At 53.1% G+C, this 121,896-nt stretch overlaps 3 protein-coding genes and 1 non-coding gene across 6 annotated transcripts; all 4 read right to left on the reverse strand.

Annotated features, from left to right (window-relative positions):
• Positions 1–5,585: 5,585 nt before the first annotated feature.
• MYOM3 (myomesin 3) lies at positions 5,586–54,176 on the reverse strand. Of its 3 annotated transcripts, XM_043578587.1 has the most exons (37): positions 53,923–54,176; positions 50,146–50,327; positions 49,338–49,418; positions 48,587–48,746; positions 47,683–47,840; positions 43,447–43,542; positions 41,734–41,822; positions 39,704–39,748; positions 39,098–39,238; positions 37,772–37,933; positions 36,977–37,118; positions 36,219–36,418; positions 35,244–35,297; positions 34,732–34,859; positions 31,905–32,088; positions 30,322–30,496; positions 26,862–26,983; positions 26,268–26,455; positions 25,881–26,007; positions 24,685–24,863; positions 21,622–21,736; positions 20,484–20,640; positions 19,708–19,817; positions 18,431–18,475; positions 17,369–17,505; positions 15,116–15,260; positions 14,943–15,002; positions 14,464–14,531; positions 13,551–13,661; positions 11,732–11,819; positions 11,160–11,198; positions 10,793–10,901; positions 9,468–9,631; positions 9,198–9,234; positions 8,986–9,008; positions 8,201–8,256; positions 5,586–7,001 (listed from the first exon to the last, which is right to left on the reverse strand). In XM_043578587.1, the coding sequence occupies exons 2-37, from the start codon at positions 50,307–50,309 to the stop codon at positions 6,708–6,710; spliced, it is 4,353 nt and encodes a 1,450-aa protein (XP_043434522.1). In that variant the 5' UTR covers positions 50,310–50,327; positions 53,923–54,176; the 3' UTR covers positions 5,586–6,707. The 3 variants fall into 3 exon arrangements, with proteins under 3 accessions (XP_043434522.1, XP_043434523.1, XP_043434525.1); XM_043578588.1 differs by lacking the exons at positions 47,683–47,840; positions 48,587–48,746; positions 49,338–49,418; positions 50,146–50,327; positions 53,923–54,176 and adding an exon at positions 45,840–45,953; XM_043578590.1 differs by lacking the exons at positions 43,447–43,542; positions 47,683–47,840; positions 48,587–48,746; ... (1 more) ...; positions 50,146–50,327; positions 53,923–54,176 and adding an exon at positions 42,886–43,321.
• Positions 23,174–23,280, reverse strand: LOC122482321. Its single transcript, XR_006297110.1, has one exon. It is a non-coding gene; the product is annotated as a U6 spliceosomal RNA (small nuclear RNA).
• Positions 54,177–58,717: 4,541 nt separating the features above from the next.
• IL22RA1 (interleukin 22 receptor subunit alpha 1) lies at positions 58,718–76,992 on the reverse strand. The gene is made up of 7 exons (XM_043578591.1): positions 76,685–76,992; positions 73,245–73,377; positions 72,149–72,327; positions 70,313–70,488; positions 65,870–66,008; positions 61,665–61,786; positions 58,718–60,658 (listed from the first exon to the last, which is right to left on the reverse strand). The coding sequence occupies exons 1-7, from the start codon at positions 76,725–76,727 to the stop codon at positions 59,705–59,707; spliced, it is 1,746 nt and encodes a 581-aa protein (XP_043434526.1). The 5' UTR covers positions 76,728–76,992; the 3' UTR covers positions 58,718–59,704.
• A 7,547-nt stretch (positions 76,993–84,539) lies between these two features.
• IFNLR1 (interferon lambda receptor 1) lies at positions 84,540–112,844 on the reverse strand. Its single transcript, XM_043578476.1, has 10 exons — positions 112,787–112,844; positions 111,611–111,685; positions 106,755–106,821; positions 106,467–106,666; positions 102,914–103,037; positions 94,937–95,121; positions 92,395–92,537; positions 89,721–89,880; positions 89,266–89,399; positions 84,540–88,288 (listed from the first exon to the last, which is right to left on the reverse strand). The coding sequence occupies exons 1-10, from the start codon at positions 112,842–112,844 to the stop codon at positions 87,518–87,520; spliced, it is 1,917 nt and encodes a 638-aa protein (XP_043434411.1). The 3' UTR covers positions 84,540–87,517.
• Between the last annotated feature and the right edge of the window lie 9,052 nt (positions 112,845–121,896).

Raw genomic sequence — 121,896 nt, forward strand, 5'->3', positions numbered from 1 at the left:
GTTTCTAATTATTTTATGGCTTTCAGCATACTGCAGTCAGCACGCTTCAAGGATGGCTAACATCCCAGTAGAAACCCTACAGTGTTTCTGGCCTGAAAACCCAGAGGACAGAGTTGAGGGCATCCACAGCCCCTGGAAAGTGGCTCAGGTGCCTGGGTGGCTGAAGTCAGTTGACTTCAGCTCAAGTCATAGTCTCGTGGTTTATGGGTTTGAGCCCCACATCGAGCTCTGTGCTGACAGGCCGGAGCCTGGCGCCTGCTTAGGATTCAGTATGTCCTTCCCTCTCTGCCCCTCCTTTGCTGCACTCTGTCTCTCTCAAAAATAAATAGACACGGCATTTCCCACGCGGGCAGGCTCCTTGTCTGGTTTGTTCATCACCGTATTGATAGCACCTAGCACATCGCCTGGAGTGAAATAGCTGCTCAATAAAAACATGTGTTGGCTGATCAACTAACTTCTAACCTGTGCCCCTGAGGGGAAGGCTCTGGGTACCCTCACTGTTTGCTGGCTTGCATTCTTGCCGTGTGGCTAGTCTGTTTTTGATCCAATAACTTATGCTCTTTGACCAAGCAATTCCTCTTCTAGAATCTGTCCTAAATCTTTTAGAGATGTAGGCAAAGATTTATACATAAGGATGTCCATCCGAATTTTACTTATAAGAGGGAAAATTGAAATCGTTTCCATGAAATGGAAATATGGGAATGACACATAACTACATGATGGATAAACACAAATATGGGGTTTTAGAGTGCTTTTTGATACTCACGACGTAATGGCACATGAAAAGCCCAGGATGTAAAATCATAAGATTTCCCAACTCTGTTAAGACTAGCAGGAAAGATACCAAAAAAATATTAACAAATGGTATGTGAATTGGGAAGGCTTTCAGCTCTAAGGAACTCAAATCCTGACGTATGGTGCCTTAAACACAGAGGGGTTTATTTTTCTCTTATAAGTGGTCTAGAGGTTTGAGGAAGTGGAGTTAGCAGTGTGGTGATGTTAGGTATGGCATCCTGTGATTTTTTTTTTTTTTCTTTATGGTCACAAGATGGCTGCCACAGCTCCGGGCATCACGTCTACATTTGAGGCAGGAAGGAGGAAGGGGAGTAGCCTGGTGCCTGCAGTCTCTGTCCCTTTTATCAGGTACATCTAGAGCCCATTGAGGTGCCCCAGCAGATTTTTGCTTAGGTCTCTTTGACCAGAATTGGGTCCTGTGGCTGTCCCCCATCTACAAGGAAGCCCGGGACGGGGAATATTTAGCTTCCACGTCTCCAGAGTGGAGGCTGCAATGGGGAAGGAGTAAGGATATCTGTTATGTTAATAAACAGTGTCTTTTACGCCGCTTATTTCTGGTTGGTGGGCTTATGGACCTTTTTCCTTCTTTTTGTGGTTCTTTTCGGTCTTGTCCAACTTTTCAATGACCAGCCTTTATAATTTTTATCATTGACAAGAAATACAACAGACGCTACTTTAGAAATCCCTTGTGAGTACAGAAAGCATCTGTATTGTCATCAGTCACAAACGTGCAGAAGCAACTGTTGAATTCTGTGGGAGCTGGACTGACCCATCTATTGTCCCTCCGGCAGACTGTGACCCGCCACCCCCCTTTCCCTCCTCCAAATTAGACACTGTGCTAGTTACTCGGCAAGCATCCCTTCACCTCATGCTCACAGCAGCCACCTTTTCCAGAGGAGATGCAGGAAGGTTAAATAAGTCACACAGACTAAAGCAAAGCTGGGTCTCAGAAGATGGCACCGAGCTTTAATTTTGTATGTTCCTGCCACGCCGCAAGCTCAGTAAAGATTGTGTTGAATGAATGCAGAGCAGATGAATCATGGGCATGTGCAATTTTTTTAAAAAGATGTTTAATGTTTATTTTTGAGAGAGAGCGAGAGAGAGCACGAGCAGGGGAGGGGCAGAAAGAGAGAGGGAGACATAGAATCCGGAGCAGGCTCCGGGCTCTGAGCTGTCAGCACAGAGCCTGACGCGGGGCTCAAACCCACAGACCGTGAGATCGTGACCTGAGCGGAAGTCGGAGGCTTAACCAGCTGAGCCACCCAGGCGCCCCTGGATGTGCAATTTTTTTTCAACGACAGCTATTACTTGATAATTATTTCTTGTAGTGCATCTATGTTATCACTAGCTCTAGCGTGATCGAAAAATAACGGGCTGTTACAAACTGCCTGCAAGAGAGGAGCTCTGCTCATTAGCCTGTGTTGAATACCCTTGCCTGAATAGCTGGATAAATAACTTGGTATGACTCCAGGTGAAAAGTCAGCTGAGGATTTATTTCTCGTGGAGCCTTTAAAGATTTTTATCATGACACGTTTCAAACATAAACAAAAGTAGGGGCGCCTGGGTGGCGTAGTCGGTTAAGCGTCCGACTTCAGCCAGGTCACGATCTCGCGGTCCGTGAGTTCGAGCCCCGCGTCAGGCTCTGGGCTGATGGCTCAGAGCCTGGAGCCTGTTTCCGATTCTGTGTCTCCCTCTCTCTCTGCCCCTCCCTCGTTCATGCTCTGTCTCTCTCTGTCCCAAAAATAAATAAACGTTGAAAAAAAAAATTTTTTTTTAAATAAAAAAAAAAAAATAAACAAAAGTAGAGAGAATGGGAATTGAACTGCCTGTGCCTAGCACCCAACTTCAAGAATCATTTTGCTAACTTTTTCATTTATCTTCCTCCTTCCACTTACAACAAGACAAAAGAAAACTGGAGGATTTTATTTTATTTTTTCGTTTTCGTTTTCGTTTTTACTTTTTTAAAACTTACATCCAAATTAGTTAGCCTATAGTGCAACAATGATTTCAGGAGTAGATTCCTTAGTGCCCCTTCCCCGTTGAGCCCATCCCCCCTCCCACAGCCCCTCCAGGAACCCTCAGTTTGTTCGCCATATTTATGAGTCTCTTCTGTTTTGTCCCCCTCCCTGTTTTTATATTGTTTCCCTTCCCTTATGTTCATCTGTTTTGTCTCTTAAAGTCCTCAGATGAGTGAAGCCATATGATTTTTGTCTTTCTCTGACTAATTTCACTTGGCATAATGCCCCCCAGTTCCATCCACGTAGTTGCGAATGGCAAGATTTCATTCTTTTTGATTGCCGAGTAATACTCCATTGTATATATATCCCACATCTTCTTTATCCATTCATCCGTCGATGGACGTTTGGGCTCTTTCCATACTTTGGCTATTGTGGATAGACCTGCTATAAACACGGGGGTGCATGTGTCCCTTTGAAACAGCACACCCGTATCCCGTGGATCAATGCCTAGTAGTGCAATTGCTGGGTCGTAAGGTAGTTCTATTTTTAGTTTTTCGAGGAACCTCCAGACTGTTTTCCAGAGTGGCTGCACCAGCTTGCATTCCCCAAAACCGGAGTATTTTAAAGCAAACCCAAAGGTTCATTTTATCATGAACATGTCTTTAATTGGAATACAAAGGCTTCTGGGTGACCTCGTGTTTCTCTCTTTAGATCTGCTCACATGGGAAGCAGTGACATGAACCTCAGCCAGCCCAATGACATTGAAGGGGCCCAGGAGGGACACATTCCTTCCAGGCTGTCCAATTTGCTTTCCCTCCAACCCAGGCCACTCCTTTGCTGAAACTCCTCTGGCCTCAAGATTTATACTTTTCTCAAATGCTGAAAATATCTGGCTTCCTCTAGCTAGAGACATCTGGGGAGTGGGGCTTCTGAAAGTATTTTTGGCATGAAAATGTCACCCAAATTGCTGGAAGTGATTTGGAAATTTTAAGGTATTGAAAGCATCTGACTGGCGTGGTGGCTGAGGCCGAGTGGGGAGAGGTTAATTGTAATAATGGGCAGTCATTTCTCTTTAGGGCCCTTGCTGCCTATGCTCTCCCTGTTTACAGCTCTTAAAAATAAAAGTTTTTTTAATGTTTATTTTTGAGAGAGAGAGAGAGAGAGAGAGAGGGAATGAGCAGGGGAGGGGCAGAGAGAAAGGGAGACAGAGTTCCAGGCTCCAGGCTCTGAGCTGTTAGCACAGAGCCTGACGTGGGGCTCAAACTCACAAACCACAAGATCATGACCTGAACCGAAGTCGGACGCTCAACCAAGCCACCCGGGTGCCCCTCCCTCTTTACAGCTCTTAATGCTTTAGCCCAAGGATTGCACCCAAGGCCGGTATGTGAAAGATGACAGAATAGGCGTAGGGGATGGTGGCTGGTGGGGGGATAAAGGGGGACCCCACTGCTCCCTGGAAGTCTGGCACGTTGGGAGACCCACCGAGGGCTCCTGGGGGATGCTGGGATCATGTGTTTGCTGATGGGCTCCGTCAGATAAGACGGATGAAGTTCTGCCTCTCTGAGTCCCACATAGGGTACCAGGGATCAGGCTAGACCAACAGATGTTTCCCAGGAAGAGCCATTAAAAGAATAATAAGGAGCAAAGGGAATCGTAACTAAGGAGGAGCCAGAGGGATGCAGGAAGCAGGTGCTGAGAGCAGCCTAGGCTGGTGCAGGAGCAGAGGCCACTGGGAAGGGTAGAAGACGGTGAAAGCCAGCGGTTTGGACATTGCTCAAGGGCAGTGTGGCAGAGCAGAACGTCCTCTGCACCAGGACCCAGGGACTCTTGTTCTTGTCCTGACTCTGCCATTTACCATTTGGGCTCTCATTTGCCCTGTGTGGGAAAATGGAGCCTAGGATGCTGTCCCATTTGATCTGATTAGCAATGAGGTATGAGAATGCTTCATAATCTTTAAAGGGGTTATTTTTTAAATTTTTAAATGTTTATTTTTTGAGAGAGAGAGAGAGAAGAGCACGCAGGGGAGGGGTAGAGAGAGGGGGAGACATAGAATCTGAAGTAGGCTCCAGGCTCTGAGCGGTCCGCACAGAGCCCGACGTGGGGCTCAAACTCACGAACCACGAGATCATGATTGGAGCCGAAGTCGGGCGCTTAACCGACTGCCACCCAGGCGCCCCTGAAGCGTGGTGTGCGTGTGACCATCATGATCTCCGCCTACCTCCTCCCTGTGTTGGGATGATCTCGTGAAGAAGTGCTTTGTGTCATGACCCAGTACATACATAAGCAAATGTGAGGCTGTCACAGCTCTAAGCAGAAAGTGCACGGACACTGTGCCTTCTGATTTCTTTGAAGCAGGTGGCATTTTGCAGTGACACGTGAAAGAACCCAAGTCCCCTCTCCAAGTACAAGAGCGGGAGCAGGGACTAGCGTACAGCCTTCTTGTCCACCAGTCACGGGGAAAGCAAAGCCAAAGGGAGTTAAGTTCTGGGAGGTAATACAACTCTTCGTGTCAGCCAGAAGCCCTTCAAAAGTGATCTTTCAGCTTTCTCGTGTTACAGATGGGACGCAGAGAGAGGCCCCGAGAAAGGGAAAGAATCGCCCAAGGGCACATGGCGAGCGTGTGGTTTCAAGCCTGGGCGTGTTTGCCTCCAAGATCCGCACAATCCCAATACTCTTTCCCAGCCAGGGACAGTCGCCTCAGGGGTGGGGGGGTGGGGGGGGAGGGGGGTATAAGTTAAGCCACCTGCGTGCATGTGTAGCTAGTGGATGGAGGGGTGATTCGTTTCATCCTGAACTTCAGAAGCCATTTCAGAAATCGGAGGCGGGAGTTACCTCCTGCTGTTGGGAGTGTTGATGATTTTTATTGTCTCCTCTATCATTTTCAGGGTTTTTCCAAAATATGACAACAAGCATCTATCATTTTATAAACCCCACTCCCTCCACATCTCATTTTTAAAAAAGGAGATTGGAGCGCGGCGACACGACCGGCTCTGTGCTGAGGTCCAGCCGACAAGGCCAACCAGTATGGGCCGCGCCAGGCAGAGGCCCCAAGCTGGAGGAGGTCCCGAGGTTCTCCGCCTCTCCAGCCTGGAGGCCAAGGCCACCGAGGCAGCGTCATCCTGAAATGTCCTCCTCTCAATACCGTGGCCAAATTGGACTCACTTTCCAGTGTCCAACTCCAATTCCGCTAGTCCTGTGAAGGTGTTTTAAAGCCCACCTTCCCCCACTGGGACGAACACCTATCTCCCTCCTCTGACCTCTGGGGGCACTTTCTTTGGATCTGTTTTGTCATCCTTCTCTGCCTTGCCCTGGAGTCTTTTATATCCAGGTCTGTCTCTCCTGCTGGGCTAAAGCCTCGAGGGCAGGGCCTGCATCTCAACCATCTTTGTGTTTCCAGGGATATTCTCAGCCCAGCACATAGGGACCTCAGAAGAGTGTTTGTTGAACTTCAGTGAATTGAAACTATAGACCCCTAAGGGGGGACGTGGCGATCTATGGGTTTATGGCAGGACTCATGAACCTCGGCACCACTGTCCTTTGGGGTCTGATAATTCTATGTGTGTGTGTGTGGGGGGCGGCTGTGGTTTAGCAGCGTCCTTGGCCTCTACCTACTAGATGCCAACAGACGCCCCCGGTTGTGACAACCATAAAGCGTTTTCATAAACAATCCCTCGGAGTAGGAGTTCCCATTTAGCAGATGAGATAGGCAAGGTGCACGGCGAGTTTGGACTTGGAGTGGGGTCTTGTGTGTAATTCTCCACTCCAAGTCCAGTGCCCATCTCGCTACCCCGAGACCCCTCGGGACCCCAGCAAGGTCTTGGCCTCTGCGCTTTCGTGTACCCACTGCACTCTCACCCCCCGTCCTGGGTTCCACCCTGTCCCCTTCCCCCCTGCCCGGCCCAGGGGCCTGTGCCAGGCTGTGACCCACGGGTTGACCCTCCCGGGCCATGCACACTAGGCCTCAGGCTGCGTCTGAACACGCTCTCTCACGGTCTCTAGCACCTTGGCCTCCTCCCCATGTTTAAACACGCTGATGGTGACCTGGCCCGTCTCGGAGCCATACTTGTTCTTGACGAAGACGCCGTAACGCCCACTGTCCTCGCTGTTGACTCTTTCGATGGTGATGGTGACCTCCGACCCCTTCACCTCCATGTGGTAGCGGTCAAGGAAGGTGACAGGCTGGTCGTTCTTCAGCCAAGAGATTTCAGGGGTGGGGTCTCCCGAGATGACACAGGTCAGGCACAGGGTCTGGTGGAAAGCACAGGAAGGGAACACTCAGTCTGGCCTCCCCATACTAACACTTGGCGTTCATCTTCACTATCCCCCACCCCCCACCAGAGAGCTCCCAGTACGTTTCTCTTGGTGATAAATGTATTACGTGTGTTCTCTTGTGACCCCTAAAAGGACAACAGTAAAACAGGAGAGGCAATGTATTTTAATTCCGCATCCTTCATCCCTCAAGTTTTCTACAGGCACATTTACTTGTTGGAATTTCAGACCATTGTTACCCTAGCAAATCTGCCCCAGGTTGGCCTGAATTTTGCTTTATTGTTTTTTGTTGCATATCTGCCGTTAGGATTTTACCATGTAAAGAAGACTATACTGCTTTAATACAAAGATTTATGAGTTGGCTTTGAAACTTCTTTTTGTTTTTAAATGTTGATTTATTTGTTTTGGGGGGGGAGAGGGAGAGGGGGAGAGGGAGAGAGAGAGAGAGAGAGAGGGAGAGAATGAATCAGCGTGGGGCTTGATGTCTCAACTTTGAGACCATGACCTGAGGCAGAATCGGGAATTGGACACTCACTCAGCCAGGCGCCCCTGAAATTCCTTGAACAAGCTCTAACACAGAGCGCTACAGTTTAACAGTCAAACACTCAGTGGGGAGCTGGGCACACATGCAGACTCTGAATCTCAGCCCTGCCCCTTCCAGCCGTGCAACCTTAGGGGAGTCCCTTAACCTCTCTGGGCTTCAGTTTCCTCAGCTACAAAGAGGGACTAGGAATAATCCCGTTTCATGTGGTGCCTTGACGGTTAAACAGACTGAAGTACGTGCATGTAACAGAATAGTGCCTGGCACAAAGTAAGCACCATGCAAACATTAACGATCATTTTCTAGAACACTAGACTTGGGTACTTTCGGGTCTAGAGGGGTTTTTAGGGATCACCAAGTAGAACTCCTACGGAAACGGAAGTTCACTGACAGAAGGCTGTGACGCCCAGGGCCACCCAGAGAGGTGGGATGAGCACCCCCACGGGTCCGACACTAGGCTCAGTGTCTCTCCTTTATACTACACGTGCCCAGTGACTGTGGTCACTCGGCCAGACTCGGGTGGATCCGGCTCCTTCGGCTCTTGAATCCACGGCGCTACCTTGTATCAAGATCTGTAACGGATATGAGAGGGGGCATAGCGTGGGACTGCGGGCCACGGGCGGGGGTTGGTCAGTACCTTATCTTCCATGATCGTGGCTACATCTGGCAGGCCCCTCACCACCTTGGCACGATCTGGAAGGGAAAAGAGAGGCCCCCGGTGATGAATGCTTTCCTGCCAGCTGCTTCCCGGGATCAGGTTCCACAGAGTGGGGGTTTTATTTTTAAGCAATGTTTCTTTTCTCTATTTTCATCATTTCGGGTAGAAATCTTTAAGTCTGTATTACGTGTTTCTTTGCCTTCACAAACAGAAGGTAGGGACACGCTGTGCTTCTGTTATTGACTTGAAGTCACCCTTATGGCCGGTGGTGCCTGAAGGTGACAGCGAGGTGCCCCTCCCCCTCCAGAACTGGGGAGGAGGAACGGGCCGGGGTCACCTGACGAAGGTAACGTGTGTGGACTTGGTGGTGGCATCCTTGCTGCTCAGAGGCCAATTCACGTCCCTCTGGGGTTGGGGCTGTGTCCTGGGCTGCAGGAGGCCCCAGTGCCCCAACAGGCAGAACCAGCTTCGGCTTTAAGGCCGTCCCCTCCCCAGCCCTCACCCCTCACCCGGAAAGCCCGCCCAGCCTCCCTCCTGTCTATCCCTGCCTTTCAGGCCCCGGCTGCTGCACCTGCTCAGTCCACACCCACACATCAGGCGTCCGTGGACCCCTTATCCATCCATCTGTCGTCGTGTCCCTGTCGCCCACAGCCACACAGACCCCATGGGGAGCTGGGACCTCAGAGCCCTGCCAGGAGGCACGAACTCCCGGGAAGCTGCCCCAAACTCAGACATGAAAATAACAGAAATACGACTGGACTTACTCTTCTCAATGATGGCCAAGGCTCTGAAAAACAGAAATGGGAAAAAGGCTTGAGTTCTATTTGTTAAAGGACAGGCCTGCCCGGGGTGGGGGTGAGGGGGCGATGAGGGAAAGGCAGAGCTGGCTGAGGCGCCCAGGAAGGGGTCCTGTACCCAGCTCGTGCCAGACCCCAAGGGGCCGATGGTTCACACAAGAAATGCAGGGGGCACTTACTTCAGCCTCTGGTGCTCAGCCAAGGCGTCGTCAAAAGCTGCCAGAAGGAAAGAGAGGGAGGTGGGGATGGGGGGGGAGCGTCAGAGCCTCAGCCCCTGTGACCTGCAGGTTACAGGGCTTAGCGCTGCCTGTTCCTCCACCGTCTTCCCATCCCTGTGTTCTCTCGGGGCAGTGCCAGGATTGGGTGGCGAGATGGGAGTCCCCTGCCCCCAAAAGACCACAGGATTTTCTAAACAGGTTTCTCTGCAGACAGACGGATGGACAGCTCACCTTGTCCCGAGAGATCAGTTGAGAGCTGCCGGGTATCCTTCCCGGCGGCTATCTCCAGGGTGTATTTGCCCTTGTCTGAGTCCTTGGGGTCCAGGATGTGGAGCCAGATCTCATCCAGGGTGGTGCCAGCCCTCACCCGATCACCACTCTCCAGGCGTTTTTCTCTGGATATGAGGGCAAAGAAATGTTGAACACGGCTCAGCCCGTCAGTGCTGCCCTGCTCGTCAGTGCTGGCTGGCGAGGGGTCTACAGGCACCCCCCGCCCCCCGCAAACTCCTCTCCTGGGGTTTTGTTTCCAGATCTGTGGGCTGACCATCCATCATTCATTCATTCATTCACTCATTCAGCAAATTCGTGGCACATCAACCATGTTCCAGTGCTGAGTCTGTATTTGTGATGTGTCCTTCAGCCTGGGACCTTAAAGAAACGGGGCTCTGGGGTCAGTGATCCCCACGTCCTCCACCCCCGGGGATCACTTCCTCACCTCTTCATTTTCCTCAGCTTAAACCCTCCCAGCGTGTCTTCCCACCATCATCCTTCCCTAGTCCTTAAAAACCATATCGACTCCTTCCCTTCTTTACTTGTATTTCATTCCTGGAGATGCCCGGTCCATGTCCTCAATGTTGTGTTGCAGAAGTGACACCTGTGGACCTGGTCACAGGGCTCAGAAACTCTGGCTAGGAAAGGAGCCCTTGGCTTTGACTCTCACTCATTTGACAAACTTGACCACGTCCGTCTAGCCTTCTCCATAGGATGAGTGCAGCAATGTCTGCTCCACAAGGCTGAGGCATGCAAATGGTAAGCAGCACCGGGAAAATAATGCTCTCAAACTGTCTGCAGTCCCTTAGCTCCCGGCTGAGTTTCTGTGGGTAACTTACCCATCCTGCCTTCCGGCCCTGGCACGCAGTCCGTTGTCAGCCCCACACATCCCTCTGCCTGCACCTATCCCCTCAGCCTGGCTGCCTGAGTTTGCTAAGGCTGCAGAGACCCACAAAGGCGCCGTGGCCCACCCGACCGTCTGGTCCTCCCTCATTCTGCACCCTTCCAAGATGCTTCTCTAAGACAATGATGCTTCCGTGGCCATGGATGTGCTAGAAAAATGGGTTTACCACCAGGGTTCCCACCTTCCCTGGGGAACCTCCCTTCTGTACCTTTCATTGCTCTTCCCTATCCCTGATTCTCTGTGGACAGCGTGTCTAGTGAGAGACCCTGTCTCTGCCACCCCCGTGGGATTGGGCTCTGGGACAGATGCTGTCTGTCGTCCCCCACCCTCTACTCCCCCACCCCCAGAGCTGGGCTAGGGCTCCAGGGAAAGGCCAACTTACTTGTGGAACCAGGTGGTTTTCATGTACTGGATATTGTAGTACTTGACCTTGCTGAAGATCCGGATCCCCTCTTCGGTCCCCTGGATTTTCAGCGGGGTTGCAGAGAGGGCTGGGGAGGCAAAGGAGAAGGCCAAGGCCCTCTGGGCAGCACATCTGGGTGCCAGCCAGCTCCCCCCCCCCCCCCCCCCGCCGCTCTACACGTGCGGCGGGGGAAATGCAGCATTGTGAGGAGGTACGAACTTCTCCGTCGATCTTTGAGGTTGGAAACTAAACCCATGCCTGGCAGCCAAGGCTGGCTGGAGGTGCGTTGGAGGCTATGTGGCATCAGGACAGGGCTGAAAAAAGGGTGGGGGGGGGGCTTGCTTACCACCAATCCTGCCCAGCTCAGTGTAGATGGCATCCAGGGCTGGAGGGAGACAGAGAGATGGTCAGCTGACATAGGGTCCTTCGAGGGATGTGCCAGGGGTAGGCATGTCCCTGGGAAAGCCTGGTGGACCTCATGAACAGCTCAGGGTACAGGGAGCTCCACAGGAGGTCCCCTCACTGGCTTGGGTCTGGGGCACTCACTGATTGATGGGACAGGGGTCACCACGGATGGAGGACAAATAGGGCAGCCTGACAATTTTCTTGGAGGCTGAGTCAACCAGCCTGATGGCTGACTGAGCCTGGGGCTCGGTAGGGGCTGGAGGGGTGAACTCCGGCTTCGGGTCTCGAAGCCTAGGCTCACGGCGGTATGCTGCAGAGAACCCGGATTTTGGTATCGCAGACCAGGTCCCTGCCACGCGCCCGCTGTGCAGCCTTGGGCAGGTCCCTTAGCTTCTCTATTGCCCCAAGTGATATGGTGATCTCATAAATTTTACCCTACAGGTCTATCACATCTTGTGGTTCTGTGCGATCCCTGGGTCCTCCTGGCCCATCTCTCACATCGCCAGCTCCTACCTTCACCTGTGAGGTCCAGTATGGTGTCATCCTCCCCTCGATTGTCAGAAACCGTCGCTCTATAAATTCCCTTGTCCTCTTTGGACAGCTGGAAAGAAGGATGAGAGCATGAGGGTATTGGCATAGGTTCTGGAGGGAGTGCCAATCAGCCTGGGCTCCAGGCCTGCCCCTAACTCTCTGTGTGATCGCAGGCAAAAACTCTTCTTCTCTCTGGGCCTCAGTTCACCCATCTGGAATGGGCGATTTCTAAGGCTGCTTCTACCTCTGGAGCTCTTTGATGCCAAGTTCAGGGCTGGTCTGGGCCGGGGGGCAGGTAGCGGGAGGTGGGGGGGAACTGAGGGCAGAAGCAGACACCCCACCTTTAGATTCACAGGCAGCTGCACCGAGAAGGACATGAGGACCTCTCTTTGCAGGGTTCCCTGAGCTGCCCTGCTCCCTGGAGGCCCCGGCTGGAGGGACCCCTCTGCACTTCTCCAGAAGGAAGCGTGCTATCTTTTGGCCAGGACAAGGGGCTCCTTTCTGGCGCGTGCTCGTCAACCCCAAATGAAGCCCGAACTGACACTCAGCAAAGCAAGAGCCTGGGTTGCGCTCCTGAAGCAAGGTCCAGCTGTCACAAGTGACCTCTTCTTGCACAGCATCTCCTTCGGGCCCTGGGAGAACTATCTGCTTCCCTGTCCCCCCTCAAAGGGTCTCTCCCACTCCGACCATCTCTCCATAGTGTGTTTTGAGGCAGAATCCAAGGCAGAGACAACCCTTAGCCTGGGGATTGGAGAGCTGAACCCCAACAGACCTCTCCTGCTTGGCCCCCTCCTCCCCCAGTGGAGGCTCCAAAGTCCCAGCCAAACCGGGGGCGGGGGAGGGTGATTGTGTCTTTGCACTTAACCCCTCGGAGCCTCCATTTACTCGCCTGTGAGATGGTGGCATAATCCTCGCCCTGGCCATGGGCTGTCGCTACAAAGGGCGGTAACTCTTTGGAAGCCAGAAAGCCAAAGATAATCCAACCGATTATTACAACAAGCCTCTCGAGCTACGAAGCGCCTACTTGCCACCGAGCCCTGTGCCAGGAGCTTGCGCTGTGGCGACAAAGGCCGGTTGTGGCATCATCCCGGCGGGGATTTGGGGGAAGACCCTGAAGTCATTGTTCCCTTCCTGGTCAGCAAACTCACATTTGCTCCAGTCCTCCGTGGCACCCCGTGAGGCCGCAGAAACCAGCCGCAGGGCAGAGAAGCATCGAAGGTTTGAGCACAGGCCTTGTGTTTCCATCTTAACCAGGCCACCCACCCTCTGAAGGCCAAGTGGGCTGGAGAACGAAGCCTCAGGCCTGCTCTGCTCTGCCCAGACCCGCCTCACATAGCGATCGCCTTCCGGCCCTGAATCCTACACTCTTGGTCGGGGCAGGAACAAATCTTTGACTGAGCGTCCCTTCTGACCCATTCATGTTACAGACGAACGCTGAGCTCAGAGGACAATGACTAGCCCAAGGTCACACCGTTAGTGGCGGGGCCAGAAATGCAATCCAAACAAAAGGAAATATCAGTATCGCTGTTCCTGCCTTTACTTAAAATGTTTCTATTTTCCCCTCCATGGGCTTTTTTTTTTTCCTTGCACTAATTTTGGTTCAAAAAATACTGCCTGAAATGTTATGTATCTTGATTACTGAGTTTTTAGTGCCCCCTTAAATTCTGTGCTCGAAGTGAGTGTCTCACTGGCCTCATCCTGGTCCCAGCCCCGCTCCTGACTGCGTGCCCAGTGCTCCTGACTCCGGTGCCCAGTGCTCCTGGTGCTGCCTGGAGGGTGTGAGACCTGGGGTTGCACTTACTTCCTCGATGCACAGGATGCCCACTCCAGTCTGTGGGTCGTACTGACCGTCCGGTGTCTCTTTCTTCTGGAAGAACCACTGGAAGCAGGTTTCCTTCTTGGTGTTGGTTGCCTGAGGGAGGCAGGGAATGAAGAGACTCTCTCAGGCCTTCTCTTTTTAAGTAGGAACTCAACTCATCAGATCTCTCTCTCTCTCTCTTTTTTTTTTTCCCACAAACTTGCCTCTCCCTCACCCCCACACTCGCTCGTAGCTAATTCCTTCTTAGATCTCAACTAGTCCTTCCTTCATACCGCATGTCCTCTGCTGGTTCCACACTCTGGATTTGATCTCTTCTCTCCTCTATGTTTCCTTGTAAGCGTCTGTGCGTCTTACAGATCCTACCCTTCTCCAGGCATCTAAAGAGGCTGCAGGGTGCTGAGAAGGAGCACCACCCTTGGCGTCAGGCTGCGTTAAAACCACGCTCCAGACTTCACCTCCTACCCCGTGGTCTTGAGCTGTTTCTCTACTTGTTCTCCGACCCACGCCTGTCTCACAGATGATCGTGAGGCAGATGGGTGCTGAGCACAGGGTCTGGCAAGGCTACTAACAAACATTAGGGAATCCCCCTCCATATACAGACCCCTCACTTGCTCCTGCCCCCCCCCCCGGCCCCACAGAACCCCTTCCTGGAACAGCTGGGAGATCTAGCTGAAGGCTGATGGGACCCCCACTAATTTGGCTCCTGGGGCTCTTCCAGGGAGTAGCTTTGTTTTCTAGTTAAACTGGTCCTCCTGGGGCTACTTCTCCTTGGGATCAGCCAAGCACAGGAATTTGGGAAAGCGGGCAAGGACAGCCATCGGGCTGGGGGGGACGAGCCAAATGCTCCCCGCACTGGGGGGGGGGGGCAGGGCTGGAGGCAGGGGCGGGGATTTGCCTTGCATGTCAGCAGCACTTGGCAGTCCTCCGTGACCTTCCACTGCAAGGGCTCCTCGAAATAGGGACCTGCGAGCACAAAACAAACGCGCCCGCCGTCAGAGCTCCAGGCTCCGCCAGGGCGCCACCTGGTGGTGAGATGGGGGGCAGCCCGCGGGGGAGGGGCAGCTAGAGACCACAGGTCCCTCAGATTCTGCGGCCACCAAGGCAGGGACGGAGGTGAGGCAGGAGAGGTGCCTGGGGCGCCAAATTTAAGGAGGTGTCACTCTCAGGGTTGGGCTTGACCCTCAGGGGTGTTGCTCTGTGTCTTGTTCTTGCACCGGGACAGAGCTGCATTGAATTGCAGTGGCCCTCCCTCGGGGACCCAGTGGGGCTGAGGGACCGGTTAGCCCACCCGTCCCGCAGGTCCCTAGCAGGTCCCCAGCACTGACCGCTGGCTTGGTGGCCACGGCCTCTGAGCTTCACGCCAGCAGTTCTTACCCTGTTTTCTCTTCCAGTCTCTCCTCTTAGCGTCCGCTTTCCGCAGAAGTTTGTCAAAATCTGTGAACACATCGGGAGGAAGAGTTGTGAGCCGGGAGGAGTGTGGGGATGGACACAGGCCCCGGAGCTGAGAGGCCAGGTCGGGCGTGTGGGGCGGGCAGGGCGCGGCTGACCGTCATCCACCAGTGCCAGGGTGATCTGGTTTTTGGCTTTTCCATCCTGGAGCTGAGCAGTATAGGATCCTTTGTCATCCTCCGACAAGTTCTGGATGATCACTTCCACCAGGCCCTTCGCTCGGTCAAAATTGATTTTGCGGTTCTGGGGAGAATAAAGCCGGAGAATCTTTTTTGCCCTTTTCCTATCCCAGGGAATTGGTACTGTGGGACACAAATCAGGGCGTACCTGGACTTGAACGGGTGGGGGGTGCGATATGTGCAGAGTTAGATGCCTTCAGAGACTGGGGAGGAGGCCCTGGGTAACTCTGCTTCTCCTATAGACCCGGGCTGTGTCACGCCGGCCCCGGGAACACCCTGGGGCCCAGCGGGCACAGGAGAGTCTTGGGTACTTGCGTTAACGGCAATTAATAATAAGCCCAAACCCCCTGTGCCACATTTTCTACAAATCCCCACACAAGTTTAAAGGATAATATAAAAAATGCCTGTGTGCTTGCTCCCCAGAATTAACACTCATTTACATTTTGTCACGTTCTAACAGTTTTTAAAAGTTTTATTTTCCACATTTAGGACTGTCTTCTCTCTGGACTTATTTGTATGTATGATTTGAGGGAGCCATCTAGTTTTATTTTTTTTTATAAATTTTTTAACGTCTATTTATGTTTTTGAGACAGAAAGAGACAGAGGGTGAGTAGGGGAGAGGCAGAGAGAGAGGGAGACACAGAATCTGAAGCAAGCTCCAGGCTCTGAGCTGTCCGCACAGAGCCGGATGCAGGGCTCAAACTCACGGAGTGTGAGATCATGGCCTGAGCGGAAGTCGGACGCTTAACCACTGAGCCGCCCAGGTGCTTCCCCCGCCCTTTCTTCTAAGTTTATTTTGAGAGACAGCAAGTGCAAGCAGGGGAGGGGCAGACAGAGAGAGAAGCAGAAGCAGGCCCTGCGCACTGTAAGTGTAGAGTCCCATGCGGGGCTCGATCTCACGAATAGTTTTATTTTTCTGTAGGGACAACCAATACTCCCAATGCCATGCACTCAAGAGGGCAGACTTTTTCACACTTCCTCTACCATGCGCCAAGGTCGCTGTTAATCTTTGTGTACAACTTTCATGTCTATTTTCTCGTTTGCTTCTTCTGATCCCGGGACAACCAGCCCCGTTGTACAGATACAGAAACGGAGGCACAGAGCGGTGCAGACGCCTGCCCAAGGGCACACAGCCCACAGGTAGGAGTCCTGACATCCAGCCCTGAGCAGATTCTCCTCTGTCAGAACCAGTGCTCCTCTCTGTAACATATTGTCTGATGCCCACTTTGCCATCTGAAAATGCAATTTGCAAACAAGATGGCAGTATGATCGAATCTCTCCTGAGACTGAAATCGCCATGTTTGTAAAAACAGTTGAATGTGGGGGCGCCTGGGTGGCTCAGTCAGTTAAGCGGCCGACTTCGGCTCGGGTCACGATCTCGCGGTCCGTGAGTTCGAGCCCCGTGTCGGGCTCTGGGCTGACGGCTCAGAGCCTGGAGCCTGTTTCGGATTCTGTGTCTCCCTCTCTCTCTGACCCTCCCCCGTTCATGCTCTGTCTCTCTCTGTCTCAAAAATAAATAAACGTTAAAAAAAAACAAACAGTTGAATGTGGGCAACTCATGCTTCAATCTAATACAATCTATCCACAGGCATGATTTTTTTTATACCACAACTGTAACGTGAAGAAGAAATAAAAATCATATGCATTTCAATAGTAGATGCTCAGCGATAATCTGTCTTGTTGCACTGACTTATGATGAACTGGTTTGAATTTAAGAGAAGTTCGGTAAAGCAAAAAGGTCAAAAGCCATTTTGTACAAAAAAGAACAGGAAAATGAACGAAAGAGTGTAGGGTCAGGTGGCTAACGGAGTAACTTGTCTATTCGGTGTGTATTAAAACTGCACAAATACTTTGTATCACAAGGTGAGGGTCTAGGTTCAGAGAACTGTAAGCGTGAATGTAGGTTTTTAATCTTAAGAATGTCTAGTAGGACAGTCAAAAGTTGTGTGTGTGTGGGGGGGGGGGGGGATGGAGAGTCTTTATCCGTGGGAGTGTTTCTCGCACTGGCGGGCCCTAGCCACCAGGTGTCCCCAGCCCCATCTCATCGCTGTGACAAAGCATGTGGCCGTTCCTGAAATGTCCACTAGGGGGTGCTGTTGCCCCCCGCCAGACGCCGCATCCCGGACGGGAGTTGGGGGGCACCTCCCCTAAGAAGTCTGAGCCCCCGGTTACCGGTGAGCTGAAGATCTCCTTCTCGTTGAAGATTAGATGCAGCTCAGCGGCGGGAGATAACTTTTCCACTTCCAGCCACAGGCGCACCTCTCCTTGCTCGAGGATGTCAACGTTCCAGCCAGAGATCAGCTTGATCACTGGAAGGCGGAGGACACGAAGGGGGTGGGTGGGGCACCCGGTGGGGCACCCGTCTCCCCTCTCCACTCCCGACCAGCCCCACCGTGAGCACACCCTGGCCATTTAACAGGCAAAGCGCTTCAAGAGTCTGAGGGCCACGCCGCTGGGATGGGGGTCTGGGGACGGTTTCCACATTCAGTCCCTTTAATGCAATTCATCTCAGAGAAGCGTCCCATCTCCCTAGGGATCTGAGGCCATGGTTCTCACCCTGGCTGGGCACTGGATCCCTGAGGATTTTTAAATTTTTTTAATTTTTTTTTAACGTTTATTTATTTTTGAGACAGAGAGAGACAGAGCATGAACGGGGGAGGGGCAGAGAGAGAGGGAGACACAGAATCCGAAGCAGGCTCCAGGCTCTGAGCCATCAGCCCAGAGCCCGACGCTGGGCTCAAACTCACGGACCGCGAGATTGTGACCTGAGCTGAAGTCGGATGCTTAACCGAGCGAGCCACCCAGGTGCCCCACCCTGAGGATTTTTAAAAAGGCGAATGTCTGGCTCCAGCCCCAGAGGTTCTGATTTGTCTAGGGCACGGCCTGGACACTGGGGCTTTAAAAGTTATCAGGGTGACTCCCAGGTGCACCCAGGTGTGTGACCCCTGCTCCGGGGACCACACGCTACTGCTAAGCAACGGAAGGGGGCGGAGGTTGAGATGATCCAAAGTCCACAGGACGGAAGAGCCAATTATAACAATTACAAGAGGACGAAGCCATCTACTCTGCCCTCCTTTGCATTCCCTTCCCGCCCTGCTGGCCACCCTTTTCTCCTTTGCGGACCGCAGACTCCCCGGGCCTCTGACCCTGCAGCCCTGTGATGCTCCCGTCCTCTGTCCCCTCTGCTGGGCCCCAGTCAGCTCTGCTCCAGACACCCCCGAGGGCCCAGCCTACCTGGGTTTCTGATCTCATGGCTCAACTTCTTCAGCTTGTTCAACTCTGGGACCGGGAGGCGCAAGGAGAAACAAAACAAAACAAGGAGAGTGAAGTGCCCCGGGGCCAGTGGGGTTCATGGGAGCCATCCTAGCGTCCGTGCTGGGTGAAAGTCCCAAGAGACCCCCCCTCCCCCCCCCCCCCCAGCCTGGAGTCACTCGCTACACAGGAGGTGAGGGTGAGGGACAGTGTTGTAGGCCACCTGAGGCGTGCTGCCTCCTTGGGGAAGTTTTACCCTGTGCCGGGCTCCGCGTGCCCTCACCCGTCCTCACACAGCGCTGTGGGGTGAGCACTACTGTCCCCTCTGACCGCTCCAGGCCCACTGGTGGCCGGGGTGGGGCCCACACTTCATTTTCCCTTGTAAGCCCCAGAGCCCTGAGTATGGTGAGTCTCGACTCATGGCAAAGTGAAAACAAAATAAAACGAAAACCAGAAACGTGGCTTTAGTTGGCAGACAGTCAATCACCTGACTGTATCCGCATAACATTGTTTCTGCTGGGACAGCCCCGGGGATTATAATCTCCCTTTGCAGATGAGCCAACCGAGGTCCAGAGAGGCGACGTGGCTTGCTCCACATCAAGCAGCCAACAGATTATGGAAGTGGACTCGGAACCTGAGCCTGTGTGGCTTCTGCATCTTAACAAAATCAGAGGGCCTCACGAGCAAGCACTCAGCCGGGAAGACGGCGGCCCGTCGCCCCTTGTACTCTGGGGACAGCGGAGCCGGAGTCTTGTCCGTCAACAGCACTGGCTCCAGTTCTGTCTAAGCCATCAAACGTGGCTGACCCTTGAGACACAGCATCCCCTCTCTGGTTTGCCACAGTCCCCGCTGCTCCCTATTGTCCTGGTTCCTCAGACCAGCGGCCATTTGCAATTTGCCCTCACCCTGCACTGTGGTATTTCTGGGGCGACAGAAGGAGGTGAAATAATTCTGGTACCTTTGTTTTTTATCAAAAGTAGAAAAGGGAAAGAGAGACAAGAACGTGAACTCCACTGAGCAGGGATTTTTGACTGTTGAGTTCGCAGTGCCCAGGACAGTGTCTGGAGTATGGCAGGTGCTCCACAGATACTCGTCAATGGACTGGCTGACTGAATGGGTGGGTGACGGCCTACTTCTCCGGAAATCGCTGCTTTATCAGTTTTTGTTGCCCCTTGCCAGCCTCCGGGGACATTTGTGTTCGGGACTCCTGATGTGGGCCTGTCTCTCTGGGGGAGGTGGCAGTGGGGCAGGGGCATTACCTTCCTCAGTCAGCGTGTGGCTGGCCGAGATGTCTTCGTCAGCATCGGTGACCACTACTGAGTAGGTGCCCAAATCCTCAAGGCCAGGCTCTTTCAGGATGACCTTGGACCTGGTGGAGAGAGGAGAGCAGAGACTCGGTGAGGAGCCTTGTGCCCTGGAGGCCTGAGAACTGCAGGCCCGGCACCCCAGCCCCACCTCTGGCCACGCCTCCTTACATCCCCCCGGGGTGCCCTGCCCAGGGTAGCTCTGGCCTGGCACCTTCAATGGCCCCGTTAGCCAGGCTCTCTGGCACAGGGTCTTCCTACTGGCCACACTGCCCTCTCTCTTGCCCCCCAGGGCTCAAGCCATCATCTGGACAGGGCCGAAGCCAGAGCTGCTGGGGGTGGGTGAGTGAGACATGGGGGCGTTTGACCTCTGGTCCCAACCCCTCTTTTTACACGCGAGGACGCTGAGCCCAGAGAACTTTCGAGAGCAAGCCGTGGGCACCCAGGCTAGAAACCACGTGCTTTGCGTCTCCTTGGCAGCACAATTCCTTGCAGAAGAAGAATCTTTAGTGAATGTTGCCATTTTTGCCCTTAAATGCATCGTCCCCTCATTTCTACCTAAGGTGGCAGCCGGCGTCCTTGGTGAAAGACCAAGCAGCCCCAGCCAGGCCCACTATCATGAGTCCCCCCCGCCCCGCCCCCTGGTGGCCTTGCCCCTGAACTTCTCCCCACTCACCTGACAGCCTTTGGGACCTGTGGACTAGTTACACCGCCCCTCTGCCCTCACTTACTTGTTAGCTTTCTCCTCGACCTTGACCCTCTGGGGGTCTGGCGGGCCCTTGTAGTCCTTGGACCACTGAAACTCTGACGAGTCAGGGGCCTCGGGGGCTTCGAAAGCCAAGTAGATAAAGCCCTCTTCATCCACACCAACCTCGATCTCTCGGGCATCTGAGGGCAGGACCCAAGGCAGGGCACCAGACGTTGAGAAGCAATAAACCCAAGTCACTCGCCTTCCTGCTTAACCCTTTCCACGGCTGCCCATTTGCGCTCGAATAAAATGATAAACCCCAGTCTCCTTGCCCGGGTCTCCAAGGCCTTGTGTGATCAGCTCCCTCTCAGCTCTAATGTCACACCTCCTCAGAGAGGCCCTCCCTGACCACCCTGGCTAAAGTAAGCCCCGCCCCACCCCACCCCCCTGTTCATTTCCTTTACAGCACTTACCACCCCCTTAAATCATCACCTTCGCATAATCCTTTCCTTGTTTACGGTCCGGCCCCTCCCCCATGCTAGGGCAGGGGCCCTGTGTCCCCAGTGCAGTGTGGGCATCACCAAATATTTGTGGAATGAACGGAGAATTGAAAGACTGGAAAAAGAATGTGGCTTATAGGCCGCAGAGATAAGTGACTCCATCATGTGCTAGCTGCGTGACCGGACCGGTTAACTTCTGAGCCACGGCAGAGTCAGTTGTGAGTGGGGGCAATGACCCCTCGCCCAGGGGCCTGTTGGGAGGGCCGGGCCGTGTGAGGACCTAGTGTAGCACCTGGCGTGTGTGGCAGGAGGGGACCTCGGGAGCTGTGGTTGCAAGAGCGACAAAGCCTCGTGTGGTATCTGGGATGGAGCTGGGTGTTAAATATCCACGAGGAGTTGTGGGAGTTTATGCATATGGCACGTGAAAGAATGGAAAACCCCATCGAACAGGAAGCAAACGTATGTTCGTATCTTGGGGTCCCGCAGAAATGAGCAGGAGTGGGGAGTGGGCGAGAAACAGGCAAGAAGGAAAGGCGGAGCCGGATGATGTGCAGGGTGGCGGTGGGAGGGGGGCCCTTCCTGCCGCACATCTGCATGCTCCTCCTGACCCTCCGCTCACCTCTGCCTGTCCCTGATGGCACAGCCCGGCCTCGTGGTGCCCGCGCCTCCCCCTGCCCTTACCTGGCTTGTCTTCCAGGAGTATGGGGTCGGTGGGCATGGATGGCTGTCCCGGACCTGCTGAATTCACGGCCTGAACCTGGAACCTGTACCTCTTTCCCACCTGCAAGTCAGAGACCTGGGGGAGGTGGAGGGGTGGGCCAGGGTGAGCACTGAGGACAGCAAAGACTCGCCCCGGGGTGGGGGGCAGGCCAGGAGCACCCCACTCTCCCGAGTCCCAGTCTGTAGTGGGTTCCTGCACTGGGATTACTTCCCATGCCCGTGGCACGTGGAATTCTGCCCACTTAACTCATCACCCGCCTCAACAAGAAAGCACCCCATCTCTTCTCCATCCATCACCCCAGAGAGAAGCCTGGGGATCATCTTTGACATCTTTCTCTTGAGCCCTACACTTCTCATCACTGAGTTCACACTTCCCCAACATTTCTTGAACGTGGCTACTCTTCTCCACGTCCCAGCCGTGGCCCTGATTGAGGCTTTATTTCTCCTCACCTGGATTAGTCCAACACTTCCCCGAATGGTGTCCCTGACTCTAGATCCTCCTTCCCAGACTTCCCCTCTGCCAGTCCTTCCAAGATGCCGGTCTGATCATGCTTAGCATGCTTAGCGCAACATCTTCCTAATCTGGCCCTAGCCTTCTGTGTCTTCTGTGTTCCTGCCGTTCCGTGTGGCCCCTTCACTCCATGACTCCCTCCGGGTGCCCAGATTCACCTGATCGGTTTCCCGTTTCACGTCTTCCTGCCTTTGTCCTTGCTGAGCCCTGTGCCTGCAAAGCCCTCCCCTCGTTCTTGGTCTAGCCAACGCCAGTTCATCCTTGACCACTCAGCTCAGCTCGGGCAGATTCGAGGACTCCAGGAAGCGTCTCTTACCTTCCTCCTTGGAACTCCCAGAATCCCTTTGGGCCTCCCCCTCAATCATACAATACACGGTAAGGTAACTGCTTGCTGCCCAAAGACCGCGGCTTATTTCGCTCTTTACGTCTAGGATCCGGTTCCAGACCTGGCACTAAGAAGGCACCAAGGGGTGTTCAGTAAATGGCCAACCACCCACAATGCAAAAATGGTGCCAAGTCACCAGGGCCTGCCCAGCCTGGCCTGGGCCAAGCTACGTGGGGAGGCAGAAGGACCGTCCCTCTCGTGTGGCTCTCTGGGACCAGCTGTTCAGCGCTGGCCGACTCTACTGCAGGGGGCCTGACCCCGTGGGGCAGAAACTGCAGAATCGCAGAGCATTCCACTGGCCAAGGCCTGTCCTCCCCGCTCGTTTCCAGTGGCCTTACGGTTATTGTTTCAAAATGAAAGGTTTTAACTGTTTTGATTATAAAAGAAAGACACACTTGCTGGGAAAATATTAAAGCAATAGAGAAGAATGTAAAATGAAGGGTTAAGCTCTCCTGGCAGTCCCACCCCCACAGACGACCACAAATAACAATTTTTTTTTCCCCCAAACAAATCTGGCTTTACTTTCCAGCGGAAGCCGATCCTAGATCTAACACTGCACAAGGTTTCTTGGACGATGACCAGAGAAGTCCCTTTGCACTGCCTCGCTTTGCCAGAGAATCCCCGTGGAAGGCTTCGCGAATCTGCATGCTGTCCTCGTGCTGGGACCATTGCTCATCTTCTCTGATGGTCCCAATTTTAGTATAGGTGCTGCCGAAGCGAGCACCAGAAATAACAACTCTGTAACACTCCGTTTGGGCTTTGAAATGCACATAAACCATGTAGAAACACGACAGGCGCCACGTTTGTTAGTTTCGCATTCTTTCCACATTGTTTGGGGCATCGTGAACGTGGCTTCCTCTCTCTTGGTGCTAACTGATAGGACGCTAATGTGTGGTCTTGAAAAGTGAGTTGGGGAAGACACATTCCTCCTTTCCCTAGAGCTCCAGAAAATAGAATCTAGTCCACGTCACAGGACTATCCTCACAAATGTTCCTCAAACACAGGCGGCCCCCGGGGGACTTGGTGGCTGCAGAGATGGGCGCTGGGTGTGTGGAAACAGCCTCAGGCACTGGGAAGTCTGGGATTCTGACCAATTGTCTAAGGCAGTGATTTGTGCCCACTGAGAACGCTTCCTTGACACTTTGTTTTCTGGCCTGTCCAATATTGGCCAGTTGGTGGGAGTTCCAATGACCATCACAGGTGAATAAAACCAACGATTCTGCTAGATTTCTTACTTATCCAAAAAGTTTAGAGTTTGTTTCTCATTTAAATTAGGAAATACTGGGGCGCCTGGGTGGCTCAGTCGGCTAGGCATCCCACTTTGGCTTAGGTCATGATCTTGCGGTCTGTGGGTTCGAGGCCTGCCTCGGGCTCTGTGCTGACAGCTCAGAAGCCTGGAGGCTGCTTTGGATGCTGTGTCTCCCTCTCTCTGCCCCTCCCCCATGTGCACTCTGTCTACGAAAAATAAACATTAAAAAAAAGAGAAATATATATCTATGTATATGTTTGTTAATGTATAATATTATATATATACATAGTATGTTATCGAACATATAAATATTCTACTTTGTATTCTGCTTTTCTTAGCCACAGATGATGGATCTATTTTCATGTCAGTACATACATGTAGGTACACCTCATTTTTTGTACTATTGTCACTCCTTAAACTATCATCGCCTTTCTACTACCTGACACAGGATTACACGCTAAGGATACACTGATTGATTTAAGCAAACCCCCTACCGACGGACATTTGTTTCCAACTTTTCCCTGTAGAGGTCTTTGTGCACTTGCTTAATTATTTCTCTGCAATCCAATCCCAGAGCAGAATTCCTGGCTCAGGGGAAAAGGCCTATCCAATGCTGACATACCTGGATGACTGTGAGTGAGGGTTTAGGGAGGAGTCTGCCCAGCTTGGAGCAGTTTAAGGCAACCGGCCAGCGGGTCAGACTGCCCACTTGCTGTGTGACCCTGGGTATGCCACTCCCCGTCTCTGGTCCTGTGCTGACATTAAGTGAGGGCAGTGATCTCTGAGGGTCATCCCAGCGCCGGTGTTCTGTAGTCCTGCTATGTTCAGTGGCAGGGAAGGTTCGGGGTGGGGCAGGGGGTGAAGGGGCAGGGGACTCACCCTCAGGTGGGTGCCAGAGATGCGGTCTGGGGTGACTGGCTGCCACTGTTCAGAGCCTTCTTCCTGGACACTGACGAGGTAGCCTGTGACCGGCCCAGCCCCGGTGTAAAGGGGGGGCTCCCACTTCAGCATCAGGGAGGTGGCCCGCACCTCGAACGCCTGCACGTCATACGGGGGGCCTGTGGGAGGTGGGGTAGAGGAGGAGTCGGCCAGCCAGCCAGCTAGGCAGCGAGCCGGGCGGTCTGTCATCAACCTTGTCAATCTGGAAGCGCCTGCTCTGGGCATAGTGGGGACCTGGTAGGACTTGGCTTCGTGACAGAACTTGGTCTTGGTCTGGGCCTGAGAGAGCGTTAACTTTTCAAAATGTGCTCAGCATCACTTCTTCCGGAAGCATCCATGATCTTCTCCCTCCCTATCCCAGGCAGCAGTAACCCTTCTAATGTCTTTGCTATTTCAGTGATTAGTGTAGGGGCTACGGCATGACCCCCAGAGTCAGATCCCCGGGGTTCGGGCCCCAGCTTCAGGCTTTGGGGCCTCTGCTCAAGTCCCTCAACCCCTATGTTCCTGTCTCCTCATCTATAAAATACAAATAATGGTAATTATTATAATCTAGTGTTGCTGTGAGCATGAATGGCATGACTTGTGGGATCTGTCCACATATGGTAAGGACCCAATAAATATCAGTTGTTCATAATTACTGTCTAAAGCATCACGCATACTAATTATCTACCATTTAGTTAAAAATAAAAACCAGCACTGAGCTGAACAGCATGATGGAAGGTTACGATCCTTCCTTCCTGGGGAGGAGGTGGGGGCTCATCTGAGAGAAAGTTAACGGGGTTGTGGGGAACGGCGTGCAGGGTGTCAGTCACCCTAACAGCGTGCTCCTGGGGTCTGACATTGGCCTGCGGCCAAAATCAGAGCTCAGATGGTGTGCTGAGCTAGGGGATAGTTTATGCGGAGGGTGCAGAGCCAGTTGATGGCCAAGGTCAGGGGTCCTCTAAGGTAAGGTTAAGACTGTCTGTGTCAGAGATTATAGGGCTTGTTGGTGGCAGGGACCAGGGGTCTGAGGTCTGGGGCCAACAGAGCAAGCTTGGATGCACAGAAAGCTTGGTGACACCCATCCCATCTACTGGTTGGATTTGGGGGACGGGGTGAGGGCAGGTGCTGGGCTTCGGCATCTTTGGACCCCTCACCTGGTTGGGGCATCGTCCACTCTCTGCACTCAAACAGGCTGCTGGGCGCCGACAGCTCGCCAACACCTGCCCAGTTTGCCGCCCGGGCACGGAACTCGTAGAAGTGGCCTTCACGAAGGTTACTGATCTTGAAGAGCAGAAACAGACAGTGAAAGCCAAGGCTGAGGCAAAAGGGAAAGGGGTGTGGCAGGGGCAGCCCGGAGGTCAGAGCAGGAAGTCCCTGGGGCCTTAAACAAGGTTGGCCAAGTGAGTCTGCATTTGAAAATTAGCCAGATTATTGAGTCCAGGGAACCCGAGGCCTTCTTGGCTTCAGGACCTCTAACAGTGACCTCTGGTCTCCACCGGCACAGGCCAGGACACGAGGCGGTGGCCACATTCCAGGTTTACCTTGCAGACCCGGGTGGGGATGGGCTGCTGGTTGACCGGGTGCCAGTCTAGCTCCTCTGAGTCGTGCTGGTCCAGGAAGTAGCCCAGGATCTTGCCGCCTCCACGACGTTTGGGGGGCTTCCACCCAATGACCATGTCATTTTTCCCACAGCTCAGGAGCGCGAAATCATATGGGGCAGATGGCGTGGCTACGGGGAGGAGGGAGGTGAGGACAGCCGCTTCCTTAGGGGCGGCCACATTGGGCAGTGGGGCCCGAGGGAGCCAACATGCGTCCTCCAGTGGATGCCCACCTTGCTTTGGGGTACTAATTTAGCCAACAGCATTTGCCGGTAATCCTGACTCCACTCCCTAGAGGGCAGCTGGGCCTCAGAGCTGGTAAGAACTTTGCCCCATGGCCTCCGGCCATTGTCATTTCCTCCCCAAAGGAAAGGCAGGGAGGTGCTTGGGGTCAGCTTTAGTTCCCCTCAGAGGACTTATGCCCCCTTGGTCTCTGGGACTGGACCCTCCAAGATGTGGTCGATAAGCCCCCACTCTCTGCCCCACTCAGGGCTGCCCCCAGGAGACATGCAGACTGGACCTGCCCTTTGGACTTACCCAGAGCCTGCTTGACCCTGATGGGTTCGGTGGTCGCTGAGCTCTCACCTACCCCAGCCTCGCTGACTGATCGGACACAAAACTCGTACTCTTTCCCCGTCCTCAGCCCAGGGACCGTAAACCTGGAAGAGAAATGTGTAAGCTTTCAGGGAGGGTCAAACAGCTTGCAGATGTCCCTGAACTTTCTAGAACAATCTTGTGGGCTAAGTGGCCACCAGAGGTAGGATTTGAGGTTTTGGGCCAGTTCTTTGTTTGTTTTTTTTTAATTTTTTAAAGTTTATTTTATTTTATTAAAAAATTTTTTTCAATGTTTATTTTTGAGAGAGAGAGACAGAGTGTGAATGGGGGAAAGGCAGAGAGAGAGGGAGACACAGAATCTGAAACAGGCTCCAGGCTCTGAGCTGTCAGCACAGAGCCTAAGGCGGGGCTTGAACTCACGAACTGTGAGATCATGACCTGAGCCAAAGTCGGACGCTTAACTGACTGAGTCATCCAGGTGCCCCTTAAGCATATTTTTTATTGATTTTGAGAGAGAGGCAGAGAGAGCGAGTGGGAGGGGGTAGAGAGAGAGGGAGAGAAAGGATCCCAAATAGGCTCCGCACTGTTAGCACAGAGCCCAATGCAGGGCTCGAACCCATGGCTCGTGAGATCACAACCTGAGCTGAAATCAAGAGCTGGACGCTTAACTTACTGAGCCACCCTGGCCCCCCTAGGGCCAGTTCATGCCTAAAGATTATTGCCTCTGCCTCCAGAGTGATGCCCGCACCCTGGATGGTGAGTTATTAACATTTTTAAAGGTTGGGGGAAGGTGGTCAAAAGGTACAAACTTCCAGTTATAAAGTAAATCAGTACTCGGGATGTAATACACAATGTGGGGACCACAGTTATTACCACTGTGTGATATACAGGAAAGCTGTTAAGAGAGTAGGTCCTAAGAGTTCTCATCACAACGAGAAAAATGATTTTTCTTTTTATTGTATCTATAGAAGATGATGGATATTAACTAAGCCTATGGTGGCAATCATGTCATAACATATGTAAATCAAACCACCATGCTGTCTACCTTGAACTTACACAGACAGTCACGTATGTCTGTTATCTCTCGATAAAACTGGGGGAAAAAAAAGACGTTAAAGGGTGTGGCTCTTCCGGAGTCCACCATTAAAATGCAGATATGCTGGGAAAGCTACCCCCCGAAGGCCCAGGCAGCCAACCCCTGAACTGTGCTATCTGGTGTATGTCCAGGACTTTGGGCCTCGTCCTTGAAATACAGCAGTGGTTCATATTATCTGCATGGATTCTGTGATTCTAAAACACAGAATCCTTTCAAAGACCCAGAAGGAGAATTGTCATCCAGAGACATACATCCAGAGACACTCTGGTTTAGACAAAAATGCCCCTTCCTGATAAAACCCAAATGGCATGGGGCGCCTGGATGGCGCAGTCGGTTGAGCATCCGACTTCAGCCAGGTCACGATCTCGCAGTCCGTGAGTTCGAGCCCCGCGTCGGGCTCTGGGCTGATGGCTCAGAGCCTGGAGCCTGTTTCCGATTCTGTGTCTCCCTCTCTCTCTGCTCTCCCCGGTTCATGCTCTGTGTCTCTCTGTCCCAGAAATAAATAAACGTTGAAAAAAAAAATTAAAAAAAAAAAACCCAAATGGCAGACCCCCTTTTTCTCTCTTTCCACTTATCGACAGTTTCCTGTAGCAAATCTTGCTCTACAGGGAGCTTCTCTCAGCCAGCTGTCCCCGATGAGACCTGAGGACCTCAGTCAAGTGTTGACAGCTGACACAGCAGTAAGTTCCCTGCTCAGGGACATGCATGTCTCATGGGGAGCACACCTCAATGAGAGGGATGGAGCATGGAGGGGGGGATGTTGCTCAGGGAGCACCTGGTCAGGGGAGGCTGGGGGTGGCTCCCAGGACCAGCCCCTGCTGACAACAGATGGTGACCATGACAGCAATGACAGCAGCCACGCACGCAGGTCTAGCCCTGGCTTTGCCTATAATCTACGTAATCGCAGGCTCTTGTCACAGCACCCTCAGAGGAAGGTACTCTTGTTGCCCCTGTTTTGGAGGTACGGATGAAGTTGAATGTCGGAATGCGGAGGGGCCCTTACGGATCAAAGGGTCCAGTTTCCGCACTTTCCCGGTGGGGAGGGCCTCCCCCAGAAGGAAAGAGGAGAGCCAAGGGCACCCGGCCAATTAGAAACACCACCTGGACCATAGCCCAGGCCTCCTGAGTCCCAGAGCAGAGCCTGCCCATTCGTTAGTCATCCGTTAGGACGTTCAGACACGGAGCATACAATGAGCCGGGTTCTGTGGGGCCCGGCGGTATGGCAGACCGGACCCCCACAGCCCAGCGGGGCTCCCTTTATGCCATCACACAAGGCAGCACTCCTGGGCAGTGGTGGTTAGCCTCTTTCCAGCCATGACATATGTAACCGTCAGCACGCACACGTGTGATGAGTTCTCTGGACGTTCCAGAAGAGTGTGCCACCCCTCAGGTGCGACGTGTGTCCCAGATGTGCCAATACCTTGAGTAACTCTCTCACCACCCCTGCCTCCCCTCAGGGAAGCACATCAAATGCAAGTTGAAGGAGAGATATTATTCTAGGGACAACCTGGTCACATTTGTCAAAATTTGTCAAAAATCTGATGATTCTCCAACTTGGGAAGTTTTAGCCATAACGAATTATGAGGGACCCCTCACAGCGGACCACGAGATACCAAAGACTTGTGGGGTCCCAGGTCCTGTCCCTTTTTCTGGGTAAGATAATCAAGGGGCTGGTGGCCAAGGGGAGCCCAGCCAGGTGTGCTCAGAGCCCCCAGGCAGTCATCTGATGGAAAAGGAGGGGAGCCCCTGACCCCACAGAACCTCAAAACCGACAGAAGTCAGGAGCCCAGAAGCTTCGAGGTTCACTGCGACTGCCAGGACCAGGGCCACCGAGTGAGGAGGGAGCCTCCGCGGAGAGGAGAGTCTGGTCCTACCTGCCCAGATGATGGATGAGGAACCCAGCCTCAGAAGAACGAGTACCCATGCCCGAGCACCAGGCAAGTGAGGGGTGCGTGCAGAATCCGAACCCAGGCCTCCCGGGCTGCACCCTCTGCCTCTCTCTGTCTCTAAGCTCCCGGACAGACGAGACCCAGTCTGTCACCTCTGCAGGCAGCAAGCCCTCAGCCAGCGTTTGCTGAGTAAGAGCCCATCCGGTCAAGTTCCAGTTTTCCACTACTAGCTGAGGGACTTTGGCAAGTTACTTAAGAGCTCTATGCCTCAGTTTCTTCATCTGCATAGGGATGAGAAAAACAACAGTCCTAAACTCAGAGCACTGCAGTTAGAATGAACTGACCTAATATAGGAAAAGAGCTTGGAATAGTGCCCAGCGCCCAGTGCCATATTGTGAAACGGCAGGTGCCACAGTCCTTATGGCCCCTCCTTGCAGGAAGGCTGGGGCAAACTCACTTGTTGCCCTGGATGGGTTTGTTGTTAACCGTTTGCCACTCAGATGATCCTGCCTCCCGGGAGTAGATGTAATAGCCCAGGAGCTCTGGGTGGCCTTTCACCGGGTCCCAGGTCAGGGACACAGAGGTCTGCGTGTCTCGGAACGCTTGAACTTGAGCTGGAGGAGGCAGAGTAGCTAAAAAACAGAAACGTGGGTGATGTGATGCTGCAGGGGAGGGGAGGGATGTGGGGAAAGGCTGGGAGGAGCCCCCACCACAATCAAGAGTGGCAGGGGGGTGGCAGTCATGCCCTGGGGCTTTGGGTATTCCCTCCTGGGCCCAGGGGCAGCCCCAGACTATTATTCTCAAGTTCCCTCCCTCTTACCTCCGAACATCTCTGCTTCCTCATGAAAGCCTCCATTCACTAATCCTGTCTCCATCCCCTCCCTCCCTCACCACTGTCTCTCTCTTTGGCATGTGTGTGTGTGTGTGTGTGTGTGTGTCTTCTCATTTGGTATAATAATTTAACTTTTACAATACAAATGCTTTTTTTTTCTTCCTCCCTTCCCTCCCCCTCTCCCCTCTTTTTCTCTCCTCGCCTTTTCTGAACTATACAGGAACTTTGCCCTGACACTGCCTTCTGGTCCAGAGACTGCCCACATCTGATCACAAACCGCTTACTGGCCAGACTCTGAATCATGTCTACATGTTAACTGGGCCACGATTAAAGAAAAACACCACTTGTCCACCAATCCATCCATACTTGCTATGAGTGTGTGTGCGTGTGTGTGTGTATATATATATACGTGTGTGTGTGTATATATATATATATATATGTATATATATATATATATATATATATATATACGTATATATACATACTTCCTAAATTTGTGAAACAGATCAAATCTAGGACTTTGCTATCTTCCCCAAAGGGGCCCTGCAGCACTTCAGGCTTTTCTTGGATAGGGCGTGCTGCAGCTGGGTTCCTTAAAGGGCTAGTCAGTTGCGACAGCTGCAGGGAACCTTCTGATCTTATCAAAACCAAAGAACCCCAGAATCCGGGGGCCTCAGAAGAGGGAGGGGCCCTGCGAGGTTGGGACCAGGATGGAGACGCAGCTGGGAGACTCCGAAAGGGGCCGGAGGCGGGAGCGGTACCCAGGCTTTCAGAACACCAGGTTTGGCAGGTGAGGACGCCAAGGCTTGCGGCTAGGAAATGACTTGCCCAGGCCCGTGCTGTGTTGCTGTTGAGAGGCGCCCTGCCTGGGGAGCCAGAGCTTGGAGTGGGACAGCGTTAGAACTGAGGGACCACTTGTTCGCACTCAGCTCCTGTGCTGGACCAGCTGGATTCTGCAACCTGTGAATTGCTGATCTGGAAAAAGTCTCCATACTCTCACGAGCTCCCCACCCAGAGAAACGTTGATTCCTGATGTTCTGAGATCAGGGCTGAGATCATGCTGCTTGTCAGCTTCGTGATAGGCAGAAGGGGTCAGGGACAGGGACCCTGGAGTATGGCTTTGTCTCTGCAGCGGTGGAGTCCCCGCTCTGGATGCTGACGGCCTGGCCTGGCTTGGTCTGCCCCCCTCTCCTGCATCACATGGGTACCTGGCTTCCCCTTCAAGGCGATGGGCTCGCTGGGCTCCGATGGATCACTCATGCCATACTGGTTTATTGATCGCACTCTGAAGACATAGGACTTCCCTTTCTCCAGATCCAAAAGGGCGAATCTTGGGGATTTCACAGGAGTTTCTGAGCTGATGGCCTCCCAGGTGCCACTACCTATGACCGACTGTGACAAAGGAAAGAAACCCGCATTAGTTAAGCAGTTGCTGGGGACCGGGCTCTGTGCCCACACAGCTCTCATTAACTTCTAACCCCCGGCCCAGGCTGCCCCTGAACACTGAGTTCTGGATCCCCTATCCCCTCAACATCTCTGCCTGGATGCCTACTGAGCATCTCACCTTCAACATGTCTAGAACTTGACTCTGGATCTTGCCCCCAAACCCGCCCATGTTTGGTTGGTGGGACCCATCCTTCTAATTGCTCAGGCCAAAATCCCTGAAGCCATCCTAGGCTCCTTCCCTCTGACCCTCACGTCCCAAATAGGCTCTATCAACAAACTCAGTTGGCTCCCCCTTCAGAATCTATCCAGAAACCAACATGGTGTATCACCTTATTGACCCCTGCTACAGCCTTGATCCAAGCCATCAACATCATCATCATCATCATCACCACCACCATCATCTCTCACCTGAGCTACGTCACTCTTTTCTCTAAATGACAATCAGAAGGATCCTTTCAGAACACAAGTCAGATCACATCCCCATCTGTCCATCTGACATCTCCCTCAGGGTGGAAGCTTCTTCATGGCCTGACCCCTGCTACCCATCTGGCCACATCCACTTCTCCCTTCCCCCTGAGCCTCCCTGATCTTCCGGATGGCAACAGGCCCAGCTCTTGCCTCTGGGCCTTTGCACTTGCTGGTGTCTTTGCCTGGGATGTTCTTCCCTCCAGAAATCTCTGCTAGTCTCCTCATTTCTTTTAGGCTTTTATTCAAAACTCACCTTCTCAGAGAGGACTCCCCAGCTCCCCATCCAAAAAGTCAGCCAACCCTCCCCCAAATACTTCAACCCCTCTCCCTGCTTTTTGTCTTTCTCCTTAGCACCTACCACTAGTTAATGTGCTAAGTATTTTCCTGACTTATCTTCTTTACCGCCCATCCCGCACCCCCTACTCAAATCTCAGCTCCACGAGCCAGGGGTTTGTCTGTTTTATCTACTGCCAAACCCCCAGGGCCCAGAACAGCACTGGTACATGGGAGGTGCTCAATCTATGTTTGTGGGACCAACAAGTGAGGCAATGAATACATTCTCACAATAACCCTGCAAGGTACGTGTTAATTTCCCCACCAATGAGAAAACTTGGGTTCAGGGAGTTTCGCTCACTTGACTGAAAGTCACACATCTAATAACTGGTGTGTCTGGTATTTAAGCTCAGGTGTGGGTGCCTCCAACCTGCTTCCTCTTCACAGCATAAGGCACCCAAAAGGCAGCCATAGATGCCGCGTCTCTGGGCACATAGAGGGTGAAAGGCTGAGGGGGGCGGCAGGTGAGTAAGATGCCCAGAGGCCACTACCGCTGGGTATGGCAGTTAAAACCCGGAAGCACTGGGGGAGCTCACTGACCCTGCCCTCTCTGTGCTTTCCCCTCCCAAGGCCCACCTGCCTGTCAGTAGTCCAGAACCCAGCTAGGGGAAAAAAAAAATCACAATAAAAACCAGGCAATGTTGCTGAGCACCTACTGTGGGCCAGGTTCTATTCTAGTCCTCATGTACTTTAATTAATTTGATCCTCATATTGGCTCTCTAAGGTGCGTACGGTTATTAGCTCTCTTTTACAGAAGAAGAAACTGAGGCACAGAGAGACTAACTAACTTGCCCAAGGTCACACAGCTAGTAAGTAACAGAGACCAGATTTGAACCCAGGCAACCTGACCCCAACATTTGAACCATCACATGGCTAGAGCCTCACAAAGCAAGTCCTCAACGATGCATGGCTTTCCTATGTGGGAAAGACAGGATCACCCGTGCGCGTGCAAAGAGAGGCCCATTTGAACAACCCGAACTTTCGCTAACCCTGGGCTGTCCCCCTACTACGTGCCGGGCCGTGTGCAGCAAGTAATGAGAAGGTAACTCTGGTCTCTTCCTTCGGGGGAGTCGGAGTCAAGAACGTGTCCCCGGGACGTGTCTACAGGCCCAGAGCTGCGGGCCCAGCTGTGTGCCGCGTCTTATTTCACCCTCTGTTCGATGCCGGAGGAAACTGAGGCTCAGGGAGCTCAGGAAACTGGCTCACACAGCAGAAGTCAGGATTTGAGTTGATCTTAACACCATGCTGTTTTCCACTCTGCCAGCTGCCTCCCCTCCACTGTGAAATCCACTCCCGATGAGCTGCCCGCATCCCCAGACACCTGCCCCCACTTTGTCTGGCTGAGAACTGCCTCCAGCGCTACCCGCCCCCGCCCCCCCTGCTGAGTGAGTGCGGCTGGCCGTGACCCTGGCTCCAGGGTACCCTCCCCGTGTGGCCCTGGCCAGGAAGAGGGGCTTGACTGGATGTGTGACTCCATGCCAGCCAGACTTGGGGGCGGGGAGCTACCCCGGAAATGGTGGATTGTACTTCTGTTATTGTGGTCTGTGTCCCTTAATTCTGTGTATTTCCATGGAGCTGCCGCCAGTAACTGGCCTGGGAGGGCTGAGGTCACCTCAAAAGGTCTGCCCCGGTGTAGGGCCAATCTCAGCCCTTCCAGGCAGGGATTCCCTTCTAGGGGACACTGCCTGTGGTCTCTCGGTGCTTCCCCCAGCTCCCCCACACCTCCCGGGTGACAGCATGCCTACTCTTCAGCCTAGCCTGGGGCTGGGGCCCTTGGAGTCTCCATACCTTCTCCAGAGAGTATGTCAGTGGGGCTTTGCCCCGAGGCCTTGGCTCATCCCAGCCCAGAACCACGTAGGCATCACGGATCTCACTGGCGTGGACATTGGTCGGAGGTAAGGGGATGGTCACAAAGTCTGGAATCAGGGTCATCAAGGGGCGGAGATGGGTGGGCCGTCAGAGACCCCTCGTTTCACAGAGGAGGAAACGGGCCCAGAGAGGGGTAGAAACTTGCTCCAGGTCACCCAGCAAGGCCAGGCACAGCCAGGGCGAGAAGCCAGGTCTCCCAATATCCTCCCCAGGACTTTCCCCAACGTGCTACCTCCTCTACAAGGGGCACAGCAAGATGGGCCACCGTCACCTGAGAACATTGGCCTCCTCCGACTGGACCTCACCGCCCTCCCCTCCCCACACCCCACACGTGGACAGCTTCTGCCTCTCTGCCAGTTTGTGTCCCAGAGTTTCTAGAACCAAAAGGAAGCTGGAATCGTGAGGCAAAGGGTTAGGAGGTTCACACGTACCTTCAAAATCATCTGTGCTGACCGTGATCTTGTTTCCCAGGTCAAAGGGGATCTCTAGGGTGGAGAATGGAGCACGTTGGGGAATGGAGCATGTTGGGGGAGAAGTAGGGGGTGCAGAGGTTGTGTGTGGCGGGGGGGCTAGGGCAGGAGAGGTCAGGGCAGGACCTGCCAACTCTGGGAGCTGATTCCTCGCCCTGTTCCCAGTCCTGGCTTCTGAGCTCCTCCCTGTTTGACCTCAAGCAGGTGCTGTCTGACCCCCAGACTCTCAGGGGTCTAAAGCAGAACACTGCTGTTCTAGACCCTGAGAGGTGCTCTGTCTTCTTGGGGCAAATGGGGACAGAAGGAAAGTAATGTGTCTGGGGTCGGATGCCCAGGGCACGGTGGAGCTGGAGGCAAACCCAAGTCAGACTGACCCCTCAAGGCTGGAAGGGCAGTGGGGGGCCCCCCACCACATGCCCCCAGGCTGACAGCTCCTGAAGCAGGGCTGTTTTCCTCCTTCAGATTAAGGGCATCTGAAGAAGGTGTTGTGGTCCTTCCTCAGTTTAGCATCTCCTGTGGGCAGATTCATGTTCCTTCCATCAGACTAGCTATACCTTCCCCTTTGGGCTAGGGCTTCCTGAGGACAGCACTGCACTTCCTCCAACAGCCTAGGGGTTCCTGAGACTGTGTCTCCTCCAACAGCCTAGGGGTTCCTGAGACTATGTCTCCTCCATCAGACTAGCAGTTCCTGAGACTGTGTCTCCTCCATCAGACTAGCGGTTCCTGAGACTGTGTCTCCTCCATCAGACTAGCGGTTCCTGAGACTGTGTCTCCCCCATCAGACTAGCAGTTCCTGAGGGCTGTGTCATGTCTCCCCCTACCCACTTTGGAACAGGGCTTGGAATGGGGGCTGTGCCACCTGTGTCCTGCATGAGGCAGTCCTCACTGTGCCCTGACTGATGCTCTAGAATGTCCCTTCAGGGCCTCTGTACCCACCTTTCTTTCTCCGGGCTTCATCATGGTCGCCCATGACAACCAGTTCTGAAGCCTTGGAGGGGAGGCTGGCGCCCGCTCTGCTGACGGCTCTCACCCGGAACCGATAGCTCTGGCCTTCGATGAGGCCTTGGATAGGGCACCGGCAGGTCCCACTGGGGGCCTCGTGGCAGGGCACCCACTGCCCAGACTCGCCCTGGCACCTGTGGGGGAGAGGCCTCAGCTCCAGCCCCAGCCCATGACTCAACCTTCCCGGTGTGAGCCCCTCCGGAGGCCACTTCTCCACCCCAGACTGCCGGCCCAGCTCACTGCTGCCGGTTCCAGTCCCGCTGTCCTTTCAAAAACCTGGCTCCAACCTCGGGCCCCCAGGAGGACTCGCCACCACCCTCGACACCCTCGACAGCCAGTGCCTCCGTGCAGATTTCCCGTGTGCCTGGAGGTGCACTGCACCCTCACAGCCCTCGGTGTCAGGTGGGATTCCCTTCGCTCTACAGACGGGGGATCCACTCTGGGCTCAGACAGTGGGACAAGCCGTGAGTCATGTGGCTAGGGAGTGGCAGTTAGGATTTCACCCAAGGGCTGTCCCCAGATTTGGAGGCATGGACACCCCTCCCTAGCCCCTAAATTATGCAACCTGGTCTACCTCCTGCCCTGCTCCGAGGCCAAGCATGGGGCTCCCTCTTTCCTGTGGCCCCCACTCTTGTTGTCACAACCAGGCAGAGGTGTCCCTGGGGGCTCTGCCACTCAGGAGGCTGACTCACCGCTCGATGGAGTAGCCGGTGATGGGGCTGCCCCGGGTGTCGCTGGGCGGGGTCCAGGTCAGGATGAGGCAGTCTCTGTTCACATTCAGGCAGCGGACGTTCAGAGGGGAGCCTGGGGCCCCCGGCTTCTCGGCTGCCGCATCTGAAACCCAGAGAGGAGGGTTGGGGGGCGAGGAGAAGACGAGGAAGGTTTTTCTAGTCTGCGTCTACTCGGCAACTGACCCCTCCCCCTCCCATCCAACAACCTCTTCCGCTTGAACCCTCCAGGGCTCAGTTTTGGTTTTGAGGACCAGGATCTGCATAATGATGGTCTCCTCCTTTTGAACAACAGCATCTGGGGGGGCTGTGGGAGTGCCAATTACTAGGGGCCCATTCTACTCCAGGCCCCTGAAGGATCAGTGCAATTAATCCCTGAGCCCTGGGGCATCCCCCCATTTTGTGGAGGGGAAACTGAGCCTCAGAGAGATAAAGTGATTTGCCCGAGGCTACCCAGCTAGTGAAGCGGCAAAGCCAGGATCTGAAACCAGATCGAAGACCAAGAGGCAGAACTCACCAGGCGCTAGAGTCATTCTAGCCCATGCTCAGCCCTCCCTCCACAGCTCCCACTGAGTCTGAGACTCAGCTGTGTCCTAGGGTCACAGGATGTAACAGGGATTCTTAGAGACTCTCACTCAACACCCCTACTTATAACAGGGAAACTGAGACCCCAAGAGGGTGGAAAACTCACCTAAGGTCCCACAGCCAATTTGGTCTCTGGGCTCCAGCTACGCTTCCTACCCGCCAAGCCCCTCTCACCTCTCACAAACACATAGGCGCTCTGATCCTGGGGCCCGAAGGGCGAAGGCACCTGGACGGTATAGAGCCCCTCATCCTCCTTATAGGCACAGGACACCTTCAGGAATGCCTGGCGGTCTGCGTAGAGGATCTGTCGGCGACCCGAGGGTCTCAGTAGTCTCCCTGAGGAGGGGAGGGGTCCAGTGTGAGCTCTGGCCTCATCTGGGAACCGTTAGGTGGTCTGGGGGTTTAGGCAGAGGCATGGCTGACGTGGCCGGAGTGGCTGTAGCCTGTGGCTTGGCTGGGGACTTGGGGAGGGGGTGGTGGCCTCCAGGGCTCTGCCAAGCTAGCCCTGAACTCTCCTCTGTCTTGGGAGCAGGGCAGGGTCCAGGGAAGGGGCCAGTAGGAATGGGAGTTTAGGGAAGCGGTCGGCGGCTCAGTGAGGCGTTGGAGGTGCTGTGAGGAAACAGGAACAGGAGAGACGGGGCCCTTTGTGAGGCCGGTGTCTCTGCGGGGCAGCTGGGGGCTCATTGTGTGTGTTGGGGGCTCAGTGGGTGGGCGCTGGAGGCTCACTGAGGGAGCTGGGGTGTCCGTGAGGAGGGCAGAGGACTCGCTGAGGGGGGTAGGGTCAGTGAAGGGAGCGGGGACTCAGTTGTGTGACCGTCATGAGAGGGATGGGGCTTCAGCGAAGGCACTCTGGGGCTCAGGGAGGGCGTCTGGCCCCGAGGCCACACTGTAGGGCCATCCTGCTCTCCATGCCTCCCTCCTGTCAGGACCTCTGTTCTAGAAGATATACAGGTTTGGGAAGACATATCAGCCTTATTGCAACTGTTTCTCAGGGCTTCCTGTGGCTTCCCTACCCTTCCAATCCCCTGCCGTCAGCAGGTGCAATCTCCCTAGGGGGGCTTGCTGGGGGCTGTTCTCCTTGACCTGTGGCTGCAGGCCTGGTCACAGGTGGGGAAGGAGGTCCTGCCATCCTTCTCCTCCCTGGCTGTCAACGGGAGTGGCTATGACTGTGTTTCGGCTTCCTCCCTCCTCCTACACGAAGAGTCCCTTGAATTCAGGCACATCGGCCCATTCCTGCCCTGGCACCCAGCACGGGGCCTGGCACCCACAGGTGCTTGCTGACCCTCTGTAGGGTGGCCGGATCTGAATCCACCTGCCCTCTGCCCCTGCTTTCTTCTCCCTCTTCAGCACTCATTACTCAGCGTGTACTTGGGCAGGGGCGTAGCTCACTTCCTCTCTCCCCTGACCCAGGGACCAGCACTGGGGTGGAGCCATGGCTCTAGCCCCTCTCTGGCTTCCACGGCTGCCTCTGAAGGCTGGAGACCAGGACGGCGTCCTCACCATCTCGGTACCACTGGATGTTCTGCTCAGCATCTAACACATCATCCGAAAATAAGCAGGACAGGGAGAAGGGTTCCTTCTCTCGGGCAAAGACCGGCTTCAGCACCGATGTGAATTCCACGCTGGGGCCAAACATCAGTCCTGGGGTGGGAACAGAAGTGAGGTTAGCAGCCTTCTGAGGCCACCCGCCTAGCCCGGGACATCCCCCTTCTCTGGGTCAGGATTCACAGTCTCCGAGGTGGTCTTAACGGGGAAAGAGAGGCCCGGTCCTGGAGGGTGGTGGAGGTGGGGCAGAGATTTCTCTAGGTGGGATCAGATGAAGCAAAATAGTAACTAGCCAGAGTCATGTCCATTTGTCTGTTTGGCTTTGCCTTTCTCACTCAGCTTTGGCCCCTGGACAGCTCGGCAGCTGGGGGCAGCACCTGGGGACAACACCCCCCCTCCCCCCCACCAAGTCAGTGTGCAAGTATGAACAGCTCATATGCAATGACATGCCTTTGTGGGCAATGGGTGCCTAATTGTCTAAAGGGGGCTTTGGAAGGTCTGACGAGGAGCCCAGACCACCCCCCCCCTCCCCGAAGGCCGTCCCGCCCTGAGCCTCCTTACTTTTAAAGATCTCCGAATCGAAGCCAGCATCCTTCCCCACGTAGGCTGAAAGTCCAAGGCAAATGGAGTTTGAGAAGGTTCAGACCTCACATTCCTACTAGATTAGAGGTGTGGGTTTGGGTGTGGGTTTGAGTCCTCCTGGTGGGTCCATCTTTGGCTGCTGGAAGTTCCTTCACCCCTGGGCCTCTATATGGGCCTCTATTCCTTTCTTGGTAAAAGGCAGACAGTGGTTCCTAGCTGGTGGTCCTGGGGTTCTGAATAAGTGAGTTCACATGAACCAAGCCCTCAGCCGGAGCCTGACACATAGCTGGTGCCCAATAAATGGTGGCTTTTTCATCCTCTGCCCAAACCCACTGCCAGGATCACACAGTATTCATCGAAGCCAAGTCTGGTCGGACTGGGATTTCTGGTGCAGTTGGGGACAGTCCGCAGGGGAAGGACAGTGCTCAGAGAGCCATGTGGGGGCTCAAGGGTGAAGTCCAAGGTGATGTGACACAGACCACCAGAGGAGAGTAACAGCTCTTGTTCACGTGGGGTGTCTCACGTGCCACATATTAACTCATTGCATCCTCACGACACCCTGTCTGTTGATGCCGTTATCGTCCCCTGAGGTGTACTCAGGTGAAACTGAGGTGTAATCACCCCGCAAGTACCCCAGAAGCCTGATACCATGAGGCGACTGGTCCCTGGTAAGGCCCTTCCTGAGTGAGTCCTGGAGAGGGTCAGGAGGCTGCCCAAAGTCACACAAAGTCAGCTACAGACTCAGGATTAGAACCCAGAGCTCCTACCCCCCAACCCAGGGTCTCTTCTATCAGTTGCTATGGAGACGACAGCCGGGAAGGGGGTGGGAATGACCGTGAACAGGTGCTCCTAGTAGGTGTCTGGCTGGAGTCTGGGGGCCAAGAAGCTGAGTGGATCCTAGGGTTGCTGGCCTTGAGGGAGGGAGGGTTGGGGGTCTGGAAGAAGCGATGGGAAGGATGGGTGGACAGAGGGAGGCAGGGCCCTGATGCCTGACCTTGGCTTGACTCTAGGCACAGCCTATAAGGACAGCTCAGATTCCACAGCCAGCCAGACTGGCAGAGGGGACAACTGCCACCCAAGATCTATTTGGGGAACAGGGTAGAGGGGTGGAGAGGGCTGTGAAGGACAGTTTAACAAGGTCTGGTGAGAGGCAGGGAGGGGGACTGGACTCCAGCCTGTCTACTGACCAGGGAGTGTGTGCGTGTGTGCGTATGTGTGTGCACGCACATGCTCACACATGCAGCCTTTCTCTCAGGGCCCTGAAGGCAAGGCAGCATTCTCCTGGGCCCAGAGCTGTGCCTTCCTGGGTACATGCTGCCCTGGTCATGGGGTGGGGGACACAGAGTTATCCCTTCCCAAAGCCTCCTACACACCAAGCTTTACCTATACCGTCGCATTTAATCAGCCTAAGCACCTGAGCCAGGTAGAAGGCGTCCCCCTTACGGGCCCGGCGGCTCAGAGAAGTGGAGTGAGGTGGCCCAGGCTCACTCAGCCAGTCAGTGGCAGAGCCAGCATACGGACGCGGGTCTGGCTGACTCCTGAGTGTCTCCCTTGCTTTACGCTGTCATTTCAGACGCCCCCGGGGGAACCTCCAGGATTGGGAATCACACCAGTTGGGAACTGCACAACTGGGAAATATGCACCAGCACCCAGATGGGGCAGTGAGGTCAAGAGGAGAGTTGGTAGTGCTCAGCCTTTCCCCCTGAGGACATCTCAGGAGAGCTGGCAGGGCCAGGCCACTCTTCCAGGGGTCCTGAGTTAGATCTGGACCCGAGTCCCACCTAACAAGATGAGCACGCTCTTTGGACACTGTGCAGACTGAGGGAGGCGACTCTCACTTGCTCCGAAGGCCCCAGGGAAGTGAATCTCTGTGGCTGCCCAGGTCACCTGATCCCAGGTGACCCCCATGTCAAGGGCCCTTCCTCAATCTGACCACAGACACATGTCCTCGTCTGCTCATCCCGGGTTTGCTGTGCGCCAGCCTGGCCGGCTGGAATGGGAATACTTACTTCGGACGAGGACCTTGGCGAAGGAGGAGGCCTGGCCGTATGCATTCTTCACCTTCACTGTGTAGGTGGCTGCGTCCTCAATGGTGCATCTGAAAAGGAGAGAAGACACCCCCCCGCCCCAAGATTGCTGGGCTCCATCGGAAACTCAAGTCCCCATGTATGGGTAGGAAAGGCGGGGATTAACACGAAGCCCTCGCAGGGGGAGACTTTAGGCTTTAGTTCAGGCCCCACCTTTGAAAAGCTATGTGCCTTTGGGCTAGCCACTGCCCTTTGGCATGTCTCAATGTCCTTCTCTGAAAAACTAGGGACATAACACCAGCCTAGTCCACCTCAGGTGAACATATGATTGTTATTACTGACTGTGTAAGATCAGAGAGGTTAAGTGACTTGCCCAGAGTCACACAGCACCCAGAATTCAACCCAGCTTCAAGGTGACAAGCTCTCTTACAAGGCATAGTCTCCTGCCCTGTCAACACCTCCAAATCAGAATCCTGGAGCAGCAGCAGGGCACGGACTTGCCCAGGGCATACTGCCAGTCGGTGCCAGAACTGGGCCAGATGCCCAGGTGTTCTCAATCTCAGGCCTGGGTCTCATCACCAGTCAGGCCAACCCTGTCTGGTTCCCAGCGGAGCTTGGGCTGGCTCCATTCCAGAGCCACGTGGTGACAGAGTCATCGGTAGAACGTGGCACATCTGGTCCCATAAGCAAGCCGAGGGCTCCTGGGTGTCCCCGCTCTTACCCTGGCTGTACGGGGCAGGAATCCCTCTTGCGTCTGGAACCAGTCCCACCTGCCCCTCCAGGCAACCCCAGCCCTGCATGCCTTCCCTGACTGTACAGCCCCCGGGGCACGTCCCTTTGTGGCACTGAGTGGTCAGACATTTACGTCCATGCATCCCCACTTTGCTTCTGCAGGGTAGGATCGATGTCCTGTCCACAGTCGTGTCTCTGAAGTCCAAGTTGGCTGAGATGGAGGGACTGGCGTACTGGAAAGAACCCAGGTGGAGAGAATGGCCTCCAACCCGGGCCCTGCCCTGCACGAGCCGTGCAAGACCCCTGACCCTTGGAGCCTGGGTTTCCTGTCCCGTAACATGGACATAACAATGCCTCCCTGCAAGAACAGCGGTGGGCATTATCAATCGCATGCGCACAAACCTAGCACAGGGCTCAGCACCGGAGGCCACCACGGGGCAGCTCGTGTGAGCACTGTGGCGCCTGCTCTGGGGAGGACTCTGCTCAAATCCCCCGACGGCCTCCCTCCATGCACGCTGCGTCTCCCTTTAAAACCATGCTTACGGCTCACCATCTCCTGATCGGCCCACCTAACTGCTTCCTCTTGTACTCGTGCGTGCGCGTGCACGTGCGTGCGTGCGGGGACGTGTGATTTCCCTCCTCCAGCGAGGAGCGCCCCCAGCATTCCTAGCTCATCCCTCAGTCCTTCCGGCTGGCCCCTGACTCCACGTTACTTCTCGTGTATTCCAGGCATCAGAATCACGCGGGACTGCCTGCCAAATACCAATCCCCAGGCCCCACTCCAGATTAAGTCGTCCTTAATCTGCCTCCTGGGAGGCAAGAGGAGGGTCCCTCCCGCGAATCAGTGTTTTCGTCAGCACCCCAGGTTCTTCCGAAGGTGAGGCCGACTCAGAAATCCTGCTCTGGCTTCGGTGCTGGTGGGGTCTGGGAGGTCATGGGTCTCTCTAGAGCTCACAGTCTCACCTCCTGATCTCCAGCGTCAGCAGCCCATAGTTGTTGGTGATTCGGTACTTTCCGGCGGGGAAGAGGCGGGGATCGATTGGCATGTCGTTTTTGTACCTGTGGAGACACGGTGGTCTGTGGCAGGCTGGGTGGCCCTGAGCGGGAAGGATCTGGAGCCTCTCAGACCTGGATTCCAACCTCAGCTTTGTGCTCTTTACTTGCTTATGTGACCCGAGGCAGCACTTTCACTGCACGGAACCTCAGTTGTCCTCATCTGTGAGATGGGAGTAATGAGGGCACTGACCCTCAAACGGGAGAAGATATGTAAAGCTTTTCTCCTGGGCCCTGGGTACTGTAGATGCTCCTGGGAAGCAGAGAAGAGGGAACCTGTAATGAGGGGTAGCTGCCCCTTCCCCTACCAGAGGTACCCCCGGGGACCTGGACCCAGCTTTTTCCTCCTCTCTGAGGGTGTTGCCAAGGAAAGTGCCCCCATTTCTGCCTCCCTCATCAACCTCTCAGGATGGCAGTTCTGTACTTGGCGGTCATTATAATCACGGGAGAGAGCTTTGAAAATCTCCATGCCCAGTTTCTGAACACGAGGCTTTGGGAATTCGTATCAGGAGCTGCTCACTGGTCTCCAATAGCCGTTCCCCCTTATTCTAAAGGAACAGGATTCATCACTGGGCCACCCAGTGTGTGACATATTTCCTACCCTCTCTTTCTACTAGGTGTGGCCATGTGACTAAGTCCTGTAAAGGAAGTACAAGTGTCACAAGGCTGCTATCGATGACGCTTTGTCCCCTTTTCTGTCATTTTCCCCTCCGTCCTATGCCAAGAACGTGGCCCAGGTGGCCGGCATCTCGCACCGGGAAAGACTGGGGCTGCCGGAGTCCCTGAGGGATCTGTGAGCAAAGTCGCCATGGCCGCCCCACCCTGTCTACATCAGGCTCGCGGGTGAAAGAAAAATAAACTTCTTATCTTATGTCAGCCGTTAAAAAAAAAATCTCCATGCCCAGGCTGCATCTCAGATCACTCTGGAGTCAGAATTTCTGGGGTGGGGCCCAGGCCAGAAGTATTCTTTCAACTCCCCACGTGACTGCCAAGGGTGGCTCAGCGGATTGCCCCAGCCCACTGCACCCTGGACACGGCCCTATGTTTTCTGTGGACTCTGGTGTCTTGTTCTCCCTGCTGTGGGCACTGGACTGTGAGGTGGCCTCGCCTCTGTCCACAGCCCGTTGCGGGGGTTTGGAGGCCTAAGGGGTCAGGGCTGGCACGTGAAAGTCTGTGAAGGCTGGGAGGCCTGGGTTCTTGACACAGCTGGCTGTGTGACCTTGGGCAAGTCAGTCTCCCTCTCTGGGTCTCTGGGTCAAGAGGCTGCTGCATGGACAGTCAGCCCCCGTGGTGGTTGAGCTTGAAGAGCAGGCTGAAGCCGAGAGAGGGCGCCCCGGCCACAGTCCGACGCCTTCCTGGGACCTGGCTACCCCCCCCCCCCCCCCCCCGTTTGTGCCCATGGCAACCAAACAGTGCCACACCCACACCCCATCACACAGCCCCTGGGCTGCACCCTCTTCTGAAAGGAGCCCAACTAAGTTTCCTTTGGGGAGAGCGGTGCCTAATCTCGGTACCCAATCTTTTTCCACCTCTCCTAAGCCTGGGGGCCAAAGTCAGGTTCGCCCACCCCCACCTATCAGGAACTTTCCAGACACCTCGGCCCGGCCAGCTTCCATCTTTCCCAGAAAAAAAAAAAGCAGCAGCTGCAGCTCTGGGCAAGGCCTGGACAGCCAGAGACCTTAGCACCCATCTTGCCCTCTCTGGGCTCTTGGCTCCTGCCTGAACGACAGGCCCTCGAAGGCATGGGCTGTGCAGATCTCACTGTAAATGGCAGCCAGTCATAAAACAGCATTAAGTGAGACAACAGAGGCCAGGCGCCCAGCCCGGAGCCTGGCTCAGAGACGCCCTCATAAAAGAGCGAGATTTTTATTCTTTCTCTAAATGTTCTTTCTTCGCATATTTTGGTATTGGATTTTACTTTTTAAGGCTGCTTGCTTGGCCTGGGAGATGGAGTCTGGTATCAGATAGAATCATGGCCAGGGCCCATGTCTGCAGAGTTAACATGGCTAGACTGGGCTTTGCCTAACTTGTCCTGCTGGTGCCCCTGCATTCAGGAAGTGCTCAATGATTGCTGAATGAATGTACTTGCCTGACCAACCCGGTGTGCCAGGATCTTCCTCTTGAGCTGGGGGTTGGGTGTCTGCCGGGGCCTGGACAGAGCCCCGGAGGCCAGTCCCAGGACAGTGAGTGGCCCTGCCCAAAGTGATCGATGATGAAAAACCAGACCCCCCAAACCAGGAGCACCAGGGGCCACCCGAGTCCCTCCTGCTGGAGGTGGGCCTGGCCTTGCTTCCAGCACTTACCACGCTCAGCTCCCTGTTGTGGCAACATTGCTGGCAGGGGTGGAAATGAGTCCCTTTCCTGAGAAGCTCCCACGGAATGCCTTAGATATGGGCCTAAGTGCCAGGGCAGGGCAGGGCTTGGCTGCCAGGCAGGACAGCTGAGGTACTCAACCCCCCCCCCCCCCCCCCGCCACCTCCTTAGCCCAGGCCAGCTGGCGAGAGCCGTCCTCCTACCTGACCAGCCACTTACAGGCAGGGACTGCCTCAGTCCCCACAGAAATCCAGCACTCAACACGAATTCTAGCCCCTGGCACACTTTTTTGAATGCATGTCATCTGGCCATGACCAGCCCCGATGCCAACTCCCTTCACGCCTTTCTTGATTGGTCCTGGCCCAAGGGCTTTCCATTTCTCTGACTTCCGAGGAATTATTTGTGCTTCAAGGGAAAATACCAATCGCAAGGATGACTTTCCTACTCTCTAAGCCGACTGGGAGGAGGCTGGGAGGAGATCTGAGTTTGAATTCTGACTTAAACTGGCTGTGTGACCTTAGGAGTAGACAAGTCACATTACCTCTCTGAGCCATGGGTGGCCACAGGGCTCAAACGAGAAGAAAGTGCTGGGTCAGTAAAAATGGGTTCAAGTAAAGATGTTGCTGTTTCCTTTGTGATCCCTGTCATTTGTGTGCTTATCCCCTCTCTCCTACTAGACCACGGTGTATTCACCCTCAAGATCTGGCTTATGTGTTGCCTCCTCTGAGAAGACTTCCCGGATCCTCAGGAGGAGGGGGGATGGGGGAGGCAGCCACTTCATCACCTTTATCTTTACTCTGATTTCAAATTACACCCATGAATGCACTTCTCTCTGAGTTGACATTTCTCTTCTGGGCTGAAAGTTCTCTGAGGGAAGACTGTGTGTGGTTCGGGCCTGGGGCAGATTATGCTCCTGGTAACTATTTGTTGAAATCCTTTCCTTCTCCCCCAGAATGTCTGACTCCCTGCCGAAAGACCCAGGGGGAGCTCAGTCAACCGTGGCTCAGCTGCGTGAATGATCCCTCCGGTTAGGAGTGAGGGCCCCCAAGCTGCCACGCCCACCCCCGCCTCCGCCACGCCCGCCTCCGCCACGCCCAGTCCGAGGACACCTCCCACCTCCCCGCCCCTCCCTCTGCCGGCAAGGCCTAGACTGTAGCTCTGCTATGGTTACAGTCTCGGGAAGGGCATCTTCTGCTTTCCCAGCACCTTCCAAGTTCTGAGGGCTTCCACGTAGCTGTGGCATTAGATCCTCACCACATGCAGGCTGGGCAGGAGGCCTTCAACCCATTTTACAGAACAGGAAACTGAAGCAGGCCCAGAGAGGTTGTGGTGTGACCGAGACCACCCACTGAGTTAGTAGAGAGAGCTGGGTCTGGACACAGGGCTCTCACTCCAGGTCTGAGCTCCTGGGGTGGGGGTGGGGGGGCTGCCCTCCCCGCCTCCCCTCCTGCCCCTCTGCCCCCTGCCCTGCCTCCTGCTGTCATCCCCCGAGACGCCCAGCTCAGAGCAGCTGCCTTCTCATGCCACCAGAATCATATTTTTACAAGTGCTGGCTCCCCGGTGGCCCAGTCTTCCTGCCCCAGGCTGGCTGGGAGGAGGCTAAGAATAACTCGGCCTGAGCCTCCCAGCAGCTGCTGCTCTCTGGGGGGTGGGCAGAGCTCAGGGTCTGCGGGGCTGGGTTCTTCTCAGGCGGCAAGAAGTTCTGGGGGAGGAAGTTCGCTCCTGGGAGAGAGGTGCTGGGCTGGAAAGAACTCACGCTCGCTCGTTTAGCCCTGGAGGCTCAGAGCGCGGGGGCAGGGTGAGGACCCCTTCTCTCCTGCCCCGGTGGCTTACCAGGTGACCTGGGGTGGAGGCGAGGCCTGGACAGTGCAGGTCAGCAGAACTGTGGTGTGCTCCCAGACGGCATGGGAGCGCAGAGGGATCCAGAACCAGGGCCCCCGGCCGGAACACAGCTCTCTCAGCTCTTTGGCCTCCCGGACCTTCTCCTCCGTCTGGAGGCGGGAAGGGATCTGTGACTGCCATGAGCCGGGGGATCACATCTCCCCCATCTTTGCTGTCACCTTTCCCCCTGACACTCGGGCTCTGGAGTCACACCCACGTGGACTGGAGCCCCCCAGGCACAGGCAGCTGAGAGGCAAGGTGGCACAGAGGGCAGGGCCCTTGGAACAGCTGGCCTGGGGTCAAGGCCAGATTCTGCCACTTCCTACCTGTGAGACCATAGGCAAGTCCTCAGTTTACTCATCTCTAAAATGGGGATGATAACAATATCCCCCCACCTTTCTGTGGGGTTGTAGTGAGGATGAAATGAGCTAATACGTGAAAAAACATGGGCGCGGAGAAAGCCCATGTATGTATCAGCTGTGGCTCTCTTGCCCTGGGGAGGGGGCACGGAGAGTGGCTTCAGCTCCCTGATGTTTGTCAGGAATAGTGTGTCCTGAGGCTCCTCTGTGTTCTCGGCACTGGCAAGGTCACTGGACAAGCTTAGTCTTGTTCAATGGCCACCCCCACCCCGAGAGTTGATACACCACATACATCCGTTTCACGGATGAGAAAACCGAGGCTCAGCGAGGGGAAGTTGCTTGCCCAGGGTCACACAGCTGGAGGGCTGGGACGCCGGGATTCAAACTGGGTCCAAGACCAGGGCCCGGACTCTTTCCTGAATGTTCAGCTGCCTCTGGAGAAGGGGGTAGATGAGGTGGGCGGCCCGTGATGGGGTGCAGGTCCCAGGACTCCTCACCCGTCGTCTCAGTGCCTTTCGGTCGCGTCTCTGGCGCAGCAGCCACTGGGTCCGAAGGAAGGCGATCTCCGTCCTCTCCCAGTCATTGCCGAAGCCCACCCGCTTCTGCCCTCGCTCCTCCAGCTCCACCGCAGAGGTCTGGCGCCTCAGCTGGGCCTCCCTGTGTGGCAGAGGCCATCAGGGGCCGAGGGCCCGGGGTTCGTGGGGGCGCCCCAGCCAGGGCCACCCGTCCTCCCCCACACCCGGCATCACCAGCTGCTCTTTAAGCTTCTTGAGGACAAGAGCGGCTTTTAATCCTCTCTTGCCCCCAAAATACCCGAAATGGGCCCTGCTTACAGTAGGTGCATAATAAGTACTACGGATACCGTGTACAAGGCTCTTTCACAAATTTTTGTTCCTTTTGTCTTCACGACGACCAAGTGGGCAGGAATAGTCCCCCTATTTTACAGAGCAGGAACCTGAGACTTGGTGACTCGGCCAGTACCAGGACCCAGGCCTTCTGGCCCAGGACAGCCTCCCGCTGCTCTCAGGTGAAGCCTCGTGGTGAAGTGGGGACCCCCACCCTCTCCACTGGGGATGGTCCCTCACTACTGCCTGTGGACCCATCCGGAGTGTGGTCTGAGCTCTTGCGCTAGACGTGGAACTTTGGGCAGATTCTTTAAGTCCAGTGTGGCAGTGTAGTGGAGGCAGGGGACTGGCCAGGATGGCCCATTCTCAGCCAAGTGTTCGCCGCAAAGGTCACCTGACTTACCAAGATGTCTCTGAGGAGGCTGTCAGAGCCAGGGCTGCTGCGAGGGCGTAGTCTGCGGCGGTGAACTGAAACTCTTCCTCGCTGTGGTGGGAAAGGGGAGTTAATGGCGCCTGCGGGATTGCCTGGGGGGGGGGGATCTGGCTGGGACATCCCTGAGATTAGAGCTGCATCTACCTACCCCTGTCTCAGAACACTAGCAGGCATGGCTGTGCCTCCCCACTGGCTGATCTCTACAAAGCAGGGCTGTGCCTCCCCCCTCAGACTGGGACCTCCAAAAGGCAGGGCTGTACCTCCCCCCTCAAACTGGCATCTCCATAAAGCAGGGCTGTGCCTCTCCCCTCAGACTGGGATCTCCATAAAGCAGGAGCTGTACCTCCCCCCTCAGACTGGGATCTGCATAAAGCAGGGCTGTGCTTCCCCCTCAGACTGGGATCTCCAAAAGGCAGGGCTGTGCCTCCCCCCTCAGACTGGGATCTCCAAAAGGCAGGGCTGTGCCTCCCCCCTCAGACTGGGATCTCCAAAAGGCAGGGCTGTACCTCCCCCCTCAGACTGGGATCTGCATAAAGCAGGGCTGTACCTCCCCCCTCAGACTGGGATCTCCATAAAGCAGGGCCGTGCCTCCCCCCTCAGACTGGCATCTCCATAAAGCAGGCTGTGCCTCCCCCCTCAGACTGGCATCTCCATAAAGCAGGGCCGTGCCTCCCCCCTCAGACTGGCATCTCCATAAAGCAGGCTGTGCCTCCCCCCTCAGACTGGGGACCCCTAGCGGGTAGGGCAACGGCTGGGGTGGGGTCCCCGATGATCCCACCTGGTGCGGAAGGTTCTCCTCCGCACTGAGGAACCCATGTGTAGGTGATGCTGCCGCTCCTCCTTGTGCGCCTCCTCCTGGCGGTGCTCCAGCCGGTGGACGACCTCCACGGCCTGGGGGGGCCGGGGCTCCCCCACATTTCCGGGGCTGTGGGGCAGAGTCATGGCTGCGAGAGCAACAACCTGTGGAGCCAAGGTGCGCGGTCACACCACCAGGCATCCGCCCGTCCCTTCCCCATGTGGTCGTCCCAGCATCCCTGGGGGGGGTGGTTTGTGGGGTGGGCGTTCATGCTCCAGTGGGCAGAGCGGGGCATGGAGGCCGGGGCGGGGCAGGGACCTGGCTAACGGGACAGCAGCAGGCTTCGCACCCTGAGCCTGCCTAACGTCCCGCGTGCAGCTGAGCGAGTGCAGCCCCGCGTGGCGAGCAGCCCCTGGCTTCTAGCTGCAGCCCAGCCTTAGTCTCTCCCGTGACCTGCGCCGAGCCCTCCCTTCTCTGGGCCTCAGCTTCTCAGGTGATGAGCGATCAGACACTGTGATGTCCGAGGGCTGTGCTATGACTCAAGATGGGCAGATGTCCTCACGCTTCCTGCCTGTGCCCGCTCGGCCCCACTTTGCCTGCACTGGCGGCCTGGCCTCTCTTGGAGAAACCTCTTCCTCCTGGCCTTCCTAGCCCCACTCAGGCTTCACAGCCCAAGTGGAAAATGCTTCCATCGGCACATCGGTCGCGCGCGGAAACTCTGGGGCGCAGTCCCGCTTCTCATGCCAGTTTCCAAGTGTGTCCCCTTGGGTGCGACTGTGTGACGTGGTTTTCTCATCTGGAAAATGGGTCGACTGGCCTCCCGGGGTGGTTGTCAAGGTTGGATAAGTGCTTGGAGCGGAGTAATTCCCATGTAAATGTTAGACATCAGCATTAGTTTTCTAAGAATCCCTGCTGAAAAACTATAGGCCACCTAGAATTTTCCCTACTCTAATCCTTGTTTTGCTTTTCTGTCTCCACTCCAGTTCAGCTCTGATTCAAAGATGCCTCCTCCTCCTATTTAATGACTTCCTATTTATACATCTTGACTCTTCAACAAGATTATAAGTGAATTAAAAGTAATAACAGTGAGAGGCGCCTGGGTGGCTCAGTGGGTTAAGCCTCCAACTCTTGATCTCGGCTCAGGTCACGATCTCTTGGTTCGTGAGATCAAGCCCGGGTCAAGTTCTGCCCTGACAGTGCAGAGCCTGCTTGGGATTCTTTTTCTCCCTCTCTCTCTGCCCTTCCTCTGCTTGCCCGTGCGCACTCCCTCTCTCTCTCTCTCTCTCTCTCTCGCTCTCGCTCTCGCTCTCAAAATAAATAAACATTAAGCAAAAAAAAGTGACACAGTGTTTACTGTGTGCTGTCCCATTGTCACCCCATTTTTTAAAATAACTTTTTTAATGTTTATATTTATTTTTGAGACAGTGAGAGACAGAGCGTGAGCAGGGGTGGGGCAGAGAGAGAAAAGGAGACACAGAATCCGAAGCAGGCTCCGGGCTCTGAGCTGTCAGCACGTGGGGCTTGAATTTGTCAACCGCGAGATCATGACCTGAGCCGAAGTCTGACGCTCAACCGACTGAGCCACCCAGGCGCCCTGCATTATTACCCCATTTTACAGATGAGGAGGGAAAGTGCTTGCTCAAGGTCACCCAGCTGGTGGTGGGGCCGTGACTGGCACCCAACTCTGAGCTCTCTTGACCTCTATGTCACGTGTCTACTCAAGGCCAGGCCTTGGCTGTGGCAGGGGACACAGCGGGCCGCACGGCCTTTCTTCTTGTAAGGGGATCACAACCGAGGGATCCCCCTTTTGCATTCCCAAGGCTCAGGTCTGGGCCACAGGTGGTGGCCAGTAGGGTTGGATCATATCGGTGTGGAGGAACCTGTGGGATCAGGGAGCGAATCCATGGGTATGGAGAGGCAGGCAGGGAGAGCAGGAGGCCCATGAGCGAGCTGGTTTTGGATTCTCGCGCCAAGTTCTCTCCCAGATCTGGGCCTCGGTGTCACCACCGGGTCTCTGGGTCTCTGAGGGCCCCTCTGATGCTGAAGCTCTAGGATGCTTGGCGGAATCCCTGGTGCCTTCCATACCTCCTCCAGGTGGGAATTCTGGCGGGCAGGTCACTGACCTGGGAGGGTCCTTGCCGGGCTTAGGCCTGAAGTCACCCGTGGCTCCAGCCTCCCCGGGGGCCTCCCGGCAGTGGTGGAATGTGTGTGTATGCCGGATTCTGACCTGGGTGGGAACATGGCGCCTGGGAGACCACTTCTCTAAGTCCATAACCTGGGAGATGGGCCACCGGCTTCATCGGAGCTCCGTGGCCTGAGGGGCCGGTTATGGGGAGTCAGGGGGGCTCAGGCTGCTGAGGGGCGATTTTAGTGGGCCTTTACTCCTCTAGTTCTGAAAAGCTCGTTCCCTTTCAGTGTCTGGATTACTGCAGAATGTCAGTCAGGACCAAGGGCCGCACCGAAACTTCCTTGGCCTCCTGCAGGTGGCCTCAGCAGGACGTCACGGGACCGTCACCCCTTCAGCTTCCCATCTGGCCCCTCCTGAGGAAAAGGGTCTGCTGGCACCCAGAGGATGGCTGGCCCTGCTCGTTCTGCCCCTCCTTCCTCACAGCCCCAGAGGAGAGCTCTGGGTACCACCCGAGGAGGGACACCCTCCCCCCCGCCCCCCCCCCCGCCCCCACCAGCTTTTCTGGGACACCGTGGCCCTGGCCCTAGCAGCTGAGGAACGTTCCCTGGCGTCAGCTGCTGGCTCCCTTCCTCGGATGCTCTGTTCCTGATTAGCACCGTGCAGGGGTGTGTGTGTGTGTGTGTGTGTGTGTGTGTGTGTGTGACTGGCACTCATCCTTGACCTCCTGGGCCTCCCGCAACCAGACCCCCGGCTTTAGTGGATGAGGCATCAGTTCTTTTTAAAGCACTGACTGAGGCTTGGGATTAAGAAGCAGTGGGAGGGCAGCGCCACGAGTGCCTGGCGGGGAGGGGTCGGCGGGGTGCGGGCCCGCAGGGAACCCCCCACCCCCACCCCGCCCTCCCCCGGGGGCGCAAGGCCTGGGCTCTTGGTCCCGCAGCACGGCCTCCCCTTTTCTCCCGAGCCCCCGTCTGCTTTCCCTCCAGGCCGTCTGTCAGGCCATGCGGCCTCTGCCCCTTTCTCAGGAGGGAAAGAGAAGGACACAGAGGCTGAGGGACTCACGGAACCTGATGGCAGAAAGCTGGGTCCTCTGAGTGGGCTGTGCTCCACCAGCTCCCGAGTCCAGAATTCTGACCCTGCCACTGAGTAGCTGGGGCCACCCCTTCCCTGTCTGGGCCTCGGGCTCCTGCCAGTGAGCCCAGGCTGGACGCGTGCCCTCCTGGCCCTGAAATTCGGGCCTTGAGGGCTTACTCCCTTTCCCTGCCCGCCCGGTGGGCCAAGCAGGCCTCCGCCAGCGCTGCTCCGGCTTCGCGGGACCTGCCAGCGCGCCCGGCCCTTTCCACTTGTCAGGCCCCTGCGACGGTCTCTTTTACAGCTTTCACGTCACAGAGGGCTCAGGCCAGAGGACCGAGGGCCACGCAGGACAGTGAGAGGGGGCAGGGGTCTCCAGAATCCCCTCTCATTTTTACTCGGGGTGCTGCCTAAGTACGTGTGTACTTTCCAAATCCTCCAGGGTCCTTTCCCAACACACACACACACACACACACCCACACACCCCACTTGCTAATGGAAAGCTGAGGGTCTTACTTTCTGAAGGCGTCCCTCCCCACCTCTGATCCCTGGAGGTAACTCACAGAAGCAGCTGTGCCCACTTAGGCGTCTCTGGTGAGAAGATTCCAGAGGATGAGAGGGACCTCGGTTCCTTCTTGCCCTGGGCTCAGCGGGGACTGGAAGAAGAATGTGATCCTGGAGCCTGCATGGGCCTTAAATATAGCAGTGCTGAGACAGTTGATGACAATGGATGGGAACTATGGGGGGGGGGGGCACAGAGAGGAGGGGCCGTCCCATCAGGCCAGCGCTGCTCAGGCGGCAGCAACAGGTGGAGCTGTCCCCACCCCCACCCCAGCCTCCGCACACAGCTCCTGCCCTCTGCGTGATCCCTTCTGCCCAGTTCTAGCCCCCACCCCCTAAGTGCGGTAGAAAGAAGTTAACAGCTCTGGCCTGGTCACGGGAAAAGCAGATAAGGGGTGGGGCTGCTGGGGGCTCCGACTGGTGCCTCCGACTGGGGGAAGACCCCCAGCTTCTCCGATCTGATCCCCCTGGGGAAAGTGGACACGGTGAGACTGGACACCAGTCATGAAGACAGTGGAAGGAATGTGACCTGAAGCGGGTGTTTCGAGCTCGTACGTTATCACTGGCCGGAATGGAGGCATGTGGCCTCTCATGCCAGCAGCTACTGGCCCGGCCCTGCCCAGCCACGGTCAGCGGGGATGGGGCAAGGCCCGGGAGGGAGAGGAGGGGGAAGCTACCTCTTCCTGCACCGTCCACGTCTCTCAGGCTTCCAGAGTGGCCACGACAGGACCCGTCTTTCCAGCCTTTGGCACACCCCTCCCGTACCTCGGTTCTTTCCCCCACGTTCATTCACACCCACCCTTCACCAGGCAGAAGGGAACAACACCCATGATGTGAAGGAATGGGAGGGAAATTTAATCTAGGCGGGGAGACAGGCAGTTAGAGCAAGGGGTGAATCGGGAAGGTACACCCGAGCCAGGTCTCAGGGGTTAAGCAGGTTTGAGGAAGCGGGTGCCGGCTCTGGTCCAGAGGGCACAGTTTCTCACCCCGGCCTCCTCCCGGGACCTCAAGGCGGGGTGGGGGCACCTGGGTGGCTCAGCTGGTTAAGCATCCGACTTCAGCTCAGGTCATGATCTCGCAGTCTATGAGTTCGAGCCCCACGTCGGACTCTGTGCTGACAGCTCGGAGCCTGGAGCCTGCTTCAAAATTCTATGTCTCCCTCTCTCTCTGTTCCTCCCCTGCTCATGCTCTGTCTCTCTCTCCTTCAAAAATAAAAACATTGAGGGGCGCCTGGGTGGCTCAGTCGGTTAAGCAGCCGACTTCGGCTCACGTCATGATTTCACGGTCCGTGAGTTTGAGCCCCGCGTCGGGCTCTGTGCTGACAGCTCGGAGCCTGGAGCCTGCTTCAAAATTCTGTCTCCCTCTCTCTCTGCTCCTCCCCTGCTCATGCTCTGTCTCTCTCTCCTTCAAAAATAAAAACATTGAAAACCCCTTCCTAAGTATGCCTGTGTCCCCCCTTCCTCCCTGGCTGCAGTGTTAAAAGCATCTTTTGCGGGGAGAACATTTGGTGGCTCTCTTCCATCTTGTACTCAGTCAACCTCAGACGGCCTTCCCAAGACCCACATGTATACATTCTCCGTGAGGTGCGAGAGTGAATCGGACGTAGAGCAGGGGCGGTGTGGGCTTCTAGGCCAGCAGGAGACAGGCATTTAAACTGCTCCTGGAACCCCCTTCCCCCCAAGGCAGCCTGTGGACCAGGTGGCTGTAGGACCTTAGGGAAGTCAATTAACCATTCTGGTTCTGTTACCTATACAGTGGCGTCAACTATGCTGGCCTTGCAGTGTGACTGAGAAGGTTCCGGTAGGGAAGGTGGAGCCGGCAGCACGGTGACTGGCACCCACAGAGGCCTGTGAAACAGGAACTCCACTGGTAACTCCACAGCAGTCGGAATGTGGGAGCTCACCCTCCTTCCGTGTGTGGGATTCCCATTCACCCCAGTGATGCCCTCACCCCTCGCGGGGATGTCACCTCAGGGAGAGCCGGATGTGCCGTGAAGTGCACACAGCCAACCCCGCAGGTCACAAGGCTGAGCAGAGGTGAGGCTTGGAATTACATAAACCTGGGTTTGTTTGCTTGTTTATTATTTTAAAAAACGTTTATTTATTTTTGAGAGAGAGAGAGAGACAGAGCATGAGCAGGAGAGGGGTAGAGAGAGAGGGAGACACAGAATCGGAAGCAGGCTCCAGGCTCCGAGCTGTCAGCACAGAGCCCGCCGCGGGGCTCGAACTCACAAGCTGTGAGATCATGACCTGAGCCGAAATCAGACGCTTAACCGACTGAGCCCCCCAGGCGCCCCTAAACCTTGGTTTAAATCCCGACCTCTGGCACCTGCACTCAGTCACGGAGGAACCCTGGCCTCCTCTCTGGGCAATAGTTATCCTGCAGAATGATTGTAAGAGTCAAACGAGGTTAAAATGCATACATTGCCCGATAAAGTACCTGGCTGGCGGCCAGTGCCCCCTTCTCTCCTTTCCTTCTCATCCTCCCCCTTTTTTTGCGTTCCCCGGATGTATGAACATTAAGGACAGTTGTTTAAAGGCGCCCAGCAGCCACCCTGAACTTCCATAGCACTTTTTCAGACCACAGCCAAACTGTGGTTTTCGGGGGGGATGGCTTCACCTGGTGGCCAAGCAGAGTGCTGTCTGGCCCCATGCTTTCTCTCACCACCTCCTTTCTGCCTGCTTGTCTCCCATCCCTCCCTCTGTTGTTCTCCTCCCCCCCCCCCCCCCCCCGGTTAATTCCAGGTACTGTTCTTGTCATACTTTCGGTCTAAGCGTATCTTCCTTATGCCGCTTCCTCCTTGGAGTGAGAAAGGAAAACGGGCTCAAGCAGCCCCAGGGGCTGAGCAGGGGGCTAGGGTCTCAGGGCTGTGACCCACCAGCAACAGCAGGTGAGGCCATTCCTGTCTCTGTCCCACTTTCTGGAAGCTGGGGTGGGGACAGCGACAGGGGACAAGCCTTGGCCCTGACATGTGGTCATAACATCCTTGTTCAGGCTGACACTCGGACCTGGGAGGGGCGCAGAGGGATCCAGCCTCGGGGACCCCAGAGGGGTCCAGTCCCAGGGGCCCTATTCTCTGGGTAGGAGACTCAGGCAACCCCTGTATGTTCCTGGGGCCGGGGGCCTTGAGAGGCCAGAGGTCTGCGGACTTCACAGGTGCATGTGCTACCCGAGTAGCCTGGACCACCACCCCCACCCAGGGGATGGGTGACTCCAGGGAGGTGATTTGAGGCTGTGGACAGGGAAACTGGTGGTGTGAGGGCATTGTTCCCTCCACCTGCCCGAGAGGAATCGCCGAAGGTGTTTATTAGAAATACAGATGCCCCAGGAGCGGTGGATTTAGCAGGGCTGGGGTGGGGCCGGGGAAGCTGTGTTTACTCCTGGGCCGGGCTCTGCTGTGAACACTGGGCTGGATGGGGCCAGGCTATGGGGAGTCCTGGTAATGGGGTCAGGGCCTAGGACACTCAGGGATGCCAGTGCCTCATCCCAGCTCCAGGGGGCCTCAGACACTCTGCCTTCTAGCTGCTTCCAGCCCTATCTGCAGGTCTGAGCTGCCTGCTTGGGAGACCAGAGACCTGGTGCCTGTCCCTCAGTGGGGACAGGGCGTCCTGAGGAGGGTCACAGGGCTCAGAGCCATTCATCTCTCTCCTCAGGCACTCAGACGCCACCCTCCGAGAGTCAGGGAGTAGTTGGGACATCTGTCTGTCACCCTGAGTTGCTTAGAGACCTTCGCAGCCCGGTGAGTCAGAAGAGGTGTTTAGGGCCTAAAAACATCATCTCTGTGACTCCTCAACCCTCTTACCTGGTGAGAACAGTCAAACTGTTTCTCATTACTGAACAAGGTGAAGAGAGTCAACCTTTGGCCAGGTTCACCTCAAGGGACAGAAAGCAGACTTGTTTGCAGTGTGGGGGGAGGGGAACAGTCATTGGGGCCGCCTCAGCGGCTGCTGAGAGAGCGGGCTGGGGTCATCAGGAGGGTGGCCCACCCTTCTGTTATGGAGATATTAGGTCTAGACCAGTGACCCCGAAGATGTTAAGTATTAATTACAAACAGATAATAGCACCAGCACCTGGTGCTGTGTTGTGGGGGGGGGGGGGTGAGGAAGAGGAGGGGAGACATATCTGGGTACAGAGCAGAGAGGACACTATATTCGGGAAGGTCATGCTCAGGCAACCCAACTTTGGCCCTGTTTCTCAGAAATATTCAGAACGGGCTTCGGGACAGGAGGGTGATGACAGGTCCTGACCCCTTAAGGACCCCATTGGGGCCCCCTTCTTTAATCCCCGTGAGTCTCATCTCTGAGCATCCAAACCAGCATGGAAAGTTCCTTCTCGTGATGAGGATGAAAAGCACTAGGTTTGAGCTCCAGCTAAGTCATGGTGCCCCTCCCCGAGTCCCTTCTCTCTGGGCCTCGGTTATCTTATCACAGGGCTCATCTGAGAGGGAAATGGGACAAAGGACGTGCCAGCCCCCTGCGGCATGAGCAAGGAGCCCTTTCCTTACGTAGGAGCAGGAAGAGAGATGTTCACCGCCTCTGGTGAGCTGTCCTCTGGGAACGGCACCCCCACCCTTAAACAACTTCCTCCTACAACCTCAACCAGAAGGTTCCCTTTGTCTTCAGACCCTGTTTCCTTCCACCTCCCCCAGATAGCCCAGCCCCTCTGGCCTGGCCCAGAGCAATCCTGAGAAGATCAGGGTGATGTGAGCCCACGAGAAAATGCCCAGCGTGAAGCCACATCCTGGGGCGGGGGGGGGGGGGGGGAGGGTCACTTACTGTAAAACATCACAACAGGACATTTCCTGGGCACTGTGCATGTGCCAGGCACAATTAAGTACTTTATAGACATTTCGTTAATTAATTTCATCCTCGCCACACCACCGTGAAGTAGGTGTTATTATCTCCACCTTACAGATGAAGAAACTGAGGTTTCGAGTAGTGATTCATTTGCTTGAAGTCAGACAGCCGGTAAGTGGTAAGGCTGGAATTTGAACCCAGATGAGCTAAGTTTCCAAAGCTGTCAAGTAAGCGCACTTTGTTGTGGTGTCTACTTCAGGGGCCACATGACCCCGTGTTCCTTACAAACCCTGCTCTCAAGACAGGGTCTGAACCCTCATCGTCCGCCGCCGGCAGGAAAGGCTTGTGTGTGTCCTCCCGCCCTGGGACCTGCATTCCAGGGGAGGGGGGAAGCCCCCCGGCAGGGGGATGAAATTGAGATGGTGTGATTTCAGGCAGTAGCCGGGTTGGAATGAGCCCCGGGCCGCGCCCCTCCCTCGCGCCACCTCGACCTTGGCAGAGTGCAGGTTGTTCTGGTTCTGCCCAGCCTGCTATGAGGCGTCCTTCCCAGACTCAGTTTCTCAGGATAGGGGAACCACAGAGGAAGTAGAGACCTCACTCTCTGTCCAACTCGTTTACGAATCTGGCCAGGAACGGGATGGGGAACTTGGTGTCCAGCATCTTAGGAGAGGGGGGCGCCGGATCTCCGTGAAGCCTCCTGCGTTAACTCCCCACACTGCTTCTCCCCTCAGGGCTCTGCTTGCACATGCTCATTTGCATACGATGCATACCCAGAACTCCCCCGCTGCAGTCCTTATCATGGTTTTGCTCCAACCATAGCTCACCCATGGCAGGGGCCCCGTGTCCTTCTTTCCTTCAGTTCTTTCAAGGGCACTCACCTGCGGCCGGGCTGCATAGTGTGCAGCATGGTCGGGTGTGGGAGTGACAGCCAGTGATGGGAGGTAGGGCGGGGACAGGGAGGAAGCCCCAGGCCCGCCCTGTTCTCTGCTCAGGCCTCCCACTGCACGGTCAGGGCCAGGTCTCTGAAGAGAGAGTCCAGTTCTGTGGGCTGCTTCAGGTCTGATGCCTGAGGGGCCGGGCTCTGGGCCTCAGTCTCAGATACAGGCTCCTCGTCCTTGGGACACACGAGGGACTCCAGCAGGCCCCAGGGACTTGGTTCCTGGTCTGTGGGGGAACAGGGGAGGGAAGGAGTGTTCAAAGGGAGGGATACAGGGTGGCCCTCGATCTGGACAGAGGAGAGGAGGGGGAGCTGGCCCTTCAGGTACGACGGTGTCCCTAGTTCCCCTCTGTGTAGCACACTGGGGTCAGGTACTCTGTCCGTGTGAACTCCCAGATGCTGGTGGAAGGAATTTGCTTCCTGGGGGTCCCCCATATCCAAGGAGGTCATCCCTTGCAGAGAAAGGCCATCGGGGATATACCTTCCAGCTGGTGCCTCTTTCTGGAGCTGACCTTTAGGCCTGAGGTGTTTGGGACTACAGAGTGTCACAGGTGGGGAGTCTTTGCCAGAACCTTCTACACACATCCCATAGGAAGAAGGCCAGCTGTCTGGAGTGGTCTGAGGAGTGTAGGAGGGAGGCTGGACCTCAGAGATGGCCTGTGCCGTGTATGATGGAGGTTTAGCTTCGGGGGTTACTTGAGGTGCATAGGGTGGGGGCCTAACTTCCGGGGAAGCCTGGGGCGCACAGGACAGTGGGGAGAGTGCCTGGTGAGGCGGCACTCCAGAGGGCCGGAGGACGGAAATGTCTGGCTGCCCGAGGTAGGTGATCTCAGACAGGCTGTGCAGTGGTGGGGCTCCCGGGGGCTCCCTGGGCCCGGAGACCTTGACTTGAGAGTACTGTACGGGCTGGGCCAGACTGCTGGGGCTGCTCAGGTCGAAGACAGGGATCAGCACGTGCTCCTGGATGAACCGCAGAGGCTGGAAGGTCAGGACTCGCTGGACGTTCTGTGCAGGGACAACAGTCTACCCGTTAGGGCACGTTCTCAGCTCCCTGAGGGTGCCGTGGATGGTTGGGGTCCTCCAAGGAGAGGCAGAGGGGATGGGGTAGACCACCTGGGGCACTTTTCAAAATGCACGTGCCGCACACCCCCTTGGCTTTCCAGAGAATTCTCTGAATGCTGGGCCTCTGTGAAGGGACAGGGCTCCCAGTTCAGGCTTTAGTGGAGGGCCACTTCTAAAGTCTAGGCTATCTGAAGGAAAGAGAGAGGGGCTGTGCTTTCTCGAGGAAGTAGGTAGCTCACATTGGGGGTTACCTTGGGGGTATGCTCTCGAGGTGGTGGCCCACACTGTTCATCACTCACGAGTCCCCAAGGGCCTGATATAGGGGGCCGGGTGCAAAAGGTTGGGGGAGAAGGGGAGGCAGGGGAATTCTATAGGAAACGGCTCATCTGGGCTTTGACATTGTGAAATGCCCTCAACTCCTCTGTCCCTCACATAAACGAGAGCCGGCTCCTAGAGCCCCAGACCCGTCAGGTCGGGCCTCTGCAGCAGGCCCTGTGGCTTTAACAGACAGCCGGTGCTGGCCGCCATATTGGGGTGTGACTTGGGGGGCTTACATAGGGCCTAGAAGCCCTGGCTACACTGGCCCGGATTCCAGGGAGGCCCATTTTGACAGGACGTGAGCTCCAGGGCTCCCCAGAGTGCCCACCTGCTGTCAGCCCCTTGTAGCTGCCTGCTCTCCTAGGTTACCTGCCTGGACGTGGATGCTTTCAAGTCACGTGGGTTTTCTTTACCAAGCCCACTGTCCCCCCGTCGCCAACCCTTCTCCAATACACCCTGCTGGGCCATGTCTTTGTCGGCTTTAGGTTGGAGAAGAGAAAGGAAGTCTAATTTTCTGCACTATGTGCTTCTCCCTCCCCTTCAGGGAGAGCCAGGGGTCCCTGGGCCCATGCCCCTGCTGCTTTGGGGTCCCCCCGGACCCCTCCTTCCGGCCCCAGGCGCAACTGCTCACCAGGGAGTTGGGAGGCGGAGGTGGCTTGGTGATATATCTGTAGCTCAGGTAGCAGAGCCCTGCGACGAGGAAGCCCATGGAGAACAGGAAGGCGCCCGAGAAGGAGTATGTCCACGTCCGATCTGGGGGGGGTGGTGGCAAAGGGGCCAGAGCAGGAAGACTGAGGCTGGGATCTGGTCTGGGCCGGATCCCATGTGGACACTGCAGGCTGGGTGCTTTCCCTGCCCTGCCCTCTTGGGCCAGGCTTGGGAAGGTCTCTCCTACTCCCAACGTGTGCAGGGCGGGGTCAAGAGCACAAGAAGGGGGCCACATACTAGATGCCTAAGTATCCAGAATTTATAAATCATTCTGACACTAAGTAAAATATGTTGTATGCTCCCACCCCGACGAATATATTTTTCATAACAACCTGGCTCAGCGCAGAGCCTGCTTGGGATTCTCTCTCTCTCTCTCTCTCTCTCTCTCTCTCTCCCCCCCTCTCTCTCTCAAATAAAAAATAAATTAAAAAAATACATAACAACCTGGAAGGCTAGGTTTGAATTTTGGATTCTTAGATTCCTTGGGAGTCCCCGTGCTGAAATGTGGGGGTGCAGGGGGAGCCTGCCACAGGCCCCTGACCCACCCTGGCTCTATCCCTCTCTGGCAGGGGCCTTGTGCACATGGATGTGGACTCCCCAGCCCACACAGCCAAGCTCATCCATGTGCCCCCCCCCCCCCAGACAAATAGCCACAAACAAACGGCCATCCTTTGGGCTAAGGGTCTGCACATCAACAGCGTCTCCTCTTGGGAGGAAGGACGCAAGGAACAGATCCGCTAGACTGGACACAGGCTCGCTCAGGGCATTTGTACCGGGAATTTTGGGGTCCCAGGTACTCAGAGTGTGGTCTAGGAGGTCACAGGCTCCGGGGGAGAATCTGTGCATTTGGACCTAAGGACTCTTCACCTTGTGGGGAGGGTCATGGCCAGAGTATGGCCGGAGCAGAGCCTTCTAAAGTGACCTCTGTTGCCTGGGTCTGAGGACAGCCCTACCTCCCTAGCAGGGGGCAGGGGGCAGAGGCAGAGGGGGTTGTGTGGGGGGAGGTGGCAATGGGAGGGGCCTGTCCTCTGTGCCTCCCTACAAAGGTAATGGGCTGGGTGTTTGGGAAGCTCTTGCTCAGGAGGGAGCCCGGGAGGGCACCGCCCTTTCTAAAAGGGAAAGAGAAGGACAACTAAGGGCTTTAATGTAGAGCCTTCTCCCAGTGGTCCCGCATCTTTGAGACTGATGCTGCCAGTTCTTGGCCTGACACACTTCCTGTCACCAGCCCAGGTGGGACCGGTAGGGGGCGTGGTAAGAAAGCAATAGTTGGGGTTTTGCGAAAACTGGTGATTTGTGTTCTCCAGGGGTTTTGACCCTCCAGGCCACCCTCCTTCCATTCCCCCATGTGGTGGGATGCTGATTGCCAGCTGTCAGTGACCTTGACAATTGCTGTGAACCCTGGGAATCTCTGGAGCCTCCACTTCTAGCCCACTTCTCGCCCTTCCCCAGCTCTGACTGTTGACCTCTCTGGGTCAGCTTCCCACCTCAGTGATAACCCTGTCCCCTGTCACACGGTATTCCTCTTGGTGCTCTGGAATGCGGGGTGTTAGAGGTCTGGCTCAGCCACTGACATGCTGAGAATCCTTCTCTCTGCTGCATGACCCTCTCTGGTCTACTATTTATTTTTATTTTTATTAAAAAAAATTTTTTTTCACACTTACTCATTTTTGAGAGACAGAGCATGAGTAGGGGAGGGGCAGAGAGAGAGGGAGACACAGAATCCAGAGCCGGCTCCAGGCTCTGAGGTGTCAGCACAGAGCCCAACGCGGGGCTCGAACTGACGGACTGTGAGATCATGACCTGAGCTGAAGTCGGACGCTTAACTGACTGAGCCACCCAGGAGCCCCTCTGGTCTATTTATTAAGAATAAGAGCCAGCAATTACTGAACTCTTACTATATGCAAGGTGTGGGTGCTCTGCCTATGACATCCTACCAAACATTGAGGGCCAGAGATGCTCCTTTCTTAGGGATAATGAAGCTGAGTCTCAGAAAGGCTAAGTGACTTGGCCAAGGGCACACAGCTGCTCGGTGGAGAACCAGGATTGTCATGTTCAACTACAAAGCTCTCCTCATAGGCACTACACAAGGATGCCTTAGTTTCCCCATCTGTAAAAATTGGATATGGGGTGAAATGACCCCTAGAGTCCTTTCCAGCATCAAGATGCTCAGATGTTGCTCTGTGACCCTCCCAGACATCCTGAGAAGTAAAGTAGAAATTCTGGACTCTGGGATAAGACAGACTTCGTGATACGGGGTCAAGGGCAGGACATATCACTCTGAAATGGAAATAAGAGACATAAATGTGCAGTAGAGAGGCCTAGCCAAAAACAAAATTGCAAAGTGCTGGTTAGAGCCCAGGCTTCAAGATTAGATGAACTGACCAGCTGTGCAGTTGCTGGTAAGTTGCTTAGCCTGTCTGAGCCAGAGTTCCGCCTCTGTGAAATGGGGGTGAGGCTACCCAACCCACAAGATTGTTATAAAGATTAAATGGGATAATGCATGTAAAGCATTTCACATAGTGCTTGGCAATGGAGTGGGTACTTAATAAATGGCGGGAATTGTTGTTGATATACTTAATTTTGAAGGATAAGGTGACTTCTAGATGTCAGGAAGAAATAGGCAATAAGAAATGTGACTTACGTAAAAGTATCTACGGTCTTAGAAAAAAAATAAAAGGTATCACATCATGAGCTAGACCGTGTAAGGACAAGCCAATAGAAGAATAAGGGTAGAGGGGGCTGCACATTGGCAGAAAGTGGGGTGGGGCTGGGGTAGGCCAGGAATGGGGGACATGTGTCTAGTCCATCCAGGAGAAAGAGTCACAAATCATATACTTGCTCCCAGCTTGGTGCCTGTACAGTCGGTTTCCTTTTCCAGCTCTGCTCTTGCCAAGTTCTATTCTGGTGTCCCCGTGGCCCTTCCCCAGGAAAGGCTTGCCCCGCGCAAGTGGCCAGCGCTGGCCTTTCGACTAGGCATCTTTTCCCCCGAAAACTAATGCACTGGGACTTGGGTGGAGACAATCAGTCTCTTGTGCATTCTTGGGGCGACTGGTGAGTTGAGTTTCTGAACAACACCGGGGAGGAGAGCTTCCCCGAGGATGATTCTACCCGGCTACAGGCATGCCCCACGGCCCAGCCTCTGGCAGCTGCCTCGCCTCCTCATTAGCACAGAAATCACCTACTGACATCGTGAATCTGAACCTGATGACTAAGGAGGAGACTCTTTTTCCAAATCCATCCGACCCACTCCTATCACTTTCATCTTCTCAACTTGCACCATCTCCCTGAGCCAATGACTCAAAACGATTTCTATAGTAGCGTGGTGATGAGAACATGGTCTCCTGAATTCAGCCTTGTTCTATCCCTCACCGCCTGTGTGCCCTTGTGCAGGTTACTTAACCACTCTGAACTTTAGTGTCTTCAGTAAGACAGGGTGATAATCGTACCTGTCTCATAGGTAGCTCATGAGGATTGTGGTTAGTGGTTCCTGGTCCCTGGCTAGCACTGCAGAATAGCTAGTTCTTGGGGTGCCTGGGTGGCTCTGTCAGTTAGGCGTCCGACTTCAGCTCAGGTCATGATCTCATGGTTTGTGGGTTCGAGCCCCGCATCGGGCTCTGTGCTGACAGCTCAGAGCCTGGAGCCTGCTTCGGATTCTGTGTCTCCTTCTCTCTGCCCCTTCCTCACTTGTGCTCTGTCTCTCTCTGTCTTTCAAAAAAAAAAAAATTTAAAAAAGAAAAGAAAAGAAATGCTAGTTCTTATCACTGTTACTGTTCTTGGACTTTGGAAGATACTGAGGGAACTTTTTATCATCTCTGCTTTCCCTTCTGCAGATTATTTCCCAGTATATCTCACCTGGGTTAATATTACGGTGGATTTGCCAGGGTATATACAAAGCGGATCAGAGAGAGGATATCCAGCAGGTTGGAGGGTAGGGATTAAACACGTTTAATAACAGCCCATCAGCTAACTCAATGATGGATAAACAAACATTGACTTTCGCAATACGCTAATAATCCTTCTGTAGTTTTTGGTGGGCCACCAGACCTCACCTTGGTTAGAGGGAAGAAAGCACAGAGTCAAGATTCGAATTCAGGAGTCCCACCTCCCTCTGGCTCCAGTTGAACTTACCTGGCAAGGTCTTCACTCGGCACATGTAGGGGTCGCTCTCTCTGACCAAGGCTGGAACAAAAATCCTGATGGCTCCAAGGAACTCTGTGTCGGGGGTCAGGCCAATGAACTCGTATTCCCTCTGCTTGCCTCCAAGGTGCTGAATTTGATAGAGAACGCAGAGTGACCCCTTTTACACACTAGTCTCCGTATGGGGCCCAAGCAAGCCTGTGCACCCCTCTGCCTGGGTTATTGCACTCAGTATGGCCCCCCAGCTACCCACACCAAAAGCTGGTGGTTGGTCCGCAATGCTCCATTCCTATTCCCTTACCCTCTGCTTTATCTGCAAACCCAATCGGTCACCGAGCAACACGTGGTTTCACTAGAACAGGGTCTGGCCCATGAAGCACTCTCTTTAGGCTAGCTGCTGTTACCATCGCCGCCTCCACCAACATCACCATTATCTCCCCCTCTCCGAGTTTTTCTCCTCCTCCTCTTCCTCCTTCTTTGTCAAGTATCAAAAACCCTTGAATATCCGTCCCTCGCTTATGCCTTCCTCATTGCTTCTGCCTTAATTGGGCCTCAAAAGCTAAGAATTTTCTTCTTCGTTCTTTGCCTTTCAGCTACATCTTCCCCTTTGCAGGCATGTGGAGGCCAGGGTTTAGGGTTATTTTTATGTTTATTTTTGGAGGGGCGTGTAAGTGTGTGAAGGAGTATACAAACGGATTTTACAACTCACTGTTTTGTGCAACTCATACGGTTGAAATTGCACACGTTAAATATCGTGTGATACAAGTCCAGCAGGTTGCCAAGGCCCAAGATTCCTCCTTCCCCAGATTTTTTTTACTGCCGCTATCGGCACAGAGCCCGACGCGGGCTGTACTCACAGACCGGGAGATCATGACCTGAGCCGAAGTCGGACGCTTAACCGACTGAGCCACCCAGACGCCCCATCTCATTCACTTTCATATTCGATCTCTCTTCTTTTTGCTCCCAGTAATTTATAGCTTCTTTGGACTAACCCTCCCTAAAGCATCAACTGTAAACTCTGGCCAAAATAAAAACCACCTGTAGGCATTAGAGAGTAAGCAAAAGCAGGCAGATACTGGAGAAAGCAGAAAGGGAAAGGCATTAGGTGGATTTGTCATTTTTTAAAATGTCTTTTTGGGGCGCCTGGGTGGCGCAGTCGGTTAAGCATCCGACTTCACCCGGGTCACGATCTCGCAGTCTGTGAGTTCGAGCCCCGCGTCAGGCTCTGGGCTGATGGCTCAGAGCCTGGGGCCTGTTTCCGATTCTGTGTCTCCCTCTCTCTCTGCCCCTCCCCCATTCATGCTCTGTCTCTCTCTGTCCCAAAAATAAATAAACGTTGAAAAAAAAATTAAAAAAAAAATGTCTTTTAGCTTGCGGTGTGGTTTAAACCTAAATAGAAACCTTGTAATCTTACTGGTTTGAATAATAAGAGAGAGTTCTGGGCAATCAGAACAGCTAAAAGTGAGGGGAGAGACCGCAGAGAGGACTGGTCCATAGAGAGGCAGGAGGCCCAAGTTCTGAGTGTAAACCTGGCCCAAATCCCCGGCTGGCCCCTAAAGTGAGTAGGATAAACTCCAGTCCAGGTAAAGGTCAAAGAATGGGACTGACATTTTGGAGTTTGAAGCCCAGCCAAATTACCTGCCTGCTAAAATAAAACAGAACAAGTCAATTACTCTTTGGAAGAAAAGAACAGAATCCAGAGCCCCCCCCCCCCCCCCCCCCCCCCAGTATACCATTCACAACATCCAGGATACATTCTAAAATTGTTAGGCAGGCAGAGTAAGAGAAAATGTGATCCATACTCAGGAGAAAAGACAATCAGTGGTGCCCTCCTCCAAGATGACTCAAATCTGGCATTAACAGACAATGATTTTCAAGCAGCTGGTAGAAATACGCTCAAGGAAGTGAAAGAAAATGTGCTAAAACTGAGTGACTAGGAAGTCTCACCAGAATAGAAACTATGAAAATTGGAAACTTTAGAACTGAAAAATACAATATTTGAAATAAGAATCGCACTGGAGTGTTCTTAATAGCAGATGGGAGGTGACAAAAGAGCCAGAGAACTCAAAAACAGATCAATAGGATAAGGAGAATTAGCGTGATGGTCACACAACTTTTTGCATGTATTAAAAGCCATTCAGTTGTACACTTTAAAAGGAATGATTTTATGGTATGTGAATTATATCTCAAGGAAAAGGGCCAAGATGGTCAGAATGCTGTCTTCAAGAGATGTACTTTAAATATGAGACAATGAAATTGACAATAAATGGAGGTAAAAGGATATACGAGGGAGATTAAGTATAAGAAAGCTGGAGAGGCTATATGAGTAACAGGTGAAGAAGACTTCAATACAAAGAATCATACTGGGGAGAAAAGGACATTTCATGATAAAAGGGTCAATTTAGGCCCCAATGAGGCCGTAACGATCAGAACTGTGTATGTGTTTGATAACGGAGTTTCATGCACACAATGCCTGGCCAGATTGCACAGAGTTAAAGGGGAAATAGACAAATGGGTGGAGGTTTTATTTTTTTGTTTATTAAAAAAAATATTTTTAAAATCTTTATTTATTTTTGAGAGAGACAGACAGAGCATGAGCAGGGGAGGAACAGAGAGGGAGGGAGACACAGAATCCGAAACAGGCCCTAGGCTCTGAACTGTCAGCACAGGGCCCGACGCGGGGCTCGAACTCATGAACCACGAAAGCCTGACCTGAGCCAAAGTTGGACGCTTAACTCACTGAGCCACCCAGGCACCCCTGGGTGGAGATTTGAATACTCTCAGCAATTAAAAGAACAGTAGACCTTCCCCAATCAGGAAAGACATACAGCATGTAACACTATCAGCCGCCTTTATCTGATATATTTATAGAGCGCTCTATCAAGCAATGGTAAGATAGACATTCTTTTCAAGCACACATGGATCACTCACCCAGATGGGCCATATGCTGAGCCAGAAAACAAGTTTCCATACATTTAAAGGGACCGCAAACACACAGAGTATGTTCTCTGGCCACAAACTGAATTAAGTTGTAAGATATTCAGTAAAAACCCAAATATCTCCCCACAAGGAGCGTGATAAGGACTCTTCCTGCTCAGTAATCTCTAACTGCTCCCCTGACTGTGAAAATAAATAGAACTTCTCTGTCCACCACCCAGGTTTACCTCCCGTGGCTCGTCTACCTCAGTGGTTGTCCCGCTTCAGGGTGGGTAAGAAGCACTTGGGTTGTTCACTGAAAATTCAGATCCCAGACAGGCAAGTACAGAATTTCAGTGAGTAGATTGGAGGGAGGCTGCGTTTTAAATAAATACTGCAGGAGAGTCTGATGCCATCGATTGGGGGCCACGTTTTGAGAAACAGCCCCCGCGCTCCAGCCAAACCAGACTATTTGGTGCTTGTCAGTAGGGCTTTAAGTTTTCTTGCTTCTGTCTCCGGTCATGGTGGGGCAGCCTAGGCCAGTGAAGGGAAAAGGTGGGCTCTGAACAGAGCTGGATAGGAATCTTGACTCTGCTATTATTTGCTGAACAATCTTGAGCGAGTGCCCGAACCTCTCTGAGCCTCTGTTTCCTCGTTCAGAAAATGGAGATAATAGCACCTACCTCCTAAAGTTATGGTAAAGACTAAGGGACATCAGAAGCATGCATTACTTGGCACGTCTCAGAAATTGGCACTGGCACCAGAGAGTTCTGGGAGTTTTTCCAGAACTCTTTGAGCTGCCATTTCCCCCCTCCCCTCCCCACCCCTGCTCCACCACACACGATACCCTTATTTTCCTCTTTCTATAACTATCTGAATTCTTGTTTTTGCTCCTGTTTCATCTACTAGGTTATAAACATCTTGGGTGCAACAATAGTCATTCAATGGAATTATGGACTCGTGGCACCTGCTGGGAGAAAATAACACGTGTTTCCTGGATATAAAAGAAATACCTTGTATGCGATTTGACCCTTTGTACCCTTGCTTTCCACCTTTCCTTGTTAGTGATCTTAAGACACTGCCTGTATCCAGTTACTGAAAATAGAGGAGAACCAGCAAAAAGAACTGCAGCAGTGGAAATAGATTCCAGCATTTTCCAAAGCGGACACCTGAAGATGTTAATAGAGGTTGCTCTCCAGGATGTTATAAGGCATTAGGCAAAAGATAAAGTTAAAAAAAAAAAATCATGCAAAGTAAAAAGAGCTTCTCTGGTCAAGAGATTTGAGAGGAGTTGTATTCAATGAATTAAAACTGAAGACTTGGCTTTGCAGGACTTGTCAGAGACTTTAGTGCTATTGTGTATGTGATCTACAAGAAGGAGGGCTGTGTTTCAGAGAATGCTAAAAAATACATATATATAGAAAACACATCTCCTTTCTACTTAAAGCGATGCAGATCTAATTGAGAGGGAAATGAGTTTCCAAGGCAGGGAAGGACCAGGGAGACATATACACTTACCATCTGGTAGGTGTGGTTGACCTGGAGCTCTAAGTGGTAGGACAGGTCGGGGAAGATGTCCTCCAGGGTTAGCCGGTGACCATCCCCTGTGTGGATAGGCGTGGTGGTGGGATGGACAATCATCTGGATGGATCTCACCTTGGGGATACAGGTCACATTGGGTGGTTTGATGGTGGCTAGAAAGGGGAGAAGGAAACGCAAAAAAGAAAGGGCTAGAACCAGCCAGTAGTGGCTGAGACTGCCCCGGACCCTGGGACGGGACTGACTGCTTCCTTTCTCCTCCCACCCCACCCCCAGCTATGCTCTGAAAGCATCAGCTACACAAACTCATGAGAAGACAAAAGTTCTGCAAGCAACTGGTATTTGGGGTTGAGGTTGGCAAAAGGGTGCCCGGGGGTGAGTGGGAAGCACCCAGGGAGAGGGGCAGTGGCCCCCTAGATTAACCATGACCTTACCCTGCCTTCTCAATCCCCACCTCGAGTCTGGCCAGAGCACCCTTCCCCAAGTCTATCGGCTATGACAGCTTTGGGGACTGATGGCTCAACTACATAACCTAAATAATGTTTGGGGGGCCTCAAATTATTGATTCGGCCTCAAAGGCCAGACCTAAGACTTCAATCTCGTTCAAGACAAAATTTTCCCAATAACCAAATAACCCTTAGGGGTTTACAGACCTCTTTAAGAATTTGATGAACGCTATGGAACTTCTCTTCCCCAAAATGTACCTACAGATACAAATATTTTCCGCTCGATTTTAGGGATTCATGAACCCTACTCCTCCTGAAGCTAACTTATAAAAATCCCTCAAGGGTCCATTGACCCACCAAGATCACAAACATCTGAACTAGAAGAATGTGAACTTCAGTTTTGTTTATAAAAAACTGAGTTAAAAATCCTCAAAAAGGGAATGAGGGAAGTAAACGAAGACTACCTCCGTCGAATAGATCATTTTGCAGCCATGAGATGTCCACGTCGTGGGAAAAGGCTTAACAACACGGGCAAACGTTCCTGATAGCATTCTTTGAAAAACACCTACCAACCAGGTTACGAAAGAGTAGAGAGAGTCCCTAGCAACTATGGTTATGTTTAAGTGTTCAGATTCTTTTGGGCTACTTTCATTTTTGTTTGTGGATTTCTATATTTTCCAGATTTTCTGCAGTTAAATGTGTATTAATTGGACAAGCCAAGAAAAAATAACTTGTTTAATTTTACTTTTTAATTTTCTTGGACAGCCACACGGCTGTTAAGTCAGTAAGTGAACATCACCACCTGCTTAACTTGTGTGGGGAGTTTGGCAACTCCTACTCCATTCATTCATTCATTCATTCATCAGTTATGTATTAATTCCCACGTGCCAGGCCCTATGCAAAGGACCGAGAATACAGGGGATTCCACGCCTCCACATGGAGTCCGTGTTTCACTGGGGAAGGCAGATGCTATACACGTAAGCAAATGGTGACATGAGCTGTCGAGACAATGAACAGTTGACTGTGGCAGAGAATAACAGGTGGCCATGTAGTGAAATGAGGTCACTGGGGCCGTGAGTGGGGACGCCCACTTAGGAGGTGATATTGAGGCAGAGACCAAGACTGAGGACCGGAAAAGAGTCCAGGCCAGAGTAGGGCGCTGAGTTAGGAGGCCTTGGTTGTAGTCAAGAGGCGAGGTGAAGGCGACTGACCTCGGGAGGTCGGGATGGAGCTGGAGGAAGATGAACAGTGCACGTGGGATGCTCTGTAGTTGTGGCTACCTTCCTTAAAAGCCACGTCTCTAACGGCCCCCCAGAGCCCTCCTGGGCCGTCCCCCTCCCCTTCCCTGCAGTGAGGGGAGCCCACTCACTGTGATACAGGGAGCTGAACCGGTCGGTCATCTTGGTGGCCGACGAGCCTCCAGCGCTGATAGCAGTTACGCGGGCATAGTAGTGCTCCGTGGGGTTGCCCGTCTCCAAGGTCAGGTTGCAGGATTTCCGGGTGATCCGTTGGCAGCCCTCCTTTGCCAGCCACTCTCTCTCTCCGTACCTGGAGGCGAGGGAGGGACCGGGGCACACGTTCAATGAGCGGGCCTGGCACTGGGCCCGTGGTTTATTAATAATGATAACGATATCTAGTATTTACTTCGCATATCTGTGTCCCAGGCCCCTTATGCGGATGATCTGTGAGTCCTCACGGTGATCCCGTGAGGTTCATATATCATCCTCCCGCCTTTTCGAATAAGGAAGCTGAGGCTTAAAGAGGCAATATCTGGGCAGGTGTTTGGAGCTTACGCCTGGGGAGCCGGGATTTGAACTCAGCCAGCCTGAGTTCATATTCTGGGCTCGTCGTCACCAAAAGCCTTTGAGGAAGGCACTGTTATCCCCGTTTGACAGATGAGGGATCTGAGGCGCAGAGAGGGGAAGTGACTTGCCGCGGGATAAAGTGGCAGGACCAGCAACGGAACCCGGGTTTGCAGACCCCTGAGCCCACGTCAACCTCCTCCCCTGCATGGGAAGGGAGACGGGCAGGAATGAGGGCACGGGCTCGAGGGGGTGGGCATGACTTTCTGTTGAGCTAGTCTCACTGATGAGAATAAAACAACTGTTGGTAGCTTATTATTTTCCAGGCACGAGTGTTCGTGGGTCTATCTTAATTAATCTACCTAACAATCCGATGATGAAGGTCCTCTCACTTTACGGATGGGACACAGGCTTGGTGCCCATCGCCCAGGGTTATAAAGGCGAGAGCCGGCCAGTCTGACCCCGGAGCCTGGAATTTTAACCATCACCATAGTCTCCCTTTGCAAAAGAAACCACAAAGGAGCAAAGCTCTATCTGGCGGGCGGTGGTGCAGGCTGTATAACATCGGGTGGGGGGGTGGGGACATACCGCACAGGGGGATTTTCTCGGAAGGGTCGGTTTCAGAGCAGAATCAAAAGAGGTCATGTGGAGAGGGAAGCCTACTTTTTATACTCAACGCTGTAGACCGTGTCTGGGGCGCTCTCCGGCCTGCTGTCCCACGTCAGGATGTTTTCGAAGTTGCTGGACTGGAATTTTACGTGCTGAAGAAGATCCGAGGTGCCCTCAGCCACGTGAGCTGCAGGAAGCGGGGGAGCAGCGTGAGGAGATGGGCAGGAGGGCCCTGCCTCCAGCCTCCCAACAAGCCGTCCGATGAGGGGTCCTACTCACCAGAGACTCTGCAACGGACCATCCCCGCTCTCCTTGACTTCTTTTTCTATTCTTTACTGAGCTACCTTTATTGTTGTTATTATTATTTATGATTATATTCAGTATTCATGATATATTATTATATTTACTATTTTCATTCTTCACATCCCATAAAATTTGCCCTTTTATTAAAAAATTTTTTTTAATGTTTATTTCTTTTCTTTTCTTTTTTAATTTTTTTTCAACGTTTATTTATTTTTGGGACAGAGAGAGACAGAGCATGAACGGGGGAGGGGCAGAGAGAGAGGGAGACACAGAATCGGAAACAGGCTCCAGGCTCCGAGCCATCAGCCCAGAGCCCGACGCGGGGCTCGAACTCACGGACCGCGAGATCGTGACCTGAGCTGAAGTCGGACGCTTAACCGACTGCGCCACCCAGGCGCCCCATAATGTTTATTTATTTTCGAGACAGTGCGAGAGACAGAGTGCAAGCCCCGGAGGGGCAGACAGAGGGAGACACAGAATCCGAAGCGGGCTCCAGGCTCCGAGCCGTCAGCCCAGAGCCCGATGAGGGGCTCGAGCTCACAAACTGTGACATCGTGACCTGAGCCGAAATCAGGAGTCAGTCGCTTAACTGCCTGAGCCACCCAGGCGCCCCTCAGAGACGTTTCTTTGCTCAGGGTCACAGTTAGTATATGACAGAGCCTGCAGAACTCATCAGAGTGCTAGACTGGTCATGGGGGGATACAGGAGGGCAAGGAGGGGACAGCAAAGGGCCAGAGCCCCGAGAAGAGGACCAGGGAGGGACCACCGCCCCTGAAGCAACGTCTACTATAAATGAGAGCCTTCACTTCCAAAGCTCTTCCCTCAGCCCTCCACGCTTGGTCTGTGGAAAGGAAGAGGGGCACAGGAAAATGGCAGCCGGAACTGACAGCTGGCTCTGAGCGGGCTCAGAAGGGCCTGGTTGGCCGGGGTGGGAAATAAACAGGTGCGGACCCACTTGCGCCAAGGCCTTGGGGCCTTGTGTACATATGTGTCTTTGGTGTGTGTGTGCCTCCACCCACCCTGGACGCGACCATGACCACAACAGGCCCAAGGAGTGGGTCGTTATTTAGTCCCCACTCTGAGTCTACATACGATATTTCTGCAAGAGGGGTCCATGGGCTTAGGAGGCACCTGAGAGGGTGGGAAAGAGGGTTAGGACAAACCTGACCCTGCTGTGCATCCACTGGCAAGGTCTAAGGACGCATTCCTCTTTGAACCTGGGTTGGTCAGTCCCAGCAGCTATAGAGATGTTTGTGTTCCAGGTTTCTTGGAGCTCTCAGAACAAGGCCTAGGGGTCTGGGGGTGCAGGGGGGGTGTCTTACTGCTTCTAGCCAATGTGGCGGCTATGCTACTGGGCCCCAAGGTGTGGCTGACATCTTGTTTGGATCTGAGTCTGGGCAGAATTGGGGTCTGTTCTGGAGGGAGTGAGCGATCCTGGATTCAGGGCTGGGTCTTAAGTTGAGGGAGGGAGTCCAATTTGAAGTCAGAACTGAATGGTGGCTTCTGGTGGGGTGGTAATGGTAGGGCAAGCTGGTAAAGGAGAGAGCGAGGGTGGATTTGAGAGAAGGTCAGGGTCTGTCTGGGGTGTCTAAGCCACCCCTCGTTAGGGGCTACAGTGGAAAGGTTGCTGGCTGGGGTCAGTATGCTGGTGGGCTAGTTGGGTTGGGGGGGAGCCTGGTGGCTGAGGCTGAGACTTGCTTGGGAGGTGAGGGGCCCAGGCTGGGAGGAGGTTGGCACCATTTTTCAGGAGGGAACTGAAGTTGGCTTCCAGAAATGAGGTGGATGGACCTTGGCTGGATTCTTCTTTTAGGGGGGATTGAGGGCTAACAGGATCTCTCCTCTCCTCCCACCTCACTCATTTCTTTTTCTCCTCAGCTCCATCATGCGTTCCCCAACCTGTGTTGTGTCTGCACTTCCTGGGTGAAAGTCTACATTGTGAAATCCTGGACACCCATGTGTTGTCTAGAAACTGACAGACCAGTAGCCTCTAGAGAAGGAAGTTCCCACGTTTGCTTGGAAAAACAATTCTATGTCAACAAGTCGGAAGCTAAGGAAAAACGAACAAACAAAAACAATTCAAAATATTCTGGAATCAGCCTCAGAATGCTAGGGCGGAGGAGACCTGGGTCCCGGAGAACCTTCTTGGCTCTGAACAACTCCTAAGACTGTTTCCCTTCGGTCCCCATCTGAAAGGGTCCGGAGCTTGTAAGACTTCCAATCAGAATGGAGTCTTCGGGGGAGGCAACAAGTCTTCCTCACTCATCAAGGGCGCAGCATGTTGGGAATACCCATCTTGAAGCCGGAGTTGGACAGACTGGAGGGGCCCAGGCGGCAGCCGGAAGCACTGTGGATCCCACCAGCTTACGCAGGGGACAGGGGACAGCAGCAGAGGGGGCTGGGAAGCCCCGGCTCTTTATGGGCTTTATCCTGCACTTGAGCCAGAAAGGGCTCTACAGGGACCCTCCCTCCCGCTCTTCAGTCAGCACTATGCATTCACTTCCTGGGAAAGTTCCCTGAATTGTACTACCCCTCTCCTGGAGCAGAGACACAATCTGGGATCTCACGCATCTGTTTGAAATTTCTCTATAGCGGTAAATCAAGAAACCGATTTTATTGGGTTTGGAAACCATGCCTGCTAGTTCTGTTGTCAAAGGGTGTTTTGAGACCCGTTAACGCGGCAGGCCTGGCCGTTGTGGGACAAAGCGCTCTCTGGGATCTAGAGAGAGGGGCCGGAAGAGCCCCCCAGCCCCAGAGGTGAGGAGGGAAACATGGCCGCACTCGAGTTTTGTCCCTCTGTTGTTCACCCACCTCCCCTTGTTGGGCCAGTGAAAGCCAGAAGCAGAGGAAGGGACCATACAGCTATCAGAATGATTCGAGTGGTCCAAGGAGGTCTGCCTCCCTCGGGCCAATTCTCTAACCACTGAGGTGAGGGGATCCGGCACCCCCAGTTCAGACAGCCGGCTGCATCCCTGAGTTTAGAGGTTAGTTGAGTCTCTAGAAGAACCCAGGGTCTGAGGGGCCCTCGCATCCTCTCCCCAGTACCCTGAGGTTTCCCCCAGTTCTCCAGGGAAACTTATCATCCAGTTCAGCCCTAGTGGAGAGGAAACCGAAACTGGCTGGGATGGGGGAAAACTGGCCGGGTGTCGGGGGAGGTGGAGGGGGGATCTGACCACAGGGTGATGGGCACTCACCGGCCAGGGATCCCGCGGCCAGGATGGTCAGTAGTGTCCTCATGGGGCCGGGCTCAGGGCCCTCTTTTGGCCTCCGCTCTGGGCAGAGCACGGTCGGAAGACTGAGAGGCTTTGCCGCCTTGGCATCGGGCTCCACCCAGGTGCAGGGGTGGGGAAAGATGGGAGGGTGGGGCCAGAGCAGGGGGAGCGAGGTGCAAAGGTGTCTGGTCTGTAAGCTTCAGAATTCCAGGTCCTGGGCGGGATCCGAGGGAGTTCCTTTCCTAGTTGCAGAGAACAGTAATAGCGACAGGCCAGCTTGTTTATCTGGTCTGGTGGCTGAATCAACCCAGGCTGTTCAGTGCTTTATCAGGAAGCTAAGAGACAAAAAAAAAAAAAAAAAAAAAAGGCAAAAATAATCCATGACACGCAGCCCCATCGGACAGCAATTTGGCACTGTGTCTCAAAAACCTGCAACATGCGGGTAACTTTTGCCCCAGAAATTTCCTTCTCAGGAATTTATCCTGAGGACAATCACTGGAGCAGACAAGGAAGGGAACAGGAAATATGTTCCAGAATGTTCCTGGTGGCAAAGGAAAAGCTGTGACTCCTTGGAGGAGGAGACAGAGGAAACCATTTTCTCCTTGTTGCTGGGCCTCAGGGAGGCTGGAGGGACCTGGACGCTGTTCAGGGTGGACCTGATCAGAGATCTGTGCTCCTGGGAAGAGTTTGGCTCTCCCGGGCCACACAGCAGCAGGCCGAGGCCCAGAGCAGGAGAGCTGGCTCCTAAGGCAGCCAGTGGAAGCATCCAGAAGCCTATGGCTTTTGGATGTCGTAGGCTGTGATACCCAGCAATCTGTATTTAAGTTTTTCTTGAAAACAATTGTTAGAATTGTTTCCTTTCTATCAGCTTTGAGTCTTTGGTAAAGTTTATTTGCCAAAATAGCCAAATCTCAGCAATACAAGAATGTGGGACTATCTAGACTTCATTTCTAATAGGAAATAGTAAAAAAGAAAGAAAGAAAGAGGAAGAGCCTCCATATGCCCCACAGTAGAGGGTTTTCTAAATGAATAATGATACGTCTGAAAACGCAAGCTGAGCACAACCTCGCATGTGAATGGTGCTGGAGAAAATGTTTGGCGGCCGAAGATTCCCCATATTTTGTCAAATGAGAGCGAGCATGACCTATACTATGTACGACACAAGCCTGGTTAAAACAAATGCACACAGAGAGGGGGAGAAAGTCTTAAATGATCTGATTGTAATATGGAAATATTAATGGAATTATCTCTGGGTGGGAGCAGAATTACAGGTGATTCTTATTCTCTTTCCTTTGCTTATCTGCACTTCCTAAAGTGCTTATAGGCAAGATATATATATATTTTTTTATATTAAGGAAAAGCAAGGCTACTGAGCAAAACAAAAAGACATTAAAGAAATGCGTTGAGCTAGGCTGTACCCACCTCCTGCAATTCCCTTTCCTCTCTCTTAGCCAGACTCCCTCTTCTTCAAAGCCAGCTGGGATGGTTTCCTCTCCTGCAAGATGCTCTTGACAAGTTTAGCCCCCAGCAGGTTCACTTTAAAAAAAAAAAAAAATTATTTATTTATTTGAAGAGAGAGAGAGGGAGGAGCAGAGAGAGAGAGAGAGAGAGAGAGAGAGAGAATCCCAAGCGCAGAGCCCGACATGGGGCTCGAACCCATAAACTGTGATATTATGACCAGAACCGAAGTCATGAGTCAGATGCTTAACCGACTGAGCCACCCAGGCACCCCAACCACAGGCTCACTTTAACGGTCCCTTTAGGGCTCTGATTCTGAGCATTGGCATTGTCCAGTGTTATTCTTCAGGTGTGCTCCTGTTTAAGACTGGAAAGGACAAGGGGCACCTGGGTGGCTCAGTTGGTCAAACGTCAGACTTTGGTCACAATCTCATGGTTCATGGGCTTGAGTCCCATGTCGGGCTCTGTGCTGACAGCTCAGAGCCTGGAGCCTGCTTTGGATTCTGTGTCTCCCTCTCTCCCTGCCCCTCCCCTGCTCATGCTCTCTCTCTCAAAAAAGAATAAACATTAAAAAAAAAAAAAGACTGGAAAGGACAACTCAGGTCAGGGCAAGGTGAGACATTAGCACCGTCTTTGAAAAACCCTAACTGTAACCCTAACCCTAACCTGTTGCGTGAATAAGAGTCTCCTTTTATGTAACAGGAAAACGGGGGTGGGGAGGGAAGTGGGAACACATATTTAAGGAGACAAATTCTTTTGATTTAAGGAAATAGCTTTCAGTACGGTGGTGTGGCTGATTTTAGGATGGGCTGCTCTTGGTTGCTGGCGGTATTCAGTGAATGGCTGTGGCCACTGGTAGATATTTCATTATAATTCCATTCTTTGGTCTTTAAAATTCAATGGCTCTTGTCTTCCCAGTGAGGCAGAAAACATTCTGAAAGCAAAGAGATCTTCCACGTGGCTGAGTATAGAGCAACTATCCAACATTAATTTGGCCTTTAAAAAAATTAATGTTTATTTATTTTTGAGAGAGAGAGAGAGTGCCAGGGAGGGTCAGAGAAAGAGGGAGACACAGAATGTAAAGCAGACTCCAGGCACTGAGTTGTCAGCACAGAGCCCGATGCGGGGCTTGAACCCATGAACCATGAGACCCTGACCTGAGCCGACGTCGGACACTTAACCAACTGAGCCACCCAGGCGCCCCTAAATTGACCTTTATAGCAGCAGATTCACCCTGCTGGTTCTCTCTGGTTCAGCTTGCCAGAAAAACGCATTCGTTTGCTTTCTAATAAATTTCTCCAACGCACCTTGCATCGTCTTGCCTCTGAGCCTTTATCCAAGCTGTGCTGCTGCCTGGAATACACTTCCCACCCCCCTTTTTTCCTAATTCTGGCTCATTCTTCAGACCTCTTCTCAAATTCTCTTCCTCCAGGAAGCCTTCCCTGTGTGAGCCTCTCACCAGGTTGGGTTAGGAGCCCCAGTTGTGCTCCCCTGGCCTCCTGAATCTCACCCGTCCTCATGTATATCACACTGTAGGATTAGTTTCCTGCTGTTGCCAACTGTGGGGACAAAAGGTGTAATTTGCTCCCCTTGATCTCTCAGTGGATCAGCCGAGAGGAAATAGCCGGTAATATTTTCTCAATGAAAAAAAAAAAAAAAGCACATCTTAAAATGACAAATACTCAGGAATGTGACGTGCCTGCTTCCGTGCTTCCGTCCCTTCTTTCAACACCCAGGGGTGCCGGAACCAGTTCTGCAGAAGCAAGAGCACCAGAGGGCAGAGGACTGGGGGAGGGGGGAGTGCTGTTCCCTTGGTTGATGACTCAGCAGTCAGAGAGCCTGAAGGGGGTCCCTGATCTTTCATGGCGGGGAAGAACGAGGCAGGTGCAAAAGCCCTGGTGACCTACCCCCAAGCCTCTTCTTAGAGAAAAGCCTGAGAATCAGACTCACTTTGCAGTCCGTGGCTCCAAGTCTCAGCTGTGTCGACTGGGGACATTGACTTAGTGTCCCAGGTCGGGAGCCTGGGTCTGGTCCCAACCTTGCGCCTGACTCTAGGTGACCTTGGTGGGCCTTGTCCCCTCTCCGGGCCTCAGTTTCTCTGTCAGTGAGGAGGCTTGGCCCAGAAGGCCTCTAAGAGCTCTTGGAATTTGAATGGCCCCCGTTTCTATGTCATTAAGGGGTTGGAAACCCCAGAATTCCGTTCATGGCTACTGCCAGTGACACACGCACACATTCAGCCCAGCGTTTATTGACTCTGCTTATAATTTCAGCTGTCTCTCGGGGTGAGGCATTCTTGAAGCTCATTACCTGCTTAGAAGACCATGCTTCTGCATAAAAACAAGATCTGTGTAAAAGACCTCTCTGACCTCAGCCGTAGCAATCTCTTACTCGACACATCCCCAAAGGCAAGGGAATTAAAAGCAAAAGTGAATTACTGGGACCTTATGAAGATAAAAAGCTTCTGCACAGCAAAGGAAACAACCAACAAAACTAAAAGGCAACCAACGGAATGGGAAAAGATATTTGCAAATGACATATCGGACAAAGGGCTAGTATCCAAAGTCTATAAAGGGCTCACCAAACTCCACACCCGAAAAACAAATAACCCAGTGAAGAAATGGGCAGAAAACATGAATAGACACTTCTCTAAAGAAGACATCCGGATGGCCAACAGGCACATGAAAAGATGCTCAATGTTGCTCCTTGTCAGGGAAATACAAATCAAAACCACACTCAGATATCAGCTCACGCCAGTCAGAGTGGCCAAAATGAACAAATCAGGAGACTATAGATGCTGGCGAGGCTGCGGAGAAACGGGAACCCTCTTGTGCTGTTGGTGGGAATGCAAATTGGTGCAGCCACTCTGGAAAACAGTGTGGAGGTTCCTCAGAAAATTAAAAATAGACCTACCCTATGACCCAGCAATAACACTGCTAGGAATTTACCCAAGGGATACAGGAGTACTGATGCATAGGGGCACTTGTACCCCAATGTTTATAGCAGCACTCTCAACAATAGCCAAATGATGGAAAGAGCCTAAATGTCCATCAGTTGATGAATGGATAAAGAAATTGTGGTTTATATACACAATGGAGTACTATGTGGCAATGAGAAAGAATGAAATATGGCCCTTTGTAGCAATGTGGATGGAACTGGAGAGTGTGATGCTAAGTAAAATAAGCCATACAGAGAAAGACAAATACCATATGTTTTCACTCTTATGTGAATCCTGAGAAACTTAACAGAAACCCATGGGGGAGGGGAAGGAAAAAAAAAAAAAGAGGTTAGAGTGGGAGAGAGCCAAAGCATAAGAGACTCTTAAAAACGGAGAACAAACTGAGGGTTGATGGGGGGTGGGAGGGAGGGGAGGGTGGGTGATCGGTATTGAGGAGGGCCCCTTTTGGGATGAGCACTGGGTGTTGTATGGAAACCAATTTGACAATAAATTTCATATATTGAAAAAAAAACCTCGTAGTATTGTACACTTTAACAAGTGAATTTTACTAATGTAGATTATAATGTAATAAAGCTGATGGAAAAAAATTCAAAAAAAAAACCCAAAAACCAAGACCTGTGTCTCAAGCTAGAACTGGGGGACCAGTTTCACACACGCCATGGGAGCCAGGAAGTGAACAGAATGTGGGCTTTGGGCAGACAGACCCTAGTTCGAATCGCAGCTCTGAACCTGAGGTGTGCAGGTAGGTCTGTAGACCGTTTCTGAGGAGGGGCTCTCACGTGTCTCCTCTGTTGCAGAAAGAGGAACCAAAGACCAAGGGAAGTCCTTTAAAAACCTTTACAAAAACCTGGACCCCTGGGCGTGTGGGCATGGGGATGGCTGGAGTGATACACATTCCCTCAGGGTCTGAGTTGCCCATAGCTCCTGAAGCCAAAATTCAGGGACAGGGGGAGCAAGGGCATTGCATTCTACAAATTAGGCATTGCAGCTGGACTGCAGTTATTTGCGGGGCTGGGGGTGGGTGGGATGGTATTCCGTGACAGAGCCTGGAGCTCAGAGATAGGCATGGGGGTGCCTGAGCCCCCCTTGGAATCTGGCTGCTGAGATGTCCACGTAGCGCCCTGAGAAGCCAGGGCTTACAGCGGGGAGTATGATTGGCGCGAATGGATGGGACTCACCCTGGAGGGAGGCACTGACGCCTGGAGAGAGGCCTCCCACCTCCTGCTGATGATTTTCCCAAACCTCTCATTCTGTGTCATCACGTGCCAAGGGGTGGGGCTGCCCGGGCTGGAATGGGTCCTGGGGCCAACCAGTATGTCTTGAGTAATTGACTCATGGCACCGACTCGCTCATCTAGATACAATTTCTGGTCTTTTTTTTTTTTAACCCCCCCCAACTCTCATCACGTTAGCCCCACTTTGCGCACACAGTGAATACACTCAAGGAAGCTGGAAGCTAACAGCCATCGATCAAGCCCTCAATGACGGGAAATGAGAAGTTACAGTTAGGGGACAAAGGTACTGTCTGGTCTCCCACTTCTGTTCCTTTCCTCGCCATTCACTCACCGAGCAGCACCGATCGCCCCTCGGAGCAGATGCTGGGTTGAGGAAGGACGGTTATTCACGTGGGACAGGAATTTGGGATCTGGGATGGTGTCACCTAAGGCACGATCTCTGGCTGTCTTATATGTAAGCCAGTCAAGGCCAGCCCTTTACCGACTCCAATTCATAGATCAGTGCCCTCGTTCATTCCTTCATTAATTGATTCAAAACCAAACTTGCACCCCATGCCAGGTGCTGGTGCCAGGAGGAAAACTCCCTTCCCTAAAGGACTTCTTGGGATGCGACACGCGGTACCCTAACCACTCCCTCTCCCAGCTCCAAGAACCCGTGCGATTCAGCAGCCCTGCGAACCCACCTCTGTCCACGTGATGGGCAGCAAACAGGTCAAGAGACCCTCCAAAGGCCTGGTGTCAGAAGGCAGAGTGGGAGGTGATCAGGATCACTCAGAGAGAAAGTTCTGCCCTGTTGTCTGGAAAGGATCTACTGTACATCCATTCAAGGGGATAGCTGCTCCAACCGGACCACGAGCTGTAATATGCACAGTCTCTTTGCGAATTGGTGAGGATATCTGGTTACAAGAAACAGGCAGCCCGGGGAGATGGTTTAAAACTCCGATGCCAGAAAGCTAGGGACAGGGCTGCAGCTGGGCTCCGGGGATGGACGGGAGCCAGGGTTTATAACTTCTCATCTCGGCAGCTCACCTGGATGCCTCATTCTTGTTTCTTCTGCACACGGTGCTTTCCTGCTCCTTGGAGAGGGAAACAGGGCCATCGCAGGTTGGAATTTACATGTTCTACACCCAGGCAGCCAAGACTTCTGAATTCCCCAGAAAGGGACTTGTTGGATCAGCTCAGCATGGGTCTAGCACCTGCCCTGGCACCGGTAAATGGTGACCATCTGCAGGTACCGTGCTGGCCAGTTACCAAGTGGCCTTGGGACAGTCACTGGAAGCTGGGAGCTTCTCCTCGGCAGAGATCTACTGGAATGAGTTCGGGTTTGCAAGGCCAGCCACAGACGATGTTCTGTATCCTTCCACGGACCACTGTTGCAATAGGGTGTGATGTCAGGGTGGTGGACACAGCTTGGGCCTGACTGTAGCTAGCGGTGTGAGTGTCCTGCCCCCGCCCCACGGCACTCACCTTTCTCATGCACTCAGCTTGATGGCTTCCAACTGCACATGTCTATGACTTGTGGGAGATAGGGTTGATGGGCATGGTGAATACATTCCCAGGTCCTGTTCCTGCAGAACAAATCTGCAGAGTTCCATACTGAACTCCCAAAGCCCTCCAGGGGGACTGAGTCCCAACTGCCCAGAACAGTGACCTATCTGGTTATGTACCTGAACAGGCTGCTTTCCTTCCCTGCCTGGCTTCCCACTCCCCTCTTGGTGCTTTCTGGAATCCCAGAACTGCCTCTTATTCCCAAATTCCAGTGTCTGGGGCAGCTGCTGGGGACCCCAACCCAAGATCCTTGTGGGATGAGTGGTGAGGACCCTTTGAGAAATAATAGCAGTACATCTCCATTCAATCCTGCCATTTGCTCTAAAAACAGATACCAAAGACCATTAGGGGATTATTTAAATGTGATATAAACCTAGAACATTAGAAATAGATACAAACACCTAGGTACAATACATAATCTCAGTGCGCTAAAGAATTACAATGTTGGGGCACCTGGGCGGCTCAGTTAAGCATGCAATCCTTGATTTTGGCTCAGGTCACGATCCCAGGGTCTTGGCATGGAGCCCTGCGTCAGACTCTGTGTGAAGCAGGGAGCCTGCTTAAGATTCTCCCTCTCCCTCCACCCCTCTCCCCTGCTTGCACTCTCTCTCTCTCTCTCTTCCAAATAAAATTTTAAACAATTATTTAACAAATTTTTATTCACTTAAAAAAATAAAGAATTACAATGTGGCTTTAGCATAAGGCATCTCCCCCGTAACCTTCAACCGAGGCCGCGGCCCTGGGGCTTACGCTATGTACTTCCCGGCCGCCCTGTACATGAGGGCTCTGTAAACAGTTGAGTGCTGAGCATGCCCAACAAATTATTATACTGAACATCATGCTCTCTCCTAACGCTTCCTATGGCTTTTTGTTGATGACTTAATGACTCTAAAAGAGCTGGCACTGAGAATTACTAAAAAAGCTCGGCCTATCTCAGAAACGAAACTTGGAAAACAATGCTTGAAAAAATAACAAGGCTTAAAAACACACACGCGCGCGCACACACAACAGCAAGGTTTAAGGAAAGGGATCGGATGGTTCCTTCTCAGAAGCCCAAGACAATACTGATGATGGCTTTTGGTTTTTTGAAGTTACCTCCATGAAGCAGCTGGGTCTCAGAAAGAATGTCAGTTAGCAACCGTCTGGGCATTTTCCTAAAGACTTGGCCCTGAGCCACAGCCTTCCCTAGCTCTGTGGCTTTCAGTGTGTTTTCCCTCCTCTGTGCTTAGGGATGTGGACAAGCCCTAACTCCTGCAGAAATGCATACGTGTGGGTGCGTGCATGTGCACGTATGTGGGAGCCCCAGCAGTGGTGAAGGCCTCTTGCCAGTTTAGTGCCCCTCGGAAATCCTTGCTGAGACTGACGCGGCCAAGGGCCCAGGGGTTGGCCCAGCTGGCCAGGGACCAAAGAGCTCATCTATAGTAAGAGCACATTTCTTCGTTTGAAACAAAAGACAGGTATTCAATCAAACAAGCAGTGTGCTTTTTCTTTAGCAGGGGAGCCCCCTCCCCACCGAGCACAGCCTCACACGGAAGGCCATGGGGTGGAGCGGGACACTGGGAGACTGCTCTGGCTGTCGTGGGGGTCCAGTAGTCCCTGGCAGCCTCCGCCCATGAAACCCAAGACTGTTTGGGAGCGTGGTTGGAGAACCCCTAGACCAGATTCCCTTTTCCGGATCTTTCATTTAATGTCGTGCCTTCTTGTTGCCTTCAGAACAACAAGCTTGTGTGGGTGAAATGGCTACAAAGATGCTTTCTTCACAAACGTCGAAACATAAGTTCTGGCTACTCGGCAGGGCCCAGGTCTCGGAGCCATGATTGTTCGGATGCTCAGCCACAAAATGACTAAAAGCTTGGTCCCTATAGGCGAACGCTCAGCTATGCTCGCCCGTACCCTGACGGGTATAGGTTAACAAGGCAGTTGTTTGAGAACAACCGTCGCTACCCCCCGGGTAAGGCTAGTCACCTTGTAGGAGGGCTGACAACACTGACTCCATCTTTGGCTTTCCATCTTGTTCATGTCTGCTCCACGACCTTCCTCAGGACTGTGTGTCCCGGGCCCTCGGAGATTAATAGATATATCTTAGAAATGCCCACCAAGGCCGGGATGGGGGGCGGCTTGTTTTAGCCTCCCACGAATCCGTTAGAGAGAACATAGTCTTTCTCTTTCCTGATGCACAGGATCTAACTAAAGGCTAGCTGTCAACCAGGGGCACGCAAGCCCTTTGAGGTGCAGGCGAACCCTCTGATCTCACTACAACGCCCTTCTGAATGTCCCCTGGCCCCTTCAAACCTGCAAGCGGAGGTCTGGATTTTGCAGAGAATTCCGATGCAGCTGCGTGGCTTATCCTCCCCCCAACAACGCCCCCTCCCCCCGCCACACCCCATCAGTAAATTACCCTGAACAAAACTCTGTGAAAACTGCACGGAGTCGCCTGCTTTGTTTCCTGGCCTCAAAGCGCCATCTCGGTTTGGGGGATACTTTACCGTCTCTCTGCCACCTTTTAACATACCTGCTTCCAGGAGACACCGAGTCTCATAATTGGAAGGGAAAATGGGACTTCTTTATACCCAGAGGTCTAAAGTGCGGTCTAAAACAGGGATCACAGACCCAGGAGTCCAGTTCTCTGACGGGTCGTTACCCCACCCCCAACAAATCAGACCCCTTGGAGGGTGGATCCCTTGGTTCTTTTCTGGGAACCAAGGGGAGAGCGATCCGGGTCCTTGGTGGCCGGGCTCGGACTTCTGAGAGTGAGGTTTCCTGACCAGGAGGAGAGAGGAAGTGAAGGTGGAGGGTAGGAGGTAGACGAAGGGGAGACCAGAGAAAAGTGAATGCTGCTAGTCAAAGTCACGTGACTGGTAAACGGCACGGCTGGGATTTGAAGCCAGGTCTGTCTGATAATAAAAGCTGCGGAGGGGTGCCCGGTTGGCTTCCTTGGTTAAGCGTCCGACTCTTGATTTGAGCTCAGGTCATGATCTCACAGCTCATGAGTGTGAGCCCCAGGTCAGACTCTGTGCTGACCGTGCAGAACCTGCTTGGGATTCTCTCTCTCCCTCTCTCTCTCTCTCTCAAAAAAAAAAAAAAAAAAAAAAAAAAAAAAGCTGTGTTAATTCCGTAAGTCAGAGACTATCCCCTGCTTACTGGGTTTTTCTTCACTGAGGCCCACGCTAGAGGACTCATGAACCAGGAGGCTGAGACTCAGGGGCGGCGGGAGCTCAGCAGGTGCCGGAGAAAGGTATGACACTCATAAAGGTGTGCTCCAAACCTCCCTCCCCCCAGATCCAGATGGTCCCTTGTGGTGTCAGCCCTTGGTTGTCTACTGTGACCTGACCTTTGACATTGTCCAGGGATGCTTTCTCTAACTGCTCCGTCACCCCAAAGGCAGTGGGGTGATGTGACAGCCAGTCAGCCTCTGACCTCGGCCCATTCTTGTCCTCACCCTTCTTAGAGCTCGGCTCGAAGCCGGCGAGTCAAAGGATGGGATGGCTGCTGCGGCTGGGGTTTCTAAAGTGCCGTAAGAGCCCTCTATGGACCCAGGCAGGATGCGCCCAGGCTCTCAAGTCCAGGTGGCGTCTTGGGTCCTTGGAAAGCTTAGACTTGGAGGGATGCTGAAGAAAGCTTACCTGGCCATGTAATGCCCTAGTGTCCCGCCTCTGACTTCAGCCTTCTGGAGGCTCTCAGCCCTCCAGTTGCCAGTAACGTCACCCTCGATTTCTGATTCCCTCTCCCCTCCTCCTCCTTCTTCTTCCCCCTCCTCCTCCTCTTCCTCCTCAGGGCTGCTGTCCCAGCAAAAGGTCAGTGTGTGAAGAGAAACTGGGGGCTCCCCAGGGACCAGATTGAGCCCTGGTGATGAAAAGCAGCTGGTCCAGGAGGAAAGGTTGTCTTTCAGGGGATCTTCCAGGAAACTCAGGTCCTGGGAGAATTCGTGGAGGAGGAGAGGCTCCTGACACCCATCCCCACCTGGCCCTTGGCCCGGTCCCTTCTTGGTTAAACAACAAGACCCGGGCTCATCCCGGGGAGAGGAGCCCCCAGTGCTGGCCCCGCTTCTGTCTGAAGCATCCGCAGCCGAGGAGCCTTCGGCCTGGCTGGGAGGAGTCCAGGTGCCCCCCACCTCCGAGTGCCCCGGGGTCCGGTGGTCCTGCCCCAGGAAGGGCGGTGGTTCAATGTAGGGCTGGAAGCTGACACCGTCATCTGTGTCCTCCTCATCGTCCTTCTCCTCCTCAGCACTGTCCTCCTCTGATCCTGCCTGGACGGTGGCTGGGGTCCTGACACTAGGGCTCGGCCTGACCCTTCTGGCCAGTTCCTTTTGAGGACAGAGGATCAAGGCATCTGGGGACTCAGGGCCACAGGGCTGGAAGGTTGCCACGGGGCGTCTGTGTCCAGTAAAGTCCTGATTTGGGGAGGGGAGAACAGAAGGGAAAATTTAGGCTTTCCTGAAGCCTGGGTCCCCCCGGAAACAGACCCCGAGACAAAGATTCAAATGTAAATAGTTCTTTTGGGAAGTGATCCCAGGAAACACTAGCAAGGGAGTAGGAAATTTCAGTGGGGCTGGGGAGAGCCGCCCATAAGAGGGTATCATCAGGCAAGTTACCCCTGGGGTAACTGAGCTGGGGGCTCAGGGCACCATCGGGTGAGGGGCGGGGCGGGGCGCAGAAATGTCTGACACAGACGTTGTCATTCAGTTGCGATTTCCCTGCGGGTCCCAGCGCCAGGGACTTTGAAACCACTCCTGTGTGGCCAAGACACTCAGAGTCCATCCTCAAAGCCATCCTGACCCAAGTGCCCACCACACCTCACCTATGGCCCAGCCACCCTCAGCAGACCCTCATTTGAACAAATTGGACCCATCTGACCTCTCCAGGCATCCCCCCTGCCCCAACTGGCCCACAGCCTTAAGGAAGTGAGGCAGCAGGCAAGGGAGGGGATCCCAGGGTCAGCCGAGGCAAGACTCACCCTTGGTTAAACCGTGAACTAAGTGTTGGGACCCTTCTAAGATTTCCCCTTTTGGTACCACCCCCTCCCCTTCCCCCTTCTGGGCATCTCTCCTGAGTCCCAAGGCTGGTGGCCCTGCTCTCAGTACCTGACAAACCCGATGAAGTTATTTCACTATGGAGACTGAAGGCACTGCTCCCTCCCATTTGAATTTTGGCGAAATTCAATTCAAATTGAATATTTGCCATTTGAATTTGGCGCCAAAGGAATGAATTACTAATGGTGGAAATTTAAACACAAAGACAGGAGATGTTCGCGGTGTGGACTATCTTGATAGTCTGGTCTGTCCGTCTCACCTGTGGTCTAAGTCCAGCCCCATTTCCTTACTCTTAAACAACCCTCCCCCTCTGTTGCACATGCCCAGATTTGCCATACCAGGGCCCAGGGCATCTTTGCCTGCTGAAACCAGGGGTTGTCTGTGAACCTCCTCCAGATCACATGGCCTATGGCAATGACCAACAGCAGTGGAAGCAGAAGCAGCAGCAGCCCCAGGAATACCCAGTTGGCTCCTAAGAAAGGAAGAACAAAAACCACAGAAACAATGACCATGGCTCTCATCTATCAAGTGCACCTGTGCAGCGGGCTTCGCATACATTATCCCACATGATCCTCATAAGAATATACCGACCCTACAGATTATGGAAGCCAAGATTCAGAGAGGTTATGTAAGCTACCCAAAGACACACAGCGGGTATGGTGAAGCTGGGATTTTAATTGAGGTGAGTCTATCTCTAGACCCATGCTCTTGACCACCTTATGATAAAGATGGTCTGTCCCGGGGTTGGGGGGGGTGTGTGGGAAACCTCACTTCTGTACCACTTTGCACTCACCTGGGGCCCCCAGGAAGAAGCAGGTAGGCTTAGAGAACCCACTGTACTTAGGATCACCAAAGGTGTAGATGGTTCTGGCACTGAGGCAGTAGGGTCCGCTGGTGGCTGGCTGCAGGGGGATCTGGACTGGCTGGCCACGGGGAGTGGCTGGAAATCGTGTCTGTTCGGAGAGAGAACAGGGGTGGGCAGACCTGCTGTGGGGATGGGCTCTGCACAACCGGGACAGGGTGGGGCTGGCAAGATACTGCCGTGACCCCCACATCTTTCCCTGCGTTAAAGTTTAAGCATTAAGGGAGCACCTCCCAGCATCATCTGGCTTCTTTTCCACCGAGTCCTGAGGTACAGATGGTCTGAGCTCAGAAGCAGCCCTGCCACTCAAGGTGTCCCTTGTGTGCCGCCCCCCAGGGCCTGCGGGTCCCTCTTTGAAGGGCAGATTCCGCAGGCTGCCTGCGCTCGGAGCCTCACGGTGTATTTGGGGGTAGGGAGCATGATTCAGCCATCACAGACCCGGAAAACGCTAGGCCTTCCCTGCCCAGTCTGGTGTGGGTCACATGTGGTGACTAGCACTTGAAGTGTGTCTCGTCCAAACTGAGATGCGCTCCAACTATAAAATACACACGGGCTTCCAAAGACTGGGTGCGGGGTGCCTGGGTGGCTCAGTCGGTTGAGCATCTGACTTCGGCTCAGGTCATGATCTCGCGGCTCGTGAGTTCGAGCCCCACGTCGGGCTCTGTGCTGACAGCGCGGAGCCTGGAGTCTGCTTCAGATGCTGTGTCTCCTTCTGTCTCTGCCCCTCCTCTACTCACACTGTGTCTCTCTGTCTCTCTGTCTCTCTCTGTCTCTCTCTCAAAAATAAACCTTAAAAAAACCTCAAAGACTAGGTGCAAAGAGTATGTAAAACATGCCAACGGTTTTCATATTATTTACATGTTGAAATGATAACATTTTATGGGATGAGATGAATTATTAAAATGAAATTAACTTGGTTTTCTTCATTTAATGAGGAACATTTATTATTTTATTTTTTATTTTTTTAACATTTATTTATTTTTGGGACAGAGAGAGACAGAGCATGAACGGGGGAGGGGCAGAGAGAGAGGGAGACACAGAATCGGAAGCAGGCTCCAGGCTCTGAGCCATCAGCCCAGAGCCCGACGCGGGGCCTGAACTCCCAGACCGCGAGATCGTGACCTGGCTGAAGTTGGACGCTTAACCGACTGCGCCACCCAGGCGCCCCTAATGAGGAACATTTAAAATGACACATGTGGTTCACATTATATTTCTTTTTTTAATTGTTTAAAAATTTGTTTATTTGTTTATTTGTTTATTTATTTATTTGTTTATTTATTTATTTATTGAGAGAGAAAGAAGGCAGAAGTGAGCAAGGGGCAGAGAGAGAGAGAGAGAGAGAGAGAGAAGTGGGACTTGTGCTCACCCGATGTGGGACTTGAACTCATGAACCGCGAGATCATGACCTGAGCGAAAGTCAGACACTTAACAACTGAGTCACCCGGGCGCCCACTCACATTCTACCTCTATTGGACGGGGGTGGTCTAGAATGTTTGAGTTGTTCTTGAAGAAAAAAAAAATTTTTAATCTTTGTTTATTTTTGAGAGAGAGAGAGAGAGAGAGAGCGCGCGCGCGCGCGCAAGCGGGGGAGGGGCAGAGAGAGAGGGAGACACAGAATCCGAAGCAGGCGCCGGGCTCTGAGCTGTCAGCACAGAGCCCGACGCGGGGCTCGAACCCACGAACCGTGAGATCACGACCTGAGCCAAAGTCAGATGCTTAACTGACTGAGCCACCCAGCTGCCCCTAGAATACTTGAGATATCCTTAAAGGCAGGGACCATGTGAAGACGATCTATATCCCTGGGATCCAGAGTACATATGCAGAGTGTCAGGAGTGTGAATGCTGGTTCAGCAAGACAGAAAGAACAAAAACAGGGGACAGTAAACTACGCGGGTCAAATGTGGCTTGCCACCATTTTTGTACACAGCGTTTTCCTAGAACACAGCTATGCCCATTTATAGACCTAGTGTCTATGGCTCCTTCTGTGCAGTAGACGTAGAGTTGACTAGCTGTGAAAGCCCACATGACTCTCAAATTCAAAAAACATTTGCTATCTGGCTCTTTACGGGAAAAGTTGGCCGACCTCTGCCATCAATAAACATGTGCAGGCAGGCACATGTTCGTATGTGAGAAACGGGTCTGGAGCTGGGTATTTGTGGTAGTCTCTGGGTACTTTTAGTTTTCTTCCTAGAGCGTATCTGCACTTTCTGATTTTTTGGTAATGAATCCAGGGGCTTGGCAAGCAGGCTTCCTAGTGCCTCTCATGCTTCAACAGATATCATTGGGAAAAAAGGATTTCATAATTAAAAATGAAATATATATATGTATATTGGGTAGAAAAACTGTGCTGTTACCACCTATAATGCGAAAGGGCAGGACACCCTGTACTTGGCCTCTTAGGTGGAAAAGGGCAGGGGTGGGCCGCAGGCCAATCGTGCTGCACAGAGTCAGGGAGTGACTGTCAGGGGTGGGGGTAGGCGGGGAAGGCTTCCTGGAGTTGGTGTGCAGAAAGCAGGCAGGGAGGGTGAGAGGCACTGGGTTTTGGTGGGGCGGTAGGGGATGGGGGGGGCGGGTCCAGCCAGGGGGCAGGAAAGAGGCTTCCTACCTTATTCTTTGTTCCCTCCTTCCAGAAATCCACCTCGTACTTCAGATCCGGTGGGGGCATGCAGTGTGGCAGCTGATATGTGGCATTGATGCTCAGGATCTCCTCCTTCCGGGTGACTACCAGGACGGGTGGGGCTGGCTCCACTGGCAGAAATAGAACCGGACCTGTCAGCATCTATCCCCCTGCCCCCAGGCAGGTCTGCTCCCCCACCCTCCAACCCCCCGCTCCCCCCAAGCCCCGCCCCCAGCCCAGAGACCGCTCCTAGAAAGGGAAAAATGGCTCTAGTGTTTGCATCAAGAGCCTTCAAGCCATTTGGTTGAAGTCTTGCAGTGACCTTGGAAGATGGACCACTATTCCCATCTTACAGAAGAGGCAAACTGAGGCTCGGAGAGGTCAAATGAACAGGCCAAGCTCACAGCTAACCTGCCTTTCCTCATGCTGTCCCTTGCACCTGGGCGCCCTTCCCGTATCGCTGGGCTGTCAGAATCTTGCCCACTTGGTGCCACATCACCACAGAGCAGCTGCAAACAACACACGCGCATTATCTCGGTTCTGTGGGTCAGAGTCCAGTGGACTCCGATTACATATTAAGCCCTGGGCAGGGAGCTGGAGGGAACGGGGATCTTGACCTCCGGGAGCTGGAGGAAATTCGGGGGAAACGAAGTATGCAAACTACCGAAACTCAAGCGAGAAAATGACCAGGGCCACAGCCGAGGGCAGGAAAAGGCAGGAAAGGTCATTCCGGCATGGAGTGTGCTATGGGAGAATCAGGAGAGCTTTAGGGAGGCGGAGGCAAAGCCAACATTCATACTACTTACAAAAGTAACCTCCTCGACGCCTCTTTCCTTCGAATCTCTTGTTCCTGTCCATCCTGTCCGTCCGTCCATCCACCTGTTCGTCCTTCGCTCTTCTAGCCTGTCTGCCCGCTCGCCTTCCCACCCTTCCTTCCTTCCTTCCTTCCTCTTCCTTTATACTGTCTTCCTGCCTTTAGTCTAGCCAACCACCTGCTCTCCTCCCATCCACCCTCCCCATCCATCCATTCTTCTTCACTTCCCATACATCTTTCCTTCTTGTCTGTCCCCCCTCCCTTGTTCTCCTTTCCTCCTGTCCTTCCGTCCCTTCCCAGGCAGCCAGTCAACCTTCTATTTGCTTCCATCTAGCCCGTGACCCGTCCATCTGCCTTTCCTTCCTGTTCTCCATCTTTCCCATCCACACATACTTCCTTCCTGGTGAGCATGTCTTGCCGTGTAGCCTTCTTCCTTCCCCTCCTCCACCGTGTCCTCTGCACCCCCTCCATGCGTCCTTTCTTCTTACCCATCTGTCCCTTCTAGCCTTTTCATCCATCCACCCAGCCAGCTTGTACCCAAGTCAGTTCTTCTTCCTTCCTACTCTCCCTCCCTGCCACCCTTCATTCAAGCCCTTCCTCCTCTCCATCGGAGCCTTAATTTGCTCGCAAGTATTTTGAGAAGGCTGGGCAGCAAGTTACAGATCTCAGCTCCGTGAGGATATTGTCTGAGTATTTATCTTCTCCTTCTTACCACCCCGCCTCCCTCTCGGTCTGGTTCAAATACCGTGTTCAAGACTAGAAAGACCCAGATTCACATTCGACCTCCATCCCTTATTAACTGTGTGTCCTGGCAATTTCCTTAACTTTTGTGAATCTTGCTTATTATTTTTTTTTTAAATGGGGCAATGAAAATGAACCCCACAGGTCTGTCGTTAGGATTAGAAATAAAATATATACTGGGAAGAGAAAAGTGCTCTCCTCACTCAGTGTTTGTTTGTTTGTTTTTATGACATTTATTTATTTATTTTTGAGAGACAGAGCACGAACGGGGGAGGGGCAGAGAGACAGGGAGACACAGGATCCGAAACAGGCTCCAGGCTCTGAGCTGTCAGCACAGAGCCCATTGCGGGGCTCGAACCCATGAACCGCGAGATCATGGCCTGAGCAGAGGTCGGACACTTTACTGATTGAGCCACCCAGGCACCCCAACACTGGTGATTTCTGAATGTGGTACACACGGGGGATGATTTCCTCTCTATTTCTATTTTCTTTGCCCCCCCACCCCCAATTTCTACACCGTACAGGAGTTACTTTTGCAACTGGCATTTATTTTTTTTTTATTTTTTTTCTTTTTTTCAACGTTTATTTATTTTTGGGACAGAGAGAGACAGAGCATGAACGGGGGAGGGGCAGAGAGAGAGGGAGACACAGAATCGGAAGCAGGCTCCAGGCTCTGAGCCATCAGCCCAGAGCCCGACGCGGGGCTCGAACTCATGGACCGCGAGATCGTGACCTGGCTGAAGTCGGACGCTTAACCGACTGCGCCACCCAGGCGCCCCTAAAAAAAATTGTTTCTTAAAGAGAACTTGAACATAAAAAATAGCACCAAGCATATGCCGGCAGAACTCCCCTGACACCCTGCCACGATGCCAGGCTACGTGGGGCTGCCTCTGCTTTGGAGAAGTGGAGACAGTGGCCGGGACAGCAGGGCCTGGACAGGGAGCCTCCCACCTGGTCCCTTAGCCACAGACCTACCGTCAAAAAGGTAATCCAGGTACTTGGACTCCACCGGGGGGGACCTGGAGCCGGTAGAAACTGCCCACACACGCCCCTTGAACTTGTTGTACAGGTCTTGTTTCTCCAGGCACATCAGAGAACAGGCCAGCTCTTTGGTTCCCGCACACTGTTTCACTTTCCGCCACCGTCTGGGGGTCGGGGCGCTGAGGGAGGAGACAGGAGAGCGTGGGCAGCAGACTCAGCCTCTGGGGCCAGGGAGCTTGGAGAACACCGGCTCCCTTGTCCCTTCATCCGCCTGATCGTCCACCCGTCTGCCCTATCAGCCAGCCACGGGCTGGGACAGAATGAGAACAGTCCGGTTAGGAGCTCAGGCTCTGGAGAGAAGCACGCGGTGGGATCCCGGCTGCGTCCCTCACTAGCTCCAGGGCCCCCGGCAGGCCAGCCTCCCTCCTCCTCCTCTTCCTCCCTCTCCTCCTCCTCCTCCTCCTGCCTCCCCAGGGCTGCATGGTGCCTGCCATCACTGGTACCAGCATCCACTTCCCACGTTCTTCTCCGCTCAGGCCTTGCGGGCCACCTGCTGTGTGCCAGGCATCGTGCTGGATGCTGCGTGGCTGTCAGCGGGGACCCGCAGGCCTGTGATGCGAGTGTTCTGAGAACACCGGGGTCCAAAGAAGGGACCAGCACCCCGGGCATTATTCCTGGGGAACTGGCAATGCCGGGCAGGTCCTGCCCTCGGGAACGTGATGGGGAAGGGGTGAGAGACAATCATCACATCACTGAGGTAAATCCGGGAGCAGGTAGGTGCAGTGACAAGGGGGAATGGCATGGCAGGTGGTGGGGGGGAGGGGTCGGGGGGAACTCCTTTCCACAGGTGGCTCAGGAAAGGCCAGGAAGGTAATATTGAGGCCGCAATGGCAAAGCAGCCGGGTGAAGGCCTGGGGGAAGGAAGTGTCCAGAAAAAAGCAAGGAGGCCAGCGGGGCTCAAGGCCAGTGGGTGAGGCGGGGAGAGGTGTGGGCACAGGGGTGGGTGGGAAGAGCAGGCAGGGCCGTTCCGTCTTGCCAAGGAGCTTGGATTTTATTTCAAGTGTGCTAGGAAGCCACTGGAAAGTTCTGAACAGGGGGGGCTGAGGTGACCTAATTTCTGTTTTTGAGAGAGCAACCTCTGATAAACCAGCTGGGAGGCCACAGCAGCGGTCTAAGAGAAAACAGAGGTGAGGATGGCAGGAATGGGCTGGACTGGGGTTATATTTTGGAGGTAAGGCCAACAGGACTTGCTCGTGGACTGGATGTGGAACATCGGGCAGGGAGAAACCAGAGCGACTCCTGGGTTTGGGAACTGAACGACCCGTGAGTGGAGGAGGCTAGATGGGGGCAGCAGAGAGGACGGATTTTTGGAAAGAACTCCTGTTTTGTTTCTTGGTGGAGCTACAGTATATAAACGTTAACAATAAAATGAAACCTGGTCTAGTTATATTCAATTTTTTTATGTGTATTTATTTTTGAGAGAGAGAGAGAGACAGAGCACGAGTGGGGGAGGGGCAGAGAGAGAGAGAGGGAGACACAGAACCCAAAACAGGCCCCAGGCTCCGAGCTGTCAGCACAGAGCCCGACGCGGGGCTCGAACCCACGAACCGTGAGATCATGACCTGAGCCGAAATCAAGAGTCAGACACTCCACCAACTGAATCACCCAGGCGCCCCTATATTAACATGAGACAAAATATAAACTTCAAAGTCCAAAGAAATACTAAAGGGGAAAAGAATCACCACATAATGAAAAATTATTCCGTTTCCCGGGATGATATGAAAAACACTCTCCCCGGGGCGCCTGGGTGGCTCAGTCGGTTGAACGTCTGACTCTTGATCTCGGCTCAGGTCATGACCTCCTGGGTCGTGGGACTGAGCCCCGCGTCTGGCTCCACGCTGAGCATGGAGGCTGCTTAAGGTTCTCTCCCTGCCCCTCCCCAACTCACACTTTGTCTCTCTCAAACTAAATAAATAAACATTAAAAAAAAATTCTCCCTGAGTATTATGCTAAGTGAAATAAGTCAGTCAGAGAAAGATCGATACCATATGTTTTCATTCACATGTGGATCCTGAGAAACTTAACAGAAGGCCAGGGGGGAGGGGAAGGGGAAAAAAAAGTTACAAACAGAGAAGGAAGGAGGCAAACCATAAGAGACTCTTAAATACGGAGAACAAACTGAGGGTTGATGGGTGGGGGGGGGGAGTGGGGGATGGGCATCGAGGAGGGCACCTGTGGGGATGGGCACTGGGTGTTGGATGGAAACCAATTTAACAATAAATTATATATTAAAAAAAAATTCTCCCTTATATGTGCCTGCTAAATAGATACACACTCTAGACAGCAAAACCAGACAAAACTATAGGAAGAAACAGAAAAACCACAATTATAATAAGAAATGTTTAATATGCCTCACTCAGTAATTGAAGATTGAACAAGTAAAAATAATTATTAAATACGTAAAGCACACAAAAAAAGAACAACGTAATTATCAAAGTTGGCTTAATGAACATAGGACTGAAAAAATTGGTTGAGCCACACGTGAACCATCAGCAAATTATTATTTTTTAAAAATTTGTATTTATTTTTGAGACAGAGAGAGACAGAACATGAGCAAGGGAGGGGCAGAGACGGGGGTGGGGGGGTGGACACAGAATCTGAAGCAGGCTCTAGGCTCCCAGCTGTCAGCAGAGAGCCTGATGCGGGGCTCGAACTCACGAACCATGAGATCATGACCTGAGCTGAAGTCAGACGCTCAACTGACTGAGCCACCCAAGCGCCCCAAACCATCAGCAAATTATTAACCAAAATATTAATACACAGTCCTATTGGCTTAGGGCCCCACCCTTATGACCACATTTGATCTTAATTTCTTCTTGAGAGGCCCTATCTCCACATACAATCACGTGGGGGGTTAGAGCTTTAGGCTATGAATAGGAGGGTATACAATTCAGTCCGTAGCAGAGCTATTATGAATTACAGTGCTATGAATGTTCATGTACAAGTCTTTGTATGGACATGTTTTCATTTCTCTTAAATAAAGCTTTAGGAGTAGAATCTGGGAGATTTGGTAACTGAAGGGGAAACTTGACAAGAAACTGTCAAGCTGAGGGGCGCCTGGGTGGCGCAGTCGGTTAAGCGTCCGACTTCAGCCAGGTCACGATCTCGCGGTCCGTGAGTTCGAGCCCCGCGTCGGGCTCTGGGTTCATGGCTCAGAGCCTGGAGCCTGTTTCCGATTCTGTGTCTCCCTCTCTCTCTGCCCCTCCCCCGTTCATGCTCTGTCTCTCTCTGTCCCAAAAATAAATAAATGTTGAAAAAAAAAATTAAAAAAAAAAAAAAAAAGAAACTGTCAAGCTGATTTCCAAAGTGACTGTACATTCCCACCAACAATGCAGGAGAGTTCTAGTTCCTCCACATGCTTGTCAACACTTAGTATTGTCAGTCCTTTTAATTTTAGCCATTCTAGTTGGCCTGTGGTTGCGTTTCATTGTAGCTTTAATTTGCCTTTCCCTAATGACTAAGGTTGTCGAACATCTTTTCATGTGCTTATTGGCCACTCCTTATTGGCCACTCGTGCACTTTTTTGTGAAGTGATTATTCCAGTTTTTTTCAGGTGATTTGTCTTCTTATTGAGATGCAGGAGTTCTTTACCTATTTTGGATACTAGTCTTTTTCCAGTGTATATATTGTAAACATCTTTTTCTCAGTGGCTGGATTTTTTTCATTTTCTTTAAGCTTTTTTTTTTTTAAAGACTAAAAGTTTTAAATTTGATGAAATCCAGTTTATTAGATATTATGGACTAAATTGCATTCCCCCCCCCCCCCCAGTTCAAATGCCAAAGCCCTAACCCCCGATGACTGTATAGGCTTTTGGAGATGGGGCCTTTAAAAAGGTGATTAAGGGGCGCCTGGGTGGCTCAGTCAGTTGAGCGTCTGACTTCGGCTCAGGTCATGATCTTGCAGTTTGTGAGTTCAAGCCTTGCATCGGGCTCTGGGCTGACAGCTCAGAGCCTGGATCCTGCTTCAGATTCTGTGTCTCCCTCTGTCTCTACCCCTCCTCTACTCGTTCACTCTCTCTCAAAAATAAGAAACATTAAAAATTTTTAAATAAAAAGATAATTAAGATTGAATGTGGTCATAAGGGTGGGACCCTAAACCAACTGGACTTAATAGTTAAAAAAAAATTTTGTTTTAATGTTTATTTATTTTTGAAAGAAAGACAGAGCATGAGTGGGGAGGAGGAGGGAGAGAGGGAGACACAGAATCCGAAACAGGCTCCAGGCTCTGAGCTGTCAGCACACAGCCCGACGCGGGGCTCGAACTCACAAACCGCGAGAACATGACCTGAGCGGAAGTCAGACGTTTAACTGACTGAGCCACTCAGGCACCCTGGACTTATAGTCTTTAAAGAAGAGAAAAGGCTACCAGGCATACTCTCACACAGAGAAAAGGTCATGTGAGAACAGAGAGAAGGTGACCGTTTTCCACGGCCAAGGAGAGACGCTTCAGGAGAAAGCAAACCTGCTGATACCTCGATCTTGGACTTCCAGCCTCCAAAACTGAGAGAAAATAAATTTCTGTTGTTTAAACCACTCAGGCTATAGTATTTTGTCATGGTAGTCCTAGCAGACTAATACAGATTTTGGTACCAGAAATCAGGTGCTAATGTAAGAAATAGCTAGAAATGTGAAAGTGGCTTTGCCCCTGGGTTTGGGTAGAGGTGGGAAAGATTTTCAGGTGCGTGCTAGAAAATGCCTAGAGTGCCTTGAAGAGACCATCGGTAGGACTATGGAGCCAAAGGTGGTTCTGGGGAGAGCTCAGATGCAAAGGAGGAACGTCTTACTGGAAACTGGGGGAAAGGCGATCGTTGTTATAAAGTGGCAGAGACTTGGCTGAATTGTGTTTTGGTGTTTTGTGGGAAATAGAAGTTGAAAGTGATGAACTTAGATATTTAGCTGAGGAGATTTCTTTCTTTCTTTTTTTTTTTTTAGAGAGAGAATGTGAGTGGGGAAGGGGCAGAGGGAGGGAGAGAGAAAGAGAGAGAGGGAGAGAAGGGGGGGAGGGGGAGAGAGAGAGAGAGAGAGAGAGAGAGAGAGAGAGAGAGAGAGAGAATCTTAAGTAGGATCCACACTCAGTGCAGAGCCCAATGCAGATTCGATCTCACAACCCTGGGATCATGACCTGAGCAGAAATCAAGAGACAGATGCTCAACTGACTAAGACATCCAGGCGCCCCAGCTGAGGAGATTTCTAAGCAAAGTGTTGAAGATGTGGCCGGATTTCTCCTTACTGCTTATGGTAAACGGAGAGAGGAAGACAGGCACATACAAGGGACTGTTAAGCAAAAAGAAACCAGAAGTAGAAAATTCTCAGCCTATGCATATGGCAAAAAATTAGAAAGCACGTTCTAGAAGGAAGACCATGGGTGTGGTTGAAAACTCATTGCATAAGGAGATCACGGATGGGGCTTGCTGATTTAATCACCCATCTCAGCAGAAGCCAGGAACAGAGGTGGAATTATACTTATCTATCTACCCATTCCACACTCACTGAAAAAATCTAAAGCAATAGCTAAGTAGTGATCAGCACAGCTAACATACACATTGTGTCCTATAAAACCATTTTCTAGGGGCGCCTGGGTGGCTCAGTCGGTTAAGCGTCCGACTTCGGCTCAGGTCATAATCTCGCACTCCGCGAGTTCGAGCCCCGCGTCGGGCTCTGTGCTGACAGCTCAGAGCCTGGAGCCTGTTTCGGATTCTGTGTCTCCCTCTCTCTCTCTCACCCTCCCCTGTTCATGCTCTGTCTCTCTCTGTCTCAAAAATAAATAAAACGTTAAAAAAAAAACAAACAAAAAAACCCCACCATTTTCTACTAAGTGGACAAATGGCTGATTCTGGTTTTAGGTCAGGAATTGTGCAAATGATCCTGGAACATCTTGTTATAACAGCAATAATCAAAACTACCAGAGTCAAATTAAAAGGACTCTGGAGCCAACCTGAAAAGATGTTTTGCTGGCCAGAGATGGGACAATTCAAGTTTTAATGAGTAGACAGGTTGCAATGGATTGAAACCATCAGATATGTTTAAGCACTCGAGTTCGTAACGATTAAAAAAAAAATTGGGGGAGCCTGGGTGGCGCAGTCGGTTAAGGGTCCGACTTCAGCCAGGTCACGATCTCGCGGTCCGTGGGTTCGAGCCCCGCGTCGGGCTCTGGGCTGATGGCTCAGAGTCTGGAGCCTGTTTCCGATTCTGTGTCTCCCTCTCTCTCTGCCCCTCCCCCGTTCATGCTCTGTCTCTCTCTGTCCCAAAAATAAATAAACGTTGAAAAAAAAAATTAAAAAAAAAATTGATCACCTTTGGGAGATGAGAAGGAATTCAATTCGTGATCTTGAAAACTTGAGGAAAAAAAAAAATGAAGGATATGTCCCATCTCGCCCATCTGAAGAGTACCACTGAATATCACATACTACAGGAGAGGAATCATGTCTTTGTAAAATAATTCCAACTAATCCATGAAAAAAAAATGATACAATTAGAATATCATCATTTTAGAATCCTCATAGGTGTTTAAAAGCGTCAAGGGGAAGGAAAACATCATAAAGTCCAGAGGATGGACTTTCAACCCTAATCAGTTTATTCTGTCTCTACTATTCCCAGCTATGGGGCTTTGAGCAAAATATCCTCTTGCAGAAGGCCTCGGCTGCTCCCTCCTCACAGGGCTGTGTGTCAATAAAGACACTTCATGTGCCGACACGGTACATGTTAGGTGTTTTCGGCCTCCTGATACATTTCTGTACAGTTCTTTTTTTTTTTTTTTTTTTTTTTTTAAGTTTACTTACTTATTTTGAGAGAGAGCGCACACGAGCAGGGGAGAGGCACAGAGAGAGGGAGAGAGGATCCCAAGCAGGCTCTGCACCGCCAGCTCAGGGCCCAACGCAGGGCTCGAACTCACAAACCTGAGCCGAACTCATGACCTGAGCCGAAACCAAGAGTCGAATGCTTAAGTGACTGAGCCCCCCACGCGCCCCCCCCCCCTTACAGTTCTTTTTTTTTTTGAAAGCTTGCTGGCCCGTGTGCCCTTTTGCAAGGCAGGCCCCCATCGCTCGTGTCTGGACGCTACAGAAGGAGGGACCATGACAGAACAGGAAGCGCACGAGCTTTGGGGTCGGAGGGACTTGGCTGTTTCTTCTGGTTCCATCCTTGGTTTCCTGGGGTAAGTCACAGCACCTCTCTGAGCTCAGGCTCCTCGCCTCTAAAATGGGGGAAATGCAGGCCCGGGGATCCAGGGAGCAAAAAGTGAACTCCTCACGCGAGACCTTAGCGCTCAGCCTGGCACAGGCGGGTCCCGCGTCCACAGCGCTCACCTCCCCCTTCCTGCTTCCTCCTCCTCGCCAATCCTAGAGGAGTCCTCCTGCCTCTCTGCTTTTATCACCTTATCCTCCTCAAGTGACCTCAAGGTTCTTGAGGAAAGAACCTCAAGTGACTCCCATCTGGGTGCAAAGATGACAAATTTGCTTCCACTTTCAGATTCCTCTGGGTTGGCCTGGACTGCCCGTTGGGCAGGACCTCAAGTCGCCGTAGGGGGAAGGTTGTGGAGCGACGCCTAACACAGGCTCTGCAGGAGATACGTGTGCCCTCCCTTGTCAGCTGGCACAACTCCAAGCACCTCCCCCAGGCCCTGGAGAATTCTACCACTGGGCTCTCGTAGCTCTCCTCAAGCCGTGTTCTGACTCTTCTCAGAGATCGTCCCCACCCCCTGCGGGCCCATCACCTGTGCCCTGTGCCCTAGTCGACATCATTCTCGCCGCCAGACCTTTATCTCATTCTCTCCAGGTAGCTGCCCATGCTATCTCCCCCGGGACACAGGGAACCAGGAAGATGGCCACACCCCGCAGCGGGCCCACACAAGCCCCTCCGGCCTCGCCCCACCTCCTCAGTCTCCCCGAACGCCAGACTGGAGGCTCCCCTCTACCTTTGGTAGGCCACAAAATAGGTCACATTCTGGGAGTAGCCAGGCCCTGGGAGCCACGTCAGGTACACACTGAAGTTCCGGGAGAGCAGCGTCACGTTCTGAGGAGGAGCCAGATGGGGCCTCCCTGTGGGAGAGAAAGAGGTCCTGAAGCCTGGAGCTCCTGGCTGCTCTTGACGTGGGCCATTTGGAGCTGACCAGTGGCGGGCTGGGCAGTCGGGCGCTCACTGAGTTTGAGGACCAGGAGTCATCTGGGGTGGCTAGAGCACAGGGGACATGGTGTCGGCTGGGAGCCCAGGGTCAGGATTCCAATCACGGCCTTGCCACGGACCGGCTGTATCGCAGCCCCTTCCCCTCCGTAGGCCTCAGTGGCTGCTCTGTCCTATGGACAGGAAGCTCCTGCCCATTCTGGCACATGAGGGTTTCAGAAGCACACTGCAGGACAGGAGCCACCTACTGGATTTCCTGGACTCCAGGAGGGAACAGGGTCTCAGGAGCAGGGGCTCAGCTCTGTTCGTAGCCATGTCCCCAGAGCCTGTCTGCAACGGTCCCGGGCTCAGAGTAGGTGCACAATAAATATTTGTTGACTGAATGACTATTGTGATAATTTGGATTAGTCCAAAGGCCGCCCAACTGGTCTCCCTGCTTCCAATCTTGCCCGTTCTCCACAGAGCAAGCAGCAAGGGTTAAGATGAAAGTCAGATCATGTGGCGCTTCTGCTTTAAACCCTCAACTGGCTTTCACTTCATTCAAGGTTAAACCCAAAGTCTTTATAATCCTCCACAAGATTTACCTAATCCCAGCCACCGCTCTCCCCGTGCTCGCTGCTCTCCAGCCACACTGGCCTCTCTGCTGTTTCTAGAGCCTGCCAGGCACCCTCTTCCTCCAGGCCTTTCCACAAGCTGTTCCCTCCGCCTAGACTGTTCTCCCCCTGGATCTCTAGCAGGTTCGCTCCTTTGTTTCCTTCACATCTCTGCCCAGATGTCACTGTCCCAGTGACACTTTCCCCTACCACCCTTAACTGGCTTCTGCTTCCCCTCTTCGGCACCTCTTCCTCACTGCTAACCCTCATCTTCTGAAATATACACCTGATGACACCTCTTCCCAGTTCTATGCCCTTCCCTCACCCTTAGAAAAATGTCCACACTCCTTAGTGAGGTCCATGACCGGCCATCTTGTCAACCTCTCCCCAGTCGGCTCACTAGGCTCCAGCCAACCTTGTTTCTTGTCCTTCTCAAACTACTGCGTTCTGTTGGGTACCTCTGAACCCAGGGGTCTTCGACTGCCTGGTGTTTGTTCACCTTCTAATTTTTTTTCACCATCTAATCCTTTAAAGACTTGATTCCAAAGTCACTTCCCTCGGGGAGTCTTTCCTGATATCTCTAAGAAATGGTAGTGGTGACTGATGGTGGGACACATCTGACTGATGACGATGACCGCAGCTAATGTGCTTTGCATCCTAACTATGTGCCAGGAACTACGCTAAGTACATTGGTTGCATTTCTTTGGATCCTCCCCACATCCCCAGGATGTAGGTACTAACTGTGACCATCACATTACACATGAGGAAAGAGGCCTTCTCAGGTAATAAGCTGTAGAATCAGAATTCACATCCAGGCCTAGCCAACCCCAAATTCTGAGCTCCTGATCATACTTCCTCCTCTACGTTCTCGTGGGGCCTGTTCAGCTTTATTCTTCCAACATCTGTGAACCGCTATTGGCCAATGACATCTGTGCCACGAGTTTCACAGGGGAACACAATTCCATTCCTGCCCTTTAGAAGCGCGTGGACCCAAGGGAGAATTCAGCGCCCTGAAGTGTCACACGGGCCATGGTGGAAATCCATACGGGTTACAGAATGGCATCAGGGTGGAGGGTGGTTGTACCGATGGCTCTCAGCGTGGCTCCCCGCTTCTGGTCTTTTAACCCAAATGTGGGTACCTGCTTCCACCCCGTCCTGTGATCTCTGGCAGGAACTGGGTCACTGGGGTACAGGCGCTATCATTGCTCCCAGCTTTCCAGCTGGTGACCAGCAGAGGCCAAAGTCTATCTGCAATCAGCTTATAAGGTATCCTTTTTTTTTTTTTCAGCTTATAAGGTATCTTGTGGGCAGGACAGGCCCAAAGTCTGAACTTGGCCACAGTGGAGAAATAGCAACGACAGTAGTTACCTTATTAACTGAGCCTTCAAAGGGTGGGAGGCCCTGGTCTGGCACTTGATCCACAAAGCCTCATTCAACCCTCAGGACGAACCAGCCTATAGGGTAGGTGCCATTCTCCTTCCGTGCAGGGGCACTAGATTCACAGACAGACAGTAGGCAATAGGCCTGAGGCTACACAGCCAGTTTGCGTGGGGGCCAGGATCTGAACCTGGATCCGGCTGACCTTCACCCTAAACTATCACACAGTTTGTGTTGGGTACATTAAGTGTTCCTCCGGTAAAAGTAGCGTTAGGCCCAGATGGGAAAACTATTGAGTTTGACAGCGAAACAGGGGGACAGAGGACCCCCACCCCTCACACACAGGTACACTGTCCCTTACCAGCTGCAACAAAAGTCACTGCGCAGAGGTGCCAGGGGCTGGGGCATCCCTGAGCTGACCCAGGTGGACGGACGGTCCTGCTCTAGCCACCCACCCCACAGCCAAAGCTGGCCGAGCTTGCTTCAGCCTTAGCCTTCTCTTCAGGGGTCTCACCTGCGCTTTCCTTCCTGGGCCATTCCCCTCAGTGCCCTGGGCCTCAGCTTCCCCATCTGAAAAGGCAGAAAATAGACCCTACCTCATAGAAGGGTTGGGTTGTTTCGCTTTAAATAGGGTAATGTGCCCAGCACAAAGAAGTCTTAGTATTAATTATCAGTATTAGCTTGTGCCCCAGGGCCCTTCTGGGTCTTAAATTCTTAGCGGAAGACTAGGAAGTCTAAGACTGGGGGCAATATTGGGACCTTCTCCTGATTGGTTGGGGTTTGGCGGGTGGGTCCTATCCTGGGGTGTTTTGTACCCTGCCACCTTATTTACCAGTGGGAGCTCAGAAAAAAAGGTGGCTTTCGTTAGAGGAACAGCAGCACACAGACTAAGCCAGAGCTCCCTCCCCTCAGGTCTGGGTGTAACTTCTGAAACCGCGCAGGGGGAAAGGATGGCGGCTCCGGGGGAGGGCAGGGCACTCCCCTGAACTTCCCCGGGTACCGAGGATCCAGCGTCCTGTGAATGCAGAGGACAGGGCTCTCGGGGAAACCTGAAACAGCACTCTGTAAATCAATGCGGCTGCGTTTTAAACTGCCACCGTCTTTTCCTGTTCACCTGGAGCTGGATTGGCAGTAGGAATCTGGGTCTCTTTCCTCCCGGAAAGCAATGGCAAAGACTCGGGTGTGTCGACTTCCAAGCCCCCGTGTTGAAGAAAACGGGCGGTGGGTGGGCAGGGAGGATTCGCATCCCCTCCTCTAGCGGCGGCCGGGCTGAGGCCACTTCCCTCCTTCCGGGAGCTCCGCCGCCCAGGGCAGGCGCCCCGCGGCACCCCCCCCCCCCCCCGCCCGCCCGCCCGCCCCGCGGCCCCCCGCCCTTACCTTGAGTGGACTGCAGCAGGCACAGGAGCAGGGGGACCCACCGGCCGAGCCCCGCCAGGCCGGCTCCTGCGCTGCCCGCCGGGCGCCGCCAGGTCCCCGCTCCGGCCCCGCCGCCCGCCGGCCGGCAGGTGGTTGCGGACGGCAGCCAATGGGAGGCCGAGCCGCGGGCCCCGCCCCCGCGGGCCGGGACTCGGCGGGGGCTTCCCCGGGGGCAGCCCCGCCGCGGCGAGCTGGGCGGCCGGCCGGCTCCCCGCGCCACCGCCACCGCGGCTCAAAGACGGCTGGAACCTCCTCCGCGTCTGCGTGGCGGTTTGCTCCGCCGCATCCTGGGGGTGGCGGATCAGTAAAGCCATGCCTGGGGGGAGGGGAGGAGAAGGATTGATGACCGACGGCCACAGTTAGGGGTTCCAGTACGGGAGCTGAGTCAAACAGCACGAAGAGTTCAGGGCCAGTTCAACAGCACAGCCTCAGACACCATTGGCGGTGTCCGAGCGTGTTTTATGTGCCGGGTACTAAGCCAAGCACTTCCCGCACGGTAGCTACTTTCATCCCCCCGAGAATCTGGTGGGTCAGTCCTGTGACTCTGCGCCTTCTTCACAATGGGGTGGCAGCCTCGAGAGCCGAGAGCCAAGGGCCTACTTCCGGAGAAAGCTGGGGCCTCCGACACCAAAGCCTATGGTGTGTTACCAGTCACCCCGACAGTAATAGCTTCCGAGTGATGGAAACAGCCTCACCGCAGAATTGTCTACCGTCATTAAAAAGCAGGCTGCCGAGGGATATGTCACGGCTCGGCGAAGTTGGCAACGTACTCGAGAGGCAGAAAAGCAAGTAGCAAAATATGGTCCCATTAAAAAAAAATATGTGTGCGCATAGGCATGGATAACAGATCGAGGATATACACCGATATGTGGGTGGTTGTTAACTTCTGGGTGGTGAGGATATAAATATATATAATACATCGCACATATCTAATATACATATGTGTATATTATACAGATTATATGTATACATATTATACACACGTGTGTATACAGATATGTATATTATATATGCGTGGTGTGTATTATATATGTATTATGTATATTGTTATAATATAATACATGTATATGTACATGTATATATATGCAATACATATGTATTATATAATCTATAATATATAACATACATATCATATATTATGTAATATATATGTATTCTATATTATACACATGTATTTTAAGTTTCTTCTTTCTGCTCATGTTTAGTTTCTAAGCTTTTCAATAATTTGTATGTATCGCTTTTCCGACAAGATTCTAAAGGTGATCATTGCTCTCCTTTATTAAATGTTATCTTCTTCTCTTTCTCTTTTCATTTTTTCTATTTCCCAGTACTTCCAAGGAGGTATTGCTTCCTCTTTACAGAAGAGGAAACTGCCATTTTGAGGACCCAGAGAGCTTATGCAGGTGCTGGGTTCTGGATTCGGCACCCGGCCTGACTGCATGGCCACCCTGCCTGCGGGTAATTGCTTTGTCCACTCTGTGGGTATCCGTGACAGGCTGACTGACCATTGGTGGGCTATGATAAAGCCGGTGAACGAGGAGCAGATAGAGAGCACAGAGAGTCCTGCTGCAGGTGCCAGCTCTCAACCTGTATCCCGGCAGTTCTCGGTTGAGAGAATGCATTTTCACAGAACTAGGTGCATCCAAAAGTGGCCCTGAGTTTGGCCCTGGGTGAAAACATTCAGGAATCTCAGGATAGTTCTGAGATTCGCATCTATGATATCAGCCCAGTCAGCACTATTTAAGTTTATTTATTTATTTTTGAGAGAGAGAGAGAGAGAGAGAGAGAGAGAGACGGAGAGAGACAGAGAGTAGGGGATGGGTAGTGAGAGAGGGAAAGAGAGAAGCAGGCTCTGTGCTCTCAGCGCTGGGTCCGACATGGGGCTCCATCCCATGACCTGAGCCAAAATGGAGAGTTGGACGCTCAACTGACTGAGCCACCCAGGTGCCCCTCAGTCAGCACTACTTGACAGGGGCTTACAGGGACCATGTTTGGACCTCAAAGACAAGGAAGATGGAAGAACCCCCGCCCCCCCCCCCCCCCCCAACCAACTTCATCCAACCCACGGCAGCTCTTTCAGGCCAAGAATCCCAGTGAACTGGGAACAGGTTGGCAGTGGGGACAGGGCACTGGGGAAATGTCTTCATCTGCCACCTGCTCCACCCACTTGGCTTGTCTGAATCGGGCACCTGTTTTTTTTGTTTTGCTTTTCAGGAGGCTTCAAGCCCAGCACAGAGCCCCGTGCGGGGCTTGAACTCACGACCCTGAGATCAAGACCTGAGCCGAGATCAAGAGTCAGACGCTTAGCTGACTGAGCCCCCCGGGCGCCCCGATGGCACCTGTTCTTTTTGACAAAACCTGCCACGTGCTTGTTCTCCCCCGCCCCTTTCCCCCATACCCTATAATCTCAAGCTAGGAAACCGTACGTCTGGATGACATTCTGAATCAACATGAAAGAACATTTTGTGACCATAAAGGTCAGGTTAGTTACGTCTCTCAAAACCTTAAAGGAAGTCATCTTGGATGCGGGTCAGAAAAATCTCAGCCAGTTACCACAACCTAGCGTCTACGCAGGTCCTCGGTGTGCCGCTCCAGTACCTTTCCACTATCCCCAGTATTGCTCGTAAATCCATTCTGGTATAAAACGAGTATACTTCTACTGAGCTCTCTTTATCTAAAACGGCATTCAATACCCTTAATATTTATTTGAATCCTTGCTGTGCAACAGCCTCCGCAGTTTACATATATTGTGGTGTTTAATCCTCACGACAACCCCACGAGGTGGGTATTTGTATCCCTTTTAACAGACGGAACTCTGAGAGGTTACGTCGCTTACCCAGGATCACACAGCTGATTAGTGATGGGGCTAGGATTTGAACCTTGGTCTGGCCATCCTCAAAGCCCGTGGGTTTCAACTTCTGCTATTTATCCTCCAGATGGTTAAGGGCAGACAAAAATGAAATTCCCTGATCTTGATCACTTCCTGATTTGCAAAGATCACAGCACTAAACTGGGAGGTCAGCTGGAAAATGTTTAACAAGTGGGTCTGGGGGGGGGGCGGGGAACAGGAGGAAGCCCCGTGTCGGTTTCTGGGGTGACTCTCTCCATGAGAAGTTCAACGTGAGGTCACCGAACACGGAGTTGTGAAGAAATGCACCCAATTGGTTCTTCTGAGCCGACGTAGGCCTGCATTTCTACACTGGGAAAGAACCATCACTGAGCTTCTCCAGGGTTAGAACAAAGCACATCCCAAGCCCTAAGTGGGGAATAAGGCTTACGTTCCACAGCACGAGGCTCAAGATGTCTTACACACGATCAAGTTTACAATGTGGCCTCCACCTTCCCTTTGACCCTCTCTTCCAATTCTCTAGGCTCCAGCTACACAGAGTGCTCTGCTGGTTTCTCTCCCCCATTCTCTCCCTCCCTCCCTCCCTCCCTCCCTCCTTCCCTTCCTCTCCCTTCTGTCTGTCTGTCTGTCTGTCTCACCTCCTGGGGTTTTCCCTTCCCAGGTTGCTCTTCCCCCTTGTCCCCTAGTCAGTGCCTGTTGCTGCTTCCTGTCTCAGCCCCTAAGTCACTTTCTCAGGGCGCTTTCTTCACTTCCTGACTTTGGTTTCTTCCCAGTCCCCACATATGTCTCCTTCGTAGTACTTAATCACCATTTCACGGAAATCATATTTGTGCCTCGAATCTCTCTCTTCCTGAGTACATCCTCAGGACCTGGCACAGGATAGGTAAGACCCACGCACCTTCAACATCTGGGGCTCAAACACAATTCTGCATGCTCCAAACAACCCAGCTTCCCTCCTGGTTCTTGGCAGGAAGCCACTCACTTAAATGTTTACTAAGCTGAACTTGACATTGACTCATACTTACAAGACCTCAGTATCTCTTTTGAAAGTATGACTTCACAGTCATGTTTCGTTCCACAGGTGGGATTTTATAATCACGCCTCTTCCACAGACTCTGAGAATAACGTGTATAAAACCACACTGCTGGTGTGAGAGATTCCCAGCCTCTCCCTCTCCTGCCTGGGCCAGCAAGGGGCCCAGCGAGACTGGATCAATAAACACTGGAAAAGGCAGGAGAGGAGGGAAAAGTTAAGAGCCAACGGGGGCTTAGGCGTTTGGAGAAGAAAGGAGCAAGTTTAGGGAACAGAGGCTGCGGAGATGAGACATACGAAGGGAGAGGTGGAGAAAATGGATTTTGGAACTTTTTGTTCTGTGTTAGGACTGGAATCCCTTGTGGCATTTTCTCCCCCCAGTTGCAGGACTTAATGACTATGTTAAACACTCTATGCTTCTTTTTTAAAATAATTTCTAAATGTTTATTTATTTGAGAGAGAGAGAGAGAGAGAGAGAGAATGAGCAGGGGAGGGCAGAGAGAGAGGGAGACACAGAATCCCAAGGGGTTCCAGGCTCTGAGCTGTCAGCACAGAGCTCGAACTCACCAACCCCGAGATCATGGCATGAGCCAAAGTCGGACGCTTAACTGAGCCACCCAGGCGCCCCAAACATCGTACACTTCTAAAGAGTGAATTTTGTAGTAGGCGAATTCTATCTCCATCGAAGAGAGGGGGGTTGCTAAGGGCACAGACAGGTGGAGCCAGGATTTGAACCCAGGCAGCCTGGAAACATATGGCAGCCTGGAAAGAGCCTAGGATTAGCCAGCCTGACACAGCCCTTCGCCTGGGGCCCCTTCCCTTCCAGCCTCAGCCGCTCCTGCCGCTCCCTCTGGGCCTGGACCGGAGGGGGACTGCGGGGAGGCGCGGCCACCCGGCGGGGCGGGGCGGGGATGGGGACGCAGAGGCTTGGGAGAGGAGGGGCAGGGCGGCGCTGGCCGGGAACCCCTTCTCCCTTTCCCGTAAGAGCAGCCTGGCTCTTTCCAAACCTGCCTCAGTCTGCTCCTTCCAGGCCTGGGAAGGCCCCCAGGCGCTTGAGAGCGGCTCCCAGGTGTGCTGACCGCCGGGCGTGCAGAGACGGCCGGGCACCTGCCGGGACCCGGCCCCAGGCCCGCCTGCTTCTTCTGGGAAAGCGGGGGCGGCCGCGGGGAACCTGTCGCCCCGCAGCCACGCACCCACGCACCCCTGCCCGGGAGCCTCTGCTCACCTCCCCCATCCTTCATCTCAGTGGGGTCTCCGTTCTTGTGCTGGTCCTCCTGGGCCTGCCACGTGCTACATCCTCCTGGGGGGGGGGGCGGGGGGGGGGCTCCTGACTTCCTCCCTTTCTTCCTTTTGGTCTTTCTCGAATCTCTTTTTAATGGTGAATTTTTGATTACACAAGCGATAGGTGGATACACTTTCCTCTTCACACGTTCTCCTATCTCCCCCCAATCACACCCAACCCACTGCTATTGCCAGTTTTTTTTTGGGGGGGGGCGGATTTTTCCAAGTCTTTTCTCACGGACCCCGGGAACACAGATGATCCTGTGCCTCGGTCTGTGTGGTTTTATATACATTGTTTCATACCCTCTTCTGCCACTTGTTTCTGGCCCTTTTCAGCCGACAACACTCCGTGGAGAATTTTCCCCACTGTACCCCACCCCCCGCCCCCTTCTTAAAGTATTCTATGGGTCAGATGTGTCACATTTAATCCTTCTCCAGTTGGTGGATATTTAGAAAGTTCTTAATTTTTTAAGATGACAAAACGCCTCAATGATCACCTCTGCGACCACCCCGTCTACACTCCGGCTGGTGTTTCTCTGGGGTAGATACTACTGAGATGTGGATCTGCTGGGTCACAGGATGCATTTGAAAATTTAGCAGACACTGCAAATTGCTCTCTGAAGTGGCTAAACCAATCTAACTCCTACCAGTAGGACACATGAACATATCCCTTTCCCAACATCCTGGCCAACCTTTGACCTCTTCAAACTTAAAAATGTATTGCCAAAAGGGTTTTCTCACTGTTGTGCTAATTTGCATTTCCGTGGGTGCTTCCTGTAAGTTCCAGGTTGCTCAGGAATTGGGGGTAGGTGATCTGAACACCAGACACACCCTGTCACCTGCTGTGTGACCTTGGGCACACCTAGTCACTTCTCTGGTCCTGGGCACACTCATATACACCATCTCTCTGAGGCCCCTCTTCCTCTCTGCCTGAGAACCTTGGTCGTCAACTTTCTCTTGGCTTCCCTGCATGCCTCTCTCTGGCAGCTAAGGTTTCTTGGTCCCCAGGGAGTCCCTCTGCCCTTTCCAACCCCCTGCTCCCACCCTGCCAGGGCTCTGAAATGCTTGAGTAAGGCACCGTGTTCAGAAGTTCCCCACTGGAATACACACGTGTCCCCACCAGTGGACACATCTTCAACTTGCCCAGTGTTCACGGAATAGCGTTCTGGAGGGGACATTCTGACCAGCTCACAGCAGGCAACAGGGGCAGGACGCCAGATGGAAAGGGCTTTATTTATTTATTTTTTCCTTTATAAAACTTTATTTTTTAAATTTATTTTTGAGAGAGAGAGAGAGAGCATGAGCAGGGGAGGGGCAGAGAGAGACGGAAACACAGACTCTGAAGCAGGCTCAGAGCAGGCACAGAGCCCGATCGATGCGGGGCTCGAGCTCGTGAACTGCGAGATCATGACCTGAGCCCAAGTCGAGCGCTCAACTGACTGAGCCACCCAGGCGCCCCACCTTTATAAAACTTTAGAAACGTGAAACGTGTTGTACAGAAAAAAATTAAAAACTATTAAAAAATAAAAATAAAACATAATTCTACTCTTCAGAAAGACTCATTGCTGCCATTTGTGTGTCTATCTTCGGTGGATGTATGCGTAGATGGTATTTTTACACGCGTTTTTGTCCTAATTTTCCATTTAACATTATATAATAAGCCTGTCATTTAAAACCTTTTTTTAAATCTTGATTTTTTATTTTTATTTTTTTAAATAACTGCTTTCAGAATAGCTGTACCAGTTTGGGTTCCCATGAGGTGTGGATGGGTAAGCTTTGGAAGGAGCGGCATGGCCCTTCCACACCTGGACACAGGCTCTGGCCTTCAAGGGACAAAGACCTCTGCTGGGAGGGAGCCTGGTCAGGGTGTGGTCCCAGAGCGCCCAGGCTCCTCCTTTACCTTCGGAGCCTGGGGGTTCTCCCAAAAAGCTTCCTTAGATAATCAACCAACTGCATTTCCTAAGAGTGAACACTAGGGGACACCACACACCAAAGGAAAGTGATCCAGACTGAACCGTTGCATTGGACCGAGCCATTTCCCCAGCCACTCCAAGGCAGAGAGACCGTCTCCCCTGACCTCCTTGACATCCTCCCTGCCTGACCTCCTGCATCCTCTGGGTTAGGTGGGGTGTGTGTGTGTGTGTGTGTGTGTGTGTGTGTGTGTGTAACTCTCAGACGTGCTCAGAGGAAGCTCTGTGAGTTGCAGGGATCAGGTATTATACAACATCATGGTAAGAGCCCTGGACTGCGCTTCCCTGGTGTGCCTCTTTGGGCCAGTTACATCATTGTGTGCCTCGATTTTTCTCATCTGTCAAATGGGAGTGACAATTCCCTGCCCTTCTTTACTGTGTGTGTGTATCTTGTGTAAAAGTACTGTACTTTGAAAACCAGGGGCGCCTGTGTGGCTCAGTTGAGCACCTGACTCTTGATTTTGGCCCAGGTCATGATCCCAGGGTCATGGGATTGAGCCCCACATTGAGCCTTGCGTTGGGCTCCATGCTGAGCATGGAGTCTGCTTAAGATTCTCTCTCCCTCTCTGTGTTTACCCCTCTCCCTTGCTTGCTCTCTCTACAATTAAAACAGTAATAATAATAATAATAAAGGTACTTTGAAAACCAAGAAGACCTAAGGGCCGTGCCTGCAGTGTGGACACCGAGTGCAGGGGGTCAAGGGGCATGTACCAAGACTGCCTATGTGGCTGCCATGTGAGCCCAGGGGTAGCTGGGAAGGTGATGAGTAGCTGGATTCTGGACGTGTTTTGAGGGTGGAAGTGGAACCGATGAGATTTGTTGGAAGATTGGATGTAGGGTGTGGGAGGGAAGAGGGTTAAGGATAATACCAAGGCTTCTGGCTGAGGAACAGGGACCAGTAATGCCTTATGCCTAGAATGGGGAAAATGGCGGGAAGATGGCTCAGGAGGGCCCAAGCAAGGGCTCATATTTGGACAGGACAAGCGTGAGATGCCCTTTCAGTCCCTGAGTGAACAAGTAAACACAGAGGTCAGAGGGTTAAGCCTTGGCCCCCTTCTCGGGAAACCCCTTTCTGGGGAAATGGCTTGGTCCAATGCAACGGCTCAGTCTGGATCACTTTCCTTTGGCGTGTGGTGTCCCCTAGTAGGTTCGACGAGATCGGAAACGCTGCCCCATCCCTGCCTGTGCCCCCGACAGACATCAGTAATTCATCGCGGCACTCAGAATCCTTCTCAACAGAGTTCTAGATAGCAACTCTAGAACCAACCGAGTGGAGATGATGGAAAGACCGCCATCATCCTCAGACTTGACGGGAGGCCCAGGAATGCAGTTAAAACTATAGGCTTTTGAGTGAGACACCTGGGCTGGAAAGCTAATCTTGCTACAAACTAATGTGAGACCTTGGAAAAAATCATTTATCTTCCCTGCTTCAGTTTTGCCATCTGAAAAACGGGGTTAATAATAGTTCCTATCTTACAGGGTCATTGGGAAGATTAAATGAGATAATCCAGGAGATTTACTTAGCACAGTGCCTGGGGCACGGTAAGCTCTTAACCAGTAACAGCAGCAGTAATAGCTGTTGAATGTGTTATTCCAGCTCGAACGTTCTAGAACAGATCTATCTCCCTTACCTGCTGTTTGTGACCTCTAGGACAAAGATACTGTAATGCCGAGGCTGTGCAGCAGGAGGCACTGTTGACATTTACATCTCTGTTGCCCACAGAGATTGAGGAAGTGGGGAAAATTTTCCCTGGAGTAGTGACCCCCAGTGATGGTCCTGGCAGCTGCCTAGACCCTTTTTTCCTGGTACAAGAAACCAAGCTCCTGGCTCCTCCCAAAATATGGCGTCTCAGCTTCCTTCACGGGCCTGGTCCTGTCTCCTCCGATACTGTTCCTGGCCTCCTCCTGCTTATAAACTCCAGCGAAGCCACTGAGCCTGGCATTCCAGACCCCCAGCCTCCCACTGTCCAGCCTCCCAGCCGGTGTCGACTTCCCCAAAGTGACCGGGCGTGTGCCCGCAGCCTTCCCTTGGTGTGTTGTGCCCACGTGGAACTTGGGTCCCTCATCCTCCCTTCCCCTTTCCCTCGTCTTCAGAACAGGAAGGAGATGGAGGGGGGGGTTCTGCTAACCCCACCGTGCGGACGGAACGAAAGGAAGGCACATGTTCCGCAGCACACCCCAGCTCGGGTCACGGGCAAGCTAAAGGGGAAACCAGAACCCGGGTGTCCCCAGCCTCAGGCATGGCTGAGTCACTCACCACCCAGACCGCATTCATCATCAGACTCAGGCATTCATCTGGCATGTGTTGAGCACCTGTGATCTGCCCGGCACCGGGCCAGTGCTGGGCCCGACCAAAATGGAGTAAGGCCCCGTGCCGGGCCTCCAGAGGGCCAGACGGTGCTCAGATGGGCGGTAACAGGGCCGAGCGAGGGTGCCGTCACGGAAGCGTGGGTGACCAGGGTGCTGGTCGGGGGGCTAATTTCTGGATGCCTGTGTTAACCCTCAAATCCACAGCCTCACTGAAACTTGCGCCTTTTTGATTTCATCATTTTATTTTTATTTATTTTTTAATGTTTATTTTTTAGAGAGAGAGACAGAGGGGCAGAGAGAGAGGGAGACGCAGAATCCGAAGCAGGCTCCGGGCTCTGAGCTGTCAGCACGGCGTCCGACGTGGGGCTTGAACTCACGGAGTGCGGAGATCATGACCTGAGCCGAAGTCAGAGGCTTAACTGACTGAGCCACCCAGGCGCCTCAACCTGTGCCTTTTTTAAAGGGTCCATCTTTCCCCACACCCCACGTCCAACATGGACCTCTCCTCAGCCTCCACATCCCTTTCTAGGCCACATATCACCTCTTCCCTGCCTCCCCCACACCCCCAACACACACACACACACACACACACACACACACACACACCCTTACACATGAGCACACACACACATATATGCACACACATGCGCACACTGCTGTTCAGCATGAGATGCCATCATGGGAAGGCCCTGGAGGAGGGCCAGTCAGCTGGGAAGCAGCCTCCGAACCACCTCCTTTCCTTCCCTATCCCTGCCCTCCACCCCCTTCCACCGCCCCCCCGCCCCCCGCTTCATGCCCACTCTTGCCCTGGCATCTGAGGCCTAGAGGACATCTGTCCCCAGCCTTCGTCACTCTCCACCCTCCCCCCCCCCCGAGCCCAGTTTGGTACACGGGAGATGCGAGAACTTATCACTGGATAAACCCTGGCGTGCCTGCCCCCCCTCCCGCCGTCCTGCAGATGAAATCTGAGCTCTTTGGCGTGTCTCTGTTCCCAAAAAGCTACCAGTAGGCCATCAGCTGTCACCGTGAACAAACAAGAAAAAGAAAATGAAAAATTGGGCTGCTTTTCGAGGCGCTCGTACCCCAAACTACAATGACAGATCTGGAGTTTTCGGTGGAAGGCAGCATGGGGTCAGCCTGCGTGCTGGCCGGGAATGTTACATGAGTCAGTGGACATGGGGAGGGAAGTAGTTACTCTACACGTTGATAAAAATGATGTCTCTCCCTCTCTTTTTTTTTTTCCAAAAAAAGAACCCCCCCCCCCAATACATATTAGCTGTACAAAAACTAGGAACTAGAAGTTTTAGACGTAACAGGAAAAGCAAACGTGTGCTTGTCACCCCACCACCTAGAAACAGTCAATCACTGCCCTGGAGGGTGCCTCAGACCTCACACCTTTCTTTTTTCTTTTATGGAGTGAGTTCATACTGTAGATACGTATATATTTAGAGCCTACCTTTCTTATTGAATAGTGTCTTCGGAGTAAAAACAGCTAACGTTTATAGGGACTCTAGGTCAGGCACAGTGCTATGCCCTTGCCATGCGGGATCTCATTGTGTTACCCCCCTGAGGTTGATTGTTTACTGTCCGCATTTTACAGCCAGGAAGGTCACAGGGTCAAGGGCTCTTTCTACCCTAAGGGACAGTAAGAGACGGAGTGGAGCCCAGGATCCAGTTCATTCTGTCCCTGGTTCAGGGCATCAGGTTTCTCATCTAAGGAATCAGGGCTGGGCCAGACGACCTTCTCCCTGGGGAGGGGGCTGCAGACCCCCCTGCTACCTACAGAGCGACCTCCTCCGGGGCCTCGCTTCATCCTCCTTCTCAGGCCGACGGTAATCGCTAATGCTCGCTGGGCTGCGTGCCTGGCTGTCCCAAGCAGTTCGTTAACAAGGTAAGAGTTGTTTCCATCCCTCTTTCCAGGCGAGGAGACTGAGGCACAGAGAGCTGAAGTCACTTGCCCGATGTTGCTCCATTCATTAGGGGCAGAGTCAACATGCAAAACCCAGACTCCTTCAGTCCCAGAGCCTGTGTCCTTGACTATCGCCTGTAGCTTTTCCGATGCTTCCTCACCCACAGTAAGAAGTACATTTCACATCCTGACTCAGTAAACACGCGTATGTCAATATTGAACTGGAATAAAAGTTTCATGAGCTGAAAACCTGAACTTCATGACATAGTCCTCAATATTATTTCTTCGAGTCTCTTCTTGAAAATTTCTCTCTGCGGCCACTACATTGCTTTCAAGGCTCATAATAGATTGTGACCTGTAGTTTGAAAATCATTGCTTCTGCCGTTTCCTCTCTGCCCCCAGGGAAGCCCTTTTCAATGGGTGCGGAGTCTGTCCACTTGATCCTAGGAAGTCACCGGCACAGGCCCTGTGATCCCGTTTCAGAAGGGAGAAAGCTGAGGACCAGAGAGGGCAAGGGCAGGTCCTGCTGAGGACAGGCCACTGGGAGAGCACGGGGATTTACAATCTAGGGACAGGCTGAGGGCTGACCCAGGCACAACTGGCCTTCCAAGGAAGAAGCTCAAGTCAAGACAGTGTTTCTATTGAGCCCTGTTCTTTGCGGGGCATCTCATACCTCACGGCATGAAAGTTTAGGTCAATCTTCACAGACAGCAGGGGAGTTAGGAGCCCCTTGTTATAGATAAGGCAGCGAAGACTCAGAGAGGTCGAGTGACTTGGCCAGGGCCACCCAGCCTGTAAGAAGCTGGGTCTGGTTTGGGTCCCCACTGTGCTCCCAGAACCAGGCTCAAGGCTTGGAACACAACAGGTGCTCAGTAAACATGTCTGGCTGGCTGGCCCCAAAGCCCCCTTCCTCTGCCATTGCTCTGTGATTTCCTCATCAGCCCCCTTCCTGGGAAGCACGGTCCTGGGGCTGGGCATGCTTGGGTTCCGCCTGGGCAAGGGTCCCTGGGGTGGGTGGGTACTCTGCTGAGTTTCGGTCCCAGGTCCGTGCACGCTAGTCCGGCCCAGCCCTGTCAGTTGAGAGGGAGGGAGGGATCTAGACCGCTCCCCTGGGCTGGGGTGGAGGAGCCTGGCCGGCGCCTCTGCTTACGGGGCCTCTCCCACCCCTTGCCACTCCTGGCTCAGGCCTCTAGTGGGGCCCAAGAACTCTGGGGCTACCTCCTGCCTGAGTCAGGTCTCACTCCTGGGGCTCTCTCCCTGGGCAGCAGGCACCCGATTCCTGAATCTTTCTGCTGGAGAAGCGGTTGTAGGTGAGAGGGCTGAGCCCCGGCTGAGGTCACGCTTCCCCTGGTGGAAAAGACACAGAGCCTCACACTCTCTGTTCTTTTTGGAATGTGCGTTGTCCTTGCCTCAGAGAAAGGAGGTGGGGTCCCTGGAGTCTTAACGCTAACCCTCCCTTCCCTGAACAGGCAAGAATCTGACCCCTAGCAGGAAGCCCAGAGCTGACTCAGGAGATGGTTCTGGACCTTGGAGGGGAGGACGGGAAGGATGAAGGGCTAGAAGCCAGGGCAGAGAGCCAACAGCTGGCTTTGACAAGGCACCGCATGTTTTGGAAAGTGCCACGTGTTGCAGGGGTGTGGCATTTTCGCCTCCACCCTCCTCCCTGCCCATCTGGGCCCCACCCGTCCTAAAGAGCTGCCTCAACACTCCCTTCCTCCAGGAAGCCTTCCTGGATTGATTCTATCCTGCATTGCCTGGCATCACTTCCCCTATGAGGGAAGGAGGTGAGACTGAGACCCAGCTTGGTGTAAACTCACAGTCCAGTCGTGAGCCTTCACATCACAGAAGAAGTGAGCTTGCACATTGCAGCTGGCCCGACCTGTCTTCCATCTCATGCTCAAATGTTGGGTCTCTCTTTGGAAATGGCTGTCAGCAGGATTTTGCAGATGAAACGCACACACACACACACACACACACACACACACACACTACTTGATCGTCCTATCTTGTTTTTTGTGGGGTTTTTTTTGGGCCAGGAACAGTAGATGTTTCCAAAGTGAATTCTAGAGATTGCCTGTTGATGTTAACCCACCCTCCTGACTCTCCCACCAGAACGAGGGAGCCCTGTGGTCAAAAACCTGGGGACTGTGGGACTTAGGGGTGTCAATTTCTGTGCAGCAAGCCTCCTCAGATCTTTAATAGTCTGTGCACATTGTGAATCTCTGAGCACCTGCAGCTTCCCAGATTTACTTGACCTCAGAACTTTTTTTTTTTTTTTTTTTTTTACAGTGGAGCATTTCAGGGGCTCATTACTGAGCACCCTTCGAGAAATGCTGGGGCAAAGACTATTCCAGAAAGGGCAGACCCCGCTTAGCAGTAACTTAGATTAACAACACAACATACTTCCATGGACCGAGGGCTAACTCTGTGCGGGGCTCTGTGCTAATAAGCCTCTCAGCAAATTCTCAAAAACAGTTGGTGAGATGAATATGATTCCGGAAGGAAGGAAGGATGCCTAGGTCATTTGGTGGTTTAATTCATGATAACCTCCCAAGCCACAGGTCTCCCATGACCTGGAATGATGTTCAAACTATCAACCCACATGGGACAGCCATTGACCAATATGCAGGCATACCTCGCGTTATTGCACTTTGTAGATACTGCCTTTTTTTTTCTTTTTGCAAATTGAAGGTTTACGGCAACCCTGTGTCAAGCTAGTCTATTTATCGGCTCCATTTTTCCAACAGCATTTGCTCACTTCACGTCTCTGTGTCACTTTCCCACGATATTTCAAACTTTGGCGTTATTATTGTATTTGTTACTATGAATTGAGGTCGGTGATTACAACTCCCCGAAGCGCAGATGCTGGTTAACATTTTGTAGCAATCAGATATATATTTTTTAATGTTTATTTTGAGAGAGAGCGCGCGCGCGCGCGCGCCCACGAGTGGGGGAGGGGCAGAGAAAGAGGGAGAGAATTGCAAGCAGGCTCCATGTGCTCAGCACAGAGCCTGACGCCAGGCCCCATTTCACCAACAGTGAGATCATGACCTGAGCGGAAATCAAGAGTCAGACGCTGGACGGATTGAGCCACCCAGGTGCCCCACAATAAGGTATTTCTTAATTAAGACACGTATATTGTTATTACAACATAATGCTATTGTACACTTAGTAGGTTACAATCCAGTCTAAACATAACTTATGTATGCACTGGGAAACCCCAAAATTCACCCGACTGGCTTTATTGTGCTATTCGCTTTATTGCAGTGGTCCGGAAGCGTGCAGGATCACAGAGGTGTGCCTGGATTAGAGACCAAGATGTAGTGAGATCCCCTGGTGAGCTGGGCATTAGTCCTTTACTCACTGAACCGTGGGGAGACCTGGAAGACTGGAGGGTAGGAGAGAGGATATCTCGGTGTTGAGGGGGCTGGTGAGGGGCCTCTGGGGGGCTTAGGACAGTAGCTGCTTACCAACAGATGGGAGGTGTCTCGCTATTTTGACAGCTTTGTGGATTGCTCGCACTGAGCATAGACCCCGACCGGACCACAGAAGACACCCTTCCTGTCTACTGGGAGGAAGCAAGGCACTGGTCACTGCCCAGGTTAACATTTTGGTTTTATTTGCAAATTGAGAAAACAGTCTAAGGTAAACATCAGGGCATGGACTTTGATATCGGGCAGATCTGAGGGTGAATCCCAGCGGCAGGTCCTTGAATGAGCCTTTTGCGCTCTTTAAATCTCGGTTTCTTCCTCCGTAAAATAGAGACGGCCACACGGTTCACCTCATGGGGTTGCTAAGGGGGTTAAATGAGAAAATGCATGTCAAACGCAGCCCCTGGTCTACGGGAAGTGCCCCACCAATGGGAGCCCTTATTAATAGGGGCAGTGGTGTTTCTTATCAACAAAACGGTGGGCTGGTTCAGCCTTCTTTTGAGGAAGACGACCCAAGCGTGGGACCTTCCACGGGCAAAATCCATTTCTTTCTGGACATGTCAGGCTTCAGTTAGGACACGGAAACTGGGATCGCATCCTGAGAAATACA

The sequence above is a fragment of the Prionailurus bengalensis genome, chromosome C1 (genome assembly GCF_016509475.1).
Source record: "Prionailurus bengalensis isolate Pbe53 chromosome C1, Fcat_Pben_1.1_paternal_pri, whole genome shotgun sequence".
Lineage (NCBI taxonomy): Eukaryota > Metazoa > Chordata > Mammalia > Carnivora > Felidae > Prionailurus > Prionailurus bengalensis.

What these genes read in the sequence shown, in the direction of transcription:
- IFNLR1 (XM_043578476.1), bottom strand. Translation starts at nt 112,844, where the DNA reads ATGTCCCCTCCAGAACGCTATTCCGTGAACACTGGGCAAGTTGAAGAT. An exon ending in TGAGATGAAGGATGGGGGAG is followed by an intron (nt 106,822 to 111,610) that starts GTGAGCAGAGGC and finishes CCCTCCCCCCAG; the next exon opens with GCATGGCTTTACTGATCCGC. An exon ending in CTTCTTCCTGGGGGCCCCAG is followed by an intron (nt 89,400 to 89,720) that starts GTGAGTGCAAAG and finishes TTCCTTTCTTAG; the next exon opens with GAGCCAACTGGGTATTCCTG.
- MYOM3 (XM_043578587.1), bottom strand. Translation starts at nt 50,309, where the DNA reads ATGACTCTGCCCCACAGCCCCGGAAATGTGGGGGAGCCCCGGCCCCCC. An exon ending in CGATTCGGAGATCTTTAAAA is followed by an intron (nt 39,239 to 39,703) that starts GTAAGGAGGCTC and finishes TTCCCACCCCAG; the next exon opens with GACTGATGTTTGGCCCCAGC. An exon ending in TGAGCTGGGCAGGATTGGTG is followed by an intron (nt 10,902 to 11,159) that starts GTAAGCAAGCCC and finishes TTGCCTCCCCAG; the next exon opens with CCCTCTCTGCAACCCCGCTG.
- IL22RA1 (XM_043578591.1), bottom strand. Translation starts at nt 76,727, where the DNA reads ATGAGGACACTACTGACCATCCTGGCCGCGGGATCCCTGGCCG. An exon ending in TACAGCGTTGAGTATAAAAA is followed by an intron (nt 72,328 to 73,244) that starts GTAGGCTTCCCT and finishes CCTCGCCTCCAG; the next exon opens with GTACGGAGAGAGAGAGTGGC. An exon ending in CCGAGTGAAGACCTTGCCAG is followed by an intron (nt 61,787 to 65,869) that starts GTAAGTTCAACT and finishes CACCCCCCCCAG; the next exon opens with ATCGGACGTGGACATACTCC.